At 33.7% G+C, this 144,179-nt stretch overlaps 1 protein-coding gene across 1 annotated transcript; it reads left to right on the top strand.

Annotated features, from left to right (window-relative positions):
• The first annotated feature begins 34,745 nt into the window (after positions 1–34,745).
• Positions 34,746–112,102, top strand: LOC145285932 (box C/D snoRNA protein 1-like). Its single transcript, XM_080134434.1, has 8 exons — positions 34,746–34,928; positions 74,848–75,020; positions 80,079–80,164; positions 91,070–91,173; positions 95,159–95,227; positions 100,362–100,523; positions 102,795–102,925; positions 111,813–112,102. The coding sequence occupies exons 1-8, from the start codon at positions 34,858–34,860 to the stop codon at positions 111,962–111,964; spliced, it is 948 nt and encodes a 315-aa protein (XP_079990560.1). The 5' UTR covers positions 34,746–34,857; the 3' UTR covers positions 111,965–112,102.
• The last annotated feature ends 32,077 nt before the right edge of the window (positions 112,103–144,179 follow it).

The following is a 144,179-nucleotide window of genomic DNA, read 5'->3' as shown; positions in this document are numbered from 1 at the left end:
ATATATATATATATATATATATATATATATATATATATATATATATATATATATATATATATATATTTATATATATATATATATATATATATATATATATATTTATATATATATATATATATATTATATATATATATATATATATATATATATATATATATATATATATATATATATATATATATATATATATATATATATATATATATATATATATATATTTATACACACACACACACACACACACACACACACACACACACATTCGGTTGACAAGAAAGTTCTTGCGGTTTTTAACTTTTAAATCCCGATGAACATATCTCGACTCATACAAAAAAAAATATTGATCAAATTAAGGACCATTAGAATCGACACATTTTTTCCAGCGCAAAACAAGTGCATTTATGCCAGTTTTGTAAAAAATCTTGCGTTCTGAGGGCGATGAAGTCGCTGAAGGCGTTTTTGATATCGCTTAGGTTTTTGAAGCATTTCTAACGCAGAAAGTTTTCGAGATGCTGACAAAAAGTGGTAGTCGGTGGGTGAGAGGTCTGGAAAGTATAGCAGATGTGGCAGAGTTTCGTAGCCAAATTCGTTAAACGGGCATATAAAGAAAACAACGCAAAAAGTCTAGGGTTGTCTTTATTGTGAGACAGAACAGACCAAGATGGTGGACTCACATTATTTACAATATCGTTCTGGTAAAGTGGTCATTTTTTTCTATTGTTATTAAATAGTTTCATTCTCATACGAATTGTTCTTGCTAATTTTCATAATCAGCAACAAATGACACCATTCTGACGAAATAACAAATTGTCAAAGAGGTGGAGATAATTGAGGATTTTAAAACAATATTTTCATGTGACCATGTGGTGTCTTAAAAAATATATAACGGATAATTTTTTTTCTTTCTTTCCTCCAAGAATTTTTTGTGCACAAACGAAAAATAAAACTGATAAACATTCTAGTGTGTGATCTGTTTCTGATACATCAACTCTAAATTTTCTTGGGTGGTTTAGCAACGTACGATCGGGCATTGTATTGGAAGAGAATTGGCCCTTTTCTGGTGACTAATGCTGGGTGTTGTTGTCGAAGTTTCTGATTCATTTCATCCATTTGTTGACATTATTTCACCACTGTAATTGTTTCGCCTGCATTTAAAAAACTGTAATGGATAACACCGGTCGCAGACGATCAAACAGTCAGCATGACCTTCTTTTGTCGCAACTCTGGTTTCGAGAGGTTTTGTGAGGCGTCTAACCACTGAGTTGAGCGTCACCGGTTGTCGTAAAGAATGCACCTTTCATTGCAAGTCGAGAAACGTGTAAAAGAAAGAAAGATGACACTTCATAACGGTGTTTCTTTTTGGTTGTTTGGTTGTCATTCAATTTGTGAGGCACTCATTTATCAAGTTTTTCTATTTCCAATCTCTCTCAAGGTACGGCAAATTCAGAAGCAAGTTCTGGAAGAATTGTGCGTGCATTGATTGTTGTCAACATGTAATCGCTGACCACTATGCTCATCATCTTAAAGACTCTTGTCGCCGCTACAAATTTTTTTTAAACCACCATTGTGCTGTGCGTTCAGTAGTGGTACCTGGGCCAAACGCTTCGTTAACATCGCAAGCTGTTTCAGCAGCTTTTCGGCCTAGCTTGAATTGAAACAAGAAAATTGTGAGAATTTGCTTTTTCTCCATCTGGTATTCAACGTTCTGATAAGAAGATATAATTAAAATTTTAAATCATGTTAAAATGATTCTAATTCAAACGATTAGAGTGAAAAACACTCTTTAAAATTATATATAAAGTAAAGGTATTATAACGCAAACTTATTTGAAAATATATCATTTAAAACCAAAATGAAAATTTCCCCAAGAACCTTCCTGTCTACTTAATTTATATATATATATATATATATATATATATATATATATATATATATATATATATATATGAAATTGGTATATCTAGGCAGCATTTTTTCATTCAAGCAAATATTACATGAAACGGAGACACTTTGTTTTATTATTCTTTTTTTCAATTTTTCGATTTTCCGTATAATCTTTTTATATCAAAATCAAAAATATTAATAAAAGTTCCATAGTTGTTGCTGTCATGAGCGCTTTCGATTCGTCTACAAATCATCTTCAGGTGTTGAAGTAAAAATGCGAAGGGGCGAAGATGAGAATTCAAAGTGAAAACTAGAATATACACTAAACGGCGTAAGGTGATAAGTTAAAATATAGAGTCGATGAAAAATCGATTAGAAATATAAATCGATTAAAAAATTCGAGTATTAAAATCAAAAAGTTCGTGAACACTGTTAACAAAGTCTGTCCATACCAACTACGCAAGACATTTTAGAACGTTGCTGCTTTTCTCGAATGCAATATCATTTATAGTGGGTTGATGGGTTCTAATATATGAGGCTTCAAGAATTTTTATTTATTACACCGACAAAGAGTAGCAGTTGTACTAGAAAGTGTGTTTGGTTCTGCACAAAGCTTTCACCACAAATAACATCATCTGTGTGGATTCCAGAACAACTTAGTTGTTGTGGCAGAGCTCATACGTTAAAATCAATGGGAAAGTCCATCACACACACATATATACATATACATATATATATATATATATATATATATATATATATATATATATATATATATACTAGCAAAAGTACCCGTCGTTGACTGGGTTCAAAAACAGCCTACAGAAAATGGACTTTGATTTATGAAAGTATGATAGGTTATGAAAAGGAAGGGTTGTAAATAGATAGCTTCGAATTTGGGGGTATCGAAACCAAAGCAAAATATGATGAAAGTAAAAATAAAATAGATAAACCCCATAATTTATTATACCATACCTGTTCACACTGAAACACTTATCACAATATTCTGTGGATCTATATTAAAAAACCTTGTTAAACTTTGTGACATATTTCCATTCTATGGAGGTCTGGCGCGAACGAACACCCCATAATTTTATTATACCATATTTCTTCAAACTGAAACGTAATTATCAAAGTATACTTACGCAGATAGATATGAAAAGTCTTTATTAAAGTTTGTGCCTATATCCATTCTATGGAGGCCTGGCACGAACACAGACCCCACAATTTTATTATACCATCCCTATTTAAGTTAAAACATACTTATCAAAGTATTATTATGTACACCTATATCAAAAACACTTGTAAACGTTTTTTTTTTTTAATTTTTAAATTTTTTATTTCCATACTTTGTAGACCAGGCGCGTATGGAGACCCCACAATTTTAATAAATCATCATTATGCCGGATCAAACATACCCATTCCTGTGTCTCGATATATCTTCTATCATTATATGCAATCAGTTTTCTATAATAGTCAACCATATAGGAGCCTATTTGTGACCAGACACACATACAGACGTTCAGCTTTATATTATAGATATACATATATATATATATATATATATATATATATATATATATATATATATATATATATATATATGCTAGTAGGACCCGTTCTCCGTCTGTGCCTGGAGTAATATAAAAGAATGCTAACTAAAAAAATATTATTAAATATACTTTTTGAATGAATGTATATATTCATTTTCATGAAGTGGTCATTGATAGCCGCTGATGTCATAATTTTATGTGTACTTTACGAAGCTGTTTATAGGCATTGTTTATATACGGATAGATCAAAAGCGTAACATATGAATAATCGAAGCAATGTCTTATTATTAGAAAAAAATTATAAAACGTTTGCTCAAAATTCTATGGTTAAAACTGAACATTTCAGCAGAATGGAATTTAAATCATTTTAATTTTTTTTAATTAATTATTTTCCAGAATGTTTTTACGTTGTAATTTAACAGATATAGCACCTAGTAACGAGATTTTTTTTTTTTCAAAAACATAAGAATATTGAATTTATTTGCATTTTTTATATACGAATTCATGGTAAGTAAAAAATGATATCTTTCTGTAATTTTAACACAATCTTACTAAGGCATTGGGAATTTTTTTAAAATAATGTAAAATTCAAACAATCTTTATTTATGGAAAATAACATCTTTTAAATATTGCCCATTTTCAGCTTCGCATATCTGTGCTCTTTCCAAAACATTATTCATGACAGATTGCAGAATCTCTGGATTGCTATTTAACTCCCTTATTTCGTTCCTGATGTTTTCCTTACATGAAAATTCCGTCGATAAGCCCTTTGAGTCAAAACAATTAACCCCTGATTTTGGTAAATCAATAAAAACATTTCACAACAATTCTATATTTATCCATAATTAATTTCCAAAATATCTGAAATACAGAAAAAAATCATTAATGGTAAAAGGACAAAGATTTTCAACCCTTCAGTGACTTTTTGGACACCTTGTAGTTTCTTCCCTCAGAGTACTAGACTTTGGAATTCTCTCCCTGTTTTATGCTTCCCTTGCCGTATAAACAGATGTATCGCTTCTTAGTTCCTCACATAGTCCTCTGTAGACATGATTCCAAAATGTAGCCCCTTATGTCCAAGTGGCATTACACTGTGGAGATGAAAAGAGTTACAAAATTATGTTAACATAAACTTTCGCTAACCTAGAAGCTTTTAAATGGCCTTCAAATTACTAGCGGTCACAAATGAAAATACTTTTTTTTTTAAAAAAGGAAAGAATTGTGGAAAACAATGTTACTCTTCCATATAATAAAGTAATCTCGATTTTTTTTTCTGTGTAAAACAGAAGCGTAGTCATGCTTCATGTCAATAATAGAAGGAACTTATCAATCAGTTTTATTCGATTTCATAATTTCCTACCATATTTCCGACTTAGCTGACTCTCTCAAAAAGGTAAGCCATAAAAAATGTCGAAGTAACTTTTACTCACACGAAAAAATCTACTAACTTCGCTATTATCTAACACCGGAATTTCTTTAAAGGATAAATTTTCTGGCATCATACAATATTCCTTAATTCCGTACTATTTTCTTTATACTTTAACTAATACAAGTTGATCCCTAGCGAGGTGACTCTGGCAACTTTTATGGCGGAATGGAATAATCTGTTATGGTTTACAAGCATATAGCAAACATCAACTTGAATTTTATTTTACTTTCTCATTCAGTAGTAACATTTACTACAACGCTTAATTTTTTTGAAAGTAACTAAAATAACTTTTATATAAAGTATTTTAAACTTTCCAAATGCATAACAATGTTTTTGAAATTTTTTGGATGAGGATTGATAATTCGTGTTATTGGATTATTCGGACTACTGTTCTCATCTGGAATGTTATTTTCACAACGTTTCGGTCGAACTTACTTGTATCTTGTCTAAATCGTGAATCTTTCTATTGAACTTTGTTATTTGCAAGGAATTTCAAACGGAACCCCGTATTTAATCTACGGGGGTAGCATGCTCTCATTCCGTCAGCCATGCCTGGGTAGAAGTTCTAAATAATTTTCAATTGTATTTTTATGTGTCGCTAACACTGAGGATTGAACCTTCAACTTCCAGAAGAGTGTAACTTTACAACTGAATTTTTTGTGGATAATTCTAGTATTAATTTTTTGAGCTTTAAATCAATTTTTGGTTTTAGAAGTACAATATTACTACTTATCATTATCATTACTGCATATATATATATATATATATATATATATATATATATATATATATATAAGTGAATGTGTCTGTGTATCTGTTTGTCTGTGTGTTTGTCTGTGTCTGTACATTTCCCTACGCAATAACTCTGTCAATCTTTAGTCTATGGACTCGAAATTTGATATACAGGTTACGGAGATTTGGGAAAATCTTTGTGATCGGTTTCGGACAGAAATTTGGCTGTTAAGGGGTTAAAGTTCAATGATTTCACCTTTGAGAACTCTACCAAACTCCTCCGACAATTTTGGGTCGAAACACTTGAAATTTTAGATATAGGTTCCTTGGATATGGATCTAACTTAATAACTTGATTTGAGCCCAAACAATAAATGTTAAGGGGTCATAATAGGGTTAAAAGTTTTTAAAAATTGACCTCTGCAGTCTCTACCAAATTACTTAGACAATTTCTGGTCTAAAGATTTGAAATTTTACATAAAGGGTATTCAGAGATAGAGCAAGCTTTTTCATCGGTTTGGATCGAAAATTTTTAGTTACCAATATATAAAGGCATGTATGTATGTTTGCATGTCTGCCTAAAACTTTCGACAGAGCCGACGGATTTTACCAAGATCAGTATCGTTTTAAAGGGCGACCTTTCATACGACAAATATCGAAAAATTGGCTAAAAACATTAATATCTTCACCTTCAACTAGTCATAAGGGTATTCTAAAAAAATTTTAAATATGCATAAATAGATATAAATTAATTTTGACCAAATTAAAATGAAATGTCATTCTCCATACATTAAAAAAATTAAACAAATATTTTCTTTATTTAATTGTGATTTAATTTTTTTTATCTACAAATGTGTCAGATCATTTTAGGACACCTGTACACACACACACACACATATATATACAGGGTGACTAAAAAAAAAAGCGAAATGGAGACCATCTAGAACATATGCTGTAGAACGGAGAAAAAAAGGCCAAAGACCCTAGTGTTTTGATGTGATGTTTTGAATATAATAAACTAGTTATGACCAAAGTTTCATTTCATTCAGACAAAACACTAAGAAACGGGGCCTAGTTATAGTAGGGGCCCGTTTTTTTTGGGTCACGCTGTATATATATAACGATTGTTTTAGTTTTCTAGATGGTTCTTGAGTTTGTCTTTCAAGTCAACACCACGGCCTGATGAAGCAAAAACGAGGCATTGCAGAAATATGTATGCACATATGAAGCCAATAATGTTTATATAAATAAACATATTATATATTATTCATAATAATGGGTTCCATATTGTTCTATGCTAGGTGTGCTTAGTTTTTTGTTTTTTTAATTTTTTTTTACATAGTGGTCACCACTTATCAAGGCCCGGAAGCCACTCAGGGATAAGGGTTATTGCAAGTACATTACGCTAGTGTGGAGATTTGATGAAGTGTTTACTTAAGGGGGCGGTTCATTAGGAATTTGTTAACGTTGGACTTGAAGACATCCAAGTTGTAGTCAGGTGGGAAGCAGGCAGACGGAACAGAGTTCCACAGGCGTGCAGTTCTAAGAAAGAAGCTTTGTTCATGGAATCCACGTTTTGATTTAGGCACAGATAAAGAGTGGGGGAAATTTTTCACAGTGGATTCAGCTAGACGGGCGTTTTTCGTGAAAGATTGATAGTAGTTGATTTGTTACCTTCTCTGTCTATAATTTTTATTTCATCCCATAAGAGAAAATGGTTTCTCTTTTCCCCTCATATATGCTTAGTTCTACCCGGCTTTTCAATATTTCCAGGTACTACAGCTTTTAATCGACCGAAACAAGATTGCATCAGCAGAAACAAAGTCGATGATACATCGGTCGAAACGTTGTGTAAATGATACTGAAGATGAAAACAGTAACTGGAATAATCGAAACAATATGCATAAACAGTGTTCGATCATTTACACGCATAACAAACGCTACTTTTGTTCTCACAGTCGTTGTGTTGTGTAATTCTCTCCCACTGCAATAATCTCAGACCCCAGGGTCGGAAAGTAGGATTGAGAAGTCAGCGCCCCAAAGGAGGAGCACTCTGACCTGCAAAACAGTGCCTCGGCAGCCTCGTCAGCATTCCTCGGTAAGGGGACCTCAAGTGATTGACAATAAATCAAACCCTTCTCAAATAGAGACGGCCAGGCTTGGGAATGTGGACCTCCTAGAACTGCACAGAACTAAACTCCCACCGGAAAATCAATGGGGATCATTACCGGAATACCCTAATCTTTGTTGATTTTAGGGATCCAAAATGAAATCCCTGTGCCAGGTATGTTCTTAACGTGATTATGAATATATAATATATGCTAAGAATACAGGACTACGAATTGGGAATCACATACTATCAACCGAGCGCGTGAGGACATATTACTTTTTAAAAAATCCCAATGGCATTAACGTTTCATTTCCAGCTTCATTTCATACTAGCTGTACATACCCGGCGTTGCCAGGCAAAAACATTTTGTCGAACAGAGGGTTTAGTCACATACACCAAATATCCTACGTTATTATGATTTTCGTGAAAGTTAACCATATTTTTATTTTTGGGGGAGCATAAAACAATGCCATCTTCATAAATGGAATTCTAACAAGGAAATAAAATCTCATAGCTTAAAGGGAAATAAATCATAGGTTAAACGAAGACTTACTTCCGTTTTTAAACGTAGCTGGTGTTGGCTCTACTAATAAATAAAAATAAATTAAATTAAATGTAAATTAAATAAAACATGAACTAAATGGATACACTTTATATAATATTTCTAAATAAAATGCTTAAAACAATTCTGTTACTAATTTCCATTCAAATTGTAGAGCTAATTATTAAAACAGATTTTCTTCAATGTAATATGCAAATGAGATAACCTTTTGAACGTTATTTTAATAACTGTCACACTTTGACCTTTTTGTAACTGTCCCACCTTGTTATTTTAATAACTGTCACACCTTGTCATTTAAATAACTGTAACACCTTGTCATTTTAATAACTGTAACGCCTTGTCATTTTAAAAACTCTCCCATCTTGCAACTTTAATAATTGTCACACCTTGTCATTTTAATGACAGTCACAGCTTGTCATTTTTATAACTGCCACACCTTGTTATTTTAATAACTGTCCAACCATGTTATTTTCATAATTGTCACACGTTGTTATTTTAATAAATGTCACACCTGGTATTTTTAGTAACTATAACACCTTGTTTATTTAATAACTGTCACACAGTCATTTTAATAACTGTAACATCGTGTTATTTTAGTAACTGTCACACCTTGTTATTTTAATAACTGTCAAACATTGTTATTTAAGAAATTTCACACCTTGTTATTTTTATACTTCCCCCACTTGTCATTTTAATAACTGTCACACCTTGTAATTTGGATAACTATCACACCTTGTCATCTTAATAACTGTCACACAATGTCATTTTGATAACTATCACACATTATATTTTAATAACTGCCAATCGTTTAATTTTAATAAATGCCTGGCCATGTTATTTTAATACCTGCCACACCTTATTATTTAAATAACTACTACACCTTTTCCTTTCAATTACTATCTCACCATGTAATTTTAATAACTGTCAAACCTTGTCATTTTAATAACTACCACACATTGTTATTTTAATAACTGTCAAACCTTGTCATTATAAAAACTGTCACACCTTGTTATTTTAACAACGACCACACTTTGTTATTTTAATAACTGTCATCCTTGTAATTTTGGTAACAACGACACCTTGTTATTTTAATAACTGCCATCCCTTGTAATTTTAGTAAAAACGACACCTTGTTATTTTAATAACTGTCACACCTTGTAATCTTATAAAGTGTCACACCTTGTTAATTTAATAACAGTCAGAGCTTGTTATTTCAATAAGTGTCACAGCTTGTTATTGCAATAACTGTAACACCATGATATTTTCATAAATGTCACATCTCGTTATTTTATTAACTGTAATATCTTGTTATTAAAATAACTGTCACATGTTTTTACTTTAATAACTGTCAAACCTTGTTATTTTAATACCTGCCACATCTTGTCATTTTTATACCTGTCACATCGTGTGATTTTATAAAGGGTCAGACCTTGTTATTTTAATAACTGTCACACCTTGTTATTAAAAAAAAACTGTCATACCGTGTTATTTCAATAACTATCATACCTTGTTATTCAAATAATTGTCACAGCTTGTCATTTTAATAACTGTCACACCTTGATATTTTAGTAGCTACGACACCTTGTTATTTTTAAAACGGTCACACCGTGTTATTTATTAACTGTCACACCTTGTCATTTTAATAGCTGTCACAGATTGTTAGTTAAATAACTATTACCCTTGTTATTTTAATAACTGTAACACCTTTTTTATTTTTGTAACTGTCACACATTGTTTTAATATCTTTCACACCTTGTCATTTAAATAACTGTAACATCTTGTCATTTTAATAACTGTCACACCATTCCATTTTAATAACTGTCACACCATTACATTTTAATAATTCTAACACCTTATGATTATATTAACTGTCACAGCTTGTTGTTTTAATAGCTTGTTATTTCAATTATTATAATAAATGTCACACTTTTTTTATTTTAAATAGCTCTCATACCTGTTTATTAAAATAACTGTATTACCATGTCGTTTTATTAACTGTAACACTATGTTATTTTAAAAACTGTCAGATCTTGTAATTTTAATAACTGTCACACCTTGTTATTTTGATAACATCACAGCTTGTTTTTTTTAATAACTGTCACACCTTGTGATTGTAATAACTGTCAAACTTGTTATTTTAATAACTGTCACACATCGTAATAAATAACTCTAACACCTTGTTATTTAAATAATTGTCACACCTTGTTATTTAAATAAATGTTACATCTTGTCATTTTAATAACTGTCACACTTGATGATTTTGATAACTGTCACACCTTGTCATTTTAATAACTGTCACACCTTGTCATTTTAATAACTGTCAAACCTTGTTATTCAAATAACTTTCACACATTGTTATTCAAATAACTGTCACACCTTGTTATTTTAATAACTGTCACATCTTTTTATTTTAACTGTAACACCTTGTTATTTAAATAACTGCCACACATTATCATTTTAATGACAGTCACGCTTTGTCATATTTATAATTGTCATACTTTGTGATTAAAATAATTGTTACACCATTTATTTTAATTAATGTAACACTGTTATTTTAGTAACATCACACCTTGTTATTTCAGTAACGATCTTTAGTAACGATCACACCTTGGCATTTTAGTAACGATCACACCTTATTATTTTAGTAACGATCACACCTTGTTATTTTAGTAACGATCACACATTGTTATTTAAATAACTGTCAAATATTGTTCTTTTAATGATGGTCAAAGCCTGTTATTTGTATAACTGTCACAGCTTGTTATTTTAAAAGCTGTCAAACCTCGTCATTTTTACAACAGTAAAACTTGTCATTTTAATAACTATCACATCATTTTATCTTATTAACTATTAAACCTTATTATTTTAATAGCTGTTACATCTTGTCATTCCTCTGTCATTTTAATAACTCTCATACCTTGTAATTTTTATTACTGTCACACATTGTTATCTTAATAACAGTTACATATTTATATTCAAATAACTGTTACACTGTGTTATTTTATTTACTGACACACCTTGTTATTGTAATAACTGTCACACATTAATATTTCAATAACTGTCACACGTTGTCATTTTAATAACTGTCACACCTCGTTATTCAAATAAATAGCAAAGCTTGTCATTTAAATACATGTCACACCTTGTTATTTTAGTAACTACGACACCTTGTTATTTTTATAATGGTCACACCCTGTTATTTTCATAACTGTCACACATTGTTTTTAAATAATTTTCACACTTTGTTATTTTAATAACTGTCACACCTTGTTTTTAGTAACAATGATACCTTGTAATTTTTATAACTGTCACATATTGTTATTTTAATAACTGCCACATATTCTTATTTTAATAACTGTCAACATTGTTATTTTTATAAATGTCACGTCTTGTCATTTTATTAACTTAAACACCTTGTTATTTTATTATTGTGACACCTTGTTATTTTAAACACTCTCATACCATGCCATTTTAATAAATGTCAAATCTTGTCATTTTTATAACTGTCACAGCTTGTTATTTTAATAACCCACACACCATATTTTATTCATAACAGTCATAACTTGTTATATTAATAACTGTAATAGATAGTTATCTTAATAACCGTTACACCTTGTTATTTTAAGAACTGTAATAACTTGTCGTTTTAATAACTGTAACGCATTGTTATTTTTAGAATTGTAACACCTTGCCATTTTAATAACTGTCACACCTTGTCATTTTAATTATTGTCTCACCTTGTCAGTTTAATAGTTGTCACACATTGTTATTTTAATAGCTGTCACACCCTGTTATTTTTATAAGTGTCACACATTCGCATTTTAAAAACGGTCACACGTTGTCCTTTTAATTAACTCTCACACCTTGCTATTTTAATAACTGTCCAACCATGTTATTTTAATAACTGTCACACCTTATTATTTTAATATCTCTTACAGCTTCGTATCTTAAAAACTGTCACACATTGTCATTTTAATTACTGTCACACTTTGTTATTCAAATAACTGTCACACGTTATTAATTATTAACTGTCACACCTTGTCATTTTAATAATGTCACACCTTGGTATTCATAACTAGGACACCTTATTTTTATAACCGACGCACCTTGCTATTTTAATAACTGTCATACTTTGTTATTTTAAATAACTGTCACACTTTGTTATTTTAAAAAACTGTCACACTGTTATTTTAATAACTGTCATACCTTGTTATTTTAGTAACCACATCACCTTGTTATGTTTGTAACTGCCACACCTTGTTTTGATTTTTATTTTTATAACTGTCACAGCTTGTGATTTTTAGAAATGTAACAGCTTGTCATTTGCATAACTGTCACACCTTGTCATTTTAATTACTGTCACACTTTGATATTTTTATGTCACACATTGTTATTCTAATAACTGTCAAACCTTGACTGTTTATAATTGTCACACACTATTATTTTAATCACGGACAAATCTAGTCATTTTAATAACGGTCACACCTTGTTATTTTTAATAACTCTCACATCTTGTAATGTTTATAACTCTCACACCTTGTTATTTTAATAAATGTCACACCTTGTTATTTTAATAAATGTCACACCTTGTTATTTTAATAACTGTATATATTGTTATTCAAATAACTGCCACACTGTGTTATTTTAATAACGGCACACCTTTCAATTTTAAGACCTCCCACACCTTGTCCTTTTTATAACTGTCACACCTTGTCCTTTTTATAACTGTCACACCTTGTCATTTTAATAACTGTCACACTTTGATATTCAAATAACTGTCACACTTGGTCATTTTTAAAACTGTCACACCTTGCTATTTTTATAATTATCACACATTGTTATTTTTATAACTGTCACACCTTGTTATTTTAATAACTGTAACACTTTGTTCTTTTTTGTAAATGTCACAGCTTGTTATTTTAATAACTGTCACACCTCGTCATTTTATTAATCGTAACACGTTGTTATTTTAATAATTGTCATACCTTGTCATTCTTATAACAGTCACAGCTTGTTATTTTTGTATATGTCACAGCTTGTTATTTTTGTATACGTCACAGCTTGTTATTTTAATAACTGTCACACCATGTTATATAAATAACTGTAACATTTTGTTATTTTAATAACCATTACACCTTGTAATTTTTAGAACTGTCACACCTTTGTTATTTTAATACATGTCACACATTGTCATTTTAATAACTGTCATGCCTTGTTATTTTAATAACTTCATGCCTTGTCATTTTAATAACTGTCACACCTTGTTATTTTAATTCCATTCCAGGTCCCTGCTTCCCCAACAGTACTGACGTGCAGAAGTTCAAGTGTAACGTGAACCGACACCTTGCTGCCCAAATCCCTACATAGTACCCCAGTAGTTGTTGCCCCTGATAGTAGCCCCCTACACCAAAGTGGCAATTTGCCTTGTTTGGGGTGAAAATGTAATAAAAAAAAAATAAAAAAAAAATAACTGTCACACCTTGTCATTTTAATTAGCTCTCACACTTTGTTATTTTAATAAATGTCACACCTTGTTATTTTAATGCATCTCACACATTGTCATTTTAATAACTGTCACGCCTAGTTATTTTAATAACTGTCACACCTTGTCATTTTAATTAACTCTCACACTTTGTTATTTTAATAAATGTCACACCTTGTTATTTTAATGCATCTCACACATTGTCATTTTAATAACTGTCATGCCTTGTTATTTTAATAACTGTCACACCTTGTCATTTTAATTAGCTCTCACAATGTGTTATTTTAATAAATGTCACACCTTGTTATTTTAATGTATCTCACACATTGTCATTTTAATAACTGTCACACCTTGTCATTTTAATAACTGTCACACCTTGTCATTTTAATTAGCTCTCACACTATGTTATTTTAATAAATGTCACACCTTGTTATTTTAATGCATCTCACACATTGTCATTTTAATAACTGTCACGCCTTCCTTTACTTTCCAACATACTTAGAGGGGGTTGTTATAGTATCACAGTATGACTGGTCTTGTTTGGCTGTTGTAATTTTTTAAAATAAAAATAAGCCTCTACGGAATGAGTTTGTTTGCAGATATAAAAGAAATTTAGTTCACGGATGTAATTATAGACTGGTTACCTGTCTTGTCTTCATAATTTGATTTTTTTTCTTTATAAGCCCTTTTTTTTGTACAAAAACTTAATTTTTGTTGTAATGTTTACATGCGGTTTATTTATATGTTATTGATATATAAATATATAATTTAAATATATGTTTATTCTCCAACTGTTTATTAAGTTATGAAAATGACACCTTCCTCTCTTTTCTTTTATCCAATATTGTAAAATTGACTGTACACGAAAAAAGAAAACGTTTTGTCGTCAGTAAGATCATCCAATTATCAGTTACCATGACAACAATTTCTATTGCAAAAGAATTCAGTTAAATAACGTTTCTTATTTATCATTTTCTGTTTCAAGATGTGTATAGTGTGATTAATTATGAAATGGAAATTGCCTGGGAAAATATAAAAACAGGAATATCATTGAAAAACAAGGCAGATAATCTTAATGGAATGGCAATAATAACAAAAAGCACAAACAAAAAACAGTGAAAAAGACGTGGAGGGCAGCAAGAAACGTATGCAAATCTAACCACTTATAAATTTACTTTTCGATTACATTTTTTTCTTACTTTTTGTTTTGCTTTTCGTTTTTTTTTAATATCTTCTATTTTTAAAATCGTTTGTAAGTTATCTCCCCTTTTTGAACTCTCCCACGTTTCTTTTTATCATTTTGTATTCTGTTCTTATCTGTTTGTTTCCTTTTGGAAAATTTTCTAGGTTTTCCCTCTTAACATGTATTACGTTTTCGTCTCTTTTGACTCTCTCATCTCTTTCATTTTTCTACTTGTATCTTTTCAAACTTTTAATTATTCTTTTTTTTTTTCAAACATTGTTTCATTTGACTCTCAACTATTTAGTCATTCTTTTTAGTTATATTTATTCCGTTGGTTTTCTTGTTTTTGTCTTCAGTTCTCCCGATCTTACTTGTTTCTTTCTTAATAATTAACATTCCTTCCTTTCGCTGCTTTCTTAAATTTGCTTCTTTTTGTCTTTCATTCGTTCTTTCTTAATCTTGTTTCTTTCTTAAATTTGTTTATTTCTTTGTGCCTTTCTTTTATTTATATTTGATTTGTTTCTTTGTCTGCTGTTTTCCATTTTTCTTAAGCTTGCTACTTTTTGTTTTTATTTCTTTATTAAATTGGTTTGTTTCTTTCCGTCTTTCTTCCTTTATTATGTTTGTTTCTTTTTGTCGACTGCTTTTTCTATCTTTCTATAACTTGCTACTTTTTGTGCTTCTTTCTTTTTTTTTTTCTTAAACTTGTTTGTTTCTTTCTGTCTTTCTTAGATTTGTTTCTTTTTGTCTGCTGTTTTTCATCTTTCTTGAAACTGCTACTTTTGTCTTTCTTTCTTTCTTTCTTAAATTTGTTTCTTTCTGCCTTTTTTATTTATTAAATTTGTTTCCTTTTGTCTGCCGTTTTTTTCATCTTTCTTTAACTTGCTACTTTTTGCCAATTTATCTTTTTTTCCTTTCTTAAATTTGTTTATTTCTTTCTGTTTCTCTTTCTTTATTAGATTTGTTTCCTTTTGTCTGCTATTTTTTCTATCTTTCTTAAACTTGCTACTTTTTGTCTTTCTTTCTTTCCTTTTTCTTAAACTTGTTGTTTCTTTCTGTCTTTCTTTCTTTGTTAGATATGTTTATTTTGTCTGCTGCTTTTTCATCTTTCTTAAACTTGCTACTTTTTGTTTGTTTTTTCTTTCTTACATTTGTTTGTTTCTTTCTGTCTTTTTTTCTTTATAAAATGTGTTTCTTTTTGTCTTTTTTCTTTATAAATTTTTTTCTTTTTGTCTTTTTTTCTTTATAAAACTTGTTTCATTTTGTCTGCTGTTTTTTCAATCATTTTTAAACTTGTTACTTTCTTTCTTTATTTATTTGATTTGTTTCCTTTTGTCTGCTGTTTTTTCTGTCTTTCTTAAACTTGGTACTTTTTGTCTTTTTGTCTTTCTTTCTTTATTAGATTTGTTTCATTTTGTGTGCTCTTTCTTTTTTCATCTTTTTAAAACTTGGTATTTTTTTTCTTTTTTTTTTTCTTAAACTTGTTTCTTTCTGTCTATCTTTCTTTATTAGATTAGTTTCTTTTTGTCTGCTGTTTTTTTTTTTTTCATCTTTTTTAAGACTTGGTGTCTTTTTTTCGTTCGTTCTTTCTTAACTTTGTTTTTTTCTGTCTTTCTTTATTAGATTTGTTTCTTTTTGTTTGCTGTTTTCTTTTCATCTTTCTTAAACTTGCTACTTTTTCCTTTTCTTTTTTTCATTCTTAGTCATGTTTGTTTCTTTCTGCCTTTTCCATCTTTCTTAAACTTATTTCTTTGTGTCTTTCTTACTTTCTTTCTTATGTTTTTTATTTATTGCACTTTCTTTTTAAACCGTTTTCCTATCTGTCTGTTTGTTTTTGGGGGAGGTCTTTTACAAAGGAATCACCACTTATCAAGGCCCAGGGACCACTCGAGGGTAAGGGTTAAAGAATGTATAGTAGTCAATGGGACAATATCATAGTAATCGTTAGTAGTGTAAATTTGGTAAATTAGATTACTTAAGGGGAACGGCTCATCAAGAACTTGTTTTCATTGGACTTGAATACGACCATATTGTAGTCAGCTGGAAAGCAGGCAATCGGAAGACAGTTCCACGGGTGTGCAGTTCTACGAAAGAAGCTTTGTTCATGGAATCTACGTTTAGGTTTAGGCACAGATAAAGAGTGGGGGAAACTATTGATAGTGTTTTCAGCTAGACAAGTGTTTCTCGTGAATGTTTGGTGAGGGGGGACCATAAATTGGAGCTCAGAGGAGCACTTGCCATGAAAATAACAATAAAGCAGAGACAGGGTCGCAAAGTCTCTTCTGTGGGAGAGAGGTTGCAGGGAAGAGAAAAGGGCACCCCCCACTAGGCTACAAAGTCTATTTTGAAGTCTGTCCAGGCAGAATAAAGTCTTTCTAGTAGCTCCCGCCCAGATGTGGAAACAATATGCCATCCTTGGACGTACCTGGCTCTTATATAGGTAGAGAATTGAATCAGCAAGTAGATTACTTCTGGATCGATAGAAGGAGCCCACGATTTTTCCAGCAACCTTGGCAACGGATTTGATGTACGTGTTCCATTTTAGATCAGGAGTAAAGGTTAAGACCAGAAGCTTGTCAAAACATGGAGCCTCTCCAAGACGAGAGCCATTCATTTCAATCGATGCCAGATGGGGATCAGAGCATTGATTGTGTAAAGATAGAAGTTTGGTTTCAGATGCATTAAAAGTAACCAGCCACTCCTTTCCCCATTGTACCACATGCTCAAGATCAGAGGAGAGAGAATCGTAGAGAACTTGGCCGTTACTGTCTTAGATGTGCTACCATAAATTGTAGTGTCATCAGCATAAATGTCTACAAATGATGTAAGGATGTGATTTGGAAGATCATTAATGTAGATCAGGAAGAGAGTTGGACCCAAGATAGATCCATTAGGGACTCCTGCATTAATACTATGAGCTTCTGATTTCTGCTCATCAACCATTACTCTTATGAATCTATCAGAGAGAAATTATTTAATATTTGAGTAGACATTTCCAGCTATACCGTAGCTGGAGATCTTGTGAAGTAAACCTTTATGCCATACCCTATCAAAGGCCTTTTATACATCAAAAGCAATTGCCCTAGAAAGGAAGCCTCCGTCGAGAGATTTGCTAATCCTATGAGATATAACCATAAGTACATCTGCTGTCAATCTAGCAGAACTGAAACCATATTGCATGTCACTAAGAAGGTTATTTTTCCAGAGTTTTTTAAAAAAGGCTTAGGAGACTTGCATACTGACCGTCAGTATTGGGCACATGGGTGGGTTCGTAAACAATCTGAGTGAGGTCATAAGCAATGGAGAACTCGTGACAGAACCTCTCCTCATCATCTATCTTGTTTGAGTGGGTTAACCATTCCACATTGTGAACATTGAAGTCTCCATAGACGTGAATGTTAGCCGAAGGATGAGCAGACAGGGTGTGATTAATTTTCTCAGATATACTCTTAGATAGTAACTCCACTGTTGTGGAGGCAATAGAGGGCAAATATAGACGCAGCAGTGTGAGAAAGTGCAACCTGGAAGCACATATAAGGTAAATTAGGTTCTTCTCTGGACATATCCCTACCACATGGAAAGCCATCTTTAATGTAGGCACATATTCCATGCCATGGCGATCTTGGGGGTCAGATTTGGATGTTAAGTTAGAGTATCTTTTAATTCTAAACTCTTCTAGGGAAATAGTCGGTCCAATGCCAGTTTCACTTAGCAATAATAGGTTTGGTTTAGTCTCCTGTCATTAGGTTTTAACCTCTGAAAGGTTGGAACGTAGACTCCCTGATGTTGGAGAAGGAGACATGGTAATAGGGGTCTACTTTGGATATGGGGTTCTAGGTTTATTCGTATATTTTTCCTAGAAATATTTCATAATTAAGTTTTGGGATTTGTGGAACAGGTCGACAGACTTGGTTAAAGCAGGGTAGAGAGGAAAAGTAAGAAAGAAAAAGAAACAAAGAATTCTTCTTTTTTTTTTAAAATTTTTTGTAGCACATGATAAGGTAAAGCCGTAACAATTACCCACTAATATGGCATCGAGAAGCCATACCAGAAGCTACTGCATGGCCCAGCATCCATTCACCAAATGGCAATACAGCAGCCCCAGTACTTTGCACCTGCTGATAGGACAGCCTCTTTAGTGGTTAGTCCAAGGTTCGGGTCCCTGATTATCAGGTGGATAATGTCAGCGCAGTTAAAACATTTACCTCCAGCACCCTTATTAGTGACATGGCTACAAGGATAGACATAGAAACAGAAAATTCCGACATCTCTGGTGGCTGTTCACACAAAATACTGCCAACCTAGAATACAGCTTTTTCTTCTCCCTTTTTAATGACTGAGGGACAAATTAGGAGAAGCGAGAGTAAAGGGAGTTGCCGATAACGCATCCACAATGCATTGTCTACTCTTCATTAAGTTTTTCTTAAACTTGTTTTTTCCGTCCGCTTTATTTTCTTCCACTTTTTTTTTTAAATCATTATTAGACTGTCTGTTCTACGTAAAACTTGTTGTTTGTTTCTTTCTTTCTTGATCATTAAGTCTTTATTTCTTAATTTTGTTTCTATTTTCTTTCACCCAAACTTCTTTCTTTCGTTCAGTCAAACTTATTTCTTTCTTAATAATTTGGTTATTCTTTGTATTTCTTCCCTTCTTTCTTTCTCTTTCTTTCTTCATGCAAATTTTCTTTCTTTCTCTTATCTAAACTTGTTCTCTCTTAATCAAGTTTGTTTGTTTTCTTTCTTTTAACCAAGCGTGTCCCTTACATTATATTTCTTCCTATTAACCAAACTTGTTTTCCTTTCTTTATTTCAATCAAACTTTCTTTCTTTCTTTTAACAAAATTTCTTTCTTTCTTTCTTTCATCCAAACTTCTTTCTTTCTTTCACTTAAACTTATCTCTTTCTTTCTTTCTTTCTTTCGACCAAACTTCTTTCATTTTTTTTCTTTCTTCCACTCAAACTTCACCTTTTCTTTCGCTCGAACTTCTTTTTTCTTTCTTTCTTTCCTTTTTCCACTAAACTTTTTTCTTTTACTTAAACTTCTTTCTTTCATCAACTCATTTACATTTTTGTTTCTTCTACCCATATAAACCTTTTCTTTCTTTCTTTCTTTCGCCCAAATTTCTTTCTTTTTTTCAACCTAACTTCTTTCTTCCACCTAAGCTCGTTTCTTTATTTCACTCAATCTTCTCTCTTCCTTTTTTTGCCCAAACTATTTTCTTTATTTCTTTCTTTCTCCCAAACATTCTTTTTTTTTCACACGGACTACTGTATTTCTTTCTTTCATAAAAACTTTTTTTTTCTTTTCTTTTTCACCAAGACTTGTTTTATATTTAATCATTAATACTTTTCCTTTTTTCTCAACGTTATTCGTTCGATTATTTCACCCAAAATTCACCCTTTCTTGTCTATTTCTTTCTTTCGTTTCCTTTTCTCTTTAATGTAAATCATCCTTTCTTTCTTTGTTCACAAACCTTGTTTATCCATCTCTTTCTCCCTTTTTACCCCTCACCCTCTATATATTTAACTACCTCCCCCTTTCACCATTCTTTCTCTATTCAACATTAACATCTACTCGAATACTTTTATTTTTATGTATTTACCTCTTTTTTTTTTTTGCCACCAATAATTTCAATGATTTGACGTCACTCTTTATCAGAAGCACTTGCCAGTATTCACTTCATTCGCTCAATTCACTAAGAAGTCTCTCCTCCTTGACAACAGCCATCGTGAGGAAACATTGGTAAAAGCAGTAGGAATAAACCGAATCAGACGGTGCTGCAGATCCACAGTAAAAAGCCAGCAAACATCTGGAGTTGTTAGCAAACTTGTACAAAAATTAACAAAAAATGATATTTCCAAAGACATTAAAATATGAAGATATGAGCAACTCAAACATGACTTATAATTTTCTTTCAACTGGTTCATGTCTATCGCATATACCCGTATATATAACTGTACAGAAGGTCAGAAAAACATTGGTACCGTCGGTCTCAAGCCTAACATAAGGGGGACCAGTTAATGGTAAATAATGTTATGTCCTCGTCAGCCATATTGTTTTCTGTGACAGAAACAATATGGCTGACGGGAGCCTACCATTATTTACCATTAACTGGTCCCCCTTATGTTAAGCTTGAAACCGACGGCACCAATGTTTTTGACCTTCTGTACAGTCTTAAATAAATAAATATTAAGCTTTTATATTGAATTTTTTTCTTTGTAATCGAGCACTTTGATGGAATTCTTTCCCAAAAACAGTGAACAAATACATTATATATATGATGATGATGATTGCAACGTCTTGTCAGACGAGTACCACTCCCTCAGACATTTAAAATCCATGAGCCCAAATGTCTGAGGGAGTATCTATACAAATATGATGTTACAGAGTCTTAGCTTTGTACGACAGCTAAGTCTCTCTCTCTCCGTTCAAAATGTTTAGATCCAGCAACAAGCAAGAGCAAGATAGCCAGCAACAAATTAAACTGCAGACCAGCTTAATGCGGGTACTGGTCTTCCGCTTTATGGTTTTTTTAAATCAGAGATTTGCTTCTCCTAGAAAGGTTGCCTTCACCACGGCTTACGGGAGCCCTCTCTACCCCAATACACATATACACACACACACACACACACAAATATACACGGTGCTAGTTGGCCGTTGACCCAGAAAAAGAGTTCATTCGCCCTTTGGAAGGTCTTGTTTTTAATCCTTCAGGGAGACTAGCCACCCTCCTCACCAAACAAGTCTGGTGGGGGAACCAGTTTAGTCGCCGGTGACCCGACCATGAGGCAGGTAGTACTGGGTTACATGGTACCAGTAGCATATGACATGACCTGACATAAAAAAGCTGAATGTCTGTGTGTATGTGTGTGTCTAGTCACGAATAGGCTCCTATATGGTTGACTATTTTAAAAAACTGATTACATATAATGATAGAAGATGTATCCAGACACAGGAATGGGTACGTTTGATCTGGCAGAACGCTGGTTCATTAAAATTGTGGGAGTCTGCGTTCGCACCTGGTCCACAAAGTATGGAAATAAAAAATTTAAAAATGAAATAAAAACGTTTACAAGTATTTTTGATATAGATGTACATAATAATACTTTGATAAGTATGTTTTAACTTAAATAGGGATGGTATAATAAATTTGTGGGGTCTGCGTTCGCGCCTGGCCTCCATAGAATGGATATAGGCACAAACTTTAATAAAGATTTTTCATATCTATCTGCGTAAGTATACTTTGATAATTATGTTTCAGTTTGAAGAAATATGGTATAATAAAATTATGGGGTGTTCGTTCGCACCTGACCTCCATAAAATGGAAATATGTCACAAAGTTTAACGAGGTTTTTTAATATAGATCCACAGAATATTGTGATAAGTGTTTTAGTGTGAACAGGTATGGTATAATAAATTATGGGGTTTATCTATTTTATTTTTACTTTCATTATATTTTGCTTTGGTTTTGATACCCCCAAATTCGAAGCTATCTCTTTACAACCCTTTCTTTTCACAACCTATCATACTTTAATAAATCAGAGTCCATTTTCTGTAGGCTGTTTTTGAACCCAGTCAACGACGGGTACTTTTGCTAGTATATATATATATATATATATATATATATATATATATATATATATATAAGGATATGTAGGTAAAAAAACATGTTAAAAAACACTTTGAAAAAGAGTTTAAAAATTTTTTAATTTTAAAAAGGAAGCACTAAATAAATGGAAAGTCCTTAATCCGTGGAGTTTCGAAGAAATACTTTCCTTCTCATCAGAGGGTAGGATTTAGCAAAATGCAGGATCGGATTCTGCTTGTAAAAGTATTAAATGAAACTGCAAGTAAGTCATAGATCTTACTTGATAACAAAAAGTGAAGCAGAGGGAATAGGGTAAATAAAAAAATGATTTCACGTGAATGGATAGTCTGGTGAAAGGTAAAGTATACAATGACGGTAAAATCCAAAAATGCAGAATCCAAGAAATATATATATATATATATATATATATATATATATATATATATATATATATATATAATATAAAGCTGAACGTGTGTGTGTGTGTGTGTGTGTCTGGTCACAAATAGGCTCCTATATGGTTGACTATTTTAAAAAACTGATTACATATAATGATAGATGTATCGAGGATCAGGAATGGGTATGTTTGATCTGGCAGAACGGTGGTTCATTAAAATTGTGGGGTCTGCGTTCGCTCCTGACCCCCAAAGTATGCAAATAAAAAATGCAAAAAGAACGTTTACAAGGGTTTTTGATATAGATGTACATAATAATACTTTGATAAGTATGTTTTAACTTAAATAGTGATGGTATAATAAAATTGTGGGGTCTGCGTTCGCGCCTGTACTCCATGGAAATGTGGCACAAACTTTAACAAAGACATTTCATATCTATTTGCGTAAGTATACTTTGATAATTATGTTTCAGTTTGAAGAAATATGGTATAATAAAATTATGGGGTGTTCGTTCGCGCCTCACCTCCATGGAATGGAAATATGTCACAAAGTTTAACAAGGTTTTTTAAAAGGGGTGAGGGTCCACAATAACACCTTAACTTTAATCTTAATTCACGTTAGCTTTTATTTTTTTTTTTGAGTTGGATCATATTGTGTCGAATAAATTCACCTCATAAATTCACGTAAAGTGAAAGCAAAAAAAAAAAAAACAGTTGGAACTTTAGACAATTCTCAACACAAATTTTGCATAACTCTGTTTTTTTTTCGTTCTCCACTTGCACGTGGCACTCTTTTGAAAATAGATAAATAGATAAATAATAAAAAATAAGAACGTTACTTGTTATCGTGTCAAAAGAAGGAAAAAATCCTACTTATGTGATTACGTGTCTTTTTAAAAACATTTACATAACCTTTTTATTTTTATTTATATATTTGTTTAAGCTTTTTTTTGTCAGTGTACTAGAAGGAATTCAGTTGATTACAACCCTTTCTGCGTGTTGGCATTTCCTATTTCAGAAACACTGCCAGCGCCCAACAAAATTAGGATCTAATTGTGGTAAGGACGACTGGAAAATGATTTGAACTAGGTCCCAAATCCTGCTACTCCCTCGTAGAGGGGGAAGCTCTAGCATTATATTATGAATTGGAGTCTTGTAGGATGTTCGTTTTGAGAGGCCTAGATTTATTGGTTGCAGTGGACCACAAGCCACTGTTAAAAATATTTTCAGATCAGTCCTGGAAAACATAAAGAATTCTCACTTGTTTTATTTCAAAGAACGGTCGTTAATGTACAGGTTCCAGATTAAGCACATTCCTGGAAAACTTAATGCCATACCAGACTGCACCTCCTGATACCTAGCACTGTCAAGACATAGATTAAAGACCACCGATACTACTTAGCAGAGTGAGGGAACCATGCAAGCATCAACCACTACCCCATTTGTGCATGACCCCAAATTTCAAGCTATAACCTAGGATAGAATCGTGGCAGCTGCGGCCACTGATGAGAAATGCTGAATGTTAGCGACATATATACGAGACAAGTTCCTGAGATCACAACACGAACTGCAACTGAGAGTTCAGCAATTTTGGCCGATGGCAGACCAACTATATTGTCTGGAAGGAATACCCATAAAAGGAGACAAAATTCTGATACTAAAGCACCTTAGAGTTGAAGTACTAGAGGCACTGCACTCTGCCATCAAGGAGTTAATGGGATGTGGGCTAACATTAGACAATGATTATGGGCACAATGTCGAAAATGGTATTTGATCACCCCGTCCCAACCAAAAGAACCACTAATGCCACCCTCAAACCCAGAATTCCCATTCCAAAACACTGTCACAGACTTACTGGATATGCATGGGAAGAGTTACATGGTATATACAAACCGATACACCAGCTAGATGGAGACTGTCCTGCTACCATCAGGTGTTGATTGGGCACATATGATGCTCCGGAGGAGATATAATCGGATGGAGGGCCATCATTTGACTTACTGGAGTATGAATCGTTTCTGGGAGACTGGAGCGTAAAGAGACATTTATCATCTGCACATTATCTGCACATTATCCCCAAAGTAATGGCCATAAAAACAGCGAAAAGAATGTTCATGGACTGCTTTGATGGCTACAGCCACCTACACCAGGATCGGGCAGCATGAGGGATAGGAACACATTCCACCAGAAACTCAGATTTTTTTTTTTTTACATGGGGGTCACCACTTATCAAGGCCCGAAGGCCACTCAGGGATAAGGGTTATTGCGTGTACAGTAATCAATGAGATAGTATTGTAGTAATCATTAGTGTTGGAGATTTGATAGAGTGTTTTACTTAAGGGGGAGGTTTGTCAGGAGTTTGCTTATGTTGGACTTGAAGTCATCCAAATTGTAGTCAGGTGGGAAACAGGCAAGCGGCAGAGAGTTCCACTGGCGTGCAGTTCTAAGAAAGAAGCTTTGCTCATGGAATCTACGTTTGGATTTAGGCACAGATAAAGAGTGGGGAAAATTATTGACAGTAGTTTCAGCCAGACGGGTGTTTCTCGTGAAAGATTAGTGAGGGGGGAGGAGAGATTGGAACCCAGACGAGTACCTGCCATGGAAATAACGATAAAACAAAAACAGGCTTGCAACGCCTCTTCTGTGGGAGAGAGGTTGCAGGGAAGAGAAAAGGGCATCCCCCCACTAAACCATGAAGTCTATTTTGTACTCTGTCAAGGCAGGATAGGCTGTTTTTAGCAGCTCCTGCCCAGATGTGGCAGCAGTACTCTATCCTTATCCCAAGCCAAAATGTTATATGATCAAACAATAAGGGACACTTCCCTATACTTTGCGAGAAACACCGGATTCACAATCAGTGGACAGAAACTAAAGAATTAAGAGAAAAGGCCATAGGAAAAAGGCATGTACTAAACAAACTCCAACAGCTTCAGGATGGCGAATCCGTTCAGATGCAGAATCAAAAGGACCATATCTGCATCAATGGACAAAAATGGGGAGAGTTGTCAAGACCATGAATAAAAGGAAATAAGGTTGGATAGAAGCGGGAGGAACACACTATGTAATCATCATTTCCTCTGGAAAATAGAAACTATTGTGGATACCCCAGATTATTCGCCCATGCAACCAACTCCCCAAAGGCCAAGAATAGAGGACAGCCTATCCCTGCATGAGATAAGTAAAATGATGGATGTGAAAAAGATGGATGATGACATAGTGATGGCAGACGACACATCCAACACAGATATGGAGATGGATAACCAAGACCCGATCAGGCACAAACCAATGAGTGATTCCATGACGCAGCATGAGAGTATCATGACCACCAAAGTAATTATCTCCACAAATACAAGGGCCAACTCACAACTACATAGAACTTTCCCTAAAGTGACTCCAAAACACAGGTATTGCGGTCATAAGATGGTGGGGGCATGTTGAGAATGGGGATTACTGATGAGATGGGTTGGAAAAGTGGAACATCGGTCATCATCTGGTGTTATAAATTTAGCATTGGTCTCGGATTTGAGAGATTTTTAAATCTACATTATATCTAGAATCCTTCTTCCCAATTACTATCAGAATCCATTATGTGATTTGGAGTTTTTGCATCAATATGTGACAATGAATGGAACATGTATCGACCACTTAACTACGGAGTCAAATCAGCAGTCAGCTGAATGGATAAGTAGCCAATGAAAGTCGTCCAAAGTGACCAAAGATGCAAACATCAGTAGGCAAAGTTTTGGCCTCCAAATTATTATTAGTGTGTTTGAAGGATGAAATTGCCAACAAACGGCTGCAAATAAAACAGAAAAAACAAGACAATGCACTGTGTTACAAGTCAATTGCAATGATGGCAAAACTATATGAAAGATAAGCACAAAAACCCACTTTAAAGATGATGATCAGCGATAAATCCCTGCCATGTCTCTAACATCGCCTTTATCGGTTCTCAGATATCTAAGATGGCAGATTGAGAACATTCCAACATAATGTCAGATGTCATTAGTTGGAATTTTTTCTCTGATTATTATCTTTAAAGTGACTTTTCGTGATGGTTTTGAATTTAATCAAATTATCCACGCCATTCTACAAATCTCCCCCCCCCAGCGACTACTGACTGTTTGCAAACCTATAAAGAAAAATGCTTTACAATGAAGAAGTGATATCATCAGTTGAGGTATGATGTTAAAGACAAATCGTTCTACCAAAAAAGACATTTGTGGTAGAAAAATGGGATCAATTAGGTTTCAAGGACACCAGAATTAAACAAATATGAAAGAAACAAGCGAATAATAAACATGACTTGTTTTGACGTTTCTGAATTTTTGAGATAAGGATTGGTTATTTGTATTATTATTAATCGGTCTACTGTTCTCATCTTGTGTGTGATTTTCACAACGTTTCGGTTGATATAACCTCCGACCTTCTTCAGGTGTATCTTGTCGAACTTGGAAATGTTTCTGTCGAACTCGGGAATGTGGATGGAATTTCGAGCGGAACCTTTTATTTACTTCACGGGTGTAGAGTGCTCTTTTTCCGTCAGCCATGACTGGATTGAGGTCCTAAGTAATTCGCAAATGTATTTTTTGGTCGCCCACACTGAGGATTGAACCTTTAACCTTCAGGAGAATATCACTTTTACAACTGATTAAGCACTCCGGAAAAAGAACATAACACCAATTTATTGTTTCTAGATGTGCTGATAACCCACACTGGTCAGGGCTTTTTGTCATCTGTATACTGAAAGTCAACTTTCACTGGATAGTACCTAAACTTTAACTGCCACCATCCATATAATGTAAAGAAATGAATCATCCGTTGCCTACAACACTGAGTAAAAGCAATATGTAGTAACAGTAATTATCCTTCTACCACTCCAGAAGATATCTCACTAATGATGCAATTCTCTATCTGTATAAAAGCCAAGTACGTCCAAGGATGGAGTACTGCTGCCACATCTGGGCAGGAGCTGCTAAAAACAGCCTATCCTGCCTTAACAGAGTACAAAATAGACTTTGTGGCTTGGTGGAGGATGCCCTTTTCTCTTCCCTGCAACCTCTTTCCCACAGAAGAGACGTAGCAAGCCTATCTTTGTTCTATCGTTATTTCCATGGCAAGTGCTCGTCTGAGCTCCATTCTCTGGTCCCCCCTCACCAATCTTTTTCAAAAAACACCCGACTAGCTGAAACCACCGTCAATAATTTTCCCCACTCCTTATCTGTGCCTGTAGTAACAGCAGTGTATATCGAGAGGAGATGGACAGTTTACGAGAAACTCTCACCGAAACAACTATCCAGAGAGCATGACATCAGCTCCAAGAAATCTGGACCAAACACAAAAGGACACCACTCAGAAACTCACCACAGTTTGTATACCATATATGAAGGGCTTGTCTGAAAAACTTCAACGAATATTTAATCCATATGACACCAGGACAGTATTCAGGAGTGATTCAACTCTCCGAAAACAGCTTGTGAGAGTGAAGCCCACTACAGAAAAAAATCATGACAAAGAACTGTGTATATGAAATCCCATGTAAATGTGGAAAACTATACAATGGTGAAACGTGTTGTTCACTAAAAAATACGGTTAGAACACCAAAAAGCTATAGTATGTGGAGAGACTGAAAAGTCAGGTATAGCTGACCATATCTGGAAGGAAAAGGGAAACCGTCTACCATTATGAGATGAAGTAAAAATTATAGACAGAGAAGAATGGTTGAGAGTAAGACGATTGAAAGAAGTAGCACATATGCTGAGGAATAACCAACTACTAATTAGACCTAGTAAAGAATTTAATACAATATGGGAACCATTAATTATAAACAATAGATAATATATACAAGTAATAAGTAAAAGCATTAATATATACAAGTAATAAGTATAGATAGATATACCTTAATAGATAGTAATAATTAGTAATAAATAGTGATATTTACAACTAGAAATAAAAGTAGGTTTAAGGCTCCTAAAATTTGTACTAGAATTGTCCACAAGGACTCGTGGTGCAGTGGAACAAGAGCACGCTACCCCTGTGAAGTAAATAAAGGGTTCCGCTCCAAATTCTGTCCAAATTCCCGAGTTCGACATAAACATTTCCAAGTTCAACAAGATACTGTAATACTGGCTGGCACTAGTCTTCATTAGTTGTTGTTGAAATAAATGTTAACTTTTAAAAGGAAAGAACTTTATTTGCCTTTTTACATTTTGAAGTGAGTACACTTCGGGTTAATAATGTTCACCGGCAACATACGTCTCGTTCGTTTTGGGGCTAAGAGTGTACTGTATACTCGCCTGTCATGCTGGCTAGGGATTGGTTAAGGAGAAAAGGAAGAGGGAGAGGATGAGGGACTCTGGATAGCAGTTCTTAGTTTGTGTTCGGTTTATGAGAAAGAGAAAGAGAGGCTAAGAAATTATTTTTTCTTGGGGAATGGTATTATTTTCGTCCTACTTCTTGGCTTTTAGGGGTGACTCAGGTCAATCCTACAATACACCTGAAGAAGGTCGGAGGCTATATCGACCGAAACGTTGTGAAAATCACACTCAAGATGAGAACAGTAGTCCAATTAATAATAATACATGAATTGTTTTTATTTATTTATTTGCGGACTGTTATTCTCATCTCCATAGTTGTTGTTTCATGACATTTCGGCCAACTCAAACATGTTTGCATTTACAACAACTAAGCTTGGAGCCTTTGAGAGCCAGCTGGTACCAATATAAATAGCCACCCAGTAGAAGGCCAGAGGATGAGTTAACCGAAACGTGGTGAAACAGCACATCAAAAGCCGTAAATGATGATGTTCTCTCTGATTCTCTCTCCTCTGATCTTGAGCGCATGGTACAGTGGGGGAAGAGGTGGCTGGTTACCTTTAATGCATCTAAGACCAAGCTTTTATCTCTACATCATAAACGCTCTGATACCCGTCTGGCATCAATTGAAATCAATGGCTCTCGTCTATGGGGAGGCCCCATGTTTTGATAAGCTTCTGGGTTTGACCTTTACTCCTGATCTTAAATGGAACACATACATCAAGTCAGTGGCCAAGGTCGCTGGGAAAATGGTGGGATCCTTCTACCACTCCAGAAGATATCTCACTAATGATGCAATTCTCTATCTGTATAAAAGCCAAGTACGTCCAAGGATGGAGTACTGCTGCCATATTTGGGCAGGAGCTGCTAAAAACAGCCTATCCTGCCTTACCAGAGTACAAAATAGATTTTGTGGCTTGGTGGGGGATGCCCTTTTCTCTTCCCTGCAACCTCTTTCCCACAGAAGAGACGTAGCAAGCCTATCTTTGTTCTATCGTTATTTCCATGGCAAGTGCTCGTCTGAGCTCCATTCTCTGGTCCCCCCTCACCAATCTTTTTCAAAAAACACCAGACTAGCTGAAACCACCGTCAATAATTTTCCCCACTCCCTATCTGTGCCTAAATCAAAATGTAGATTCCATGAACAAAGCTTCTTTCTTAGAACTGCACGCCTGTGGGACTCTGTTCCGCTTGCCTGTTTCCCTCCCGACTTCAACCTGGATGTCTTCAAGTCCAACACAAACAAATTCCTGATGAACTTCCCCCCTAAGTAATGACACTTTATCAATTCTCCAATACTATTGCTACACTATCCCATTGATTACTGTACACACAATAATCCTTATCCCCGAGTGGCCATTGGGCCTTGATAAGTGGTGAACTCCATGCAAAAAAAAACAAAAAAATAAACAAGAACTATGAAGATGAGGATAACAATTTGCCAATAAATAGATAAATGCACAAATTACTCATCTCAAAGGATTCCAATAAAAAATAATATGATGATTTTGTTTTTGTCACAAGTTCGATTTTTAATATAGGTTTTGGTGTTTTATTTTTTATTAGCGGGGGAGAGGGGGGCACCTGGTTTTGCCCGGTCGTAAAATACGCTTAAATATGATATGATTTATCCAGATTTCGTATATATTATTATAGAGTCGTGATTTGAATTGAGTGCCATCAGCTATAATCGAAACCGAAACCAAAACTTATGAAAAATTCTTGGTAAAATTATTCATTACAAGAAATGGAAGTCCATAACAATTAAATGACAGTCACTCGGATGTAAGCTTAACACACAAAATAAATAACACACACACTATCCTATTAATATATAGATGAAATACAAGCTGATCCCCATCTGGTATCAATTGAAATAGGTGGCTTTCGTTTTGGGGAGGCTTCATGTTTTGACAAGTTTCTGGGCTTGACCTTTACTCCTGATCTGAAATGGAACACGTACATCAAATCTGTTGCCAAGGTTACTGGAAAAATGGTGGAATCCTTCTACCGCTCCAATAGATATCTCACTGCTGATGCAATTCTCTATTGATATAAAAGCCAAGTACGTTCAAGGATGGAGTACTGTTGCCACATCTGCTAAAAGCAGCTTATCCTGCCTTGACAGAGTGCAAAATAGACTTCGTAGCTTAGTGGGGTGTGCCCTTTTCTCTTCTCTGCAACCTCTTTCCCAGAGAAGAGATGTTGCGAGCCTGTCTATGGTTTATTGTTATTTCCATGGTAAGTGCTCGTCCGAGCTCCAATCCCTGGTCCCTCCTCGCCAATCTTTCACGAAAAACACCCGCTTAGCTGAAACCACTGTCAATAATTTTCCCCCCTCTTTATCTGTGCCTAAATCAAAATGTAAATTCCATGAACAAAGCTTCTTTCTTAGAACTGCACGCCTGTGGAACTCTGTTCCGTTTGCCTGCTTCCCAGCTGACTACAACTTGGTTGTCTTCAAGTCCAAAATAAACAAATTCTTGATGAACCGCCCTCTTAAGTAATCCAATTTACCAAATTTCCATTACTAATGATTACTACGATATTATTCCATTGTACACTCAATAACCCTTATCCTCGAATGGCCTCTGGGGCTTGATAAGTAGTGACTCCTATGTAAAAAAAAAATAAATAATAATGACATCTTCAATATAGGATATTGCTGAAGACATTCTCTTTTACACAACGTATAATCGCTTGGACATCATCAGATCTCTGTGCACCACTCAGTGTAGAAAGAGAATAGTTAACTATACTCCCCTTTTCGGGTTTGTATTACTGTACACATAGATTCGAAATAGTTGTCAAAAAACAAATATAGAACAAATAAATGTTATCAAAGGCAAGGTAAGTTACTTTTCTACCTAACTGGATATATTTTTTGTGTTTTTATTCAGTGTAACATGTTTATTCAGCTCGAAAAACATGCAGTGTTTACCGATGTATTGGAAAATTCAAAATGGCAGCCGACTCTCTCTCGGAGAGGGTACGTTTGGGAAAAGGTATTATAAATAATAAACTAGACAAAATACTGTTAGAAATTCGCTCAATATATGTTACCGTGACATAAGTTGACATGTATTCGGTTGTTTTCTAACAGTATTTTGTCTAGTTTATTATTTATAATACCTTTTCCCAAACGTACCCTCTCCGAGAGAGAGTCGGCTGCCATTTTGAATTTTCCAATACATCGGTAAACACTGCATGTTTTTCGAGCTGAATAAACATGTTACACTGAATAAAAACACAAAAAATATATCCAGTTAGGTAGAAAAGTAACTTATCTTGCCTTTGATAACATTTATTTGTTCTATATTTTTTTTTTGACAACTTTTTCGAATCTATGTGTACTGTAATACAAACCCTACTTTTCATATGATAAGAACAGGGTTTAAAATAATAACGTTATTGGTCATTTTTACAATAGGCAACAAAACAAAAGGGGTGAAAAAAAAAATTAATATATAACAAATAAATGTTACCAAATGCAAGATAAGCCACTTTTCTACCTATCTCGAATATTTTTGGGTGTTTTCACTTATTTTAAAGCGTTTATTTACTTTAAAACAAAATTAGTGTCAAGTCTATTCAATTAAAACGAAAAAACGCGGCGGTTTTGTTATAGTCATTTTAATCTTCGATAATCGCTCAAAAATCGAAAATTAAACAAAATACTGGGAATAAGCTAGCCAATAAATGTCATCATTCCTGCGAACGTTTAATTTTCGATTTTTGAGTGTTAAAATGGTTATAACAAAACAATAATTTTTTTTCTCGTTCTAACTCGACAAACTTGGACCAAAGTAAATAAACATTTTTAAATTAATTAACACAAAAAAAAAAAATATATCCAGGTAGGGAGAAGAGTAACTTATCTTTGAAAACATCTATTTTTTGTATACGTATTTTTTAATTTTATTTTGTTGGCTATTGTAAAAATGCCGTCGTTATTAAGCAGAAACTTATCCTTAATATGCGGAGGGAGGGCGGCTTTTGTTAACTATTCTGTACCTTTACCGCCAAGTAAATGTTGTTTTTTTGGGGGGAGGGGGGAGGTCACCAAGAATGGACGTAACACGAAGGTGCTTATGCATAATAGCAGATTTTAAAACACATAGATTCGAAAAAGTTGTCAAAAAAACAAATATATAACAAATAAATGTTATCAAAGGCAAGATAAGTTACTTTTCTACCTAACTGGATATATTTTTCGTGTTTTTATTCAATGTAACATGTTTATTCAGCTCGAAAAGCATACAGTGTTTACCGATGTATTGGAAAATTCAAAATGGCGCCCGACACTCTCTTTAACACGGTAAGTTCAGGAAAAGATGTTATAAATAATAAACTAGACAAAATATAGTTAGAAATTCGCTCATTATATGTTACCGTGACATAAGTTGACATATATTCGATGTTTTTTTAATAGTATTTTGTCTAGTTTATTATTTATAACAACTTTTCCCAAACTTACCATGTTAAAGAGAGTGTCGGGCGCCATTTTGAATTTTCCAATACATCGGTAAACACTGCATGTTTTTCGAGCTCAATAAACATGTTACATTGAATAAAAACAAAAAAAAAAATGTATCCAGTTTGGTAGAAAAGTAACTTATCTTGCCTTTGATAACATTTATTTGTTATATATTTGTTTTTTGACAATTTTTTCGATTCTATGTGTACAGTGTACTACAAACCCAAAATAATAATAATAATAATAATGATAATACACCATAAAATGTGGTGGCTTTTCTAAAAGGAGAGAAAAAAAAACAAATGCATTAACTAAAATGACTGATTGTCAAATTGCTTGTCCAATTACCTCCCCTGAATTATGAATCTCCCAGACTCCCACACATTAAAATATACGGCTAAAACTTTATAAATCGATAAACTTTATTTCTACTTGTAATTATTTTTCTACTGGATCACTTTTCATAATTTTTGGAATTTATACTAATTTCGACATGATATGTAATAATGTTTTCACCTGAAATGTGTTTGGTTCAAAATCCACTATTCTGTACAAGCACCAATACGAGATTGGTTTAACATGGCGGACACAGTTGCATCAAGAAGGAGGCACTTTAGATGGTTCCTATTTACAATGCCTCCCAACGGGACAGAGTTAGTCAGTCACTGAGGGTCGTTTTTTAACGTGGGGAAAAGGAACAAAAATAAAAATTGTCTCAGTCGTTAAGGATTTCTCCTCCACTGACAGAGAACAAGAAATTGAAGTGCAGCATCTGAAGAACAGATACTACACTTCGATCTTGTCCCATGGTTGCGTGATCATTAGGGCCGCTATGACAACCGCATATTCTTTTCATTGTTTTGACTCTCGGGTGTGTATCCGTTGATATCTTATATGCTTTTATATAAAGTAATGCGATTCTCGGTTGATTAACTGCGTCGGATATATACTCGAGAGTTAAAACAATGATAAGAATATTCTGTTGTCATAGGCTTAGTGATGATAAAACAATCAGTCGCAGCGCCGCCGCCGCCACCACCACCAACAACAAACGCGGATATTCGAAACAGGAAGTAGCCTTCCTCTTTCTACGCATGCGCTGCAATTCGCTTCCTCCACGTGGAGCAGTTCGCATTCAGTAATCAGTATGGATAACATTTCGCCAAACAATCAAATCGGAGAAGACAAAATGATTGATGATATACCTCCAAAAAATCCGTGAGTAATTTTTTTCCAATTGCATTTATGTTCAAGGGGAATATTTATGAACATTGTTACATAATGTTAGAGATTTTCCAGCATAGGTATACTTTAGTTCGTTAGTTTCGTTAATTCTAAAAACGGGGGAAAAAAAATCGGTTCTTATTTAGAATTCGACTTGATTAAAAAAACGAAACAGACAAATGGAGAAAACCCAGACAAATCTTTGTGGCAGATGTGTATTTTAGGTTGCAAACTAGCCTCTTGCACGTCCAAAGAGAAAAATGTTAAACGTAAATTATTATTTACTTTATCACAACGGTCTATGTGCTCCATTACGCCAACTGAAGACACCTTAACATTTTTCGATAAATCGACGACCACAAGGTTTTCGGGTATCCTGAAAAGGAATATGGTAGGGAGAATTAGCGCAGACAAACAGTTTTCGAGTTATTGATACCTGTATTTTGCAAGGTAAATCACTAGCGGCCATGTTTAAACGGGCGGCATAAAAGCGCCAAACCCTCGGTTTTTGTTTTTATTTTTCAATGCAATTCGAAAAGCTGTTCTGTGGTAATTTTTACTTACTGGAACTCGATGTTTGAAAGTGCTTGGTCGACTGCTTTTATAATAGTGTTTGTTTTTTGTCCACTCACGTCGGACTTAACATTTGCATAGAATCGACTAGTGGGTATAAAAACACCCCCTATCGGCGATATTGGTTGGTTGGTCTTTTTGTTTTAGTCCAGCAACCCGTTTCATAGTGACTGTTACAAAGACGATCTGTCGTTGTAGGCAAACGAGGCAATTCGTTGCAACTCCTGTTGATCAAGAAAAGTGTGATAATTAAATTGATTGACTTACCGAGGGTGGGTCGGTGGGAAGGGAAAGACACTCATGGCTGTGAACGGGCTGGCCTGGTGTTTGTTAATGAAGAAAATAGGATGTCTATTCCTTATAGCTTAAATAGACATTCCAGTCTCGTTTCAGTCTCGCTGAACAAGAGATTGAGACTATAAAAACAGTCACCTTGGTAGGCTTGTTGTTGTTGTTGTAGTTTATTTTGTTCTTATCGTTGTTAGAGAGCTATCAGGCCGGTACGACAACTGTTAAACAGTACGTTACATTTACAAGAATACGTTTGCTTGTAAGCAACGAGGTAATTTTTCGTTGCAAGTTAAACGTCTTTTCTTCCCCCCCCCCACTCGTCGGTAGGAAATATCGACAAAAGGCGTGAAGGGTTCACCACGTAAGGTAAGGGTTTCATTGTTTTTTCCCTTCTATGTCGAGTTCTAATTTAACCCGTTGAGTTGCAGAAACGCCTCCCCCTTTTAGTCGGTTAAAATCCAACACTTTGCAACGAATCGAAAAAAGAAAAAAAAAAAAAAAAAAATGAACGACCCTGTTACTGGTAGGGAACTAGAAAGAAGACTAGACCTTCTTCAAAGAAAAATAAGGACAACCGTGGTGGGGATGGAAGAGGAACCTCTGTTCTTGAATGTGTTTTTATCATTTGAAAAGGATAAAGCAGGATGGCTAGAAGAGCTAGAGGATGTGCCTTGGAGTATGGAGGAACAACTTGCTGCCGAAAAGGAAGCTGAATCGCTTGCGGAACTATTTCAAGCTTCTTTTAAATTTAAGAGAGAGGTGCGACACCGACTGGGTGTTGTACGGGCAGTCAGTGAAGGAAATACTTCAGAGGCCCCTATAGAAGATAGGTCCTCCAACGTTGAACCAACCTTCATAGTCAGGAAGCCACTAGTATCCCAGACCCAACCAAGTCCTTCAACCAAACTGCAGATTCTTCCTTTTCAGTAGAACATTATAAAATCAAACTGAAACGGCCACATTTCAGTGAAAGGGATTTTGAAAGAAATAGAAGTTTTAAGGACTTTCTCAGCAAGTTTGAGAATTGTGCGATGTCAGTACCATCGGCAACAGGAAAGCTGTATTTTTTAGGTGTTCTCTTGAGGGTAGAGCGCTTCAACTTATTGACCACCTTTCAGTTTCCGAAGACAGTTATCCAGTGGCTCTAAAATTGTTGAAGGAACAATACTTGGATGAGGAAGAAATACGCGGCGAAATAATCCAAGGTATATTAGATTTTCACTTGGAGAATCCTAAAGATTTGGTGGGGTTGAAGGACTTCATGATAAAAACTCGGGCGGATGTATGGGAACTTAGAGCATCATACAGCTGTGATTTATATGATGACATGTCGGCAGGTGCCATAATAATTTCTCAGGTATTGTTTGCAAAATTAACACCCAACATAAAAAATGAACTGATCAGGATTGCTGGAAAGACATACCCAACCTTGTCAGTAATCCTGTTGAAGACACCAGAAATTAAGAGGTTTTTGATTGTTAAGAAACCTGAACAACACCCTGTGGCTAAGCTGAGACCCCCACCAAGACTTAGGAAAGAAAAGGAAGATGAATCCCATTCCTCCATGAAGGCTTTCAATACCAAAGTGGAATCAAAACCACAAAAATGTGAGTTTTGTAAGAAGCATGAACATCCTTCGGAAAATTGTCTCTACTACATCTCACATGAAGCCTGGATTACAAGGTGCAAGGAACTTTGGCTGTGTTTTAGATGCCTAAAAAAGACACAAAAGGGAGCAATGTGCCCTTTGAGAACAGCTAAAAATAGTAGCTGTAGCAGCTGCACTGTTAAGGGCCACGTGACAGCAATGTGCCCAGACAAGAGAGACAAGGTGCGCGTGGACACCTGTTTACATACGAATGATTACAGCTACGGTTTCATGTCGCCAGTAATCAGCATAGTGGTAGGAAAGGGAAATAGTAAGTTGGAAATAAATTGTCTCCTGGACACCGGAAGCCAAAGGACCTACTTGGATACCTCTGTGCTGGAAAAACTGAATTGCCTTTCTACAGCTAAAGAAAATAGATTGGAAGTGAAAACCTTTTTGGGCTCAGAAATAAGACCTTTTAAGGAGGCCTCTGTGGAATTAAGACTTATCCCTGAGAAAGTTCACGCTCTTCAAGTTCTTTCCTGTGAATTGAATCTTTCACATGAGTTACTGGAGCTTCCGTAGATAATTAAAAACTTGAAACGACATCGATTGGCAACTAAGTATGATCCCAGGGACAATTATATTAAAATTCAGGGGCTATTGGGAATTGACGCCATTCAATTCATAGAACCGTTTCACTGTTTTTTCCACTCCGAAAGGACTTGTACCCTTTGGTAACTGCCGTTGCTTCATGTATGAGAATCAACTAAAACCAAGGCACAAAGTAGAGAGAGGGGCAAAAATTAATTACATCTCTTTATTGGAAAAAACACCTCCACTTTCAAAGTACAAAATTAATTTTGTGCTGAATCCAGTGGATAAATACCTAGACCCGTTAAAAGCTTGGTTTGAAGAAGGAAATGTCCAGAGAGGACTGGAAAGTATGTTTACCATGGAGTCACTAGGGTTACCTGTCACAGGAATTCTCCACCGTGGATGAAGAGATGGTACAGAAGTTTAGGAACACTGTATCCTACAGAGATGGCCAATACCATGTACAGCTGGCATGGTATGAAGACAAAGTGAAGTCTGTGCCTTCTAACCACAATGTCGCTCTTAGAATATTAGAAAGTGTAGTTAAACACCTGGAGAAGAAAGGTCTCTATGATCAATACTTGGACGTCTTTAAACAGGAAGACGAAGGAATTATAGAGGAAATAATGGTGACTCTAGAAGACTTTCAAAATTACATATGGATCCTGCACAGACCGGTACTCAAACTGGCTGATCAGACGACCACGAAGGTTAGACCTGTATTCAATTGTTCCTACAACAGGGTGAAGAAAAAAATAAAATTTTTGTCGAATTTTAAAGGTACACTTTGTTGTAATTGTTATGTTAATTTTTTGCCACTGTCTGGGAGCAAAAAAACAGGTGAGATAAATGTCTCATAATGTAAATATTAACCAAATGTTGATATATAAAAGAAAATAAAACAAAACGGTGTCAGTAACATTTTTCCCTTTTAAACATGCAAGGCTTAGAGGCTATTTTGCAACCTAAAATACACATCTGCCGACATCAGAAGGTAGCCTTTATGATTATTAAGACCTACATTTTCTGATGTATTACTTATAAATTCACTGGTCGCCATTTTGAATATTGTTTACCAATGAGTTAGGCCAAGTCTACCCGGTCTCGTTAATATTTTTGGTGAGCGGGGGGGGGGAGGGGGGGAATTAGGAGAGGAGAATTCAGATCTTCCTTTTTTGCAATTGTGCTCCCTCCCAAATTATATTATGCCCCACACAAAAAAATTAAATTATGAGAGCAAAAAAATAAAGAGGTTTGAATTACCTTCCATCCTGAAAACATGAGAAATAAAAATAACCTGCCCCATCTAAAAAAAATAAATAAAAATAAAATTAAAAGAAAACCTCTTGCACAGACGGGACTCTCCAAGTGTGACTCCCCCCCCCTCCACTCCCACTGCAAAATAAAAAAAAAATTTACAAGACTGGGTTGACTGTTTTTCGAAAAAAATGGCTGGATTGATTTGTAAACAATACTCAAAATGGCGACCAGGTAATATAGAGAAACATCAGAAAAACTACTTATATGCATAATTAAGGTATAGTATATGTATTGGGAGGAGTGGTGGGAGGTGCTGGCCTTTGGATATTTATTGAACGTGCCTTGGGTCAGTTGAGAGGTCAGTTGGTCGTTGGTGCACACCACTCAATATGTCCATAGGGTTCTGAGGGGTGCCAACGTCGTCCATGTTCTGCGGTGTTCCCTGTTTGCCTTATAGCTTGTATTGTGCCTGTCTATGCCCTAGGATTGAATACTGTTGCCACATCTAGGCAGGAGCTGCTTGAAGCACCCTCTCCTGCCTTCAGAGTTCAAAACAGACTTCGTAGTTTAGTAGGCGATACCCTTTTCTCTTCTCTCCAGCCTTTTTCCCACAGAAGAAATGTTGCAAGCCTATGGCAAATGTTTGGCTGAGCTCTGATCTATGGTCCCCACTCGCCACAAAAAAAAACACTCATCTCGTCAAAATCATTATCAATATTCCTCCACTCTATCGTTGTTTAAACTTAAACACGGATTCCATGAACAGAGCTTCTTCCCTAGAACAGCTTACCTGTGGAACTCTGTTCTGCTGGTCTGCCTTACTGCTGACTACAATATTATCTTCAAGTCCAATATAAACAAGTTCTTGTTGAGCTGTCCTCATAAATAATCTAATTATACTGCCAAAATATCTAATTAGACATGTTGATTTTGAAAAGAAAATTTACATGCAATAAATTCATTAAGGTAAATCAAGATAGATATAAAACAGTTTACGGATATTATCTCTCTCTCATACTCTTTAAAGGAAAAGAAACATTAATCCAAAATGACCAGGCTATCTGCTTCTACCTGATGTATCTTTTCCGTTAATTATCATTCAGTTTAATTAATATTCATAAATTGCTAAGATTTTCTGTGTTTAGTCAATCTCCTAAATATGACATACTTACAGGTGGTAGCAGGACACCTTACTCACTAATTATTCTCTACTTTCACTCTCCCAGACATTATCGGTCCTGGATATGACCTAAAACTATATCCGATGGTGAGGCCCCACCTTGCGGGCCTTGGAGCCACCCTTTAATTGCCATTGCTTCCAGGTCCACTCTGACCCGGAGTGGTAGTACCTGTTCGGGTCCTAACTATGGGTTAAATAGAATCTGACTTAAAAAAGAATATACTCCATTAAAAATCGTTCCTCAAAATAACTAGATTCGGTATTAAATAACCTGAAAAAGGTTGATATGCCGTAAAACAAAAACAACCAACCAACCAACCAACCCAGACATCATCAGAACAATTATTTCACAATCGTTGTAAATATTTTGTTTTGTAATCACGTGATTTTATCTTTCACCTGCAACTCATCTCTTAGGAAAAGCTTTTATTAGCAGTGCCCTCATTTCTTAACTTACCAAGCACATCATAAAAACATAGACCTCAGTCTAGAAGGATTTATTCATAAACATCTTTTATTTTCCTGTATTGGCAGGCAGGGGAGCGGGCTCATGCACATTTTTGGGGGCCGTTCAGGGCTCTATAGACAAATTTATCTTTAGTTGACCTTTGACAACTAAATATTTTCGTTTACTAGCCAAATAGAAATGTTACTACCCAAACTAATGTGTAATATTATATCACTGTAATATTATGAATCAAACGATTCCAGTTGAAGCTTTGTTTTAGTTTCTAATTTTCTAAGGCAATAAAGACAAAATTTATGGGTGGAAATTCAGAAATGTTAAGAATTATATTCAGTGGTACTGTTATCTAAAAAATATCGCTCTGAAAAATTCTGTCAACTGACAAATGCAAGTTTGAAGATCTCATTAGGTTCAATATTAGTTAATAAATTTGAAACAACAACCTCATAAAAAAGGTTACATTCACTTCACCTGTCAAACTTTGGAAGGTGTCATTTAGAAATATCCAGTTATGTGCAAAACTCGTGCAATGTTTTTCACTCTGTTATGAATCAAACTATTCCTGGTGAAATTTCGTTTTATTTTTTAATTCTAAAAGAAAATGCAGACGAAATTTAATTAACCTTTTCAGAAATGTCAAAAACAATTGCATTCAGTGGTATTGTTACCTGGCAAATATCGCTCGGAATAATTCAGTCAAATGACAAATGCAAGTTTGAAGATCTCATTAATTTTAATTTTTCGATATTAGCTAATAAATTTGAAACAACTACCTCATAAAAAAACATCACATTTATTTCAATTTTTACCTGTCAAACTTTGAAAGGTGTCATTTAGAAATATCCAGTAAAATTACTGACAAAATTTAAATGCAAATTTGAAATATTCAAGATCTCATAAGTTTCAGTATTAGTAAACTTCATTCATGAAACAACAATTCCAAACAAGATCTTAAACAGGGTTCAATGGACAAATTTATCTTTAATGGACATTTGACGACTGAAGATTTTTGTTTACTAGCCAAATAGAAAAGTTACTAGCCAGACCCACATGATTTTTAGAATATGACATCTTCGTTCGGTGATGAGTATGTACATCATGAATATTTTTCTGTATTTTTTTATAAGTGTCATTCTAAAACTCCTATCCTTACATCATCAACGCTCTGATCCCTATCTGGCATCAATTGTGATGGATGGCTCTCGTCTGGGTGAGACCCCGTGTTTTGACAAGCTTCTGGGTTTGACCTTTACTCCTGATCTGAAATGGAACACGTACATCAAGTCTGTTGCCAAGGTCGCTAGAAAGATGGTGGGATCCTTCTACCGCTCCAGAAGATATCTCACTACTGATGCAATTCTCTATCTATATAAAAGCCAAGTATGTCCAAGGATGGAATACTGCTGCCATATCTGGGCAGGAGCTGCTAAAAACAGCCTATCCTGCCTTGACAGAGTACAAAATAGACTTCGTGGCTTAGTGGGGGATGCCCTTTTCTCTACCCTGCAACCTCTCTCCCACAGAAGAGACGTTGCGAGCCTATCCTTGTTTTATCGTTATTTTCATGGCAGGTGCTCGTCTGAACTCCAATCTCTGGTCCCCTCTCGCCAATCTTTCACGAAAAACACCCGTCTAGCTGAATCCACTGTGAAAAATTTCCCCCACTCTATATCTGTGCCTAAATCAAAATGCGGATTCCATGAACAAAGCTTCTTTCTTAGAACTGCACGCCTGTGGAACTCTGTTCTGTCTGCCTGCTTCCCACTGGACTACCACTTGGATGTCTTCAAGTCCAACGTTAACAAATTCCTAATGAACCGCCCTCTTAAGTAAACACTTCATCAAATCTCCACACACAGAGAGTGGCTTCCGGGCCTTGATAAGTGGTGATCACTGTGTAAAAAAAAAAAAAAAAAAAAAGTATACAACAAATTTTATGTTGATACTTGAAAGTGTAAACATTCTAATTTTTTCAGATGTTTTTTTAAACAGCCTTCGTTAAAAAAAAAAAAGGAATATATTGTTCTATTAAACTTTTGTTTAAATAATTTAACTTTATTTTATTTAAAAAAAAAAAGTTGAAAAGATATTTTTCACTCAATAGTGAACTTTGACAGATTGTCAGGGAAAGAAATACAATCGCCAAAAGATAAGCGTTTCATTATTTCTAGTTGTCACTTTGAAAAATCACTCGCAAATGCAACTGTTTCACTTGCAACGTAGAGCCCTGTTAAAAAATATCATATTGAGTCTACAGACTGTAGAACTGTTTACAATTATCTGACAAATGTCAGTCAGGATAATTCAATCAACTGACAAATGCAAGTTTGAAGATCTCATCAGTTTCAATATTATTAAACTTAAAACAACAACCACCTCATAAAAACATTGCATTCACTTCAACTGTTACCTGGAAAAGGTATCATTTAGAAATATTCCGTTATGTCCAATTTTTTTCTTAACAAGAGGCCTTTTTCCTGATTTTTCAATTTTCCTGTCAAGTTGGAAAATGTCACTTAGACATATAACATTAATGCTGATCTAAGATCTGAAAAGGGAGAAAGTCCAGATTACGTTTCGAGTTTGTTACCAGCTCTGTTTAGATGCAAATTAGGCATTCTTTTTTTTGCAATGAAGAAAGAATAAAATTTGTGCCAAATTTTTAAGGTATGCTTTGTAATTGTTGTATTAATTTTTTGCCACTAGACAGTGGACCAAAAAAACAGGGGAGATAAATGTCTCATAATTTAAATATTAACCAAGTGTTGATATATAAAAGAAAATAAAACTAAACGGTGTCAGTAACATTTTTCCCTTTTGAACATGCAAGGGTTAGAGGCTATTTTGCAACCTAAAATACACATCTGCCGACACCAGAAGGTAGCCTTTATGATTATCAAGACCTACATTTTCCGATGTATTACTTATAAATTCACTGGTCACCATTTTGGATATTGTTTAGCAATGAGTTTGGTTAAGTCCACCTGGTCTCGTTAATATTTTTGGAGGGCAGTGAGAGAGAATTAGGAGAGGAGAATTCCAATCTTCCCTTTGCAATTGTGCTCCCTCCCAAATTAAATTATATTATGCCCCCCCCCCCAAAAAAAAAGAAATTATGAGAGCAAAAAAAAAAAAAAAAGATTTGATGAATTACCTTCTACCCTGAAAAAATTAGAAATAAAAATAACCTGATCCCCATCTAAAAAAAAAAAATAATAATAAAATTGTCAGATGGTCTGACAAACACATACCGTCTTTGTGTTACTAAAATTGAACTTATTTCTGTTTGTTTTAAACTGAAATTTTATCTTTGAAAATTTATAACTCAATTTGACTAATATTGAATTTATTCAACATTTCCCTGGTACTTGTACTGGGCTGGTCACTGAAATGTGGTGTCTGCGCAGATGCTGCACTCAAATTAATTGTCCTCGGTCAATGGAGGGAGAAAACCTTCTATACTAAGGCTATTTTATTTTTGAAAACTGCCAGAGTGCCCCTTTTGAGGGGAGCTGGTTGTTCTCCGACATTAAAAACGACCTTGTGTCACATTTTGTTTTTGTGGGGAGGTAAATAAATACCCAGTCGCTCTTTAACGCTTGCCGAATTTTGATTTTCAAGTCTGTAGATTAAAAAATCTTTAAGCATATTAGGTTGAGAAGTGTCCTCTCACATATACATTCTCACTTTTATGGATATTTACTTTCAGCCTTGATAAGCAGTGATTCATTTGTATATATAAAAATGAATTTTATTAATGATTAAAAAAAAAAAAAAAAGTATCAACAATCGTAGTGTACGCCCTCTTCTTCCCCCAAGGAATATTACACGGTGCATACGATAATTAAAACTAATGGCAACACAAAGCATTACTATTGGTTTTAGATGCATGGGGTGTTCCGAAAGTAAAGATTTGTATATTCTTTTTTTTTATCTCAAAAAGTTAAAGAGCTACGAAAACAGGAATGATACCATTAAAACGAACGGCCTTTTGTGCTCCAGAATTTACTTTTCTACATAGTCATTCTTATTGCAATTTTTCCCAGCAGTAAACAATGGCTGTGCCTGGGCATCCAAAGCTTGCTTTGTCATATGAGGGCTGCTCCAAAAGTAAAGACTTCTATTTCTTAACTCAAAAAGTTGAAGGACTACGAAGACGGGATGGTACCATTAAAACGAGCAACCAAATCTCCGCTCACTTTTTATTCTTTGTTCTTACAGTTTAACCATTACAAAGTGTGAGTCATTCCAAAAGTAAAATCTATTGTTTTTACTTGAAAAATTGAAGAGCTGCGGAGACAGGAGTGGTAACATTAAAACGAGCTACCTTTTTGTTTTCTAGAATTTATTTTTCTACATAGCCACCACCATTTTTAATGCACTTTTGCCAGAAATCAGCAATCTTAGCAGATGTTTCTACATGAATGTGTTTGTGAAATGAAAGTTTGTGTGGTCAAAAATCAAGACTATGAAATGTGTTTCAATCAATCATGATATACCTGACTGTTCTCTGTGGGGAAATAGTAAAATAAGACATATGGAGAATGTAAGCAGTCATCTTACATTAAAATTGTCGTTCACAATGCACAAGTATTTTTTTTTTTTTTACTTGTACATTTTCACTATTTCTAGCAGAGAATAGTAAAACGTGTATGTATGTGTGTGTGTATATATATATATATATATATATATATATATTATATAAATCCAAGCTTCAGATATTCAAAAGTAGGAACTAATGAACTTAACTAGATTGTTAGATAGTGCTCGGTAACAAGAGCAAACCTTTTTTTTTTTATTAAAAGGTAAATAGTTACATTTGGTCACTACAAACAGCCATCTGTTTCAATCAATAAGACTTCATCAGGCGACCCTGAACTATCTAATGCTAAAGAAAAAAGTAAGCTCTTGTTTTTTTTTTTTTGTTTTTGTTTTTTTTGTTTATTTTTTTTTTTTAAGAGCTCACGTTTCTTTTTATATATATACTTTTTTGTAGAAATCTTTTGTAAACATGCGAAGTCACTTAGGTAAAGAGCTAATAAAAATAAAAGATGATTATTGTAAAGACAGGAGATGCCTAGTGACCTTAGTCTTGAAATGGCCAAGGTCAAAAGTAGGTGGGGGGGGGGGACAGTGTGCAGGACGAGAGTTCCACAAGCTTGCAATTCTTGTGAAGAAGCTATGGGAATAGGAAGCTGTATTACAAACAACAGTGAATTGATGGAAACCACTTGACCAAAGAGTCGAATGAGCTGGAACAAAAGAAGCAGGGAATAAATCAGATGATTCTGAAGAATACATGCTATTATAATATTTATAGAGTGAGAGTTTGCAAAACAAAAAAAAAAAATGGTAGGACCAATGAAATTTATTTTTTTTCAAAGAACACTTCTTTGTTTCTGTAATTCACTTACTAGGCAGAATCCAATATCAAATTTGTCAGATGTGGTGCTATAGCAGTCTAACTTTGAGAATCCAACTGACTTTTCTTCATGTATTATAAACAGTTTTCCACTCTCTCGTATCTTTGACCAGTTCTTTTAATATCAGATAATACTTAAATCTGTTTTGTTATGTACAAAGAGAAATTTTAGGCTGTATTCTAACAAAAATGGATATTTCTGATTTTATAACATATTAGTCATAAATAAGGGAAGATGGAGTTTTCTCCCATCATCTCATCACCAGAAACAAGTTTAATTGTACAATTTTTTTTTTTTTTTTTTTTTTTTTTTTTTTTTGAGATTCTCCAACTGAGAGAATGTGTGCTTTTGTTTTATTTTTGTAAAAAAAAAAAAAAAAAAAAAAAAAAAAAACCCATGCATGCATCAGGTTCGCCCATGTGCATTGCTTCGGGTCAAGATCAAAGTATAGTATCTGTTCCAGCAGATGCTGCTATCAAAGACCATTGTCCTTGTGGCAATCTTTTGGTCAATGTAGGGGCAACCCTATATACCAGATGGACTTTACTATTCAGCTCCCATTTCCCACTTCTCGAGAGCTGGTCCCCTTTTCCCCTCCTCCCTTTCTCCACTGTGCCTAATTTGCTCAGTGGGGAAACAAATAAACACAGCCCATGTACATTGCATTATTTATTCCATGTCTAGTTTTGTAACATGGCTCTTATTTTTTTTGGCTCTTATTTTTTTTGGCTCTTATTTTTTTTGGCTCTTATTTTTTTTGGCTCTTATTTTTTTTGGCTCTTATTTTTTTTGGCTCTTATTTTTTTTGGCTCTTATTTTTTTTGGCTCTTATTTTTTTTGGCTCTTATTTTTTTTGGCTCTTATTTTTTTTGGCTCTTATTTTTTTTGGCTCTTATTTTTTTTGGCTCTTATTTTTTTTGGCTCTTATTTTTTATCTGTGTTATTACTTCAAACTACTTGAACCCACACGAATTACCAAATGAAACAAATAGGAAAGCATTTTTTTCTTTTCGTGCAAATGAAATGCATTTATTTGTGGTTCTTCCAAAACAACACATTCCATTATCTTTCCAAAGTCTTTTCGCACACACCTGTGCTTTTTAAAAGTTTCTGTCTCCTCACCATCCCACGCTTATGTTTATACATCCAGCTTCCCTGGCATGCAATTTGCTTCTATTTCAACCATGTGGAGTATTTTTTTCTCCCTTTTTCTTCTCGCGCAAACTCACTATTTATTCCTATTGTATAATCAGTTAATAATGACAGTTTTTTTTTTATGTATCACTTGTTTTTTTTATAGTCTGACTTATTAGTGTTGGGACGATTATTTGTAATCGAGAATTAGAAAAATCGGAATCAGAAAAATTAGTACCTACTTTCTGATTCCAATAAACGATCCTTTTAATTTTTTTTTTATTTTTATTTAATTCTGTTAAAAGCAAAATTTTCCACTGCTGGTAGTAATGATAAAATAATAAATATTTATTGATTTTTAAACTAATAGTAAAACTAAAATCTATAGCTTATCGCTTACAAGTGTATTTTTTGGTTCCCTGATTTATCGGAGGGGGGGGGCCTATGTTTTCAGTGGCGTCCGTGCATCCATTAGTTTTTCCTGAAAGTTTGCCACAAATTGTATTTCCTTAAATATAGATGTACCCAGTGAAAAAAAAATTATTTTTACAAAAATTCCTGTTGCGCCCCCAGGGGCTCAAAAGAGGTCAAAATGGCCAAAAATGACATTTTGCCCCATAACTTTTGATCCATTCATTAGATTTTTTTGGAAACTTGGCCAAAATGTGGAGCCCATTGTGCTTAATATAAATCCAGTATGGATGACCCTGGCAAAATTTACACTTGAAAGAATATCTGCACATTTAACGTATGTTTTTATTATAATTGTGAAAAAATAATTACTTCATAGTTAAATAGTTAGATTTATAAAGAATCAGAATCAGTAATTGTATTGGAATCAGGAATGTAGTAAGAAATCGGTAATTGTATTGGAATCTGGGAAAATATTGGAATCGTCCCATCACTAGTTACTATAAAGTAATGATTTGCCTCTGACTCTTTCACCTTCTCCATCTGTGAGTGCCTGACTGTAGCTGTAAATGGCAAATTACAGTTGAGTATTCTTGGAAGCAGTTTTATATCCTACGGGATGTTGGAATTATCTGGCAAGATCAAATCATCACCTTTTACAGAAGATGATGTAAACAGAAAGTGACAGTATTTTCTTATCGTGTCTGTTCCTTCGAAAATTCTATTATTCTAGTCAAAGAGAAATTCAGAGAATGCTTCCTCATTGTTCCATTTTCCAAACCATCAATTTGTAATGAAATAATATTAAACCCTGTCTGCATGTTTTTTGTATACAACTACCTTTTGACCTATTGCATCACAAATAAAAAAATTCATAATCCAAGACTATGGTCATATGAAAAGACTAATTCTAATCATATAAGTTAAGCAACATGTTAGGATTTAGATGGGTGACTGCTTGGTGATACCAGCTCTCGTACAATTATAAAATGGGTAAAGTTAAGCAACAGGTTAGAATTTAGATGGGTGACTGCTTGGTAATACAAGGCATGTTTTTTATTTCTTTTTTTTTTTTTTTTTTTTGAATGTGGGGGTTTATGCAGAATAGGTCTGTGTTATCATTGACATATTCTGGGCAGATTACATAAACTACCCGAAGGTGCTGTATGAAAACTTTGTGCTTATTTTTTTTCTTGCTGAAAACGATGGCTAATGTTTTACACATTAGCAAACCGTTTAAAAAAAACAATTATAATTCAAAATTCATCAATGATCTAAATCGCATTCTAAGTTCGTTTGTCGACATATACGCAGATCACACTACGATCTATGACAACACTTCAAAGGCCAACAACGACTAAAATCTCTGTGTCTCTCTTTTAGCATCTGGTGCGATAGGGTAAAAAGTGTCTGGTTAATATAATGCATCCAAAACCAAGCTTTTCTCTTTTCACCATAAACGCTCTGATTCCCACTTGTCCCCAATTGATATGAATCGCTCTCGTCTAAAAGAGGCTACCTGTTTTGACAAACTTCTGGATCTGAACTTCATTTCTGGCCTGAAATGGAATACTTAAATATTTGAAAATATAAAGAACTTGTAGCATAAAATTTTTTTTCAAAATTATTGGATTCAGCATTAAATAAACTGAAAAGGGTTGATATGCCATGAAACAAAGCATCCAAACCTTAATTAACTGAAGGTGTCATTGGTAGGTGTGGAGGGAGGGTCTATTTCTATTCTTTTATATCCCCCCCCCTCCCAATCTTTCCCCTCTTTCCTCTTTTTTAAGAAGCAATATCCAAATTAGAAAATTTAAGTCTGTTTTTGTTTTTGCTTTGTTTTCAGTGTTGCGTAAAGATAATCGCAGGTACACTTCGCCTGTTTGGGTTTACACTGAGCCAACAGATAAAAGATGGTGTTGCTAGGAGACGAGGCTTTGCAGAAGCCATTGAAAAAAAAAATGCAGTTAGGAAGAATTTGGCTGCTCTTTGCTTTCTGAATTATCACCCACTAAGTCGTGTATGAATTTTATATCATAGGGAGTGTAAGACAGCCAACATGTCAAAGATAACCATAGTAGAAGCCTGCTTTTTTTTCTTTCTTCACAAGTATATACTACAGTATGATGAGAATAATGGAAATAGTATTCCGACAAAATAGAGAAATAAAAAAGAACAAACCAAGTTATGTGTTCATCAACGTTTCGTCTTTATTTCAAGATGGAACTTTTAACATATAACTAGGTTTGTTCCTTTTTATTTCTCTGGTCCTGAATATGACCTTGAACTATATCCAGTGATGAGGCCCCAGCTTGCGGGCTTTTGGGGAGTGTGGAGCCACCCTTTAATTGCCATTTCTCCCAGGTCCACTCTGACCCGGAGTGGTAGTACCTGTTAGGCTCCCAACTATGGGTTAAATAGAAACCGACTTGAAAACAACAAATATATTCTATTAAAAATTTTTTCTTAAATCTTTGGATTCGGCATTAAATAACCTGAAAAGGGTTGATATGCCGTAAAACAAAAAAAAGCGAACCTTTTTATTTCTCTTTACTACAGTATGTATGCTAAAAATTTACTGAAGCTTCGACTGTGACATGCTAAGGTATTTTACTAGTACAATATTAATTAGTTTAAATTAATTGTAGAGCAATGTGTGTCGTTTTTTTTTTTTTTTTTTTTTTTTTTTAACATGGAGGTCACTACTTATCAAGGCTCAGAGGCCACTTGAGGATAAGGGTTAATAGGTATAGATTAGTCATTGTGATTTTAGCATAGTAGACATTAGTAGGAATTTTATAACTTGGATTATTAAGGGAGACGGTTCAGTAAGAACTTGTTCACATTGGACTTGACGATCAGATTGTAGTCGGCTGGAAAGCAGGCAAACAGAATTGAGTTCCAAAGGCGAGCAGTTCTAAGAAAGAAGCCGTGTTCATGGAATCTACGTATAGATGTAGGCACAGATAGTGTGGGAAATTGTTGATAGTGGTTCTAGCTAGACGAGTGTTTTTCGTGAAAGTCTGGCAAGGCGGGACCATAGATTGAAGTTCAGATGAACACCTGCCATGTGTTAAGAGTCAACATAGATTTAATTGAAAAGTGTCATTCCATATGTTTATAAGACTAATGCAAACTATATATATATATATATATATAATGTAAGAAAATTAATGAAACTCTTTTCAAGAACACCACTGTCGCCGCCACAATGACCAGCAGCAAACTTGAGCTCCAATGTTCCCTCTCAGCTGTCAAATATTCAACTGCCAGTCTTAATTTGTTAAAGTAGTTGTTTCCTCATATGCAAATAAATACCAGTTATAAAAAAATATTTTTTTTAATGGAAATCACTCTAAACAAGGCATGGAGCCACTTGATGTAAAGAGATTAAAAAATACTACTCCAAGGTCAAAAACTTGCTAACAATGAGTGTTAGATGGAATAGATTCTGACACAGAAAACCGCAATTCTTCCCTCTTTGTCAGAAACATCGCTTCTGGAATGTGAGGACTAAAGTGAGTTACATAGCTGCAGAAAGTAAAATACAAGCATAATTTTTTTTTTTTTTTTTTTTTTTTGTCCGTTAGTCTGGATGATTGCCAAATAACCGTCCGTTAGTTTTTCTTGAAATTTTGCCACAAATTGTATTTCATTAAATAAATGTGCACAGTAAAAAAAAATTCTTTTTGCGAAAATTCCTGTTGCGTCTCCAGGGGCTCAGGAGGTCAAAAATACCCCAAAATGACACATTTTGCCCTATAACTTGATCCATTCATTAGATTTTTCTGAAACTTGGCCAAAATGTGGAGCCCATTGTTAATATAAATTCAGTACGGGTGACCCTGGCAAAATTCTGGTTCGCGTCCCCGGGAACTTTCGGTGCTAAAAATGCCCTTTTTTATGGCTCTTTTTTCATATTTCTCAACAAAAACTTGATATTTCTATGTTAGTTGTTTTTCACAGTGGTCAACTCAAATATACACGTGTTAGGGCCTGAAACTGCACCGTTATCCATTTACACTAGGATTTGGCATCCCCAGGGGCCTAAAAGAGGTCAAAAATGACACTTTTTGCCCCATAGCATTTTATCTATCCATTAGATTTTCTTGAAACTTGGCCAAAATGTGGAGGCTATTGTTCTTTGGCCCTTTACACTCCTCATTTGTTCACTATTTTTTGTGGCATCATCTCACATGCAGCACCAGAGGGGGACAACACACACGCAGTTTGTTTTTAACTGAAAATCGAGTGCTTAAAATGCAAAACGGTACGCATGCTTCAAATCTGGTGACCCTTCATTTTCTTCTCCATTACAGTAACATTTAATTCTCTTTATTTTAAACCAATGAAATGTTATATTTTCTGGTGAGTGACGGTTAGCAACTTGTAATAATATGTAGGTAATCGAAAGCAAAACATTGTTTTAATCACACCTAAAAAGTCATGTCTTGTAAAAACACCTGTATGATTTTGAATAGCTTGCATTGAATTATCAGAAACAAAAAAATCTTAAATATTAAATTTCATTTACAATCTAAAAGGTCAGCTCAATCAAAAACCAATTGATATAACTAACACAAATGACTAAATCGAGTTTACTGCTTAAAAAGTTAAGGTACGCCTGCCTAATGTCTGGAAATACTAACAATTATGATTGGTTAACCCTATCGTGTGACCTTTCTTAGGACTGATGTGCATGGACCGATATAGTCTAGGAAGAAACCATCTTAACTCAACCTCTTTCAATAAGTCATACTGGCCATATGTTTTGATTGTTAAAAAAAATTAAAGAACATTCCTGTCAATCTCTAGATTATTGCAAGAATGTTTATGGTTTTAAAATGTTAAAATCACAAGTTGCTCTGAGTTAAGTATATAAGCGTTGTCTGATAATAATCACTGTTATTGGTTTGATAACAGATAAAAAATGATCAATGGACGAACTATGAAACTTGATAGATTTATTAAACAGATTTACAGATTGGATGATGGCTTAGCACATTGTTTTGAATCTGTGAGATAAAAAAAAAACAAATTGGTTGAGGGAGAGGAGCAACTCTAATAAAGATCGACAAAGGAATTATCTCCCAGATGTTACTAAACTCCAAGCTTGGTCTGCTTAGTAATTTTTCCTTTTCTTTTTTTAGCTTATATGCAGCCTCCCTCAGTCGCCTGACTTTCTACCATCTTTTTTCTCAGATTGAAAACAATTACTAAAAAACATAGACTGACTCACAGGAATACAAAAATATCTACAGAGCCAGTAACGTTTTTACTTTCTTTTCCAAACAACAACCAACATGCCTGGAGACGGCCGAAGGACAATCCGACCGAAACGTTGCACAAATAACACTCAAGATGAGAACAATAGTCCGATCAATACAAGTAATATAGACAATCAGCCCTCATCTAAAAAAAATAGAACTTTAAAAACAATGATAATTATGTTTTTATTTCATTACTTAATCTAGATTCATAATAAGGATTTGTCTAAAGTTCTTTCTTACTATGAAGGACCAAAAGAGAAGAATCTATTCTGGGAATTGTCCGGTGGCAAAGTTCTGAAACGACCCTGTTATAATGGCTGTTAATTTGATTTGCTTTCTAGATCTAATTGTATTAAGTGCAATAATTAGATTTTGCTTTGCCGACCTTATGCACTTCTTTTTAGGTCAACTTGGCCAAGTGATTGATCCTCTTTTTCTTATTTTTTTTATACTGCAATATATATTTTAGCATTATATTATATACTTCAATATATAAATTTGTTTTTCTTTTGCTTGCTTTTTTTTTTTTTTTTTTTTTTTTTAAATATTTTTATGAAAATCGCTCTAGACAAAGCTAGAAGCCATTTAAGTTAACAATAACAAAAGATGATTATTGTAACAATATGCTTTTTGGCCATAGTTTTGAAAAGACTAAGGTTGCAGGTTGAAGGAACAGTGAGTTGGAAGGGAGTTACCCAACCTTGCAGGTCTTTGAAAGAAACTGTTGGAATAAGAAACTGTATTACAATGATGTATTAAAACAATGGATTGATGAAGACTATTAGACCAACGAGTCAAGCGAGCTGGAACAAAGTAAGCAAGGAATAAATCAAACAATTCTGAAGAACACATGCCATAATAGTATTTGTAGAAAAGACTGAGACTAGCAACATCACATCTGTGAGAGATTGCAGAGAGAAAGAGTAAGGCTAATGAAATTACATTTCTATTCTTTATCAAGAATCTTCAAATCGGACAAAGATTCACCAGCCCAAATATGATAGTGACACTCCATACATGGGAAAATATTTTAATATATATCAAAATGAAAACTATGAACATTCCCAAACTATAAATACTAAACATTTATAAAATGTTATTTTTACACATTTGTTTTATAGTTTAGTTTTATTTACTAGGCAACTGTGTGCAATATGATGCTGTATGGAAGTGAAAACTGGCCGTTGTGGACTGAGGATATGCATTGCATGGAAAGAAATGATATGATAAAAGAAAACCATTTTATATTAAGTCCTTTAGCCCTTCTCTTTGTAAGCAAAAAGAAAATCTTTCAGGACTTAAAGTGGTTTCTATTTGATTTTTCCTGCTTAAATTTCTTCCTCTCATTCATTTTTTTTTTTTTTTATGGCCCCTCCCACCATATTTCCATTTCATATTTTTTTTTAATCCTATGTAATTCTACCTCGATTTAACTCTGAGCAAGATGCAAAACTGGTCAGCTGGTTCTTTCTCTTTGTATTTTTTAAATTAATTGTTTGAATTTAAAATATATATATATATATATATATATATATATATGGCCAAGTATAAAAACTCCAAGCACTAACATGTCTACTCAGATAGTTCAGATAATGAACTACATCAAACAACCTCAAAATTTATTGTATTGGAATTCACCGAGGAAACCAAAATAACTGACTTATCACCGTTTATTATACATAAAATTATATCGGCATATATTACCCCCCAAAATGTAAAAGCTTTAAAAAATAAAACCCTACTAGGAATGAAAACTTTCCACAACATTAATATCAAAACTTATCCACACAAGAATCTGAATGCATCCAAAGATGTAGTAAAATCGAAAGACCTCTCAATGTGCACTACTGAAGAGATAACAAAAGAACTTAAAAACCAAGGAGTAATAAACGTTAAAAGAATTACAATAAAAGAGAATCAGGCTATACATACGAACACTTACATTATGCAGTTCGATAGACCCACTATCCCAAAAGAAATCAACATTGAAAAAGTTGAACCTTTTATACCAAACCCACTTCGGTGCTTTAAATGCCAGAAGTTTGGGCACCATGAGGATGCATGTAGAAGACGAGCAATGTGGCCAGAAAGATTCGGACCACACTGTCAATGACTGCAATCTTGATTGCAAATTGTGGAGAAAACCATCCTGCTAGAGTATGGAGAATCTGGAAGAAAGAAAAGGAAGTAGTGTCAATAAAACCTACCAAAAACATCTTCCTCGAAGCCAGGAAAATAGTAGATGGATACATGAAGAAAAAGACGTACTCTCAAGTCACCTCCAGTTGTATATCATCCAACATCACTAACCAAGACTCCAAATACGAAATGCTAATAAACAAATTGTTACAATTGGGACCAAACGACTGGCCCAAATTTATAAATGAAATCAAACCAAACATATCATCAAAAATTAATCATCCCATTAAATCATCAACTGATGTTACTAATAAAAAAAATTCTCAACCAAAATCAGAACATCCAAGAAAACAAAGTCGATCAAAAGAAAGACCACAAAAATCACTAGCACGTCGTGCAGATGCTGAAAAAGACAAAACTAAGGAAAAACAAAATCAATTAAAAGAAAGACCACACAGGTCACCAATACGTCTTCCCCGTGGTGAAAAAAAACGCACTTGAAAAACAAACAAGATACATCTACCAAAAAACAAAATAATATAAAGAAATTACCACAAACAGAAGCCACTACTACTACTACTACAAATAGGTTTACGGAATTAGAAGACATGGAAACTGAAGTTACTCCTCAAACCAAAAAAAAATCATCATGAATTACAAGCTAACCCAATGGAATTGCCGTGGATTGAAGGCAAATTACAATGAAGTTTTATTGTTGCGAACCAAATTTAATCCTTTGGTTATCTGTCTCCAAGAAACCTTCCTTAAAAATGAGGACAATTTGAATATAAAACAGTATATAGGACACTTCCAAAAAATATAACCCCCAAAAAACTTATATTCAGCAAAAACAAAAAGAATCTGTCTTTTCCCACTTTTCCATCCTCCTATTTTCGCCTTCTCTATCTCCCCCACTTACTGACTGGTTTTCAAACTTAAAATGCACTGATCAATAATACTATAACCCTTTTCCCCCTCCCATTACAAAACCCAATTATATTCTGCAAGGCAGAGAACAAAAGTGACAAAATCCACTATAAAACAACCAAACCAAAAGCTACGAACTAACGATTGAAAATACAAAGAGCTTAAAGCATAAAAATCTCATAAAATAACTGGATACAACGTTGAATACTATTCCCAAAATAACTGGATTCGGCATTAAATAACCCACAAAGGGTTGATATGCCGTTAAACAAAACCAAAAAAAAACTAATAAATTCATTGTTAAAATTTGGTTTATATTTAGCTATTATGAAATTCTGTAAACCCCCCCCCCCCCAATTATTAAAAAAAAATGATAAAATGGATGGGTAATCTGAGTCTGAAAGGCAGGCTTAGTTCTGATGACTTCAGAGTAGATTAAATCTGAACAGTATAGGAAGTATGTAGAACAGAAGGCTTTGTTGGTATGGTCATGTTGAATGTATGAGAGTTTTGGGGTTAGATGTAGAACAGTTGAGGTAGAAGATTCAGTTCACAGGGAAGGTCAAAAATTAGATCTGATCTCAGAGGAAGATTAAATTTGAACAGTATAAGAAGTTTTTGCTAATTTAAAATTTCATCTTTAAAATGAAAAAAGGTAAGTGTTTATGAAATCTTTATAACAATAACGACCTTTGGTCTCTCTAACTGAATTCCATTTGTCAACGAGCTTATGTCTCACTTGTAAATATCTTTAGGTTTTCAAGTAAAATATGAATCCCAACTCGCATTTAATTTTCTCTTGATGTTAACCTAAAGCCATTTAAATGGTTTTGTAATCCTTGAAATAAGTGATAATCTGATGGAACTAGGTCAGGAGAATATGCAGGATGGGGCAAGAGTTCACAACCAAGTTCTCTTTAGGAGAGCTTTAGTCAGTAGTGCTGTCTAGGGACGGGCATTATCATGATGGAAGATGACTCCTTTTCTGTTGATTAAAAAGACGATAATTTTTGAGTTAACATGAGTGAGAATATTACATAAAGTTATGATGTTTTAATAAACTGAAAAGAGACGTTATAAATTATGGTATTTATCCATTTATTTATCGCGGACTATTATCTTGATTTTTTTTTTGTTGTTTCACAACGTTTCGGCCAACTATTCCTCTGGCTGTCGTCAACAACTATGGAAAGCAGTAGTTGCTGAGGATGCAGTTAGGAGCTTCGGCATTCCTATCTCGTCGTGGTTAACCACCTGACTGAGGCCAGAGGAATAGTTGGCAGAAATGTCATGAAACAACACCTAAGATGAGGATAATAGTCCGCAATAAATAAATGGAAAAATAATACAGATTACCCATCTCAATAATGAATTCCAATTAATTAAAAATAATTATGGTATGTTTAAGTAATAACATATTGCATAAAATAAATGACATTGGTTTTAAATGTCCTTTCTACAAACCGGCAAAAACTTTTGCTCTGACCTGATGAGAAAATGTGTTATATTAACTTATTGATAAATTTTAATATATTTCATCATCTTTGTTGTGGTTATCATGATGTTGATGCTTTTTTACTTTGTAACCTTCTTCAGGCAACTATATATATATATATATATATATATATATATATATGCTTTTTACTATTTACTGGCCTGCGTGCCCGGCGTTGCCCAGGTGTTTTGTAGGTGTGTGTTGAGCAAAAAAAAAAAAAAAAAAAAAATTGGTAGTAGGCAGGGAGGCTCGAACCCGTGACGCGAAGGCAACAAAGAAAATGAAAGAAAATCTAACGTCTTACCGCTACTCCATGACGCGACCGGAAGTCTAAAGTGTTCAAATTTAACGTAGTCAATCAAAAACAAGAGTACTTGCAAAAATGGCGTTGCTTTTAAACCTCGCAAGAAAGCAAATTAGACACAAGGTTGTTTTTAATGTGAACCAGCTCCCTCAAAAAGGGAGCACTCTAGCAGTATCCAAATAAATAGTAATTATCTCAGTATGAAAGGTTTCCCCTACATTGACCAAGGACCAATTACTGAACAGATACTACCCGGCTCGAAGGCCAGGCAGTTGTGTTCCAATAGTTTGGCTTTATTTATATGAAAAGGACAAACAAACACTGGAGACGACAGCTTGATGGGAATTTTGTTTAACTCGATCAAAAAGTATGCGGAATCTAACCGACACAAGAAACCTAATGCAAAAAGCCTTTCGTAGACATAGATAAATACTCGCGCCCATTTTGCCTATCATATAATAAACGAGCAGGGGGGGGGGCAGCGTTGCCCAGGTGTTTGTAGCAAAGGAGGGAAAAAGTTTTGGTGGGCAGGTAGGCTTGAACCTGAAGCTTTGAAGCGAAGGTGGAAAAGAAAGTGAAAGAAAACGTGACATCTTACCGCGACGCTAAGAGGGCAGAGTAATTGAGAATCGTTCAAATTAAACGATTAAGAATTTAAGTGAATGAGTTGACACAAGGGCATAAATTTATCGATGTCAAACATCACGCACTTAAGTTTAGCTGCAAGCCAGTTTTTTCGTATTTATTTGTTTCCCCAAGATGTTGGGGAAAACCAGTTCCCCATAAAAAGAATGAATAGCAATTGTCTGATATGATGGGTTTCCCCATATTGATCAAAGCTTATTGCTTTCTGGACGTCCCTGGGGAGAGTGCCAGGGGAACACAATTTCTTCGAATACTTTCGCTTTATTTATATGAAAAACATGAACGAAGACAGAATAGCAGGGATTTTCTAAAATAGAAGTCGCTCAAATAAAACATAGACGACTTCCTTTTGTAAATCGGAGATATTATAATCTAGGGAGTATATAAAAAGTTCTAAAACATATTACTCCCCCCCTCCCGAAAAGCCTTTGCCAAACATACAAAAAAAAGCGCACACACTAACACACATTTTCGCTTTTATATTATAGATGACTGCTAAACAATTCGTCTTCATGACTCCTATGGTTGGCAAAGATTTAACTATTTTACTACCCACCTCCCAATAAATCAATAAAAATGAATAACGATATGAAACATCATGTCAGACAAAAACCAAGCAAAAAAAAATCTTGCAGGTTAGTGACAAGCAGCTGGCTAATCAGATGACAGCAAAGCTTGATTGATTGCACTGAATCAATTCCGTGAGGGAAATTTCCTTATCTTTTCTATTTCTTTTTTTTTTTATATAGAGATGCTGATCTTTTGATGGACAGTTTATCAATCAACAGTTTGTTTCATCAAAAATTTGGAAACAAAAGTTAAAAGAAATGAACAAATTTATAGTCTCATTCTCTTGTTAACACTTTATCATTGGACTCTAATCCTCCTTTTTGAATTCAATGCTCAATCCTCCATTTTGTAATAAAGAGCAATGCATCTTTATTTGCATATATTTTTATTTTTTTATTTTTTTTATTTTTCTTCCTTTGAAGATTGTAATGTCGGGTATGGGGCAGCCAAACCAGCTGCCAACATTGCCCCGCTTTTTTATTGAAACCAACCGAGAGCTCTTTTTAGTATCCTCGCTGTTCCCTTAAGTGCAATTGTCTGAATCTCTTTTGCACTTGGTTCACGAGGAATATTAGTTAGGTAGGACGTCAGGTTCTTCTTCATAAGTCCTGTGGCACCTATGATAACTGGTATGATCGATATCCCCTTTAGGTTCCAGTTTCTTTTCATATCATACATGAGACCTTGGTATATGTATATATGAACAAATGATTAATAAAACATCTTGAAAAAGAGTTAAAAACATATTTAATTTTAAAAAGGAAGCACAAGATAAGTGGATAGTCCTTAATCTGCGGAGTTTCGAAGAAATACTCTCCTTCAGAGGGCAGGAATTAGCAAAATGCAGGATCGGATTTTGCATGTAAAAGTATTTAATGAAACCACAAGTAAGTCACAGATCTTACTTGGTTAAAAAAAAAGGGGTGAGGTGAGGGGAATAGAAGGTAAAAGAAAAAAATGATAAAAAGATTTCACATGAATGGATAGTCCGGTGAAGGGTAAAAAATCCAAGAATGGTAAAATCCAAACACAGTCGAATTAAAAACTTCCAATCCAACAGGTAAGTTTCAAAATATATATATATATATATATATATATAAAATAAACTATCCAGACTATCCATTCACGTGAAATCACTTTTTTATTCACCCTATTCCCTCTGCTTCACTTTTTGTTATCAAGATCTTTGACTTACTTGTAGTTTCATCAAATATTTTGCAAGCAAAATCCGATCCCACATTTTGCTAAATCTTACCCTCTGATGAGAAGGAAAGTATTACTTCGAAACTCTGCGGATTAAGGACTATCCACTTATTTAATGTTTCCTTTTCAAATTAAATATGTTTTTAACTCTTTTTCGAAGTGTTTTTTTAACATGTTGTATTAACTATTTGCTCTTATATAGATATATATATTCAGCCACTCTGACGAGTCGTAGAAAACAAAACACGTGTCAGTGGATGATTATATTTTAAAAATATTATTCATGCTGCTCCCCATTTAAGGGCTACCAAATTGGTCAAAGGGAAAAATATTCCCAACTCGCATTTAGGTAAAAATGCATTTTCGTATAAATAATTGAATTCATTCAAAAAAGTATCACTAACAAAACCAAATAAAAACATCTATCTATCTATCTATCTATCTATCTATCTATATATATATATATATATATATATATATATATATATATATAGTAGCAGGAAAACCCACCGTTGCTTGGGACTGAATGATGATCATCAAATGTTTCATACTCCTATATTTTGATTGGCTTCAAAATCTATGAAACCGCCCGTTTTTTTTTTTTATCAAAAACATTCTGATACAAAACCTAAGAACACAGCTAGATACCTAAAGTACATTTGTGTGAAATTTCATAAAAATTGTCCTAGCCGTTTCTGATTCCATAGGGAACAAACTTACAAAGTTTCTTATATATATATACTAGCGAGGGGTACCCGGTATTGCCCGGGTGTTTGGACGTGTGTGTGGAAACTCTGGGGGGTGGGATAAAAAAAAGTAAGTATGTGGATCGAACCCGAACCCTTGAGGCAAAGTTGTAAATTAAAGTATGAAAAAAAAAAACGTGCGACGTTAACCATTGCCTCACCATGGGACCTCTAGCTTGGATGAGACCCGTTTCACAACTTCATTGAAGTCTGCCTCTTTGTCGAATTGAGATCTCTTGCAGTTCTTAAAAATCCCAACGAGAGCAATGTTTGTCATGTCATTCATTATGATTGTGTTTAAATTTTTTCAGTATGTTAGAATTAAAATGGTTCCCGAGAGTGATATATTTTTTTTTTTTTCTCACCCAATTGGATTGTCATTTGAAGATGTTAGTTATGTCTAGATTCTTATTTCTGAAGCATGAGAAATTTCATCTCTGGGCTTTTTTGCTATCTTTCGATAAAATATACTGGCCATGGGCAAATTTTGGGCTTTTTCATGGAAAAAAAAAATTGCTCATTTTTATAGTAAATTTTGTGAAAAAATAACTAAAAAAAAAAAAAAAAAAAAGGCAGGTCAAAAACTTGTTCATATGTTCCATTTTTTTTTTTTTTAATGAAGTAAATTTAGGGAATGTGACATTATCTAAGTGGCTTATAGGACATATTTAGGAGTTTCTGGAGAAAATTTGGAGCGATTCATCAGGTGTATCCGAATTTACTTCTTGGTAAAATCACTGTAGTTGCAATTTCACAAACATTCGAAATTCACAAACTTCAAACGGGCATATCTTGAGAAATAATTAGAAGACAAATGAGCCCATTTTTTGCAACCTCAAGCTCTGAGCTATTCAAATATATAGGTTTTATAATGATTTGAATAAGTTGCTAAAAATTTATGTCCGCTTGCCAGCCCAACTGTGCCCCTAGAAATATTTAAATATTGACTTTAAAAATTTTCTTTTTGATAATCTGATAAACTAGTGTCAATTCGATAATAACTCGCTAAAAAGAAAAAAAAAAAGATGAAAATAAGAAAAATACATAGAGGAGGATACTGCTTCCATGTAACACCAAAGAGGGGCCGCATCAGATCAGTAGGGTCGATGTGACGTTTTTGTTAAAGGTGATAACCAATCCCGGGCGAACACCGGTTACAAAACAAAAAAAATAATTTTTTTTTGTTAATATTTTTATGTATCAAAATCTTGTTGTTGAGATACCATACGGTCGGGGGATAGAAGTGGAGGCCGCCTGCTGAACTTCAAAGCGAAAGATCACTTAAAACAATAATAAATGCTTTAGCCAAAATGGATAGAATGATAACTTAAAAAAAAAACATACGTTTTGTTTCAAGTCGAGCGACGGTGAAAAATTCCGAATCAGAGCTTTGAAATGTCGGTCGGCTTGAAATGTGTTGGTTGACAAGTGAAATGTCGGATCGTTTTTGATCTGAGAAACGCACACACACACACACGTAATTGTTGGCCTCACAAAATATATTTGTGACAAGATCAAAACAAAAGATAAATAAATTCTTTGGAGTTAAAATTTAACACACGCATTTGTCGGCTTCAAAGAATGTTTTTTTCGAATCAAATATTAACTGATTCGGGTGACTATGATAAAGCCATTTGAAATTTAGATCAAGAGATTTTTCGGTTTCCCATAACATATTTTGTCGGGACGTTGACAGAACAAATAAATTCAAAGGGGAAAGAATATCAAACGGATATTTTTAAATAGATGAAAGCTCGTGATCTATTACAAGCTAAACAATAATATTTCCTCTGATTATCAGTTGATAAATATGGAAAAAAACCATTATAAAGAAGGCGGGGTCAGACCAGTTGGGGAGGAGTCAATTTGATTTTGGAAATTGGGGGCGGAAAAATAATACCTGCCACAGGCCAAATTGACCAATGAGAAGGAATCAGGTGAATTGTTATCCATCAATTTGATTGGTCGAAGACGAACGTAGGCGTCGTCATTATTCAAGGGTTTTACTATATAAGATCTGTAAAACTCGATTTAATCAGATTCGGCAGAGAGATAGATAGGAGCAGAGTTAGAAGAAGAGAGAAAACAGAGATAAAGGTCTCGGTAGAGGACTCCAGCCATCCAACTTCTCTCTCCCCCTTGCTGGTCGCCAGAAAGCTCAATTTGCAACTTAATAGAATTCAGAGGACCTAGGAAGAGACCAGCCAGAACACCTTAACGATAATTGCAACGGTCCGCGACTCCAACCGAGTATTTCAACAAGAAGCTCATTCGCAAATCTAATTGCTTGCTTCCATTTAATCTTCAATTGTACATATGTCTGTAGATAATCATTTATGAATTTCCTAAATACATTATATATCAACCAACCTCCGGAGTTTGTTTGCTGATGTGCTTTTGTTCCATGTAATTTTAATTCTTTTACTTGCCACTTGTGACCCCGTTCCCGTCAACGAACACCCAGTCAACAGGACGACCAACTAGACGATCAAGAAGAACAGGCCTTGAGGACTGTGTAACCGAGAAGAGTCCTCCAACGCCTAGACGAGGACTCACTGGGTGATGCGACGTACCAACGGTTGGCAGACCTGGTTGCCCAGTCGACATAATTAATTACCCGGTGACTAGGATAGTCATAATTGGGCATCGACCCAGGGTTAAGATCATAACTGGGCCGCGATCTGAAGTTCAAGGTCGTGTAAGACCATGTGTCAAGGTCACATCCATACGTGCAACCTTTTTTTTTTTTTTTAGATTTTATTCTTAAAAAAGGGCTGAATTTTGGCAGAACTATTAAGTATTTGTTAAAGTATAAAGACAAAGAAAAACTTCAAAAATATATATACTGTTTACCATTGCCTTAATAAAACCCCCAAAATCTCTTTGCTTTGTGAAATAATACAGTAAACTAGATCCTTAAGCTTTAGTCTAAGTGAAGAAAATAAAACTTTATGATAACACTTGTATGTTGATCTTTGGCCATCCCCCCAAAATAAATAAGTGTAAACAAACCCTATAAACCAGTTTAAACTGCATTTCTCTTCCCATAATGCTTCATGCCAAAAAAACGAATTAAATGAGAACCATTTAATCTGATGGCTATAGAATAATTCGAACTTAAGATCTTATATATAAGTTCCACACTGTCAGCTAAACTCCAACCTCTGTCCCCATCGTCGAAATGTGGCATCCCTATGTCTGTTTTACAAGTACTTTAATGGAAAGTGCGCAGATGAACTCTAAGCACTGGTGCCCCCTCAACGTAAATGTCCCCGACAAACCCGACAGGCAGCAAAATCCCACCCCTACACTGTAGAGATCCCTAGATGTTGTAAAGCTGACTTAAATAGTTTCTTCTCTTGAATTGCTAGATTTTGGAATTCATTCCCGGTTCCCTGCTTCCCAGACTGTACTGACATGCAGAAGTTCAAGTATAATGTGAATAGACATCTTGCTGCCCAACTTCCTACATAGTATCTCTGCAAATCTGGTCCAAAATAGTAGCACCTTACGACTTAGTGGCACTGTGCTAGGTGTGTCAGAAAATTTGTGAAAAATATTGAATAATTCCACCCCCTGTCTTTCCAAGCTGATAACTACTCGAAAAATGTAATTCAAACCCTAAATTTTTTTTTTTTTTTCAATTAAAGGAGCAAGGGCCAAGGTTTCATTTAAAAACAAAACAAACAAAAAAAACAAACAATGTGGTTTAAAAAAAAAAAAAGGTTTTAAACTTCGGATTTACAGGTAAATTTCTAAAAAAAACTTTTTTGTTTTAAATTTGAATATATTATTTATTGATCTTTTATCTTCAATTTGTGATATATAAAACTTTGAGTAAATCATTTACTTTTTAATAGACATTTGAAAATGGGGGGGGGGCGTGAATTTTAAAAAAAGTTTGTCTAAAATATTATATTCAGTTTATTGGAAAGCGCATAAAATTTCACATTGACCCTGAAAATATCGTAAAAATAGAATCAATAGAAAAATTTTAATAGATTTTGAAAGTTTAAAAATTGAAAAATACTGAACTCATAAAATTGAATTAATTTCATTACTGTTTTTTAAAAAATAAAAAAAAAATTAATATTTCTATTACTTTTTATACAACTTTAATAGATTATTTTGGAAGTATAATCCATAAAGAAAATAAACAACCCACTTTTAAAAGAGAAATTACAAGTTTTTTATATTTTATTTGCAGTTTCGTGTTAGGGGTGTCAAAAATTCCTACAAAAATTCTGATACATCTAGCACTGTGCCTTGTTTGGGGGTGAAAAAAACAGATTTAAAAAAAAAAAAAGTCATAGTTCATTTTTTTCATCACAAGCTTATTTTATTACGAAATAGTTCACCAGTCTGACACAAAGATTTCAATCAATATTTCTTATCGATATTTACTGATTGCCGTTTTCTTGATCACTGATAATCGTCTTTTCATTTGTATCTTTTCACATTATTGCAGTTATCTTGGAATTATCTGATTAACCGATTTAATTGATAAAATTTATTAATTAGATGTGGCTTTATGTTTAACTCTGTCACATTAAATGAGGCTTTGTATATTTGTAGATGTGATTGCCTTTATGAAAAGCTTGATTGGCCCGTCTGTCCTGCAGCAGCATGAAAAATCTTTTTTATTTGTCCATCTTAAGTTTGAAATAAATATTTTCTTTGGTCTGTCATGCTTAAGTTTTAAAAAAAATTTTGTTTTGTCATGCTTTAGTGTAACATAGAATTTTTTTCAGTCTGTCAGGTTTAAGTTTGAAATATCAACTTTGGTCTGTCATGCTGAGTTTGAACAAAACATTGTTTTTTTCTGTCATGCTTAAGTTAGAAATAGCATTTTTCTTGGTCTGTCATGCTTAAATTAGAAATATCATTTTCCTCAGTCTGTCATGCTTACGTTAGACGAAGGAAAATGATATTTATAATTTAAACATGACAGACCAAGAAAAATGCTATTTCCGTCACACTTAAGTTAAAAAATACCATTTTTCTTGGCCTGTGACGCTTAAGTTTTAAATAGCATTTTCTTTCATCTGTCATGCTTGAAAAAACGTTTGAAAACAAAAATTTGTTTTGTCTGTTATGCTCAAGTTTGAAATAACAGTTTATAGAGGTCTAAACATGTTTATAAGAGGCTGTGTTCATCTGTAGGTCTATTATGCTTAAGTTTAAAATGTTTAACCATCAGGTAGAATGGCCGCATCTTCCGAATCTCCGTTCTTGTTTGCATTTCCAGTTCATTTCTGCCGTTAACTTAATCTCTACCGACTTCCCTTTTCTCCAAACAAGATGATCTGATTCCATCTAATTAGGTTTTGCATCGGACGAAGCCAAGACAAACAGCTGCCATTCTCGGCTGATCACTCTCGCTTAACGACTCACCATTCCATCAATATGCCACTTGCTACAACTGTGGTCGGCTTTCTCGGACAACTTTGTACGCCTACCATTGTTCTGTGTAAACACTTGAATGTACCTACACAATCGACTCTGACTGGGATTCCTTATCTTTATCGGACCAAATTGATTCAACTTTCATCCAATAACTTGAACCTCGCTTATATATATATATATTTATATATATATATATATATATATATATATATATATATATATAGTTATTTTTTACTATAATAATTAAATACCTACAGACACTAGTGTTTCATCCTTTCGAGAATCTTCAGTGCAGGGTGCCACGATTAATACCAGTCGAACGATTCGAACCCCCGCATCACGAGACCTCTCTGGCTCGATTAGTGAAGACCTAATCCATTCGGCTACCATTAACCACGTGAAATAACGTCGAATTTAAACATTTTAATTTTAAATGTTCATTTACGTCAAAAAAAAAAAAAAAAAAGGTGAAAAACAAATTTATTAAAATATATATATATATATACTCTTATAAATTTGTTTTTCACCCTTTTTTCTATTTATTTTAAAAGAAAATATAGCTTTGTTATACATAGGTTGTGGAATTGCATTCATCCGCAAAAGATCCAGCTAATTTGCATATTCTTTTAAACCTTCATTTTAAATCCCTCTTGGTTTTTTTTTCAGTTTTCTTATGGGATAATCATCTTTAGCTAACTACTAGCATTTATGCCCGGCGTTGCCCGAGTGTTTGGAGGTGTATGTTGAGCAAAAAAAAAAAAAAAAGCAGTCGTTTTTTTTTAAATTTGACCCCTATTATGTGACCCCTTAACATTTACTGTTTGGAGCTCAAATCAAGTTATTAAATTAGATCCATGTCCAAGGAACCCATGTCTAAAATTTCAAGTGTTTAGACCCAAGATTGTCGGAGGAGTTTAGTAGAGTTCTTAAAGATGAAATCATTGAACTTTGACCCCTTAACAGCCAAATTTCTGTCTGAAAACCGATCACAAAGATTTTCCCAAATCTCAGTATCCTGTATATCAAATTTCGAGTCTGTAGACTTAAAATTGAGTTATTGTGTAGGAAAATGTGTACACACGCACACATTCATTTTATAGATATATAGATAGATTACATGTAATTTATATTCAGTCAGATATTCTACATGATTTATACTTGCATAATATTTGCATAAACTTATATATATATATATATATATATATATATGCATGTATATATTTGTTTAAAGAATTTTGCCTACCAAACTCCTCTCAGTTTTTGGTCTACAGACATGAAACTTAATATGTAGGGCATTCAAACACATGCAAAACTTTATTTGGGTTTTAATTGGGCAAAATCTGTGTGAAAATTGAAAAAGTGGAATTTGCCTGGTGAAAGTGAAACGACAGCATTACGAATATGCATGCGTGATATAATAGCTATTAGTTCATGTTTTATTTTTTAGCCTTGCAATAAACGTGTCTTCATTAACGTCAAAGAAAAAGTAAATCATTTAAACGTTTTGGTTTCGATTCTCGGTGGTGGCACACAGGGAATTTTATTTTATTTTTTTAAAACTTTTTAAATCATTACTATTTGGTCTAATATAGTAAATACGAAATCTGCATTAATCAAAATATCATATTTAAGCATATTTTATGACTGGCTGATGCCGGAAAGCCTGCTAGTCTGTGTGTGTGTGTATATATATATATATATTTTTTTTTTTGTTGTTGTTTTTTCAAACGATACATACGGTTAATATTGGCTCCGCCTCGAAGCTCATTTTTTTTATTTACTTAGAAAGTCGAAATGAGCTCCGAGGCGGAGCCAATATTAACCGTATGTATCGCTTGAAAAAACAACAATAACAAAATCTAAATTTATAAGCGATAAAAAATAAACAGTATAATTAATCTAGGGATTATGGCCTAACGGTTAAGGCACCGGACTGTGGTAAACATGGTCTGAGCTTCGATCCCTAGAAACAGTTGAACTACGCTGATGAGAGGTAATGACCTCGAAACACGCGTGTACGTAAATTACTGTTTTAAAAATAATAAATAAATAAAAATGTTATATGTATATTCACTGAAATTTTGAAATACTTTCAGATTACAGATTGTATAATACTGTAAAATCAAAGTCTATATAAATATTTGTATCAATATTTATAAGATAATCCCAATCAGATAAAAAAAAGTTCTATATATGAAATAAAGCAATAATCAATGAAAATTTGGAATTAAATTTGATAAATTTACACAGAAATTTATTTTTAAAGAAAGAAATACAAAATTTTTAAGATTTTTTTTTTTTTTTTTTTTCAGCAAATGACTCCTCTCATCAGAGGAAATGATTTTAACAAAATTATGAATGGTCATAAATTTTGCTAGTTAGAGCATATATTCAAAAATGAAAAAGCTTGGATGAAAGCCTAAAAGAAGCAAAGGTTAAAAAAAAAAAAGCACGTTCTATCGAACATAAACGACACCGTCAAAGTATACTCTAAAAACCAACTACACACTAAGTATAAAACAGATGAAAAAATAATAACAAACCTAACTAAAAGATACACCGGATCCACTGACCAGAACAAAGAGATAAATTATACTAAATTTAAAACCTCCAATTTAATAATTAAAAACAATAATAATACTGACACCACACTAAACCAAACTAATGTAGTGTATGAATTTATTTGCCCTTTCAAAGAATGTCTCCGTAACAATGCATACATAGGCCACACCACACCAAAACAATGCTCTCCCAATGACTAACCTATCATTTAGCTGACAGTAGCGCCATAAAACAACACTTAACTTCCCATGATAAAAACCTACAGTAGTCCGACATTAGAAACAATAACTAACAATACTAAAATTCGAGACCTTTAACAATGGCACACGACGGCTAAAATTACTAGAAGCCATACTTATCAAAAAAACTACAGCCCCTTTTTAACCAGATCTCATTTACCACCGGAACAAATATACTAACACTATTTAATAACAAGAAACTAAATATAAACTATAGAATAAGAAAATCGAAATTCAAAATAAAAATAATTTGCATCTAACCATTTTGAACCCACTTTATAACAAAAAAAAAAAAAAACTATAAATACACCAAGCCTCAAAGAAAAAGAAAATGATAACAACAATCGCTCCTGATGATAATCAGATGCACTAATTGAAAGCGCTTGAGTAGAATATGGCTGAACAACAACTTTTGGGCGCCATTTTATACAACATGCCAGCTGAAATAAAAAAGACTGCTCAGAGAATGGAAAAGATATCCAGAAAATCGGAAAAAAGAACCTCTGTCGTATTCAATCAGTCGTGCTTGAATATGTTTTTCTTCTCTGATTCATTGATAGCAGGGGTTAAAGCCGACCTTTCTTAGATCTCATTTGATTGCTATTATTTTGCCAAGAACTCTTTCAGTCTGACAAACGCAAATGTCCTTAGCATTTAATGGTTTCTCCCACAAGTTGGACTTCATTATTTCTTCTTCAGCAACAAGAGGAAGTGGAAGTCTGCTAATCTTTTTTGTTGGAAAATTTTTTAAGATCTTTTTCTAAATATGACATCAGTTTTTCTTGGTTTATATATATATATATATATATATATATATATGTATTTATTAATTGTGCTGTGAAATGTTTTCTGCATGTGATTGAGGGGATATCTTTATTTATTGTGAAGATATATTTCTTTAGTGATTTTGAATTTCCAGAATTTTGTTTTTTCTCCCTTAAAGCAATTTTTTCCCCATCCCTTTTTATTCCATTCACTTAACCTGTAAAAAAAAAAGGGGGGGGGGGATTGATGCTCACGTAGGGTGAACAATGAACCAACATGAGTGAACCAAGTCTTAATAGTTTAAAAACCAATAAAACAGGGTCTGTCAGTCTCTTCTGGGTCAAGACTTTATTGTGGCGACCAGGCCAAACGACCAACCATTTGAAGTTTGCTCCTGCAAACATTTTTATACTAGTTGTTACCAGATCCTGTTAGGCAGGTCGCTTAAAGAGTTTTTTTTTTTTTTTTTTTTTGACCTTGACTGTTGCCTGCTCGCTTTGGAGTATTGCCCTTCAACCTTTTTTATTGCTATATTGCCAAAAAGAAATCTGTTTCTTCCCTTTTTTGCTGACCTTTCCGTTATCGAGTTTCTCAGTGTGGAGGTTCCCAGAGAACAGTCTTCAACTAGTTCTTCTTCCAGTCAGTCTTCCAGTGGCAGTCTTTGAATTGAGTCTGTTTGGAGTGTCTTGTCCATCTGAATATACCTTGATGTACTTCCGTTACCTACACACCAAGCTAGTTCGGGGTGAGGTAAGGTGCTCTTTCTGTGACTTTCTGTTTTGAGGACGATTACCTTCTTAATTGTTACCTTTCCAACAACTCTGCCAAAAAAACATTGTTGTCATTGGACAAACAGAAGACTGAACAAGCCAAAACGAAGAGAGAAGAAATAAAAAGCGTTGCTTGTTACAAACTAGGAGCCGTGAATTTCAACGTTGGATGTGAAAAGTCAAACAAACACGAATTTATTCTACACTTGAAGTTCGAAGGAAACAAACGAATGGTTTTGCGTGCAACCGGCCCAACCTTGTAAAAAGAAAGATGTCTATGCTTGGTGGAGAAAGCAATTTTTTTATAAATTGTCAACATGAATGAATGGCATTTTTTTTTTTTTTTTTTTCCAACTTGGATTATTAATAACGGCTAATAGGACATTTGGAATCTTCACTGGAGATGAAAGAACTGACAGAATTAACCAAATCCCCGGATTTCCTCAGGATCAATTAGACCATGTGGATTTTAATCCGGAATCGTTCATGAAAAAAAAAAATTCACTACATTGGATTAGAAAAAAAAAAATCGAAACACATTGACATCTTAAAGAAGATGAGGAATTCTTAGCGGGATGTGAACTGCCAAAAGCTACAGTCTTATATGAAAAACATTCGTTAAATTTTCTGTTACGAGCTTTTGGTTCTACCTGTTTTAGCATTTAACGAATTCCCTCAGAATCTTGTTTTGTCAAATTTTATGTTGAATTCTCTAGTAACACACTAAGTTTATCTGTATGTCCTAACCACTTTGTAAACCATTTACTGTTAGATTTCAGGGGCTTTGTCGTTGGGTCCTGTTTGGGTCATCTTGTCCGACATAAAATATGTTGGTGTACTTCTGTTATCTACACAGCGAGCTATTTGGGGAGTTGTTACTGTGTATCATCTGGGGCTTACTTCTGGGCTCACTTAGAGAACCAACAAAATATTTTGCAACCTTTTGTTTTTTTTTCTCGTTTTGAAATGAACGTATAAGTTTATTATCTATATATATATATATATATATATGTATATATATATATATATATAAATAAAAATTACAATTAAAAAAATTCCATTCACATGTAATCACCTTTTTCTTCACCATATTCCCTCTGCTTCACTTTTTTGTTATCAAGTAAGATCTTTGACTTACTTGTTGTTTCATCAAATACTTTTGTATGCAAAATCCGATCCTGCATTTTGCTAATTCCTACCCTCTGATGAGAAGTAAAGTTTCCTTTTCAAATTAAATATGTTAACTCTTTTTCAAAGTGTTTTTTAACATGTTTTATTAACTCTGTGTGTGTGTGTATATAATTTTTTTTTTTTTTTTTTTTTTTTTTTTTTTTTTTTTTTTTTTTGTTGGGAGTGTGTAAAAAAAAAAAAAATAAATAAAGAAGAGTGATGCTTATGTAGGGTAAGCTCAACCGTTGTGGGAATAAACAAACCAACATGAGTGAAGCAGGGCAAATGGTATTTATCGTCAAACGGGGTAGAAGGTAGTTTCAAAACCTATAAAACAGGTTCTATCATTCTATTCTGTGTCGAGATTTTGTTATCATGACGACCAGACCAGGCGATCGACCATTTGAAGTTTGCTCCTGCAAACATTTGGATACAGGTCGCTTGAAGAGTATTTCATTTTTGCAACCAGGACTGTTGCTTGCTCACCTTGGAGTGACGTCAGGTTTTTTCCCATTCTTTTCCTGCTTCGCGGTATGGGTTCGAGCCTGCCTTCCTATTACCACTTTTTTTTTTTCAATAGTATAACTGTCAATAATATGTTCCTGTCTCTGATAATTTGTGTGATGGCACATTGGCTATGTGTACAATGAAATGTGTCTAAGATGCTTATGGAAAACTGTTTCTCTTTCTCAGGCCGCCCGGCATTGCCTTGTCATAAAATACGCTTCAATATGATATTTTGATTAATGCAGATTTCGTATTTATTATATTTGACCCAATATATAGTAAGGATTTAAGTTTTTAAAAAATGACTCCTGTGCCACCATCAAGAATCAAAACCAAAACATTTAGCTTAAAATTTACATTTTCTCTTTGAAGTTAATGCCTGAGCTATGAAGACATGTTTGCTGCAAGGCTAAAAATTAAAACATGAACCAGTAGCTATTACATTACGCATGCATATTCGTAATGCCGTCGTTCGACCTTCACCTTCTATTTCTTTAATTTTCACACTTTGGCACCGATCTTCTCCCACTAAAACACAAATATAAAGTTTTGCATGGGTTCGAATACCTTAAATATAAAGTTTCATGTTTGTAGGAGGTTGAAGGCTCAAATTTCAATGCAAGCAAAACTCAGAATACAATTGTGAATTACATTGGACTTTTAATCAGTTAAGATTGATGAAATAAGAACATACTACCACCATAAATTAAATAGTTTTGTGTTCGAAATTCTGTGCAGATTCTAGAGTTCAGTGTAAAAATTCCCAACTTCGACAAGATACATTTAAAGAAGACCGGAGGTTACATCAGTCAAAATGTTGTATGAATAACATTCGAGATGAGAAGAGTATCTGAATAATCTAAATAATACGACTATATTTAAACTTATTTTTTCGGTTTCAACGCGTAATTGTTTTTAAGTACTAGCATTTCAGCCCGGCGTTGCCTGGGTGTTTAGAGGTGTATGTGGAGCAAAAAAGAAAAAAAAGCCAATTTTTAAAATTTTAACCCCTATTATGACCCCTAAACATTTATTGTTTGGAGCTCAAATCAAGTTATTAAATTAGATCTATTTCCAAGGAACCTATATCTAAAATTTCAAGTATTTAGACCCAAAATTCTCTTAAAGGTCAAACGTTGAATTTTGACCCCTTAAAAGCCAAATTTCTGGCCGTTAATGGATTACAAAGATTTTTTCAAATCTCAGTACCCTGTATATCAAATTTCGAGTCTGTAGACTAAAAATTGACAGTTATTGCGTAGGGAAATGTACACACACACACACACACACACACAAACGTTCACTTTTATAGATATACTAGCATTTCAGCCCGGCATTGTCTGGGTGTTTGGAGATGTGTGTTGAGCGCAAAAAAAAAAAAAGTGGTAGTAGGAAGGCAGACTCGAACCTGTACCGCGAAGGAGGAAAGGAATGGGGAAAAACCTGACGTCTTTGCTGTTACGACCACCGCCAAACTGGAAGTGACATAGGTTTAAATTTAGCCTAGATAATCAAAAAAAGGGGATGACTTTTGAAAATATCAATGAAACATGCGACCCCTCCCTCCCTGTAAAAAAGGGCCCAGTTGAGGGTGAAGAAATTGATGTTTTTAGCCAATTTTTTTATATTTGTCGTCTGAAGGGTCGAGCTTCAAAATGATACTGATCTTGTGAAAATTTGTCGCCTCTGTCAAAAGTTTTAGGCAGACATGCAAACATACATGCATACATTTATATATTGGTAACTCAAATTTTTGACCCAAACCGATTAAAAAGCTTGTCCAATCTCTGAATATGCTTTATGTAAAATTTCAAATGTTTAGACAAGAAATTGTCTGAGTAATTTGGTAGAGACCGCAGAAGTAAAATTTTAAAAACTTTGACCCCCTATTATGACCCCTTAACATTTATTGTTTTGGACTCAAATCAAGTTATTAAGTTAGATCCATGTCCAAGGAACCTATATCTGAAATTTAAAGTGTTTAGACCCAAAATTGTCGGAGGAGTTTGGTAGTTCTTGAAGGTGAAATCGTTGAACTTTAATCTTAACAGCCAAATTTCTGGCCGAAAATCGATCACAAAGATTTTCCCAAATCTCAGTACCCTGTATATAAAATTTTGAGTCTGTAGGCTTGAAATTTAGTTATTGCGTAGGGAAATGTACACACACACACACACACACACACACACACACACACACACGTTCACTTTTATATATAGATAGATTCTACATGATTTGATTTTCCTATTTTTCTTTTCTTTCAAAATAGATGTCGGCAGTGCCACACCCAACCTGCCAAGTACACATGCCCTCGATGTGGCATTCGGACATGTTCTTTAACCTGTGTTAAGTCGCACAAAATTGATTTTGACTGCGATGGAATCCGTGATAAAACTGCCTATGTTCCTCTCGATAATTTCACCGTCATACATTTGCTCAGTGGTAAGTTGTCAAAATAAATCTTTTTTATAATTTTTTCTTTTTTGTAAGTTATTACATATATTTGATATATTTTGAAGTAATTTCTGAAATTTTATACAATTTTCTTAACTTTCAAAGCATTGTGTAATGCTGTTGTCTATATAATTTATATGTACAAAAATGCATACAAATAGTATATGCACGTTGATAGTTGTGGTTTTTGTTATAGGATGATGAGAGAGTTTGGGTTGGTATGTGGATTGGTGTAGTGGATCGATTTGGCAATGGTAGAAGTGTCATTGCTGGCTTTTTCTCTCGCTCAGTCTGCTGACTGACTTTGTTTGAGACTTATATTGACATTCCTTGATCGGAATTTGACTGTTCATTTATTTTAACATTCGATTTGAAATTTCAATTGGTTTATTGTTCTGCACTTTAAACAATTCTGATCCAATTAAAAAATATTCTCTCATTGTTTCATGATCTTGATTCTTCGATCGAAATGTAAGGTTGATGTTTCTTTAATTATGTTGCGTAACTGACGGACAATGCCACAACACCACCTCATTCTGATGCAAACTCTCTCTATTGTTAAATCGACATCAGGTTTTATTTACATTAGTGATAGTATAACAAGAGAAAGTTCGGGTCAGCATGTGGATTGGGGTGTGGTTGGTTGGAGCGGACAACAGAAGTGTTACTGCTTGTTTTCTCCCTTGCTCTGTGTGGCTGACCAACTTTGTCTTATATTGACATCAACCACATTCCTTGATCAGAATCTGATTGTTCTTTTGGAATGTCTCGTCTTTTTTAGTTGACATTCCATTTCAGGTTAAAATATATTCTCTCGTTTCATGACTCCGACTCTTCGATCAGAATGTAGGGTTGATGTCATTGCTCAGCAATCTAATTTACATCTGGTTTTGCCTGGATCCATAATTCCATGTATGCAATACTGTGAGAAATCCGACAATTATAATCAAGCCTCTAATTGGCTGATTGGCCATCCACTGTCTTTGTTTAAACAACCAGATTGGTCGAGATTTTAACTGTTGAGTGATGGTCTTTGTGGGTTTTTGAATGCCTATCTCAGAGTTTTTAAAGTTAGAATTATTAACCTGTCTTTGATGACAATTCTTTCAAATGAACATGCTTTATGAACTTCTGATGGTGACTCTAGTCAAGAATTGAATCCAGCATCAAACTAATTATATATATATAATGTACAGCATATTTTCATTTGTCCTGAGAATTTTTATTGTCTAAAAATATATCATAAACTGTAAAAATAAACGTAAAATATAAAATCCACAAGCATAATAAATAACGAAGAAGAAAGCCAATACGAAAAAGAACAAGGATAAAAGGTAAGGTATTTGTATGTGCTCACATTAAATGTAATTTGTTATAATACGTTAGCACCGTCAAAATTGTGGATAGTCGGTTCTGATTCTTTAGGACACACGAGATATTGAACTAACGAGAGTGACTTGAAAGAACGAGCTCGAACAGAAAGTTTTGATCTTCCAACTCAACCTTGCTATTATCCACGATAACACCAGGTCTGTTTGATTTGTTTTTTCACAGACACACACACACACACACACACACACACACACACACATATATATATATATATATGTATTTATATGTGTGTGTATTGATATATTAATGTATTTATTAAATATTCTCACACCAAATGTGTCTTATGGGTGTACAGATTTTACCAATCATGAAGAAACTCTGCTGAAAGGACTATTACCTTTTCAGGTGTTACCAGCTCTACTCGGAAGCAAAACAGGTATTTTCTTTTTTGCAACGAAGAACAAATAAAATTTGTGTCAAACTTTAGAGGTATGCTTTGTTGTAATTGTTAATTTTTTTTTACCACAGTCTGTGGAGCAAAAACAGATGAGAAAAAAATTCTCACAATACATCTGATATTTTCTCGGCGTTGTCCGTCACCTATGTAGGAATTGCTGTTTTTTAGCAACATTCATTCTACAGCTGGTATATTTTATTTTAGCAACATTTCCTATATACGGACATGTTATATTTCTGTAGAGCTTAAAAAACACTGATGTATGAAAATATAATTATGTTTGTTGCTTGGTTGCGACAAACCAGTGGGTGAGAGCGTTTTTCACTCTTAGGAGGTTTCATCTACACTCCCTTCGATACGTCACGGTTTAGTTAAATCCGCATTTCCATTCCTAAACAAACAATTGTTGTATTTTTGTGCTGCTTAAATGAATGAAAACATAAAAGAAAAATGTAATTCTACTAACTGGCCACCTGGTGTTGCCTGGTCGTAAGATATGCTTAAATATATTTTAATCCATGCAGATTACATATTTATCATTTTAGGCAATTGTCTATTGATTATTATATGGAACCAAATATATAGTAGTGAGATCAAAACAAAAAAAATATGACTTGGGTGCTATCAGCTAAAATCCAAACAAAAACATACAACTCTCCACTCTCATTCTGTGATTAAAAAAAAAAAATTATTCTGTGATTTTTATATATTTTTTTTTATTCTGTGATTTTTATATTTTTTTTATTCTGTGATTTTTATATTTTTTTATTCTGTGATTTTTATATTTTTTTTATTTTGTGATTTTTATATTTTTTTTATTCTGTGATTTTTATATTTTTTTTATTCTGTGATTTTTATATTTTTTTTATTCTGTGATTTTTATATTTTTTTATTCTGTGATTTTTATATTTTTTTATTCTGTGATTTTTTAATTTTTTTTATTCTGTGATTTTTATATTTTTTTATTCTGTGATTTTTATATTTTTTTATTCTGTGATTTTTATATATTTTTTTCTGTGATTTTTATATTTTTTTTTATTCTGTGATTTTTTTTTATTCTGTGATTTTTATATATTTTTTTTTCTGTGATTTTTATATTTTTTTTATTCTGTGATTTTTATATTTTTTTTATTCTGTCATTTTTATATTTTTTTATTCTGTGAGTTTTATATTTTTTTTATTCTGTGATTTTTTTTATTCTGTGATTTTTTATATTTTTTTATTCTGTGATTTTTTTTTATTCTGTGATTTTTATATTTTTTTTATTCTGTGAGTTTTATATTTTTTTATTCTGTGATTTTTTTTATTCTGTGATTTTTTATATTTTTTTATTCTGTGATTTTTTTTATTCTGTGATTTTTTTTTCTCTGTGATTTTTTTTATATTTTATTCTGTGATTTTTTTATATTTTATTCTGTGATTTTTTTATATTTTATTCTGTGATTTTTTTATATTTTATTCTGTGATTTTTTTATATTTTATTCTGTGATTTTTATATTTTCTGTGATTTTTTATATTTTTTTATTCTGTGATTTTTATATTTTTTTATTCTGTGATTTTTATATTTTTTTATTCTGTGATTTTTATATTTTTTTATTCTATGATTTTTATATTTTTTTATTCTGTGATTTTTATATATTTTTATTCTGTGAGATTTTATATTTTTTTATTCTGTGATTTTTTTATTCTGTGATTTTTTTTATTCTGTGATTTTTATATTTTTCTATTCTAATTAGTCTATATGCATATACATTTATATATAAATTCACTTGTCATCCCTTTTTAAAAGATGGAATTGCTTAATCATCGAAGACAATATTCAAGCAGGCATATATATATAATATATATATATATAATTCACCTGTAATTCCTTTTTTAAAGATAGAATCGTCCAATCGGCGAAGACAAGATGCAAGCAAGCAAGGTCAACAGTTTTATAATTATATTTATTTTTATGATCAGTGGCAATGTTGGAGTATGAGTTAGTGAGGAAAAGCAGGTGGCTGCATAGAAATTGATGGAGCGTTTTTCTCGGACCTGATCACCAGTCGACTATTGATCTCCATTTTGGTTTAATTTATATAATAATTTGTGACACTTATGTATTCACCTGTAAATATCCATTCTAGGATTTCACCCTTGCTGTCAAGGTAACCACGTCTTGAGGGTGTCTATTTGCACTTAACTTTTTGGTTAGCATAACTTTTGTTGTTCATTTGTTTTGTGTGAATTTGCTAATTATTGCTGGCAATCATTCTCTCTCCTCCCCCAATTTATTTCTGGTTAGAATTCTTTTAAGGAAGATATCAGATACTTATGGTAGAAACATGAAGGTTGCCTACATCCTAAGTGAAAGTCTTGCCGTAGAATAAACTGGGTTCGAATTTAGCACAGCAAGGTTGTCCGTCTGTGTTGTTAACCTGCTGTTGGTGATTCTAGAACTATTCTAGTAGTTTAAATTTTAAATGTTTCTAACCAAAATTAAATATCAATTTGTCAGATGCATTTCGATGTAAATAGAAAAATGTGACAAAATTATATAACATGAGAAGATATGGCTTTTACTACATATTTAAATTCTAATTTTAGTGTGTTTTAGGTAAGGCCTGAATCTTATGGAATCATAGGTGTTGGGATTGGAATCTTATGGAATCATAGGTGTTGGGATTGGAATCTTATGGAATCATAGGTGTTGGATTGGAATCTTATGGAATCATAGGTGTTGGGATTGGAATCTTATGGAATTATAGGAGTCCGGGTCGGAATCAATGTGGAATCTGGTGTCGGGGTCGGAATCATTGTTGGATGCATTTTGATACGGGTGTAAGTAGAAAAAATGTGACTAAATTACATAACGTGAAAAGATATAGCTTTTGCTGCATATTTAAATTCTAATTTTAGTGTGTTTTTGTAAGTGCAGAATCTGAGTACTACTTAACATATGTAATTACGATTGCTTCTATACAAAATACCTGATCTATATTTCCCTCATCACTTTCTCATCCACGATTCATTGATTTGACTTGATTTGAAAATCTGGAATGTTTACTTGTTAATTCCTAATTCCTTGAAACTATAATTTCCTTATTTAAAATTATAAAAGCAAATGACTTTTTTTCTAGCAAAAAAAGAGGAAATTATTTAAAAAAAAAAAAAAAAAAAAAGCGGTTTCATTTTGATTATCTTTTGCTAAATAAATGACAACAAAGTGTAAATTTTCCAAGTTTTGATATCTTTTTATTTTTCTTTCTTTATAGATTATCGGCTACTTGAAGATGTCACTCGAGTTGCAGAACGTAGTAAACGAGATATATTGGCAAGACAGCACAGGAAACCTCCCTTTGTAAGTTTGTGTAAATGTTTTTTTTTTTTTTAAACTTAAAAAATGTAATAGTACAAGAGAAGTAAAATAAATTTTTTTAACATTTTTAAGATTCTTCTTTCTCCCGCTCTCTCTTCCTCTCTCTCTCTCTCTATATATATATATATATATATATATACTTGTTTATTGTTATATAAACATGCTCACATCCCGCTGCTACAAACAGCCACTTGTTTCAATCAAACAACAGATATCATCAGGCAGCGACTTGACTATTCAAATGTTCAATGAATAATGGATTTTTATTTTAGGTAGGAATAGAACATTTGAATAGTCAAGTCGCTGCCTGATGATATCTGTTGTTTGATTGAAACAAGTGGCTGTTTGTAGCAGCGGGATGTGAGCATGTTTATATAACAATAAACAAGTATTATCAGCTCTTTTTATTGAGCACTATCTAACAACCTCGTTGAATTCACTAGTCCATTACTTTTGAATAAACCCCCCCCCCGAGTATATATGTGTGTATATATATATATATATATATATATATATATATATATATGCTAATGTTTCGGATAGATGGTTGGTGAAGACGACAAGTCCTCGTCAAATGACTTAATAAAGTGTGTTTTCCACTGAAGAAGTTCGGTTCTTAAAAGTTTTGTATTTTAAGTATATTTTAAGTTTTAGGAACCGGACTTCTTCAGTGGAAGATAAACTTTATTAAATCACCTGATGAGGACTTGTAGTCTTGACCGACCATCTATCCGAAACATTAGCATGTCCAGTGTCATGATCATGTAAATTTGTCTACATCAATAAAAAAAACTCTTCCTTTTTTTTTTTTTTTTTTTTTTTTAATAAGAACGCTTAATAACCTCGTTAAATTCATGAGTTTTCTCTCATGAATACTTATAACTTTGAGGATATGTATATATATATATATATATATATATATATATATATATATATATATATATAATGAATGAGAAGTGGTATTTGATCAACACTGCTGGGAAGCCATAAGATAAAATATTGCTGTGCTTTTAAATCCACGAAACCATTTTCATGGGGAAAAAAAAAGACAATCCTTACAATAATATTAAGACTAGTGTAAATTCATGAAAGAAAACTAATACAGTGATTGCAAAAGATTAATCCATAATATGAATCTCGCCAGTCTGTTTAAATGTATATATGTATGTCTCGCAAAAATTTGCGACAGAAGAGATGTATTTTCACGAGATTGGTATCATTTTGAAGTTTGACCCTTCAGACAACAAATATCGAAAAATTGGCTAAAAACATTAAGTCCTTCACCCTCAACTGGGCACTTTTCTACAGGAAGGGGTAACAAAAAATAGTTCTTTCATGATAATTTAGCCATACACGCATGCGCAAAAAATGTTCTTTCTTGAATTAGTTTAAATATATAAAAAAAAAAAAAAAAAGGAACACCTACTTTCGCTCAAGCAGTCATAGCCCAGTCGGTATAGTAGCAGCGTCGTTATCTTAAGATTGCATGTTCGAGCCGAGATGTCAGATATATTTTTTTTTTTAATATTGAAACAGGGTTATTTATGCCATTTTTTGTTCATTTTTTTTTTTCCATCCTGTTTGTGGTTTTCCAATTTTTTTGCATCGCGTTAGTTTTTTTTTTTTTTTATTTTAATATTTAAACAGAGTTACTAGGTTCGCCTATTTTTTATTTTCTATTTTTTTCTGGATTTACTCCCCACCCTCACTCCCACCTCACCACACCCGGGCAACGCCGGGTACCCCAGCTCGTTGACTTATAAAGAAAAGAGTTTTCAGTGGAGAACTTTGGATTACATTTTTATTTTTTCAATATAGTTTTAAGAAGTTGAAAAACTTCCAAGACAGACATACCGTACTTTAAGGTAATTGTGCCAACTAGCTAAAAGTGCTCTTTTGGCAACCACACATATAAAGAGCACTTTTTTTAGTTGGCACAATTACCCCAAAGTACCGTATACATAAAATAAATGAGGTTAATTCCATAGTTATTTTAAGTTGTTTCATCCTGCAATAATAAAATATAATTCTCTGATCTATTTCCTGCTTCATTTTTTCAGTTCATTGGTCTACTGGTCTTTACTAATTTGCTGTCTTGATTTATGGAACTTTCTTTATACTGACTGTTTTCCTCCTCCTTATGGCCTTGTTCTTTTTACGACTTGGGTTAATAGACATCTTTGCGATAATCATGTGATTTTTTAAAATGTTTTTCATACATCAAGTGTTGGTATGCTTTGTCAGGAATGATTTCCATATAAAAAGATATTTCATAAATACTCATCACCAGAGAACTTACCAGAAAATTAAAAATCAAAAAAAAATTATTCTGTGATTTGGATATTTTTTATTACGTGATTTGGATATTTTTTTTATTCTGTGATTTGGATATTTTTTTTATTCTGTGATTTGGATATTTTTTTTATTCTGTGATTTGGATACTTTTTTTATTCTGTGATTTGGATACTTTTTTTATTCTGTGATTTGGATATTTTTTTTATTCTGTGATTTGGATATTTTTTATTCTGTGATTTGGATATTTTTTTTATTCTGTGATTTGGATATTTTTTTTTATTCTGTGATTTGGATATTTTTTTTTATTCTGTGATTTGGATATTTTTTTTATTCTGTGATTTGGATATTTTTTTTATTCTGTGATTTGGATATTTTTTTTATTCTGTGATTTGGATATTTTTTTTTTATTCTGTGATTTGGATATTTTTTTTTTATTCTGTGATTTGGATATTTTTTTTTTATTCTGTGATTTGGATATTTTTTTTTTATTCTGTGATTTGGATATTTTTTTTTTATTCTGTGATTTGGATATTTTTTTTTTTATTCTGTGATTTGGATATTTTTTTATTCTGTGATTTGGATATTTTTTTATTCTGTGATTTGAATATTTTTTTATTCTGTGATTTGGATATTTTTTTTATTCTGTGATTTGGATATTTTTTTTATTCTGTGATTTGGATATTTTTTTTTTATTTTGTGATTTGGATATTTTTTTTTTTATTCTGTGATTTGGATATTTTTTTTTTATTCTGTGATTTGGATATTTTTTTTATTCTGTGATTTGGATATTTTTTTTATTCTGTGATTTGGATATTTTTTTTATTCTGTGATTTGGATATTTTTTTTTTTATTCTGTGATTTGGATATTTTTTTATTCTGTGATTTAGATATTTTTTTATTCTGTGATTTGAATATTTTTTTATTCTGTGATTTGGATATTTTTTTTATTCTGTGATTTGGATATTTTTTTTTTATTCTGTGATTTGGATATTTTTTTTTTATTCTGTGATTTGGATATTTTTTTTTTATTCTGTGATTTGGATATTTTTTTTTTTATTCTGTGATTTGGATATTTTTTTTTTATTCTGTGATTTGGATATTTTTTTTTTATTCTGTGATTTGGATATTTTTTTTTTATTCTGTGATTTGGATATTTTTTTTATTCTGTGATTTGGATATTTTTTTATTCTGTGATTTGGATATTTTTTTATTCTGTGATTTGGATATTTTTTTATTCGGTGATTTGGATATTTTTTTTATTCTGTGATTTGGATATTTTTTTTATTCTGTGATTTGGATATTTTTTTTATTCTGTGATTTGGATATTTTTTTTATTCTGTGATTTGGATATTTTTTTTATTCTGTGATTTGGATATTTTTTATTCTGTGATTTAGATATTTTTTTATTCTGTGATTTGGATATTTTTTTATTCTCGAAGTCAAAATGGTAAGTTTCTGCAATCTTTTTTATTGGAATCTTAGTAGTCTGGTTAGGAGCTTAACCCTTCAAACTCCACATCTCTGCTTTTGATTAAACTACAAAGTTTTAAGTACTCAAACCTAAGAGTCAATATGAGAATCTCATGGAATCTTAGGACCTGAGGTGGGAATCTTAATAATTCACAAATATCCCAATCCTAAAATTTCCAAATATCCAAATCTCTTTCCTAGAGAAAGAATTACAAGATCTCTTGGAGTCCTATTGTGACAAGTTCATGGATGCAGCGATGGTGCTGCACAATAATAACGATGCAGAAAAAAGGCCTTGTAGAAAAGGTTGATATGACGTCAATTCAATACACACCCACACAGAATTATTTGTGGACATTGAAAGAAAAACAAAGGAGATACTTTTTATAGTCTCCTTTTCTCTTTTTTCTCTAAAAAAAAAAAACAGGATTAAAAAAAAGGAGGGAATGGAAAAAGGAGCCTATAAAATTTTTTTATTTGGCTCCTTTTCCGTTTCTCTTGTTTTATTCATTTCATTTTTCTTTCCACTTTTTATTATAGGTTTTCTGTTTTTCTTTAATTTTCTCTTTGTTTATTATTTAATTAAATTCGTTATTTGCTCTGGTAAATAAGGGAGGGAGGTATACACTTCCCTTGAACAATCTGGTTTGAAGAATTAATATATATTTCATCTAATCATCCTCATCCCACCCCCTGCATATTTTCTCTTTGTCAATAAACTGTATCTGTTTATTCCTAAGTTTATTTTCTATTCTCATTATACTTTGTCTGGTCGTGATACAAACATTTACTCATCAACATAAATTTTTATTTTTTAAAAACTTTTGTCTGTTGCCTTTTAATAGGCAAACTATGTCTCTCTTTTAACCCTTTTGACTCTGATCCAATTAAAAATTACTTAGCCAGAAAGACAAAAGGCAGTTAGCAAAATTATTTGATTACGTATTATTAGAAGGCTGAATTATCGTTTGCGTGGTCTTTTTAGCCAAGTGCAGGGTTGGAAGGGTAAATGTTGAATGTTTTAATATAGACAAGATGAAAATGGGTTTACATGCGTTTTTAACGGTAATAAATAAAATGTTTATACTTTTTTAAAAGTATATCCCACCATTTTGAGATTGAGACTTAATTGAACAAAATATTTAGGAAAACTTTTAACTAAAAGCATAAAATAAAAATATTAAGAGATCTACTCCATAAAAGGAAAACTGTTTGAAGCACATAACTGTTCTCTATTATCACACTAATTTCATAAGCTATTGTAGTAATGTTGTTTTTTGAAGTATTTCAGTGGATTGGGGAGTATCAGCAGCAGGAGTGTAAGAAGTTTAAAATGATGACGTAAATAAAGAAAAGGCTATGCTTGACGGTGAATGAGATGAGGAATTGTGGAAGGAGGAGAATAAAGGTAGTAGTACTAGTAGTAGTAATATATGAGATGGAGAGTAAGAGGATGACATATATAAAGGAGAAAGGTGTGACCAACAGGAAAAAAAGAATCAGAAGAGAAAATTGTACAATGTAGTAATGTTAACTAAATGAAGTTTTATAAAGTTTATGGGGAAAAAAATAACTGAAATTGCGTGAATTGTCTCCCTTTAACCAAAAAGGGGGGGGGCAGTAAATCCTTCTTTCGTCTTACCTGCTTTTTGTCCCTTACAAAAGACAAACCTGGAACTTGTATCGACTAATAGTGACAAAAAAAAGCAGGTAGAAATGAATCATGTGATTTTGTTCTGAATTTTATTTATCCTTATTTCTTTTTATAGTTAACTAACCTGGATGTTTGGATGTTTGGAGGTGTGTGTTGAACCAAAAAAAAAAAAGTGGTAGCAGGCAGGCAGGCTCAAACACGTACCGCGAAGGAGGAAAAGAATGTGAAAGAAAAAAGTGACGTGTTTGCCGTTGCGTCCATCGCCAAACCAGAAGCGGCGAAAGTTTAAATTAAGGCTAGTCAAGCAAAAAGAGGGGAAAATATTGGCGAAAAAAGCGACCCCCCTCTTTGTAGAAAAGTGTCCAGTTGAGGGTGAAGGAATTAATGTTTTAAGCCAATTTTTCGATATTTGTCGTCCGAAGGATCGAGCTTCAAAACGATACCAGACTCATGAAAATCCGTCACCTCTGTCAAAATTTTTAGGCAGACAAACAAACATATACATACATACATACATTTAAACAGACAGGTAAGATTTATATAATAGACTAGCGGAGGTACCCGGCGTTGCCTGGGTGTTTAGAGGTGTGTGTGTGTGCTCGGGCGGGAGTAAAACAAAAGAATAAGCGAAGTAATAATCCTGTTCAAATATTATATAAAAAGAAACAATGTTAAAACTTTAAAAATAAATTGTTGCCCGGGTGTTTGTGTCGGTAGGTAGGCAGCATCAAACCCGAAGCCTCGAGACGAAGTTGGAAAATTAAGTGTGAAAAAAACGTGACATGTTAACCGCTCGTCCACCAAAAAGCTTGCTGCATGTCTGAATACCCTTTATATAAAATTTAAAATGTTTAGACCCAAAATTAGCTGGATAGTTTGCTAGAGACTGCAAAGGTCAAATCCTTTTGGCCAAAAACCAATTAAAAAGCTTGCCCTGTGTCTGAATACACTTTATGTAAGATTTCAAATGTTTAGACCAAAAATTGGCTGAGTAATTTGGTAGAGACCGCAAATGTCAAATTTTTTTTAACTTTGACCCCTTAACATTTATTGTTTTGGGCTCAAATCCAATTATAAAGTTTGATCCATGTCCAAGTAACCTACATCTAAAATTTCAAGTATTTAGACCCAAAATTGGCGGAGGAGTTTGGTAGAGTTTTTAAAGGTCAAATCATTGAACTTTGACCCCTTGACAGCCAAATTTCTGTCCAAAAACTGATTAAAAAGATTTTCCCAAATCTACATACCCCTTATGTCAAATCTAGAATCTGTAGACTGAAAATTGACAGAGTAGTTTGGTAGGGAATTGTATAAGATATAGATTGAATTTTAGACTAGTTAGGTTGTTAAAAGTTGGTTTTTGGGTTTTTATTTTTGCACAAGAATTCCAAAAATCACACTCAAAACCTCTAAAAATTTACTGTGTTTAACTTATTGTACATGTTTACCTAAATTTGGGTGTGGAACTATCAAGCAAAATTCGTTTTTCATTTTGGTATAGTTAATTGCATGCATAGACAGAAAATTACAAGTTATTTCTAAGAATCATAGCATGTTTTCAAAACGTCAAATCACCATTCACAATTCACAAATGCAGCAATCATTTATAATTTTCATCATAGATTATGTAACTTCTTCCAGTGGTTGTAGTAGGTGCCTGTAAAGCACGTTTTTTTTTTTTTTTTTTTTTTTAGACCCATAGCAGCTATAAGCACTTTCTAGCCAGTTGAATCAAAGAGAGATCCATTAGAATAAAATTGAATATTTATTACAGTTAGGGTGTTGCAATACTAACATTAGATATGGAAGAATCAACTTCCAGGGTATATCCCTTAATCGTTAAGTTAACAACATAGTACACTGCAATTTGCAGGGTTTAGGTGTGGTTTATTGCGGGATAAGATGTCTTTAATCTGAGGTTCCAAAAGTATTTAAAAAAAAAATGATTTAAAGCATTATAAGACTTTCTAGGTGTTTATATCCAGCCCTTTTTTTTTTTTTCTTTTGTGCCAAACCGTGAATCAATCGACAAAATCTTTCAATATTAGAAAGAAAACGTTTCTTTAATTCCTTGTCTAAAAAATTAGGCTCATATCTTTAATGGGTGACTTTTTACAAAAAGTTTAGTAAAGTATACACGTTGTGATGATTAATCAGAATTGGAAAAATCAGAATATTTGAGGATAGTGGAATCGGTATCAGAATCTGAAAACTCTGTGCCTATTTTCCAATGCAAAAACAATACTTTTAAATGTTTTTTTTATTTTTTTTATTTGATTTTGTTTAAAGCAAAATCTTCCATTGCTGGTAATAATAAAATAATCTATATATTAATGCGATAGCATGTGTCATTTTCTGTGTCACACTTCCATCCGGGTCGTTTGTTATGTACTTCCATCTCTTGTAATAAATAATTTTACTAAGAATTCCTCATAAGTTTTGGCTTCGGTTTCAATTTTAGCTAATGACATTCCAATAATCTATTTTTAAAAAATAATTTTATCATAAGTTTTGGTTTCAGCTTTGATTTTAGCTGATGGCACCTTAGTAATCTATTTTTTTTTATAAATAATTTTATCAAGAATTCTTCATAAGTTTTGGTTCTGATTATAGCTGAATTAACTAAAGTTAAATATATATATTCATATTCATAAGTTTGGGATTCGGTTTCGATTCAAGCTGATGAACCCAAGTCATATAGATATCTTTTTTTATTTTTGAAATCGCAACTTTATAATATATAAAAATCGATAGAGCATTAACTCTATAATAATATATACAAAATCTGCAAGACTGAAAATATCATATTTAAGCATATGTTATGACCTGGCTACACCGGGTGTCCCTGCTAGCTTGGATAAATACTTTTGCAGTTTTAACAAAATGGCTACAATAATATCAGGGCATCTCCATTTACGCTGAATATCTACAGAATGCCAACATCAATATATATATATATATATATATATATATGAATCAGTCCCCTGCAGAATTTTCACAGGTCCTGCTAGTGAATATTTATTAATTTTAAACTACCAGTAAAATGAAAACTTTTAGATCATCCCCCAGAAGTGTATTTTTACATTTAGGAAGACAATTGGCACATTTAACACGAGTTTTTACAGAAATCAGGGAAAAAATAATTCTATAGCTAAATATTTAGAAATTTATAAAGAATCGGAATATCGGAATTGGGAAAAATATTGGAATTGTCTCATCACTATAAAGTATACATTTAACTCCTTTTTCTTCTCAACTGGCAAATTTGGCTTTGGACGCATATTAAAAAGTTTCTTTATGTATGTACTAGTAAAAAAAAACAAAAAACAAACTTGGCTTAAGCTGTATAATATCATACAGTTTCAATGTGTTAGCTGCTAAGATTAAAACTTATTCGAACAGTAAAAGTTGCTCCTCTATACAGTTATCACATAATTTTTGTGACAGCATTTGATTTTCCCTAATGTTTAACTAAAACTTATTAGTTTCATCTATATTTTTCTTTGAATAAACTATAACTCATATATTCATAAAGATATTTCGTATATTTGAAGCTTTTATCTTGTCATACATTGCTTAAGTTGGTCTCTTATTCGATAGCCCACAAAATGTAATATTTAACTAAATTTGAATGGCCATAACTCACATACTAATTGAGATACCAAATTTTTTTTTTTTTTCCAACACTGAAAAGTTTGTTGATATATAAAACAAAATATATCAGTTTGGGAAATGAAATAACTTTTGCAATTTTTAGTAAAAAAAATCTTTTCGAAAGATTTTTTTTTTTCCTCCAATTACTAAGAGTCTGATTTTATAATCTTTCCCAACAAAATTGTTTTATTTTAAAATTTTTTGATGATTCTTCAGTTTACCAAAGAAATTTAAAAATGAAAATATTAAAAAAACAAAAACTTTATTGTACGTACTCGTCATGGAATTAAGTTCTCATTAAAAAAATCGCTTAATTTGATCAAGTAGTTTTTATTTATTTTTCTTTTTTTACAAAGAAAAATTCATGTTTGAATGAGATTGATCATATCGTTGCCATCTTGGCTTTTCCATGGATGAGGAGGGGGGGCGTCAGGGTAGATAACTTCATCACTGCTTATAGTTTGTCAAAATTTGACGAGATTATTTTGAAGCATGGGCAGAAAAAATAGATATTTTAGTTTTTTTTCTTTCTACTTATTTTAGAGTTTCCGTCTTTTTCTGATCTATTTTTCATTTTATCCTTTGTTAATTCCTTTTTCGTTTAAAGGTACCCCTGTCTTCCTCCAGAAATAACCAAGATGGCAGTAATATGATCGATCCCATTAAAATTTTATTTTCCTCTATAAAAAAAAAAAAATCCTACTTGATCTAATTAAATGATTATTTTTTATGAGAACTTTATTCCATAAGTACAATATAGTTTTTTTTTTTTTTTTTTTCAATATCTTCGTTTTTTACTAACTTTGGTAAACTGCACAAGCACCGAAAATCTTTAGAAAATCAAATAATGTTAAATAATTTTTTTATCAAACCAATAAAATTGGTTTTAAAATTTTTTACTGAGACTACCAAGCTCCTACTAAAAATTCATGCCAACCATGCAAGTACATTGATTTCAGAATTTACAACAATCATCAATAATTTTTCTTTTCACAACTACTACTACTACTACTACTACTACTACTACTACTACCAGCAAAATGAAGAGGAAACAAATGTCTTCTTTGAAAAAGAAAATGATGATATAATTTGTTTTTCTAAAATTTAAAAACTTACCTTGTTTTCGAATATCTTCGAAAAATGTGTCTCGGGAGTTAAATAATATAACTTGTTTTTCTAAAAGCTGAAACCACTGTCAAAAATTTTCCCCACTCTTTATCCATGCCAAAACCAAAACGTAGATTCCATAAACAAAGCTTGTTTCTTAGAAGTGCACGCCTGTGGAACTCTCTTCCGTTTGCCTGTTTCCCACCTGACTACAACCTGGATTTCTTTCAAGTCCAACATAAACAAATTCCTGATGAACCTCCCCTTAAGTATGGCACTTTATCAAATCTCTAATACTAATGTGCTGTACACGCAATAACCCTTAGCCCCGAGTGGCTTCCGGGCCTTGATAAGTGGTGACTACCTAGTAAAAAAATAAATTTTTAAAAATTAACCTTTGGAAATGTCTTCAAAGATGTGAGCAAGCTCCTATTACAAAATTGTGTTTAATTTCGTAATAGTTTTTGTGCCATATATTGTCGCTTATGTACTTGCCTCCCCACAAGAACAGTTAGACACAAGGTCAGTTTTTAATGTGGGGAAAATCCATCTCTCCAAAACTGGATTGAAAAAAAAAAAAAACCTGCTTCAGTTTGGAAGGATTTCTTCTTTGCTGACAGAAAAGGAATGTCATTTTATCACAGATACTACACATTCATCCTTGCCAAATGTCGATTTTTATTTTCATTTCTTTTTCGTTTTTGCAGCTGCAGTACCTGACAAAAGAGGCATATAAACGGAATATTCGCTTTAAAACTATGCCTTATCCAATGCACAGGAGAAAGACCAACAATAGTATGTACCACAAAACGTAAGTAATAACAGTAAAGTTTAAAAAAAAAGTTTTAATCTGTTTTTGGTCATGGATGCTCTGTTACTGTAATTGGTTGATTTTTTTTTTGAGGGGGAGAGCAGCCCTATTTACCTCCAGAAACGCAATTAGCTTTGATCGATGTTGGGGAAACCCTTCATATCAAACAATTGCTATTGGGGGTGGGGGACTGGTTTTCCCCAACATTGTGTGGAAGCAGAAACAGGCCTGCAGCCAACCTCCATTTCTGCGCGTGCGTGATTCTTATTCACTGCAAGCCAATCTTTTGATTGGCATTTTGATAAATTTGAACACTTTTCACTTCTTCTCGTAGTGTAGCGGTAAGGTCTCAGCTTTTCTTTCACTTTCTTCTTTTCACCTTCGCGTCACTGCCTGCCTACTATCCCCCCCCCCTCAAAAAAAAAAAAAAAACACTCGGGCAATGCCACGCACCCCCGCTAGTACTAAATAAAATCAGTAAATGACACAAGAAATCAAAGGCTGAATCCTTATAAGAGCTGTACATATGTATTAAGCACATGGAAAAATATTGGTTCAATACATTGGAACATGTGTGGAAATATGATTTTTTTTTTTTTTAATTATATTTCACTTTTTATATACTAATCCTTAATTTATGAAGCTCAACGTAATTACAGAGCATATAATAAACAAATGACAAATCATATTTTATCTTGTATTATGCCATTTTTAAAAATGATAAGATTTGCAACTTCTCTTCCAATTTTGGGATTTTGTAATCATGCCCAAATGCAGTTTATTTTCTTTTAATGGATTGATAATTGCTATTTCTTCTGATGAGTTAAGGACAAAATAGATTCATTGATTGATATAGTAATTAAATAAATGATTTTGTGGTACGGAAGTTACTGTAAAAAATTGTAAATGTCAATGTAATTTAAGGAATAAATTGTAAGATGGTCAATATCTTCAAATATAGACTTTTGTCATTTGTTTATATATATATATATATATATATATATATATATATATAAAATTAGTTATGTTTTTGGGGGAAGAAAAGATTCCAGCAGAGTGCTCTATTATAAGGTAAAATCCGAAAATAAGTGTTAATTTACAGAAAGTTTAGATGAGTCATCGGTACCATTGGTTTCCCACCCGATAATTAGGGACCATTTTTGATACCCATATCAAGCTTTCTCCAGCCGATACTCGTCTATATATATATATATATATATATATATATATGATGAGAATAATGGAAATAGAGAAATAAAAAGAAACAAACCAAGTTATGTGTTCATCAACGTTTCGTCTTTATTTCATCCAAAGGAAGTCTCAAAATAAAGACAAAACGTTGAACACATAACTTCGTTTGTTCCTTTTTATTTCTGTGTGTGTGTGTGTATATATATATATATATATATATATATATATATATATATAATTTGACAAAAGTTTATATTCTAAATTTCAAGATGTTATTAATCTTATCATTTATTTCCTTCATGTTAAAATGTTCGATTCTTGACAGTATCTGTTTTGTAGTGCAGGAACAATTATAATTGTTATGTCGATTTTTTTTTTTACATTTTCTGCCCCGACTCATCAGAAGAATAAGAACTCATTAACTTAAAAAAAAAAAAAAAAAAAATTACATAAATTCAAGAAACTCTGAAAAGTAGTTGCAATTGTGTTTTCTAATATAAACAGAGATGCACCCTTGATCTTCATTAAGAAATGCATCTAGAAAAAAAATTCTGATATAAAACCTGTCCGTGGCATTCAATTGCACCAACTAAGATTAGGAGTTGTTCCAAAAAGTTTGGATGGTTTCTACACAAGCCTTCGCCACAGTAAACAATTTTAATTTAATCTGTGTGGATTTTGGGCAACTTTATTGCTGTGTGAACCTCATATGTTGACAGAATCCCTTTTTTCTTTTTTAAAGAAAGGATTGGGCCTCTAGGAAAATTATAAGCAGCCAAACTAGAAATAAGGCAATGTTCTGACCTCTGCTATTGAATACTATATAAATAAGCTTATATGTCCTGCTGATTCGACATTATATAAAGTTGAATTTTTTTTTTTTTTCATGTTTATTGATGTTGGCGTAGGAGTTGATTACCAAGCTGCAAAAAATAACTTTGCATATGTGTTCGAATACTTTGACTATTTTCTACACTGAGGATTAAATAAGCATGAAACACTAGTGTACATGTGTGTATGTATATATATATATATATATGACTACTTCATTTAATCACATAAATTAATATATGAAAATATAATTCTTTTGCGTAAATTTTCAGTATTTACTTCAACAGTGCCCAATACATAGGTAGAGCTAAAAATATTTATGGCAATTAAGCTACACAAAGCCTGACGAATTCTAATGAGATGCAGAATTGATTGATGATGTGTTACTTTTGCATTTTAAACTTCAATTCAGGCAACTATATATACACTATATATACACTGTGACATGATCTTTAAATTGATTATGTATTTAAATCAAAACTGACAGAATATATCGTTTTTTTGTTTTTATTTTGTCGCCGAGGTAAAATAAAACATGATTCCCACAAGATAGGCTAATACAGTAGTTGTTTTGAATTGAGCGAAAATCTACTAATGCACCCCCCTCCCTTTAAAACTTGCAGAGACTTTACCGGCTGGAGATTTCGTCAAGTCTATTTTTAGACCGGATTGTGAAGCAAAGAGGGAGAGGGGAGACTGGAAGTGGTATTGCTTCCCCTTTTCCTTTTTTTTAACTGGACACTAGCGAAGTCACTCTTTTCGGTTTGGGTTGCCGACCTGTTAAGAGGTCTCTCTCCTCGTGGGAGGAGGGGGGTTGACTTCTTCCCCTCATGCAAAAAGGATATGGATGCATGAGACATGGACGACGCGACCTTCTTCAGTCATGCAAGAGAATGTGATTAATTTACCTTCTCACAAAAGAGACTATGACTTTTTTCCCCATCATGCGAAGGAGATGTGGATGTACTGACGCAGACGATGTGACCCTTATGTCTCACAAAAGACACACACACACACCGCGAGCAAGAAAAAAGAACACAGGAATTTGCTATCTGAACTTTTTCCCCCACCGTAGGAAATATCTTGGATTAACTGCATCGTTGGGAAACACACCAGCAAAAGAAACGAAAAAAAAGGGAAAAACAAGAGACCAGTAAGTGCAAAGAGTTTGATTACCCCCCACCCCAAGGACTTTCGCTCATTTCAATATGCGTAGATATACTTCAGATTCCATAACTTTGAATACATTTCCTTTTTTTTTCGTTAAACTCTTCCTTTTTATTTTTAATCTTAAATAAATCTATTTTTGTATCATTTGGAAAGTGTCTGTTACCTTGTTATTTCATCGCATTTTTATTGTGTTTGTCCTTGTGTTTCTATCCACTTGTTTTATTTTTTTGCTGTGTCACATATGCGATAAAAAGAAAAATACTTGGGTTTTTGCTTTCCCGTAAATTCCCTTATACCCCCCCTTTTGGCAACGTGTTACAAAGGTAAACGATATTTGTTTCATCATTTAGTTTCTGTTCATACCTCTACATTATAAGTTGCCTTACCACATCTTTTATCGCATATGTAACAACACATAATTTGATATAATCAGCAGTAGATTCTCTACAATGCAATGTGGTCTACAATATATTATAGACTAAGTCACTGCAGGGAGGCATGTGAAACTTCCTTCCGGTGCACCGTGATGGATCCTCAATAGGAGCAGGCAATCAATTGATTTGATTAAAAAGTGGACAATTTGCCAATTTAAATGACATTAAAAATTTTGGAGTGTGAAACATTTGTTGATCATCATTCAATCCTGGGCAACGTCGGGTCTGCTAGTATTATTTAAAAAAAAAAAAAAAATCCTTAGACTCTTGTATGGCTTGTGTCGACATTTAATGAAATAAGATTTTCGGTTGTTAATTAGAAATGCATGATTCTATTTAATTTTTTTTTTTCTCTTTAGGACGGATACTATTTTATGGGATGTAACGTGGGTGTTTCCTTGCGCATCAGTTCAGCATACAGAAAAAAGGTGATTTATTTTTTATTGTTTTTTGCTACTTGTTTACAGTAATGATCTTTTTTAAACCAACACATTTCTGGTGAAAACATTACATACTTACGTGTCATGACGAAATTCGTATCAATTCCAAAAATTACGGAAAATAATCCTGTAGAAAAATATTTATAAGCAAAAATAGAAATTATCTAATTATCGTATGTTTTAATGCGGAAGAATTGTGTGACCATTTCAGTATGATGGACAAGGGAGATAATTCTTGACGTAAATTAAAGGTCCGCCATTTTAATCAGATTATATCAGAACGTAATTGTGGTTTTTTTTTTTTTTTGTTTATGTAAAATGCTTCTAGCATATTATCTACTGAATAATTTTTCATAATTTTTGAAATCTGTACGAATTTTACCATGACACCCAAGTACATAATGTTTTCACCTGAAATGCGTTGATTTAAAAAATAACTAATGTAAATAAGCACTTTTTTTTTTTTTTAAGAAGTCATCTATAGCTGAGACTATGAACTTTAAACTAAAAGCAAGAGGTTTTAAACAAAAGATTACAAATTTGTCAAATAATGATGTTAATAATAATTAAAATAAAAAAAAAATGGTTGTGAAGGGTCATGGAGGATGGAAATATCAAGGAGAAAGAGAGAGCACAATCCAGATCTACTGAAAGGGCATGATGAGCACTGAAATCTTGGAAAGGTATATTGACAATCAAATTTCATTCTTAGCAAGAAATCTGTGGTAACAGACTTGCAATAATGCAAGTGATTTGCAATGATTATTGAAAGCAGTGGAGAGTACTGGAAATTTGGAGAGACTTGTCACTCAGACAATAGGGAACACCATTCATTATTGGTAGTCAGCAATCACTGATAACTTGAAACTTCTGAGTGAGTAAATACAGGGTGATGCCCCCCAAAAAAAAACAAACGGAGAGAAAAAAAGGCCAAAGACCCTAGTGTTTTGATGTGATGTTTTTAATATAATAAACTAGTTATGACCAAAGTTTCATTTCATTCGGACAAAACACTAAGAAATGGAACCTAATTAGAGCTGTGTCCCGCTTTTTTTGATCACCCTGTAATAATTTAGATCCAGGGTAATTGCTAGACATGCAAGATGTTTTCCATGTTTCTAGCGACCATCCTGTATATTAATAAATTGTGCAACCACTGCGCGTGTGTATGTATGTTTCTTGTGACTGAAACGTTATTTTTTTGTTTTTATTTACTTTTAGTTGTCTTTAATCAGCATTGCCCAGCTAGAGACAAGCGGTTTACTATTTATGTGTGACAACCGTTTCTGATGATTCTCGATTCAAGTTGCTGCTGCTGTTTTGTTGCTTTTATTTATTTTTTTTCACTTAAAATCTTTGTAAAAATTGAACTAGTTTTCTTTTTTAATGGGAATATTTAAAAAAAAAAAACAATATTAGTCAAATATAAAAAGACAAAAATGCTTCCTTAAAGTAAAATATATTTTGCTGTTTTAAAATTGTCAATGTTTTATTTATTTATTTTTTTTTTGTATACTGTATGTTTTTTCTTGTTTTGTGTACTGTTTCCATTTTTTTTTTTTTTTTTTTTTTTTTTTTTTAAGTAAATGTTTACCAAAAGAAAAAAAATGACAATAAAAAGTAAATTATTTTAATTGTTTAATTCCTTCAAATCTTCACTTGTCAGTTTGGGGGAATTTTCTTTACAAAGAAATAGCATGTCACTCTGTCTAAATTCAAATCTGTTTCTTCTTGTTCATGACATAAGAATTACAGTGCTCAAATGACTTGCCTAAGAATTACATTAATGGGAAATTAGCATATGCCATTTGTCGTGCCTTTATTTGTTGTACATTTGTTGTGCCTTTATTTGTACATTTGTGCCTTTATTTGTTGTAGATTTGTCGTGCCTTTATTTGTTGTAGATTTGTCGTGCCTTTATTTGTTGTAGATTTGTCGTGCCTTTATTTGTTGTAGATTTGTCGTGCCTTTATTTGTTGTAGATTTGTCGTGCCTTTATTTGTTGTAGATTTGTCGTGCCTTTATTTGTTGTAGATTTGTCGTGCCTTTATTTGTTGTAGATTTGTCGTGCCTTTATTTGTTGTAGATTTGTCGTGCCTTTATTTGTTGTAGATTTGTCGTGCCTTTATTTGTTGTAGATTTGTCGTGCCTTTATTTGTTGTAGATTTGTCACGCCTTTATTTGTTGTAGATTTGTCACGCCTTTATTTGTTGTAGATTTGTCACGCCTTTATTCGTTGTAGATTTGTCGTGCCTTTATTTGTCTTACATAATTAGTAAAACCTGCAGGTCAAGATAAAAATAATTCATAATATAGTCATGTTTACAATTTGTATTTTAAAACGAATTTTAATAATTTGTTTCAGTTTTTCTTGATTTTATTTATTTCAATAAATAATTTGATTAATAATGCGAAATGTGTAATTATCAAAATTATGTATTGTCAGAAAAGCATGTTCCAAGAATACAAAACAAAACAACAAAACTGGATAGTATACAATTGTTTCAGAGACAATATCATGTTTATTTAGATAGAATCTCATTATTAGCATAATGGGATCGAGATGGGTTGAGACTAAAATAAAAATCAGTATCCAGTATTAAAGGAAATTCGATTCAGTATCGAATCTATCGGTAACTGGAAAAAACAATGATAGATGATACACAAAATTATTTGGAGTTGTAGCTATTACTGAATGTCTCAGTCACCGTAGTCTGAACTTATTACCTATAACTAAGTTGTTCAAAACGAAAATCTTTCCAAGGGAGATAATTCTCATTGAAATAATGTAAGGGAAGTAATTCAGTATGGTCTAAAACAATTTAAAGTTTCACATGAATTTTCATAAAGATTTTTTTTTAAAAATATTCATAAATCGTTTAATATTATACTTATGTTTTTAATCTTTTTGTTACTTCTACTTCTTGAATATCATACTAAATGTGAAATTTTTCTGTTTTATTTTGAACTGCCGTATTTCATTTGAATAGGGCTGTCTGAAACGCATGCGTACATATTAATGATAGGACAATTGTAATATTTTTTCTAATTCCGGTACAATTACCGATTCCAGTTCCTTTAAAATTTTCAAGTGTTTAAGCTATAGTTATTTTTTTTTATTTTTTTTTAAATTAAAAAAAATTTCTCAATTCCAATTGTCTCAACAGTAACACATATTTTCTCTTTTTCTATCTCTCCATTATTTCATTCAATTTAACTTTCATGTTTATTTTGATAAACTAAGAATGGAATTGCTGTTTATATTCGTGCTCATTATTATTTATATATTTAAAAAGTATGCATAATAAAATTTTGTCCTTTTTTTATGTTAAGTAAATTATATATTCATGAATTTATTCCTTGTTAAGTACGAGGGGTGTGCAATAAGTAATGCCCCTGACCCACTTCCCATAGAAGTAGAGCAACGAAACTTGGCACAGTTATTAGTCTTTCTCTACATAGAAACTACCCAGAGTTATGCATTTCTCCCATCGTTTGATGCAGCTCTGGGGACCGTTTTTGTAGAACACCCCAGGTTGGTCCTCCAACTATGACGTGACTTCAGAAAAGAGGCTGCATCATCTGGGAAACGCTTTCCTTTCAAAAACAACTTCATGGCTGGGAAGAGGTGAAAGTTAGAAGGTGCAAGGTCAGGAAAGTAGGGAGGATGGGGAAGGATTTCATAACCACATGCCCGTGCTTCTGATCTGGCGAGTTGTGGACCGGAGCGTTGTCCTGCAGGAGGAGGGTACCTTTGCTGATCTTGCCCCGCCTCTTGATTTTGATAGATTCCCTTGATTTCCTCAAAAATGAAGCATAATAGGCTCCTGTAATTGTGGTACCCTTTGCCAGGAAATCTGTCATCACTACTCCGTCCTGGTCCCAGAAGACTGTGAGCATGACCTTGCCAGTGGAGGGCTGCACCCTTGCCTTCTTTGGAGGTGGTGAGTTCAAGTGCTTCCACTGCATTGACTGGGCTTCGGTCTCTGGATCATAGTGATGGACCCAGGTTTCATTCTGTGTAATCAGTCTTTTGAAAAACTTTGACTCATCTTCTTGGCACATTTCCAAATTCATCATCGAGCACTCAACGCGTTCTCGCTTCTGGAATGGTGTGAGCAACCTGGGAATCCATCTGGCAGACACCTTATGCATATGAAAATGGTCATGAATGATAGTTTCCACAGACCCTGTACTAATCTTGACATCTTGGGCTATTTGGCGAATAGTAATGCGCTAATCTTCCAAAATGGCAGCCTCAACTTGGACAGATGACTCATCAATGGCAGAAGGGGGGGAGACGACCAGGTCTGGGAGCTGTTTCCACAGACTTTCGGCCATGCTTGAATTCATGATGCCAGCGTTTTACAAGGTCATATGATGGGGCATTATCACCATAAGTTTCATTCATTTCATCAAAAGTCTCCTGTGGTGTGCATCCTTTCAAATACAAAAACTGGATCACTGCTTGACATTCAACAGGCTCCATTTCACACCTGACTCAGTTCAAACACCTGTAAAATAGAAACCACAATTAGTTCAGCGCTGTAATTTGCCACATAACCCATAGAGATGTAAATCATTGCACATGCTAAATTTTAGCTAGATCAGACAACTGGAAGTGGGTCAGGGGCATTACTTATTGCACGCCTCTCATAAATTATATATTCATGAATTTATTTCTTGTTTAGTAAATACTATATATTTATGAATTTATTTCTTGTTTAGTAAATTATATATTTATGAATTTATTTTTTGTTAAGTAAATTATATATTCATGAATTTACTTCTTGTTAAGTAAATTATATATTCATGAATTTATTTCTTGTTAAGTAAATTATATATTCATGAATTTATTTCTTGTTAAGTAAAATATATTCATGAATTTATTCCTTGTTAAGTAAATTATATATTCATGAATTTATTTCTTGTTAAGTAAATTATATATTCATGAATTTATTTCTTGTTAAGTAAATTATATATTCATGAATTTATTTCTTATTTAATAAATTATATATTCATGAATTTATTCCTTGTTAAGTAAATTATATATTCATGAATTTATTTCTTGTTTAATAAATTATATATTCATGAATTTACTCCTTGCCCTCTGCTTTTTTAGAATGTCTGAAAAACTTCTCATCGCTGAAGCATTCCATAAAGTATTGACTCCAACTGCTGGTAATTCCATTTTCTTGCATAAACTGAAAGCTTTCCGAGCTGTTGAGGTGGGATCGTTGCGCTTTTATATGAAACAGGAATTGGAATCGAAAGAAAAAACCAAGTAAGTATGTTTCTGCATTCACATGAATGCATGTTTGTTTTGAATTTGTGTTAAAAAAAAAAAAAAGTGACTTGTGCCTGACTTGATTTATTTTTTCCTCTTTTTGCATAGCTGTCGAGGTTGCCCACATGAATTATGATGTTTGAGTTATTGAAAATATGACTCTTCTTCCTGGGTTCAAGTCATGTGACTATCTGAACAGTTGTCTCCACACTAATGATTCTGCAAAGATGAAACGTATATGACATAAGTGGATAATAATTCAAAAATATTCTACACTAAACAATTATATGTAATATAATAATCCATGAACAAAATGTTTTGGTGTATCAAAGCTTACCAATGTGACTAGATAGGCAGATGACTGGCTAGTAAATAATCAGTGCTTCTAACTATTAAGTCGTGAGTCACAACTCATCAGTAAACAAAATCTCAATGATTATATAAGCTGCCAGCTACCACAGAGAGCTTCATTTATTTGCACAGTTTTGCATTTACGCTAATGATTATTGTTTATTTCATTTATCAGTGTGCTCAACCCAAGAAAGAGAAGGCAAGTGTGGACTGATTTTTTTTTCTGGAAATGTAATTAGCCAGTATATATGCTCTGAAGTTGGAAATATGTGTTCATTGAGCTTATTTGAAACAATTTGGTTGATATTATAAAGGATATATTTGTTCATTTTTTTTTTTTTGTATAATCTAAGGAATATATATATATATATATATATATATATATATATATATAGAGAGAGAGAGGTTATAATTAATCATATATGCTTTTGTTGTAATTAGAAAAAGTGCTTAAAAGGATGAATTTTTAACATTTTAAATTTAATGAAAAAATATTGATTTTAGTTAAGATACAAACTAAAATATCCAAAATATCTTGCATAAAAAAGGTTGTTTACTTATATCCCCCCCCCCTGCAAAAAAAAAATAGGTGAAAAAAGGATAAGATTATTTCACAAAATGAGAAAAATATTCAATAGCACAAAAAAAATTTTTTTTGACAGAAAAACCAGTAACACACAGTAAATATGAGTTTATTAACATTTCTATCAAAATAATATCTATTTTAAAAATAGAATTAGCCAAAATGATATAAATTAATAAGTACTAATAAATACTAAGAAAGTAGGTATTTGTACAGTTTAATCAAGACATTAAAAAATGAAAATATCGAAAAAAAAGTTATATTATACGTATCCGTTCTGAACTGAAAAAAAATTTCACTTAATTTGATCGAGTAGTTTTTTTTTTTTTTTTTTTTTTTTTAATTTTTTACAGCAGAAAAACACATTTTTATGAGAGCGCGTTGAAGGCAGACATCTTGGATTTTTTTCTTACTTTTTGTTTGGAGTTTACAAACGCCACAGGCTCCAGTTAAAGCGCTGACACTCCCTCCCCATCTTTAATAGTAGCTTTTCTTTCTAAAAATAGAACCTTTTGCTCAGTATCATAACAAATTGTTTTTTCGCTGTAAACCAAAAACTACTTGATGAAATAAAGTGAAATTTTTTTTTCGGAGAATTTCATTCCATAACGGATACGTACAATTTCAACTTTTTTCGATATTTCCATTTTTTTAATGTCTTGATTAAACTGTACAAGTACCAGAAAGTAATATTGTGCTACATAGTTCAATACAAATAATAAATTCACATTGTAAAAGACAATCTTTAATTTACTCCTTCAATCCAGCATATCTTTGCAGACAATGTTGTTTTGTTTTTTGTGCTGTGTCTTTCTAATATTCCCTTTTATGTAATGTTTCGCTGACTTTCTTCTGTAAAGAACCACTGCACGTCAAAATTACAAGTTCCTTTCTCACACTATTACATCAATGATCATATATTATTATAAAGATATTCAGAAAATGAAGCTACTTCAAAAGATGGTCGCTATCATATTCTTGTCCAGGGTTGCCATATTGACAATTTTTAAGTTAAATTTAGCAAATTTAGCTTTTTTTTCTCTTTTTTTTTCTTTTTTTTCTTTTTTTTTCTTTTTTTTTTCTTTTTTTTTTCTTTTTTTTTTTTTTTTTGTCTTCAAAAATTGTATGTGACCTTATGTAAGGAATAAGCAGAATATCATATAGATTGCCCCAGAGGTTTTCAGATTATTGGCCAGGACCAAAAATAATGAAGCAGTATTAAAAAAAATGTGCTTACCATGGTTGTTTTCAAGCTTATTCCTTTATCTCTGATAATCTTGGAATTTTCATTTTTAAAAGGTTTAGATTTATTTTCTTATTTGGTTTCTAAACAGATATTATGAATTGTGTGCCGATGAATCTCTTCGGAAAAACCTGGCTGCAAAAATTGTGATTGAACATCCTACAATTCATGTTTTGTTTCCGGAGGAAGCATCAACGTATCCCCTTGTTTCTGAGTCAGAAGGTAAATCAGCTTTAAAACTAAAATTTTATTTTTTCAAGGAAATTCTTCTTTGAATCGAATAAAAAAAAAGAAATAAATACATAAACATCTATTATATCAATCTCGCCTGTCTGCTTAAATGTATGTATGTATGTATGTATGTCTTGCAAAAACTTTTGACTGAGGCGACGGATCCTGACAAGATCGGTAGCATTTTGAAGCTTGACGTCTCGGACAGCAAATATTGAAAACTTGGCCAAAAACATTAATTCCTTCACCCTAAACTCTGTTGTTTTGTACAAGGAGGGGTTGATTTTTTTTTTTTTTTTTCACTGACATTTTAGCAAGTCATCGTCACTGTTTGATTGACTTTGGTTAATTTCAGTGCCTTTGATTTCCGGTCGTATCATGGAGACATCGCCCGAGACGTCAGATTTTCTTTTACTTTCTTTTCCACCTTGCAGCAGAATCTCATACACACAGTTCTTAGTCATAATTTTTTCTGTAGTGGCTTCACTTGCACAAGATGCTTCCAGATAGCCGAGTTTCTCCTTAATACTGTCTTGATATATTGATTGCATATTCCGTGATTTTTTTTTTTTGACAAGCCCTGTAATGAGTTTTGGGGTAGTGTCCTTTGGTGTTTGGTCCAGATTTCTTGAAGCTGATGTCATGCTCTCTAGATAATTGTTCTAATGGAAGTTTCTTATTGCTGTTACTACATGTTGCTTTTGCTTGATGCTGTAGGCAACGGACGATTCCTTTCTTTACATTATATGGATGGTGGCAGTTGAAGTTTAGGTGCTGTCCAGTGAAAATTGGCTTTTGATTTACATATGACATAAACCCCTGACCTTTGCGAGTTATCACATGTAGAAACAATAATTTTTTTTTTTTTTTTTCTATCGTGCATAGAATTCACATGGTCCAATAATGTTTGAACATCTTATTACAAGTTAGAAAAGCATTTCATCCAAGGCATGAAAATTGTTAAACAAAATGTTTTTACTATAGGCTTTAAAAATAAAGGTACAAGATTCAATTTGAAATTTATTATCTTCAAAGTGCACTTTTATAAATTTTGCAAAGTAAGGTATGAAAATTTAATACCTTACGTTGTAAAATTTATAAAAAAGACGATGTAAAAAAAAAAATCCAAAATCAAAACGGGGAAAAAAATGGCATAAATAAACCTGTGTATGGGGGGGGGGGTAAACTAAAGAATAAGCGAAGTAATAAAAAAGTATGTTTAGTCGGGAGGAGGGATTGAACCCGGAAGTTTTGACGCGGAGGTAGAAACCAATGCTTAACGGTCTCGACCACGAGTGAGAGTAATTGATTAGCGTGTTAAGTTAAAGCTTATAAAGCTAAAAGAGGTTTGATTGACAGGACGACGCTAAATGAGGTCATCGCGGGATCATTATTTTTAGTTTTCACTTCACCCCAGATGATGGTGGGAAGGGGGGAAAGCAGATCAAAAGCCGAGAACACAACGTTTTTCACTGTATTTATACTAAAATGCAGGACGAACCGGGGACAGAGCGAAATAGCGCGAATCTCATAAAAGTCGACGTAAATAAATCTAGAGACAACCCGCGTTCCCAAATCCTACATATTATGATATAGGACCCATATAAACAGTTGTAAGCGATAGTAACGAACCCGGGAGCATGTGCTCGAAAAGCCTTTGGAAGACATACACGAAATGGTCACACACATTTTGCCCTTTATATATATAGATATAGATTTATTATACAAAAAAGCCTAATGCACATGTGGCGATCGAAAAATGTTGAATATTTATCTTTTCAAAGTCGAGCAAATTAAATAGACTGGCGAACATACATACACACATTTTCGCTTTTATATTTATAGATGGTGGACATGAAGCCTTATATCTTTAGCTTTCAGATTTTCATCTTTCTGTCAAATTTTAGAGTCCAACAAGATACACCTGAAGACGGTCAGAGGTTACATTAACTGAAACGTGAAAAATGATACTTAAGATGAGAACAGTAATTTGAAGAATCCAAATAAAACGAATCAATTCTCATCTCAAAAATTCAGAAACTTTTAAAAATTACGCGGATATATTGGGGGGTAGGGGTTATTGCTTAAACAGTCCATAGCTTCATCAACTCAGATTTTCAATACAAGAAACTCCCTTTTCGTTGACTCTTGACTTACATAATCACTTATCTATATCTTCTACATACTGAATAACTCGGATTTTCAAAGCTTCGAAAACCAGAGTTCCCGGCACAGGTTCGGAAAAATGTCACACCTCCTAAATAATCTTATTCCCCTTGCACCAATGAGACGCACTTGCTAATTTACTATCATTTCGACAGACCATGCGTGATTTTTTTTCCTACAGCCAAGCCAAAGCGTGCAGTACAAAACTATGGTCAACTCACATATATGCTCATCAAAAGACTAAATAAGATATCTTGTTATACTATCACTCCCGGTTGGGATCCAATCCACTGATTAACGTGTTACGTATACCGGCCTTTTATTTAAAATTTTATTTTATACACCATTTCTCATCTGAGGGATTCGTAACCTAATAGCAATCCTTTTTGCCCTTTATAACTGTCTGTTCCATGTCGGAGGAATAATCTTTATTGTCCAAGATTAGGGATTTGTAACCTGCCGAGGTGCACAGAACTGCTCCTGTTCGCATTTATTTTTTTCACTATGTGGGAAATTCATTTCTCCAAGTTTCAGCTAAAACCTTCCTCTTTTGGCCCATAGTAAATGTGATTTTTTTCCTGGCAACCATCTGTTACTGGAGAAAAACATTAAACAAAGCATAAAAAAACATGTGAATCATTTCCAGAATAATAAAATATATCATGGACCGTACGTGACCTCAACCTATCAACCATGCTGGCTCCTCCATCTCAATTAGCCATCTTGCAATTCCATTTTTTTTTTTTTTTTTTTTTTTTTTATAATTATTTATTGGATGATATCTGTGTATCTCGCGCCCATATATATGTGTGTGTGTATGTGTGTGTGTTTTAGCTGTACATGTACATTTTTTTTTTCTCCTTACAACATTGGTTTTCTTCAGTAAAGATTTTTTTTTTTTTTCTCACTTTCCATTATTGAAATCATTCATATTTCTTTGTTTTATATATATATTTTTTTTATTTATTGTTAACCCTTTGTTAAGAGTTGTGACATTATGTTGAACAAAGATGGCGGCGTAGTTCAGATCAGACCCTGACTGTAATTGGCAGTAATCAAGATGGCGGCCAAGAATCAAATGCGGTCCATAACGTATTTAGCGGCGAACTGATTGAATCCAAAATTCGACAATTTTTATACTAACTTTGGAAGGTTTTCATTGGTTGTTTAGCACAGCCGGTGGTTATAAAAATGATTGGCGAATTTATTCGTCTCATACCCCCATTAGGAGTGAAAAACATTTTACACGCCTCCTTAAATCCTTTCGGATTCAATTTTGGTTTGACTTAAGGAAAGAAAAATAAATGAATAAAAATAAAACAAGCAAATAAATGAACAAATAAAAATAAACCAATAAAATATTTGTCTTTATTCTCATTGGTCAAAAGAACTTGTTAATATATTGGTATAATGTGTGCAAAAAGAAGCCTCTTTTTTTTTTACATATAAAAAACACTTTTCAAATACATATAAACATATGCACAAATATTCACTGGTTTTAACAAATGTTTGCAAAAAAAAAAAAATTATTTGACAAAAAGGAAATTTACAATAAGTTTTTAACAAGTGACTTTTTTTTTCTAAACAAAAACTAGAAACATTGTTAGGTATTACTTGGTTCAGCAATAAACATGAAAAAATTGAAATAGCTTAAAATATTTCAATATTTGTATACATAGAAAGAACTTAATGAGCTAAGAAAGAATCTTTTTAATTTTTTAAAATCTGATTAAAATTAAGGAAGTTATGACTATTTTTGTGCCTCACACGTTTGGATATTTTCCCTTCTTTAAGACCATATGCGTTTCGTCACATTTTTTACACTACTTTTTCAGTAAAAATGTTATATCTTTGTTAAAACAAGATTAAACAATGAAATTTACCATATAAGTGTATTTTTGTGCAAGGAATCAGAATATGCAACTGAAAATCTCCAAAATTTCATGGTTTCCAAATAATCTGCAGTAAATGTGCAAAAATATGCTGCAATTCCTTAAAAATTCCATGTATCCATAAACAGAAAAGAAGTTGGAGAACTCAAAGTTGAATTGTAATGTGCTTTATGTACAAAAAACTTGAATCCAAACATAGGACCATTTAAAAATGAATATATTGCAATATTTCTTTGGTATTATTGTAGATTAACACCTTTTGTTTAACCCCACCCAAACCCTTCTGACCACTCCCCTCCAAAATATGATTCTACCTTTTTAGGCAATTATGTATGAAATGCCATGAAAAACTTTAATGAAAGATAAACAAATTATTTTAGAATTTAATGTAAAATAATTCCCCATTACAGGTCACTCTAGCGTTTTAGAGCAGTTAACTGTTTTTTTTTTTTTTTTTTTTTTTTTTCTATGGAAGATAAATCTTGTATGCTTTTGTTTTTTTTTTTTTTTGTTTTTTTTGTTTTTTTTTTTTAGACGATTGTGTGGTTTTAAGAGGGTTTCTATGCAATGAGAATCTGGGGAAGGTTGCCACTATGACTTTGAATTAGTTGTAGGGCTAATGAAAATTATGTGTGAACATACTGAAAACTTGACAGAAACAAAAACAATATTAGAGGGGGAGAGCGGTTAGTTTCACAAACATTTAATGTAAAATAATTCACCATTTCCAGGCCATTCTAGCATTTTAGGACGGTTAATTTTTATGGGAGATAAATCATGTGTATTTTTCTTTAAGGAAAGATTTATTTTTGGTTTGTTTGTTTTAGATGCTTGTACATGGCTTACAGGGGTATTTTGTTGGGAAGGGGGGGGGGCTTGCCACTCGAACTTAGTGTTATTGTTAGGGTTAAAGAGTGTTTTAGGAGGAGACCTACCACTCATAACTGGAGTTAGAGGTGAGGTTAAGAGAGCTTTTTTTCAAAGAGAGCGTTCATCACTCATATTTACTGTTAGTGGTTCATAATTATTGGCTTTTGATAATGTTATGGATTAAATTTGGAATATCTCATTACTATTAAATATGTAAACTTATGTAAAAAAAAAAAAATGTGTGTGTATATATATATATATATATATACACACACACACGCGCATATATATATATATATACACACACACGCGCACGCATATATATATATATATATATATAACAAATGTTATGCAAAGCAAGATGAGTTACTTTTCTACCTAACTGAATAAGTTTTTTACTGTTTTTATTTAATGTAAAATATTTATTCGATTCGAAAAGTAGGTAATATTCAGCGCTACCCGAAAAGAAAATATGGCCGCAATTTCTATTTATATTTTTCAAGTCTTGATAATGATTTCAAAATAAGAAATAAAACAAAATGGTTAATGAAATCCATCCACTAAATGTCACGGTAACATTTATTGGGTGGGTTTCATTCACCATTTTGTTTCATTTCTTATTTTTAAATCTTTGAGATTTCAAAAATGTAGAGAGACATTGCGGCCGTTTTGCTTGCTCTTTGGTAGCGCTCGCTCAACAGTACTTGTTTATCGAACCAAATAAACATTTTACATTAAAAAAAAAAACACAAAAAAACTAAAAAGTATCCAGTTAGGTAGAAAAATAACTGGTGCTTCTACACTTTATTGCTGAAATTGGAGGCGCCATTTTATTTCAGGGGAGAAATCATATTATAAACAAAACATGGAATAAATAACAAAAATTAAACTGGCAAACGGTTGCTTCCGGAAAGGGAAAGAATAAATTTACCTAAAATTAACATTTATTATATTGACCCTTCAACTTTAAAGTTACTTTAATTCAAAAAATTGTATAAAATTATTTATTTGTTAAAAAAAAAAACAAAAAAAAACACACAAACAACAAAAAATAAATAAACAAAAAAACTATTTTATAAAGACCCAATGTTGCTTTCATAACAAAATTGTTTTATTAAAATTATTTATTTCACGCAAACTTTTCAATGAATGTTTTTCCAATTATATTTTGATAATTTTTTATACAATAAATGTTTTGTTTTGGTTTTCAAATGGAGCTCGCCCAGTTTAAACCCATTATGAATATGTCATTTCATTTTCTGTTTTTAATGAAAAATAAATAAATGAATAAAATGTTCCATGAAAAACTTTCCTGTTCTCATTAATTAAATCGAAACATTTCCAATTAAACAATTATGGATATGTTCTCTTTCACTTTCTTTATTTACTTTTTTTAATAGTTCTTTTTGGAAGTTTAATTTTTTTGTTATTTATTTCATACTTCGATTATAGTTTAATATAATAATTTCTCCCCTAAATTTGGACGCCAGGTGCATGAAATAAAATGGAATCTCCAATTTCGGCAATAAAGTGTAGAAGCACCAAATAACTTATCTTGCCTTTGATAACATTTGTTTTTGACAGCTTTTTCGTACCTCTGTGGATTGGAATATGAACCGTTACTTCATTTTTGGGTACTAGTCTACTTATTGATCCGTGCTGAAATAATAACAATATTATTTAAAAAGTCATTCTTAACATGGAGAGGGGGAAGGTGTTTTGTACCTATTCTATACTTTAACCTTACAATTGAATAAAAAAACATATAAAACTTAAATTAAACTTGGAAATATGATTTAAAAAATAGTGCGGATCAGTAAGTGCACTAGCACCCATTTTTGTTTTGTTTTAACTGCAAAATGTCGTTTCCATTTCAAATAAATAACTTATAGAAAGTTTATATATATATATATATATATATATATATATTCGACAGGTAAATAAGTCAGCAAATGTTATATTTAGTTTTAATTTAATAAGCTGCGTTACGTAATTTCGAAGAAAATTTCAGGTACTTGTGCACTTATTGAACCGTGCTGAAAAATAACGCTATTATTTTGAAAGCCATTCTTAACATGGGGAGAGGAGGGTGTTTTGTAACTATTCTGTACTTTCAGTTAACAAATTAATAAAATAAAAATATTGTAAAACTTTAATTTAACTTGAAAATACTATTTAAAAATAACACGGTTCAATAAATGCAGAAGCACCAAATTCCATAAATTTATTGATTTCTATTTTCGAGGTTCAAGGTGTTTAGGCCATTTATACTACGCTGGAGCTGGTCGTAAAAAATACCTTCCACTTTAAATGTAATTGCAGCCTGCACGGAAGGTATGTCTTGCTTAAATGTAGGTATGAACAGAGAATTTTTTTCAGAATATAGTTACAGATTTCGCCATTATTATTTTTTAGGGATATTTTAGCATCGCCTCTTTTCAAGACTACATCATTTATTTGACTATCGTCAGCAAGTTCGACAAAATGACTTTCAGGATTAAAGTTTGAATCAAAATTAATAAAATCAGATTCCTTGGTGATAATGTGCGCTGTAGCACCACAGTCTACAAGGAGATTTTTACCATTTGTGGTATTGTCAAAGTTACATGTGAATAGAAATGTATGTTCTTCCTCAAAGTTCTCAACGTTTTTTACGGAGTCCATTTTAGAGCGTTTATATCGACATTGGAAACTTTTGTGGTTGGGTCGTCCACAATTATAGCAGATAATTTTCTTTTTCTTGGGAAAATTATTTTTGGAGATGTTGCGGTGAGGTGCGTAATTTGATGGTGTCTTTTTCGAGAAGCATTTTTTAACTTCATAATGTTGCTGGAGTTATTGTCCACGAGCATATGATTAGTCTCTTAACTGTGCAGTGCCACTTTAAATTCGCTGAAATTTATGGGTTTGTCTTTCTGAGTTATAACAGTTGTAAATGGTTTAAAATCGGGTGGGAGTCCCTTGAGGGTCATTGATATCAGCTAGCTATTGCTTATTATTTCACTTGAGAGTTTTAAAGCATTGGCAGTTGTTTCTGCCCTTATAACGTAGTCGGTAATCGTTTCATCCTCATTACATTTCAGAGACGTTAATTCTGTATATAGGGATATTATTTTCGGTTTCCCTTTTGATAATTAATGTTCTCTTAATATGTTCCATGCTTTCCTTCCATCATCCAATGCGTCTTTTATAATCAGAGACAGACTTCTATCGCCTAAACATTGAATCAGTTCTGCAAAAGCAGTTGCGTTCTTTTCGAGAAATTCGAGGTCGTTTGGATTCTCTGTTGGAGATTGTATGACTTCGTGTAGTTTTCAAATCCTTAGATATCCCAGAAATTTTACCTGCCACAATTCGAATTTAGATTCCTATCCGTCAAAGAAAAGACGGTGGCTGGGCGCATTGGTTGTTTAGCACAGCCGTTGGTTATAAAAATGATTGGCGAATCCATTCGTCTCATACCCCCATCAGGAGTCGAAAACATTTTACACAATCTTTACAGCAAAATCGCAATTTTCAACTATTATGCCGCCGTAACCCGGGATAGATTATTTCTGTAGAAATATATTTTCTTATAATATATATTAATCCTTATATGAGAAGCTCAATGTAATTACAGAGCAATATAGAGAATAAATGACAAAACGTTATATTCCTTTAATTCAGTTGACATTTACAGTTCTTGACAGTATCTGTTTTGTAGTGCAAAATCAATCACTTAATTATTATATCAATCAGTGAATCTATTATGCCCTTAACTCATCAGAATAAATAGCAACAATCAATCCGTCAAAAGGAAATAAAGTGTGATTTGACATGATTAAAATCCGAAAATTGTAACATTACATCTGTTGTATATTCTCAGTTTTTCCCTTGTTTTCAATTCTAGTCTTATGTCCAACTTCTTTGGGACTTATCATTATTAACCTTATCTGCTTGTTCTCTTATAGAAAATATCCAGTCAAAGAAAATATCTGCAGGCCAACCAGATGCGGATCTCAAAGAAACAAATGGAAAATCTGTCACGGTTGAAATTGAAGAAAATGATGAAGCCCCAGAAGAATTACCGATATTAAAGTCTGAAATCTCTACAATATCATGAATTCATAAAATATCAAACCTTAAACTTTAGAATGATAAGAATTTTTTTGTGTTGACCAAAAATAAAATAAAGTGGCAGGAAAAATTTGTTACAAAAATCAAAGTAAATAAAATTCCATGTAATATTTTTTTAAATTCATAATTTTTTTTTTTTTCGATTGATAAACTATTTAGTGTTTTTGTTAGGAACAAAGTGTAGTATCTGTTCTGATGCTACACTTAATCTATTCTGTCCTTGGTCAATGAAGTTCTTCTAGACTGAAGCCATTTTAATTTTTCTTTCAATCCAGAGTGCCTGTTTTGGAGAAGGTGGATTTTTCCCACATTAAGAAACAACTTTGTGTCTAACTTTGCCCTCTTGGGGAGGAAAGTAAATAGGAACTGTCAATCTTTGTTGAAAAAAAAAATAGGAGAAAATACCTTGTCATTTTTATTATTTTCAAAAAACTTCTGGCATTTTTCAATAAATAGAAAAATCAAAAAGAAAAACAGATTTAACAAATAAAACCAAAGAATCAATTTTTCTTTTTTAATCTCTGTTGATCCCAGTTTCTTTTTCTCTCGCAAACTGAGTAAACTGGGTATGCATGCATGCCACTTATGTTGGCTTGTCTAGTCTAGTTTTTGTTTGAGAGGTTGAAGGTACAGGTGTGACAGTTTGTCTGGCTGCTGTTTCTAACTGACAGTACACTCTTTGGTATCATTAAGATCAGCTTCTCTCGCATCAGTTGTATAATGTTGGGATGGCTGTAGTGCCATGTCGCGCATGGAAAAGGACCTTAGTTATATCTGGTAGGCTTTCCTGAAGCTACAATTATTTAGACAAGACTACTAATAGTCAACTTGTGTGCGCATATGTGATATCAAAACTCACCTACTTTGCCCAATAATCTGCCAACAACTGAAACTCGTAATAATATCCCAAAGAAAAATTGTAACCAAACAAAACCACAAATACCAAATCGCCTCCTCCTTTGGGGTTCATATTCACAAATATCCATGGGTTTAAAGGTAATCTAGAAAATATAGAATTTTTTTTATTGAACTCCCCGCATATCTAAGCATTAAAGGAAACCAACCTATGCTCCAACTGCTTGACCATGACAGGATATTTCTCTCTCTGTCATAAGGACTCGGATATTTGACAAGAGAGCATAATCTATAATCATATGATCAGGTGTTTGTGCTTTAGACAAGCCTTTCAACTAGTTTCTTATATTTTCACTGCATTAGTTACTTATATTTTCACTGCCGTTCTCCCTCAAATCAGAACTGTACCCTAATCAACCATGTCTCTGACAGCATAGATACAGTACTCTCTTTGGATACTAAACCCAAGTAAATGTGTTTGGTGATTTTAATGTCCACCGTAGTAATTGGCCTGGCATGTTGAGTTACACAGATGCGGCTGAATGCTGGACTCAGTTTTTCTATAGCTCATTCCATTACCCTTTACACAGATAGTGTGTTTGAAGATCAGCAAGCCTAAATTTTAGATCTATTCCTAACCACAGTGGCCAAGGATTGTGAGACCAATGTCCATAGGCCATTCGGAAACTCCGACCACATTGTTATCAGTAGACATTCCTTAAATTCCGACCTCAGTTAAAGAGCCGTTGCTCAAAATGACAAGGAACTAAAAAAAGGTTGATTGGGAAGCCATCAGAGAACACATAAGATGTGCCCATGAACTAATATCTTTTTCTATTCCTGCTGAACAACTGAATGGCGCAAAGCAGGCATTGAAACATGTTCCCACACGAAAGCATTTTAACAAGCTCCACTCTCCTCAATGGTTCACTTCAGATTGCACAAATGCAGTATGCGTTTCGCTTGTTCGTATATCACAACTGGGCAAAAATATATGCTAGAAATTGTAAGTGAAATAGCTGCTGCCAAAAGAAAGGAATACCGAAATAGGCAGAAAATGTGTAGAATTGCAGAAGAGAGGAACTCGCAATTTTTGAAAAATTTATAATTCTGCAGTGAATAAAGGACAATCAGTAATTCCTCCACTATCCAACAACCACCAAGTTGCTTGCATATCAACTGAGAAGGCTGAACTGATTGCGCGGTGATTCACCTTCCGCTCTACCGTAGACCCAACAAACAACTTCCTCCCCAAATTTCCCTATGCAAACTGAAGCCATACATGATGATCTGAAAACCACTCCTTTACATGTCTGCAATGTCATAAGATGTTGAGATGCGAATATTTTATTAAAAATTTTTTTTTTTTTTTTTTTTTTTTCACTTTTTAAAACTTAACTTTTTTGCTATTAATTTCACATAGTAAAATATCCATCATCAGAGAAGAAAAGAGAAATTAAAAAAAAATTTTTAACAGCATTTTTTGCCAATACTCATTTCACTGCTGCGACCACACGCCCTTCAAAAAAAGAAGCTCAAAATAGATATTTTATCCACGTTATTTGCATCTTAATATGGTTTCAAAGAATGTTTATTCATAATTTTGAATTTGTTTATATTATTTATCACTAACACATCATACAAGTTGCTGTTTACTGTTTTCTTGCATTGTCCTTTCTCTGTCCACGCAGTGTTTTTTTTTGGGGGGGGGGGCAATTTGGAAAATTATGGTTTCAGTTTATTTTGCCATTGGCATTACCTTATCAGACATCCACATTACACTAACATTAAAAATAATTTTATGTAAGGGAGACAACTTTGTAATATATTATGTCGTGATTATTTCCCTTGGATTACAAGTTGCAGACTTTTTGAAAGTATTTGTGTGTAGAATGTGGCCTTCATAATATATATTATTAAGACCCGAGAGCTGAAAAAATGATCTCATCGCTAAGGTCCTAGCAAGCAAATCTGTTGAACAGTCAGACTGTCGATAGTGAATCAAAAATTTTTACAAAAAGCATTAGAAAACGTAAAAATTACATTAGAAAAGAAAATAAGGAACATGATAATTTGTATTAAAACTCATTTAATATTAATAAAAAAAAAATAAAAAAAAAATTTTACAACAAAAGTTGGGTGTTTATGCATTAAAATTAATTAAATATTTCATTGTTTCATAGATTTTAAAAACTAAAATACATTCATTATTTACTTTTAAATTACATTTAAAAAGAAGAAAAGAAAGGAACACGATTCGATTTATACTAAAACTAGACTTTATTTAATATATGAAATATGCATGTAAAATTACATATTTGATTGTCTTCTGCTTCAAATATGTTGCAAAATATGAATTTAGGCAACAACAATTATTAAACAATCAACTTCAAATCAAACAAATATTCTTTTAAATACAAATGAACAAATAATTAAAAAAAAATTAATTATCTAGATTAAATGAATATTTTAAAAATCAATTAAATGAATATTTTTAAATCAAAACCAACAATAAATAATTTTTTAAATAAAAACGAATGATAAATTAGTCAAACTGAAAAGCGAACAGTAAGTTAACAAAAATGAAAACAAATAATGTTTTATATACAAAGTTACAAGTGCAGAAATATTTCAAATATTAAAACATTACAAAAATATGTTGTAGAATTTAATTAAAAGTTTGAATTTTTTTTTTTTTTTTTTTGCAAGATTAAAAAACATTTTTATCAACTTTTGTGCTGCTTTTTTTTACACTAACAAACATACAGCAGAAGAAAATTTTATAAAAATGCTTTTTCAGGTTACCATGTGGAATACAATGTTTTTCCGGACCCTGATTAAGGTCTTTGCGTCGCCTTACGGTGTTATTTATAATGTTATTTCATTATATACACGTGTATTATATACTGTACTGTATTTTGTAACTAATTTTTAATGCCGTATCCTGGGGTTCTACTATAAATATCTACTTTGTAAACTGATGTTTTTGAACTCATTATTTTGTTTGCGTTTATGATTCCTTTCACTTTCTCCCATTCGAGTATTCCCTACAAACGTTTTCCTCAAAAATGTTTCTCTAAAATTGGTTCCTCTCCATAAAATGCTGCTCTCAAGCTGGAAGCCTGAAATGAGTCTCTTCAAAACTGGTGACCCCCGACGTGATTTAAACAAGGCAAAAAGGGGTGCGCCTCAAAAAAGAAGCACATTAACATTAAGATGATTGAATAGCCTGGTTAGTCTCCAAATGTGAATCCTTTAGAGATCTGTAGAGTGACTTGAAGCTCCAAATTACTGAATGACAGCCTACAGACCTTAAGCTGACTTAAGGATTTGGAAAGGATCTGCAAACAGGAGTGAGCCAAAATTCCTCCTGGCATCTGTAAAACTTGGTACCTAACTTAGAACAAACGGCTGACTGCTGTGCTTCCTGTGCTGGGTTTCCTTACCAAACAGCTGCACTAAAACGTGGATGGTCTACCCAATTTTATCTTGTCTTTTAGATGGTTTTCAAGCACATATTGCTCCAACTTCCACCTATAGAGAGTGCGATGGCGTAAGCTGCTTTACCTGTTTCAGGAGACAATGAGTAGAGTTACATCTGAGTAGATATTTGCGGCATTTACTTGATGCTGAATTGCGTTTGCGATCACTTGCTAATCTGGACAATCAGTCTGGCAGAAACCGAGTCGTTTTGGTGGTGTTTTATCTGGTGGGCTTAGACATCTTTTAGATACATCTAGGAGGTCCATCTTTCCAGGTCTTGCCGCCTGTCTTTCAGATGTAGTAAGTTTATTGCTTCTTGCCAGAGGCACCTCTGCTGGGGAATGTCAACGGGGCTGCCTGGTTAATTTTTAAAAGGCTAGAGTGCTCCTCCTTTTGGGTGCTGGTTTAACTCTCCCCACCTTCTGTCCTTGTGTCACATCTTTCTGTGGTGGGAAGGAAGTAAATATGATTCGTGGCAGTTATGGCCCCAGAATCATGATGTGTACTTTACACAATTGCAGAATACTGTGCAGCAGCAATTCCATTCATGCTGCAAAGGTTGACATTGGTCTCAACAAGACATGCATGACGATTACCAACAACCTAAAATCGACCAACCTGTCATTTTTCTGTCCGAAATCGCGCCACCGCAGATTTGTCGAGAGGTGATAGCAAAGGCAAACCATCACATGCAAAGTAACAATTGTCTTCCCTTATTTGTATGTATAGAGGTGCCGCAGCGACTACCATTCTACAAGAGCTTTACCACTGTTACAGACCTTGGATGAACAAACACCAACGTCCTTCTGCTTGCGTTGATGGAATGAGTCCGTCAAAGACAGCAACAACAAGGCTCTTCCAGCACCAAAAGAAGACCTTCTAGCAGGTTCTGAACTTCCCTGTAAAAAGTGAGTAACACTCAACCAGGCTTGAGTGCAGGTTGCCAAAACATGGAACAACCTGCATAGGTGGGGTTATGCGTAGGACGCTATGTGTCCCTGCAGCGCCGACGTGCAGACCATCACACACATCTTCATAGACTTCCCTAAGTGAGGCATGCTCTGATACAGATCTGAGGGATGCCTCAGACACTGCCCAACGATGGACCACAAGATGTAGTGAAATACTATGATGATGGGACGGTGATAATGATTACTGATATGCAAGTCTATGAGGAATTCAAAATTTACATTGCTACAATAGAGAAGTTTTTTTGTTTTTTTTTCATGGAAATCGCTCCAGGCAAGGCATGAAGACATTTTATATAAGACCTAAAAAAAATACAACTTCAAGATAAAATAAAAAGTCAGCGATAAGTGTGAGATGGATGAATTCTGATCCAGAAAGCAGCAATTCTTCCCACTTATGGAATGTGAGGACTAAAGGATAAAATAAAGGAAGTTAGGAAACTGCTGAAAGTAAATCCACTTTCTATTTTACATATATTTTGAATTATTTTATGTCTGCCTATTAACAGGTTTACTAATGCTGATTTATCAGCAAATTTTGACATAAATTATATTGTAAGCAAAGACAAGTTAATTCCCCTTTTTGCTTGTCAGTAAAAATTCACCGAAGGTAAATGCACCGTCCACACCATATTTTTGTAGCCTTTTGTGATTGTGATTTGAAGCAAATAGGAGTAATATGGAAACCCTCTCCTTCCACTTCCTATCATTATTTTGTATTTGAAATCACTGTCACAGAAAATTATTACTCTAGCTTTCAGTTTTCACATTGAGGAATTCTATGGTAAATTACAACTACATGCGAACCGAAAATAAAGCATTCTTCATCAGTCATACTTTTGTTCCTCATTTGACCAAGATCAAAGTGTAGTATCTGTTTTCCAGAAGCAGCACTTCCATTTCTCGTTCTCTTTCAGTGGAGGAGAAATCCTTCACGACTGAGATAATTTTTATTTTTGTACCTTTTCTCCACGTTAAAAAACGACCCTGGTGTCTAACTCTGTCCCATGGGGAGGTAGTGTAAGTAGGTACAATTGCATATATGTTTTTAATTTTTTTTAGTTTGGATAATGCATATTTTCTTCTGTAGATAAATTACTAATTAGATATTAGACATAAGTAATTGAAATGCATAAAAAATTAACTAAATATTGACAACAACAATCAACCATTATGGCGACTAGTTTCTGCTGGAAGTATTTTTATGTCAATTCTAAGAATAAGAATACACCTGCCTACAGGTTATGTCAAATCATCATATTTAAAGGTTGCAAATCAGTAAAAACAACGACTAATATGTTACAAACAACTAATATGTTAAACCGTCTTTGAAAAATTCATCAAGAAGAAGCAAAAAAGTTGCAGATAAGAAAAGGAAACACAATGAATATTAAGGAAGAAACATTCCAGGCAGTAAATACAAGCTTGCAGCAAAACGTCAAACTACTATAGATAAATGGTTGCTATTTGATATTCAACCATTTTTTTTTTTTTTTTTTTTAATCAATTTTCACCCCAAACAAGGCACAGTGCCACTTTGAAGTAGGGGGCTACTATCGGGGACATAATTTGCAGGTGCATTATGAAGGGAGATGAGTAGCAAGATGTTTGTTCACATTACACTTGAACTTCTGCATATCAGTACAGTTTTGGGAAAGCAGAATCCCAGAAGGGAGTTCCAAAGTTCTGGGGAAGAAACTATTGGAGTAAAAGGCTTTCTTACACCTAGGGATCTCTACTGTAAAGTGATGGGACTTAGTTGCTTGTCGGATTTGTCGGGGGTAGTCACGTCGAGGGGGTACAAGTGCTTGTAGTTCGTCAGAGTATTCATCGTTAAAGTATTTGTAGAACAGGCAGAGGGATGCAACATTTCGTCGATGGAACAGAGGCTGGAGCCTAGATGACAGTTCAGGACCTATCAGGTTGGCGACTCTCTTTTGAACCCTGTCCAGGAGTGAGAGACAAGCAGCAGATGCACCAGCCCAAATGTGACAACAGTGCTCCATACATGGGCGAATGGTGACTTTATAGAGGTACAGGATACTTTCAGGTGTAAGTAATTTTCTAGCATGGTAGAGAGAGCCCACCTTCTTTGCAGCAGCCTTGGCAATGCTCTCAATGTATCTATTCCAATTCATGTTCCTCTTAAACGTTAGGCCAAGGAGTTTAAAAGAAGTACCTTCAGGTAATGTGTTCTTGGCCATTGCTATTGGTGGTAGAGAAGGTTTCTTGTAATTATTGAAGGAAACAAGCTTAGTCTTGGCAGCATTGAATGTGACGATCCATTTTTGTCCCCATTCCACTAAAGATTGGAAGTCATCCTCTAGTGTTTCTGCTATTTCCTTAGATATGTTTTCATTTGTTTTCCCCTCATGCCTGTTATAGAGTGTTGTCATCGGCAAATGTGCCCATCTCCGAAACAATTTTATCAGGGAGGTCATTTATGAATATCAGGAATAATAAAGATCCAAGGTACTCCTGCATTTATATTATATTGTTTGGATGTACGACCGTCGAGGACAACTTGAATTTTTCTCTTACTTAAGAAGGATTTAATTACATTATGTATTCTTTCAGTGAGACCATATGATCTAATTTTCCTTAGATCATCGTGCCGTTATAAAAAAATAGAATTATCTCCCTTTTCATTTTATTTCCTTTCCTTACACTTTAAATAAGACCCTGTGTCATTGGCCAAAAGTGCTGCTCATCAACCAATCATGGCAACCTATTTATTAAGCGGGACTAGAAATTCCCTTTAAACCCTCTTTTTCGTTTGAACATCAGTGGAGAAAAGACGTTTTATTCCATCTCTCTTCATCCTAACTTGAGTGGAGCCGTCAAACTGAAGACATTAAAATAAGAACTTTTTTTTGGACTTCTTAAAAAGCCGCAAATGCAATTGTTTTGCAACCTACTTATTTTACATTTGTATTTATTTGAAGTTAAATACAGGCTAACCACATCTAGGCTTACCATTTGGTTTGTACTGATGGGTGCTCCCTTGATCAGTTCCGTGAAGTGGGCAGAATTCTTTACATGTGTTGCTGACTTGCCTGCTAATGGGTTTATTATATCCACAAGGTATCTGCTCAGTGGGTGGCATGCTGAGCCTCGGCAGCTCACTATGGGTCTGAGTGGAATACCGTCTTTGTGTATCTTGGGGAGACCGTCCATATGTGGTAGCTTACTATAATGCTGGACCAGCTGTCTATATCTCATCAGAACGATGTGTTCCTTGTTTTTGGTAAGAATTTGTAACAGCTTTCTTTCGGTTTTCAAAGTTGGGTCCTTCTTTATTTTACCATAGCTACCATCTGCAATTAGGCCTGCCATTTTATCAGAGTACTCCGCCATGTCCATCACCACAGTAGCATTGCCTTTTTCTGCTGGTAGAATTATTATACTGCTGTCACAAAAACCAACTAAGAATTGTCCTAGTGGTCCTAGACGTTGTATTAAAGTTTACAGTTACCCAAAGGTGCAGAGTTCAATCCTGAACGAAGGCAGTGAAAAGTAACATTCAAAACAGAGAATCAGCAACTATGTCCCAGAGCCTAGCTGGAGTCCGAACACGGTACCCCCCCCCATAATAATAATAAAGGGTTGGGTTCGAGACTCCTAACAAACGGTTCCCCAGTTCGATACAAAACACCTGATGAAGGCTGGAGGGCAAAACGGCCAAAACGTTGTGACTATAACAACCAAGATAAGGAAGTCAGTCCGGCAATCTCTATTAGCTCTTGTTAAGCATTTATGTTTAAATATTAAGTCCTTAAATATATTCGTCGCATTTTTGTTGTTGTTGGGAGAATATTAAAAAAACTAGTTACCTCCCTTTTCGTCTTCTCATTTCCTTTCCTTACATTTTAAATAAGGCCCTGTCTCATTGGCCAAAGGTGCTGCTCATCTACCAATCACGACAACCTATTTATTAAGGGGGACTAGAAATTAGCTCTCTTTCGTTTGAACCTCAGTGGAGAAAAGATGTTTTATTCCATCTCTCTTCTTCTTAATTTAAATGGAGCCATCAAACTGAAGACGTTAAAATAAGAACTTTTTTGGACTTCTTAAAAAGCCGCAAATGCAATTGTTTTGCAACCTGCTTATTTTACATTTGTATTTATTTGAAGTTAAATACACTTTTATTGTTCTCTGACTTGTATATTTGTGTTTCTGTTTCATCTGAGTCCTAAGTGTCTGGTCGATACACAACATCATACCCTGTCAAAAGTCTTAGATATATCCAGGGATACCGCTCTACCCTCCCCTGTTTTGTCCAGTGAATGGTATATACGTTCAGAGATTACAGTTAAGATATCTGCTGTTGAACGAGCTTGCCTAAATCCATATTGTTTGTCGGTCAGGAGTTTAGCAGCTGTTAGGTGTTGGACTAGGGCTTGATTAACTAAGGACTCAAATATTTTGGCACAACGTGGGAGGAAGCTAATGGGATGATAATTTAGTGGGTCAGTTCTTTCACCAGAATTCTTGGAGACTGATACCACAGAAGCGGTTTTCCAGCAGTCGGGAAAGCAAGATTCGTTAAGGCATTTATTGTAAAGTTTGGAGCAACCTCAGCAGAGCATTTTTTTAATAGCACAGCCGGGATAAGATCGGGTCCACATGCTTTTGAGGTGTCTAGGTCTTTTATGATACCATGTAACTGAGAAGGGGTAATTTTCAAATTGTCTAGTGTGGTGTCTGTCTGCAAAGGAAAGTCAGGGAGGGAGTGGTATGCCGGGTCCAGTGTGGAGTTTGAGGCAAACCAACTAGCAAGCAGATTAGCCTTGTCAGTTGCCATGCAAGCAACCTCGTGATTGTTTAATTGTGGGGGAGTCGTTGATTGCCCGTTATTTACTACACTGTTGTAGATTTTCCAAAAATCACGGGTTCCTAATTTCTGTCCTTTGATGCGTTTTCTGGTGGTCTCAGTATAATCTATCTTAGCTGTCACTATCACTCTCTTACAATTGCTTCTAGCTTTTATATACTTCTGTCTGTTTGAACTGGACTTATGTCAGTTGAATCTGCTGAACGCATTCTGCCTTTGAGCAATGGCAGCTGCACAAGCAGAAGTAAACCATTGAGGAGAGTGGGGCTTGCTATAGAATTTCTGTGCGGGAACATGTGCCTTAATTGCAGTTTTGAACCATTCAGTGGTCTTATTTGCACACTGTTCTGCTGGAAGAGAAAAGATATTTCGCCATGGGGCATCACTGATGAGTTCCCTGATGGCTTCCCAGTCAGCCTTTTTGTAATACTTCGTTGTTTTGAGTAGCGGGTCTTCAATTTTAAGGTTATTTCTACCATTATCACAGCATGATCAGCATTCCCAAGAGGGCTGTGGGCATTTGTTGTACAATCATCAGGAACTGTTGTCAGAAATAGATCTAGAAGTGAGGTATGTTGATCTTGCTGGTCTGGGAAACGTGTCGGAAATGTAACCATCTGAGATAAGGGATGGGATATAGAGAAGCTATGTGTTGTGCTACCAGCTACGTCTGTGTAATTAAAGAATCCGAGACAGTTACTGTGGTGGACATTGAAGTCACTAAATACATGTACTTGTGCGCTAGTATCGAGGGAGAGTGCAATATCTATGCTGTCAAAGACTTTGTTTTTTAGGGTACAGTCCTGAGTTGAGGGAGAGCGGTAGAGAAAATACAAGTAATTAATATTATGTTGCATATTTAGCCTGAAGCACATAAAGACCTGGTCGTCTGATTCTAGTTTTATTTCTCTAGTCAAGAGGAGGGTGTTACGAATATAGACTTCAAGCACATGCATATATCTGTCCAAGTTCTTACGGCAGAGTGGGAGATAACCAGGCATGTTAAATTGATTAAAGGGAATGGAGGAGTGTAAGTTAGTTTCACTTAATGCTAAAATATCCGGAGTGTTTACTAGGAGAAATGATTCAACATCATCTAAGTTAGTTCTAAGCCCACGAATATTCATAGATGCAAGCCTCCAGAGATGAGGCAGGTTGGTTTTCTTTGAGTTTGGTCCTGGTTTAAATGTAACTTTTGCTTGAGCTGTCATTTCATTTTATTTAATTTAAAATTTTCAGTTAGGGTGAATGAGGGGTGCTGGACAGGTGGTTGTGCAGAATATAAACATGCAATACAAGTAGACTATCAGCTGTTCTCACCCACAGGATTGTGGCCTCAGGAAAGCCCACTGGGGATGAGTGCAGGGTCCCTTTCCATATGCTACATGGCTCTACAAACATCCCGATATTATACAACTGTTGATGGAGAAGCCGCTCTAAGCGCTACCAAAGAGTTAGAGCCCTGTACTATCAGTCGGAAACAGCAGCTAGGAAATTGTCAATCTAGTACCCTCATTCCATTAGACAAAGTCAGCCCAGTCTAACTGTACCGGCATATATGGTACTGAAGCACTTCCACAGTGTTTAGTTTAAGGGGATGGGATGTGGCGGGAGTGGGGAAAAAATGGGGTTCATTGCTCTAGTCAGGAAACAAGATCAACCACTGGGTGATTCTGACAAGTCCCTATACGCCTGGCTAATAGGTAAAGAAGGAGTATGAAAGCCGGGCAATAGACAGAGCCTATCTTCTCCTTAAGCAGTTTAGGTTTGCCAATCGGTAATTTGTTTGACTCACCAGCTCTAGGAAAGTTGTCGTCTGAGACTGAAGAGGCTTCCCTCCCCTAGGTTTAGCTTCAGAGTTTTCCTTCTGCTAGACGGATGACCTGGGAAGATCTACGGGTCCATCAGCACTGAGAGGGTTCGCCCCCATACCTGGGTCCTAATCCAGGTATTTCTGCGACCCTACATGGGTAGTTAATATTAATCGGTTATTCAGTAGGTTATATATCTACTGAAAAATTACACTCCTCAAAGAAATTAAAAGGACATTATTATGCTTTTGATTGTTAATGGAAGAGAGGATAAGTAGAAATTCATGCAGTGGAAGCAACTAGATTTGCATCAGCATTAGTTTGAGTGAGACGAGTTAATGTATGGTTAGATATAGTTTTGTAAGTTTAGGAATAGGATAACATGTTAAGGTATGATTTACTCAATATCAGAAATTAAAATTTGTGCCAATATCTGAGTATTTAATACGACTGAAAGATAAGATACACGCTCGATATAGATACAAGAAAACATTTGATTTGGAGTATAGTTCAGTATAGGTATACCTGAAAGATATAAGTTATGGTGTATTCTGTAAGTATAATTAAATATAGAAGGATGGATAAGTGGCATGTTTTTAGTGTATACGAATGTATGGAATTTTAGACATTGAGCTTTCTAACGAAGGAAGATGACTTCGCCTTTCTCTTAATATCCGGAAGTTTGTATTACAATGAGTACCGGTTCAGTTTGTGCATAAATTATTGCAATACTATCTCCTATCAAAAGAAAGATATTAAGGGTTGCTGTTCATTATAGATCACTTTAAATCTATGTATAGGACTATGGCTAGTAAATATTTACTTTAAAGCTTAGTTATTGGATAAGAACATGCCTTAGTAGAAATCTTTAGATGTTAATGTGTATCGATTTACAAAAAGTCAGTCTATTAATGTTAAGGGTTGAGAGCTACGACTCCTCTAAGTTACGTGCAATGGATTAGATTTAATGGCAACTTAGGAAATAGAGTTAGTGATCAGGAGAGAGGATTTAAATAACAATACACTATACTTACACGTTACGGGTAGAGTTAAAAAAAAAAAAGAAGAAAAAGTTTGTCATGCAAAACAGACAAAGGCAGTCGTCTTGGAGGTAAAGTATCTATAGGATATACCTAGCATACTAGCAGGGGTATTTTTACGGTTTTGAGAAAAATTATAGGTACATAGTGTCGTGGCTTATTGTTCAAGTCCATAGACTAGGTCAGGCAAAAAGCACTTCGAGTGAGTCTCTGATAGTGTAACTGCGTCTATCTAATTTTTTAAAAGTAGTTGAATAGAGTATTATGAGGTGTTCATCTTAGCTTAGAGATAGAATGAAAATTTAAGGTAACATTCAAAGTGATATAAGGAATTAAATGAGGATTAGATATACGATCACTGGATGTTGAGTTGATTGGGAAATTATTTTGTATCTATTCAGAAGAATGTCTTAGTGATATAAGATTTGAGAAATTAACAGTCCGAGGATACTGAAAATAAGCTGTGAGCTGATGAGGATCAAGTATAGGCGATTAGATATAGATAGCAAGGTGGTTATAGTTTAGTATGTACGAATTGTACATATTAAGTATACTGCTTAAGTTCTACCTGCTATCATAAAAGGAAATCCGTTTGTAATGCGGTTGGCTAATTAGACAAGGAAAGAAGCATGTAAGGTTATTGCAATGGACAGAGCTTATCTAATTATTTAATGATATCAGTTTACAGACAATTGTATAAATTGATGATTTTCTGACTAAGACATAGGAGCCTCTCTTTCATGGTGTTTCGATGAAGTGACGGATCAAAAGCATAGGCTTTATAACTAGGAAAACACACACCCGGAATAGGTGTCCGGAAAGGAGATGGCAGTGTGCGAGGGGGGCACTTAGATTTCTTATTTATTTAATTAAGTTTTTCTAATTGTTTATTTTTATTTAATTTGTTTCTTTTTAATACTTTTTTATTTTATTTATTTTATTTTATTTTTTTTTCTGTAACATCTGCGATTGGATTTAATAGCTTATGACAAAACTGTATCCAAATTACAATATTAAAATAAAAAAAAATGTACTTCACTGTAAAAAGTAATCTATCTATATACCTATAAGATTGAGTTTTTTTTTCGCTCTGACATTGATATTAAAAGCCTACTTTTTCTTTTTAAAAATTATTAAACCAGCATTTTAATGCACTCATGTCATGGATATATGAGCGATTACATGAAGGTGAACTAATTTGCATATTCATTTGAAAAACGAATGTTGATTAATTATTCATTTTTTATGATTTCCTATTAGATGATGGTTTCATTTCACTATTATGCATAGTTTCTACATTCTATATAACTGCGTAAAATTTTAGATGAAAACGTTCTAGCACACAAATATTTTTATTTCTCTCTCTCTCTCTCTCTCTCTCTATATATATATATATATATATATATATATATATATATATATATATATATATATATATATATATATATATATATATATATATATAACGTGATCTTGTCAGTGTGTGTGTGAAAACTCCTCTCTGAATGTTTGGTCTATAAAGTTGAAATTTGATATATAGTGTATCTAGACCTGCAGCACACTTTCATTATGGTTTTTAGCCGGTAAAAATAGCTGCTAAATGATCAAAACTGAGAAAAAAAATCATTGACCGTGGCCTGACATAAGTTGACTATATCTGTTTTTTCTACGCATGTGCTAATTAAAAATTATAGGTTAAGTCAAAGTATGGGTTTAGGTCATACATTAACAGATGAGGTTGGAGAGCTGTACATTTTGGTTTCGATTCTAACTGATCGTACACAAGTCATTTTCCTTTTTTTTACTTTTGAAGTCACTACTATATATTAGGTACAATATAATAATCGATAGAGAATTTGCTCTGTAATAATAAATACGAAATATGCATGAATTAAAATATCATATTTAAGCATAATGCCGGACAGTCTACAAGTTTCAGATATATTTCCAAAACTAAAAGTAATAATTTAATCGTCTCTTGATGAAAGTAACAGCATTTCGTTTACTATAGACATTTAGAAAGCTACTACAAATAATACTCCCTTTCTTAGTTTGATAGGTTGGTTGGTTGGTTGTTTTTGTTTTACAGCATATCAACCCTTTTTAGGTTATTTAATGCCGAATCCAAAGATTTTGAAGAAATTTTTTTTTAATAGAATATATTTGTTGTTTTCACGTCGGTTTCTATTTAACCCATAGTTGGGACCCTAACAGATACTACCACTCCGGGTCAGAGTGGACCTGGGAGCAATGGCAATTAAAAGAGTTGCTCCACACTCCCCAAAGCCCACAAGCTGGGGCCTCACCACTGGATATAGTTTAAGGTCATATCCAGGACCCCCATTGAGGGACTTTTACCCTCTGCAGGAGGGCAGTCGGCGTATTCTAATGCCTCACCGACAGGGCCATAGTTTGACAGGTCATTGGTTTTCAAATGACTTTGAACAGTGCAGAGCTGTGCTTAGAGTTGTTCCATTCCCTGGTGCACACACCGGTGCAAGAATAAGTGAAGAATTGCAAAATATTCTGGATAAGTAAAAATGTCCAATAAAGTTTTCTTAGTCTTGTGGGATTCAGGAACAAATATGATTGCTGTTGTCTGGGATTTGGTTTAGAGTCAGTATCATACTTCATACATACATTATAACACTTAATAAATGACTCCTTATTTTCCCAACAGGCTATGAAGACAATCATTACAATTAACAGAAATACAGTCTTTCACTTTAATCGCTCTTCATTAACAATTAGCAAATTAATTGAAATGCAGGATCAGCTGAATTTAGAAAAACATAAACTCATTCAAGATGTGACCACACGGTGGAATTTAATATATCATATCTTGAAAAGGAATTTAGAACAACAAAAAGCTCTTGTAAAGTAATAACATCCCTTACTTAATAACTTACCAATAGGGACTTTTTCAAAAATTTGGAAAAACATAAACACACTCAAGATTTGACCACACGGTGGAATTCTAAATATCATATGCTGAAAAAGAATTTATAACAACGAAAAGCTCTTGTAATGTATGCTGTTGATAAGATTCCAATGTGAACTTGTTCAAAAAATTGTCCAGTTACTGAGTCCATTTAAAAAAATATCACCAAAGATATAAATAACAGAACTTCAACCGTATCAATGATTAATATCCACAATTTAAGCTCTGAGGTTATTTCTGTCAAAAGCAAATTTAATTCTAATATTTCTGACTTTAATGGAATCCTTCTTACCATTGTTGAACAATTTAGTGAGTCAATGGAAACAAGATTAGTTGGTCCTCTAGTAAATTTTGACCTATAAAATCCTAAATTAATTTTTTTTGTAAATTTGTTATTGCATTAAGAAAATCAATTAATTTTTGGCAAAACATGTTTTAGGTTTTGTCAAAAATAAACAACTGATTTCATGTAATTATTAATAGTTTTTTTTTTTTACAAAGGAGTCACAACTTACTAAGGTCCGGATGCCACTCGAGGATAAGGGTTAAATGGGACAATGTCGTAATAATTGTTAGTAGTGGAAGTTTGGTAAATTGGATTACTTAAGGGGAACGGCTCATCAAGAACTTGTTTATGTTGGACTTGAAGACGATCGTATTATAGACAGCTGGAAAGCAGGCAAAAGGAAGAGAGTTCCACAGGTGTGCAGTTCTAAGAAAGAAACTTTGTTCATGGAATCTATGATTAGGTTCAGGCACATATAAAGAGTTAGGGAAATTATTGAGAGTGTTTTCAGCTAGACGAGTGTTTCGCATGAATGTTTTGCATGGGGGAACAATAGATTGGAGCTCAGACGAGCCTGAAAATAACGATAAAGCAGAGACAGGTTCGCAACATCTCCTCTGTGAGAGCTTGTCAAAACATGGAGTCTCTTCAAGATGAGAGCCATTCATTTCATCTTTTGTTTATTAAGTTATTAGTGGGTCGCCCGCCGTTGCCTGGTCGCAAAATACGCATAAATACTATATTTTAATTAATGCAGAAATAACGTAGGTATTAAATGTAACGTTAAATTTATTTAAAAACAAATGAAGTAAGAAAACGGAAAGAATTTGAGAAATGTGCATGCGAGTATTATGTTTTTTCTAAACATTCACTTCTAGTAAGTAAAAAAAAAAAAATACTCAAGCTGAGATCAAAACCAAAACCTAAAAACAGTGAGTTAAGTACGATAACTATTAGGCCAGCTTGACACGGTCTTTTAAAGTGTTTTCAAACCTACTTATTATTGACATAAGTAATCTGTCATGTGAAATATTCAAGCATGCACATTCATAAAACAGTTGACAAACAGATAAAAATCTGATAACCTCCACGTACCAATTTTTTAATTTGACCCTAAGCAGCCTTTTTTCGGATGAAAACCTATAAAAAAGTTTTCCACATGTCTGAATACCCTGTATATCAAATTTCAAGTCTATAGATCAAAAAATTCTTTGAGTATATAGGTTGAGAAGCGTCCTCACGCTCACATTTTTTACTTTTATCGATATATAGATGAGGTGAATGTACAGAATAGCATGTTAAAACTGGTTTTCTAAATAATATTGTTAGCAATCCGGTATATTAACTAATTCTAATCAGCAAAACTTAGGATGAGATGGAAGTAGACGGTGAGAGCCTAATTCTTGTCTCAGTTTGTTACAGTTCCGAGTTATTGTGTGTTTCTTTTCAGTATTGACTCTAGGTTATTCAGAATTTTTTACTGATTGTTGAATTAATCATATTTTTGATTGTTGGAGTTTTCAGTTATCTTGGAACTGATAAGTTATTTATTAATTTCTGTGAAAAAAAATGAATGTTTTTGGACGTTCTTTTTCTTTATTATACCACTAGCCTGGGTACCTGGCGTTGCCCGGGTGTTTGGATGTGTGTGTTGAGCAAAAAAAAAAAAAAAAAAGTAGTCGGCAGGCAGCCCCCAAACTGTGCGTCAAAGGAGGAAAGAATATGAAAAAAAAAAAAATGTGGCACGTTTGCTGTTGCGTCTGTCGCCAAACCGGAAGTGATATAGATTTAAATTAAAGCTAGACAATCGAAAAGAGGGGATGACTTTCGAAAATATTGTTGAAAAAAAGCGACCTCCTCCCTGTAGCAAAGTGCCGGGTTGAGGGTGAAGGAATAAATGTTTTTGGCTAATTTTTCGATATTTGTCATCCGAAGGGTCGTCTTCAAAATGATACTGATCTCATGAAAATCCGTCGCCGCTGTCGAAAGTTTTAGGCAGACATACATACATACATACATACATACATACATTTAAACAGGCAGGTGAGATTTATATTATAGACTAGCCTGGGTATCCGGCATTTCCACGAAAGAGGCAAAGAACATGAAAAAAACCTGACGTCTTAGCTGTTGCACCCATCGCCAAACCAGAAGTGACATAGGTTTAAATTAAGGCTAGACAATCGAAAAGAGGGAATGACTTTCGAAAATACCAGCAAAAAAGCGACCCCTCCTTGTAGAAAGGTGCCCAGTTGTGGGTGAAGAAATTAATGTTTTGGACCAATTTTTCGATATTTGTCGTCCGAAGGGTGGAGCTTCAAAACCAATCTTGTGAAAATCTGTCGCCTCTGTCGAAAGTTTTAGGCAAACATAAAAACATGCATACATACATACATACATACATACATACATACATCAGATAGGTGAGATTTATATAATAGATAGTCATAAAAACTGTTAGCAATAAGCAGAGGCTACCTAGTTAATTACGATACAGGGTAGAATGATAAATTTGTAGGCCTAAGGAAAAGAAGACTACAGCTTTATTTTAAAACTTTTATTGAAAAAATCAATTCAGATTACTTGATTATGTAGTAGAGCTGACATCTATTCATTGTAGCTACCTTCAACCTTAATCACCACCTCCATATGGGTCCAAACTGAGAGCATGCCCTTTCCACAAGCGTCGGCAGGAGCTCAGCACATACTTGGTGCATGGTGGCGATCAGGATGGCTTTGGTGTTGTGGGAGGTCATGTTGGTGATGTTCTCGACATATGACCAAACAAAGTAGTTCAGTGAGTTAAGCTCAGAGGAGGTGGGGGGCCCAGTAAGAGAAGGGCACAAAGTTGTAGCACTCCTTCTAAAGCCAAGCCTGGGTCTCTTTGGACTTGTGGGCTGGCACCGAGTTCTGCTGCCTCATCCAGGGTCTGCCAACAGGCACCTGATTGCACCAGGAGATCACCATACTTTTGAGCACATCCAGGTAAACTTTGGTGTTGACTTTCAAGCTGACTTGAAAGATGTGAGGTGACATTCCTCACTTGAAACCACACCAAAGACCATAATGGTGGCCAGAAACTTCGTTGAGCTGTGTCCTCAAGTGTTGAACCATCCGGAATTTGCATTTTGAGGGTGCTGGCAATAGTCATGTGGTCATAACTTATATCGGTAGAGAGCATTAGTTGCACAGCGGCGCATCTCCGATCTTGCTCGTTGAACATGATAGAAGGCTCTTATCGCTTTTCGGATTTGTACACAACTGGCAACGTAGTAAATAGTCTACAACATTAAAAAACCATTTTCATCAAACAGAAATAGAATCATGTCGTCTTTTCTAGTGCGACTTTATTTTTCAAACCTGTAGTTCGAAAATACAGAGCTCCAAAAATGTGACATTGATACATGTTCATTTACACGGTTCTGAGGCAGCACGTTCAGGACTGCAGAACATAATACAAAAGGAGATTGCCGGTACATCTTTGAGCAAACATCGGTTTGATTATGTAGAGGGTCACAGGTTTGGTCTGTTCAGCTGCATCACAGGACAATATTTAAGCATTGCGGTGGGGCAAGAATCATGAAATAATCTGTAGACACTAGAAGCAACTGTCACATTCCGACAAGTAGACAAAAGATCTAATCCAAGCAGATCATATACTCCATAGGAAATAGGGTTGCAACAGGGAATATATAGTACTAGCAAAAGTACCCGTCGTTGACTGGGTTCAAAAATAGCCAAAATATAATAACCTTTTTTCTCTATATTTTACTTCTAAATAACGGATAAGACCCATGCTACTCTTGACGATCTGAATAGATGGACCAAATTTAGGCAATTCGATAATCAATTTCCAAATCTAAGCAATTAGGTAATCAATAATAAAATGTGTTTGGAAATGATTAAAAAGTGTGATAATTGGAAGAGAAGCTGCAAATACCTTATATCTTTGTTTCATTACGCCATTTTGAATTTGAAAAAGAAAAAGGTATTTGCAGCTTCTCTTCAAGTTTTCAAATTTTTTATCATGTCCAAACGCATTTTATTTCTTTTTGGTGGATTGATTGTTGCTATTTCTTCTGATGAGTTAAGGGCAAAATAAATTCACTGATTGATATAATAATTAACAGATTGATTTTCTGCTATTAAACAGATACTGTAAAGAAGTGTAAGTGCCAACTGAATTAAAGGAATAAATTGTAAGATGGTCAACATCATGAAATTTAGAATATAGACTTTTGTAATTCATTCATTGCATGCTCTGTACTTACATTGAGCTTCTTAAATAAAAATATAAAAAGAAAATATAAGTAAATAAAGAATATTTAAACAGATATATATATATATATATATATATATATATATATATATATATATATACTAGCAAAAGTACCCGTCGTTGACTGGGTTCAAAAACAGCCTACAGAAAATGGACTCTGATTTATGAAAGTATGATAGGTTATGAAAAGGAAGGATTGTAAAGAGATAGCTTCGAATTTGGGGGTATCAAAACCAAAGCAAAATATGAAGAAAGTAAAAATAAAATAGATAAAACCCATAATTTATTATACCATACCTGTTCACACTGAAACACTTATCACAATATTCTGTGGATCTATATTAAAAAACCTTGTTAAACTTTGTGACATATTTCCATTCTATGGAGGTCATGGGCGAGTGAACACCCCATAATTTTAATATACCATATTTTTTAAACTGAAACATAATTATCAAAGTATACTTACGCAGATAGATATAAAAAGTCTTTATTAAAGTTTGTGCCTATTTCCATTCTATGGAGGCCAGGCGCGAACGCAGACCCGTCAATTTTATTATACCATCCCTATTTAAGTTAAAACATACTTATCAAAGTATTCTTATGTAAATCTATATCAAAAACACTTGTAAACGTTTTTTTAAATTTTTTAATTTCCATACTTTGTAGACCAGGCGCGAACGCAGACCCCACAATTTTAATTCTGCCAGATCAAACATACCCATTCCTGTGTCTCGATACATCTTCTATCATTATATGTAATCAGTTTTTTAAAATAGTCAAGCATATAGGAACCTATTCGTGACCAGGTATTTATTTGCTCCCCCACCAAGCAAATTAGGCACAAGGCCTATTTTTAATGTGAGGAGTGAAGGGGAATATAGGGTAGAATTAGCTGCAAAGTTATTGGTAAATAGTTTGCCTTGTTTGAAGCTGACGAGATGACCTCTGGTCTGTTGATAATGGTTGGGATAGAACGCACACTTCTGTTCAGGATCCTATTTGTTATTTGCCAAAACTGGTGAGAACCAAGCTGCTGATCAGCTACTTTGGATTTAATAGACAGCGCATATAGCTCTCTTTCATTTTTTATTACTATTTTACAGTGGTTGCTGGCGTTCCTGAAAGCAGCTTTAGTCTCAGTGCATGTATTACGTTGGTAACTATGAAAAAAGTGATTTCTGTGTGCAATGGCAGCAGCACATTCTGTGGAGAACCACGGATGGCTGGTAGGTTTTTGTTGGAATTTTTTAGATGGTATAAATCGGTCTATGTCTACAATTAACCATTCGGTCAGGTATGATACTATAGAGGACACATCCTTTTTAAACATTGAATGCAGAGGTAGATCAGATATAAATGTACGGAAGCTATCCCAGTCAGCCATGGAGTATTGGTATACAGTACGGTGGAGGGGTACGTCTGGGGACTTATTACATTTCATTTTTATCTTAACTGATACGACGGAGTGGTCGGAGGATCCTAGAGGAGAAAGAACGAAACATGAACATAGCTCAGGGGAAGTTGAGAGAAAAAGGTCTAGGAGGCTTGCATATTGACCGGGTGTATCGGGCACACGGGTGGGCTCGCAAACTATCTGAGTGAGGTCATAAGCAATGGCAAAATCATGACAGAACCTCCCCTCATCGTCCGTCTTATTTGAGTGGGTCAGCCATTCCACGTTATGGCCGTTGAAGTCACCACAGATGTGGATGTTAGCCGAGGGATGTGCAGACAGTATGTGGTCTATTTTCTCAGATATGCTCTTAAAGATAGTAACTCTGCTGTCGTGGGGCCGATAGAGAGCAAATATAAATGCAGTGGTAGAAGCAAGTGCAACCCGGAAGCACATATAAGGTAAATTAGGATTTTCTCTAGAGATATCCCTGCCACATGGGAAGCCATCTTTAATGTAAGCACATATTTCATGCCTATGGCGATCTTGAGGGGTCAGATTTAGATGTTAAGTTAGAGTATCCGTTAATTATGAACTCATCTAGGGAAGTGGTCGGCCCTATTCCAGTTTCGCTTAGGAAAAATATGTCCGGTGTCGTCTCCTGTAATTGGGTTTCAACCTCTGAAAGGTTGGAATGTAGATCCCTGATGTTGGAAAAGGAGACATGGTAGTAGGGGTCTACGTTGGAAGATGGGGTTCTAGGTTTATTCGATTTTTTTTTTCTGGAGATGTTTCATGTTGAGACTTTGGGATTTGTGGAGCAGGTCGGCATACTTGGTTAGAGCATTATAGAGAGGGAAAGTAAGAGAGAAAAATACAGGGCATTTTTTTTTGTAGCACATGAAAAGGTAAAGCCGTAACAATTACCCACTAGTATGGCATCGAGGTAATTAAGTTTTCAATTTCTCACAAATTCAATCAATTATTTTTAAAAAAAAAAATAAACAGTTAAAAATGTTATTTTTAAAAATTCAAAAATTATATATGATATGTTTATTTTTGTTTTCTGAACGGATTCTGTCTGCTATCAAGAGAGATACTCCCCACTTTTGCTTCCCTCACGTGGCCTAATATGTCCAACCCAGCATGTAATCTTATCGAACTCTTTTTACCCTTATCAGAACTGTTTTTCATGAATAATTATTTTTCTATCATATCGTTTTCCGTAATTTTTGGATATGTTACTATTTGTGACATGGAAAGTACGTAGGTACCATTTGTCTTACTTGAAATTCAATATATTTGCGTTATTATAATATCAAAGCAGCAAAGAAAATGTAAAATGCGAAAATATTGTAACTTTTCTGAAAACAAAACATCCAAGAAAAGAAACCACAAAATTCAGTTATTTGTGATTTGTAAAACGAATTTGTATCATGTTTTGCTGACTTTCTTCTGCATAAAAATTATTTCAAATTGTTTGCTACACCATTTGAGGTGGAGACAGTATCGGAATGTTTTCAAATGGAATTTATTGAAATACAGTGTGACGATCTATTAATATCAATATTTTATTCCAAAGATATTTCATTTATTGAAAAAAATATTCCACACAAAAATAGATGACATCTTTGTTTGGAATTACCTAGCAATGTTAAAAATTTTTTTCAAATTAAAGTAAACTTAGAACAAGATTTGCTGATAACCATATTGATGATATCTTGCTCTTAGCACCGACAAGTTTAAAAACAAATTTTGAGAAACTCTCAAATAATAAAAAAAAAAATCATGTTTCCCATTAATTCTTTCGTTTTTGTTGATATAGCATAATGCCGCTGCTATGTATTTATAAACAAATTATTCAAAACAATTTTCAGTTGAATGAATAATGTTTTTGACTATTATATTTATCTGTTGTTAATATAAACAATTTTTATGCATATTCAACACTTGTGATTTAATGTGAATATGCCGATCTGTCAACATTTCTCAATTTAACGATATTATCAACTTTCAAATGAAATTTGTTATTTGTTATTTTCTATAGAATGGCTACATATCTCAGTTCACTGAAATATTAGACTATCTGCCAATTATTTTACACTAGCTTGGGTGCCTGGCGTTGCCCGGGTGTTTGGAGGTGTGTGTTGATCAAAAACAAAAGGTGGTAGTAGGCAGAAAGGCTTGAACCCGTACCGCGAAGGAGCAAAAGAATGTGAAAAAAAGAGTTGGTAATTATGTTTTGCCCGGGTGGAAGATATTGGCACAAAGACGAAATAATAAAAAAAGATAGATAGATAGAGAGGTGGGATCGAACTCGAAAACGTAGGGTAATTAGTCATCCTCGCTAACCATTACGCCTAAGAGGACAGTGAATTCATTGAGTTGATAATTAAGTTGAGAAACATAGGAGTTGGTGCAGAAATGAAAGTGGCTTTTAAACTTGGCTGACGGCCAGTTAAGCTTTCCGCATGGCATTTATTTGCTTCCCTACGAAAAAAAAAAATTAGACACAAGGTTGTTAAAAAATGTAGGGGAAAACCAGCTCCCCACATTGATCAAAACTAATTGCCTTCAAGACGTCCTGGCTCGGAAAACAAGGCTGGTGCCTTTGCTTCGACCAGTTTTGCTTTATTTATACGAGAAAGACAAACAAACGTTGGAAACGAGGGAATTTTTTAAAACTCGATCAAAATATAAAGATATAGACGACGTCCGTTTGGAAATCGAAGATATTATGATCTTGGAAGTATAAGGCAACATGTCCCGGAATGTAACCAACGCGAGAAGCCCGACGATAAAAGCCCTTCGGAGAGATACACAAACGCGCGCGCCCATTTTGCCTTTTATATAATAGACTAACCTGGATGCCCAGCGTTGCTCGGTTGTTTGTAGGAGTGCGTTGAGCAAAAAAAAAAAAAAAAAAAAAAATTGTAGTAAGCAGGCAGGCTCGAACCTGTGACGCGAAGGCGGAAAAGAAAGTGAAAAAAAAAAAAAACGTGATGCGTTAGCTGTTGCGCACATCGTCAAACCGGAAATGACGTAGGTTAAAATTAAGGATAGACAATCAAAAAGAGGCGATGACTTTCGAAAATATCAGCGAAAAAAGCGATCCCTCACTGTAGAAAAGTGTCCAGTTGAGGGTGAAGGGATTAATGTTTTCTTTAACCAATTTTCCGATATTTGTCGTCCGAAGGATCGAGCTTCAAAACGATACCGATCTCGTGAAAATTCGTCGCCTCTGTCGAAAGTTTTTTGTGAGACATACATACATACATACATACATACATACATACATACATACATGCATTTAAAAAGACAGGTGAGATTTATATTATAGATTAGACTTATTTGCCTATCTTTAATGTCAAATAGTAGATACGTATTTGTTATGACCCTTGGCTACATTAAAAGGTAAGAGACCCGAAAGGAATGATAAAGCGAAAGAGACCAAGGAGGGACTGACATGGGAGGTAGCAGAAATCTTAAAACAGTTAAATATACGCACATTATGCCTCATGTATGTGTGGATGATACCAGATGTGTAAGTACGTAAGTGTATATGTTTACAACTCTATCTGTACTCGTATGTATGGGCATATATGTTTTGTTTTTGTTTGCGTGCTGTTCGTTTGTGGCACAATTTGGAATAGCACTTTCAAACGTACACATCATAATTTCATCCATTTTATTTTGCTTTTTGTTTTCATCTTGAATATATTTTGACGTTCGTTGAATAAAACTAATTTTTGTTGGGGGGGTGTTTTTTTTTTGTTTATTTTAACTTTTCTTTTGTTTTTCTGATTATTTATGTTTATTTTAATCATGGTTTTAAATATTTAAGTTGACAGGGGTCTGCATGTGTAATTTTCCTTAGTTTTTCATTTATGGCTTTCGTCCGGTCCGTAACCTGTCATTATAACACGATCTAGCCCGCAGGGTCGAATGAGTTGCTGACTCTTGACCTACTACATAGAAACCTTGCTGGCAAACCAATTCAAGCGTTGGCTGCTAGAGACCATAGTTTCTGGATAGACAACACAAGAAACATGCTTAGCCACAGCTCATAGACATAGTCTCACGAACTCGCTGACACACATTCAGAGAAAACATTTTCTAGCTGTTTTAAGAGCTTTACTGGCTCTTCTAGACGACGTTTCAACAAACGTGTATTATAGTCATCAGCATAAAAGGCGAAAAGAAAAGGAAAATAAATATACAACACATTACTTTTACCAAACGCAAGAAAATCTATTTTTCTCTCGACCTGCAGTTTTGAATCCAGACAACTGCACTTATAGGGGCGGTTAGAATCTTTAAAACGATCTCTCGGTTGAAATGTACGAGAAAGCGAGTGGATATCTAGTATCAGGCAGATGCTCCACACTCAGGAGAAAATAATAAGAAAATTAAAAATATAATAGTAACGCTGTGTGTATGAATCAATGGTAATGTTGTTGTTTTTGTTATATATATATTATTATATTATTAGATTAAAACCAGCAGAAACCGCTATTTACGAAGAAAGCTTGTAAAAAAAGATGATATTCTTGTTGTTATAAAGAAATAACTCAATAATTTTCTGTTTGAAATTTCCTGATATTTTCTTCTCGTCTTTTCTATCTCTTTTTTTTTTCTGCGGGTTTTTTTCCTCGCGTTATCACTCCTGCTATTCGATGGCTTCTTCGTGATTCTCGGATATCTCTCGAGATATCAAACTTAGCCCTTTGGCAGCCATGTCAAATTGAAATCCTTGGCACGTATACGCTTGTGTGCGGCACATTCGTTTCCGACGAAAAAAAAAAAAAAATTGTTTCCCTTTCTAGTTTAAAAAAGAAAGCAAAGGTGTTGTGGGAATCGTGGAAAACTCACCCGTTATCGAATTAATTTATAGTTATCGCTTTCGTTTTTTTATTGAAAAAAAAAAAAAAAAAGACACCAGAAAATCTGAGCGTGTGAATATGAATTTTACAGATATAGGTGTACAAAATATGAACGTCCGTTTTTATTGCGCGTACAGAAAAAAAAAAACAGGGTATAAATGTGAGGAAGCTCTACTATTATATAAAAGGGCCTTTCATGTATGTAAGTTCGTTCCCTACGGACTCGAAAACGGCTGGGCCGATGTTTATGAAATGTCACACGAAAATACTTTATGTGCTTGTCAGTGTTCTTAGATAGGTTTTGTATCAGAATGTCTTCGATAAGTATCGGTAATAATCGGTAATCGATAATCGAAATAATCCGATGAAAGAACAGGCGATTTTGACCAATGTTAATATCTTACACAGGCTAACACCAAGCGCATTTGAGAAGTTTTATCACAACAGAAGCCGGAAGGCTCGCCATGTAAAATCGACAGTAGGTTCTTTGATATAACAGGGGCGCGTTCGAAATAAATGTTTCTGTTTAAAGCACAATTGAAGCATGTTACTTGACTTTTGCATTTGAAACTTTAGTTCAAGCTATTACATATGAAAATAATTTTATAAAATAAACACTAGGTTCTCTACAGTGCAATGTAGACCACAATGTATTGTGGACTAAATCACTGTGGGGAGGCATGTGAAGCTTCTCCTGGTGTACCGCGATGGGTCTCCAACTGGAGCAAGAAATCAAGCGATTTGATTGAAAAAAAAAATGGGCGATTTTACTGGTTTAGATAACAATAAAAGTATGGGAGTGTGAAACATTCGTTAATCATCATTTAATCCCGGGTAACGACGGGTCACCCTGCTAGTGCGTAATAAATGCTGTTTTAAATGTTTGCGTTATGTAGGCGAGAGGATGTAGCTGAAAACACTATCAATAATTCCCCCCACTCTTTATCTGTGCCTAAACCTAAACGTAGATTCCATGAACGAAGCTTCTTTCTTAGAACTGCACGGCCGTGGAATTGTCTTCCGTTTTCCTGCTTTCCGGCTGACCACAATATGGTTATCTTCAAGTCTAACGTAAACAAGTTCTTGATGAGACGTTCCATATAAGTTAACAAATTTACCGAATTGATTACTATATTGTCCAATTTCTACTGTACACTCTTTAACTCTTATCCTCGAGTTGCCTCTTGGCCTTAATAATATGGTGATGCCTGTGTAAAAAAAAAAATCTTTTTCGACAGTTAACGTCAGCGATCGAGAGACAAACGTAGAATAGATGCGAGAATGTATTAAATTGTTTGAACCGTACCTTGACTGATGAATGAACGAAACAGAAAGGCGCTAAAATACTGTTTCAATCGTTAGCGCCATAGTCTCATCAATAAACAAAATGCCTTCACCTCGGGAATTTTTCCATCGGCATATTTCAGAAATGCTCTGTTTCGTGTTGATTGCGATATTGCTGTGCAGTTCTAGGAAATCCATCCTCCCAGCCGTTGTTTTCTCTCTTTGAGAAAGAGTTAGTTTATTACTAAACGCCTTCCTCTTCCCCTTCCCGAGGAATGCTTACTGGGCTGTTCAGAAATTTTCAAAAAGTCCAAGCGCTCTTTTTCGGGGGCACTGATTCTTCAATTACGCTTACCAACCCTTATATCACGTCTCACCGTGGGAGAGAGAGAGAGATAAATACCTATAAATCCAAGACTGCTTAAAAATCTTTTTCAACCGTTAGCGTGATTAACGGATTTACAGAATATAAATGCGGAAAATGCATTAACAGTAGCATGACAGACTGACAGATGAACAGAGCATATATATATATATATATATATATATATATATATATATATATATATATATATATATATATATATATATATATACTAGTATTTCATCCCGACGTTTACCGGGTGTTTGGAGGGGTATGTTTAGCAAAAAAGATAAATAAATAAATAAATAAATAAAGCAGTCAATTTTTTTAAAATTTCACCCCTATTATGACCCCTTAACATTTACTGTTTCGGGCTCAAATCAAGTTATTGAGTTAGATCCATGTCCAGGGGACCTATACCTAAAATTTCAAGTGTTTAGACCCCAAATTGTCGGAGGAGTTTGCTAAAGTTCTCAAAGGTCAAATCGTTGAACTTTGACACCTTATCAGCCAAATTTCTGGCGGAAAACCGATCACATCGATTTTCCCAAATCTCAGTACCCGATATATCAAATTTTGAGTCTGTAGACATAAAATTGACAGAGTTATTGCATACGGAAATGTACACACACACACAGACTCTAGACATACAGACACGTTCACTTTTATAGATATACTCGCATTTACGTCCGGCGTTGCCCGGTTGTTTGAAGGGGTATGTTGAAAAAAAAAACAACAAAAAAAGCAGTCAATTTTTAAAAAATTTTACCCCTATTATGACCCCTTAACATTTGTTCTTTGGGGCTCAAATTAAGTTATTAAGTTAGATCCATGTCCAAGGAACCTACATCTAAAATTTCAAGTGCGTAGACCCCAAATTGTCGGGGGAGTTTGGTAGAGTTCTCAAAGGTCAAATCATTGAACTTTGACCACTTAATCGCCAAATTTCTGGCCGAAAACCGATCACTTCGATTTTCCCAAATCTCAGTACCCTGTATATCAAATTTCGAGTCTGTAGACATAAAATTGACAGAGTTATTCCATAGGGAAATGTACACACACACACACACACACTCACAGACACACAGACACGTTCACGTTTATAGATATACTAGCATGGGTGCTCGGCGTTGCCCGGGTATTTGGAGGTTTATGTTGAGCAAAAAAAAAAAAAAAAGAAAGAAAAAAAAGCGGTCAATTTTTTAAACTTTGACCCCGTATTATGACCCCTTAAAATTTATTATTTTGGACTCAAATTAAGTTATTAAGTTAGATCCACGTCCAATGAAGCTATATCTAAAATTTCAAGTGTTTAGACCCAAAATTTTCGGAGGACATTGGTAGAGTTCTCAAAGGTCAAATCGGTAAACTTTGACCCCTTAATCGACAAATTTCTGGTCGAAACCCGATCACATAGATTTTTCCAAATCTCCGTACCCTGTATATAAAATTTTGAGTCTGTAGACTAAAAATTGACAGAGTTATTGTGTAGAGAAATGTACACACACAGACACATAGACCCACACACAGACAAACACTTTCACTTTTATAGATATACTAGCATGGGTGCCTGGCGTTGCTCGGGTGTTTGAAGGTGTATGCTGAACAAAAAAATAAAAACAAAAAAAACGGTCAATTTTTTTAATTTTGACCCCTATTAAAACCCCTTAACATTTATTGTTTTGGGCTCTAATTAAGTTATTAAGTTAGATCCCTGTCCAAGGAACCTATACCTAAAATTTCAAGTGTTTAGACCGAAAATTGTCGGAAGAGTTTGGTAGAGTTATTAAAGGTCAAATCGTTGAACTTTGACCCCTTAATCGCCAAATATCTGGCCGAAAACCGATCACCGATTTTCCCAAATCTCAGTACCCGATATATCAAATTTCGTGTCTGTAGACTAAAAATTGACAGAGTTATTGCGTAGGGAAATGTACACACACAGACACACTGACGCACAGATAAACAGACAGACAGACACTTTCACTTTTATAAATAAATAGATAGATAGATAGATAGATATATGTTAGAATTTAAGACCGGCTTTGCTCGGGCCCTATGAACTGTGCATATGTATAAATATATTAAAATTTTGACACATGTCCAGGTAACCTAAATCTAAAATTTAAAGGTTTTGACCCAAAATTGGCGGAGGAGTTTGATAGAGTCTGCAAAGGTAAACTCTTTCAAATTTTACCTCTTGGCAGCCAACTTTTCGCCCCAAAACTGATTAAAAAGCTTGCTGCCTGCCTGATTACCTTTTATGTAATATTTAAAAAGTTTAGACCCAAAATTGACTGAATAATTTACTAGAGACCACAAAGGTAAAATCTTTTGAACTTCAACGCCTTGGATGTTAAATTTTTGGACAAAAACCGTTTAAAAAGCTTGCCCTATGTCTGAATACACTTTATGTAAAATTTCCAATATTTAGACCAAAAATTGGCCGAGTAATTTGGTAAAAACCATAGGGGTCAATTGTTTTAAACTTTGACCCCAATTTTGACTCCTTACATTTATTGTTTTGACTTCAAATCCAATTAAAAGTTTGATCCATGTCCAAGTTACCTATATTTAAAATTTCAAGTGTTTAGACCCAAAATTGTCGGAGGAGTTTGGTAGAGTTTTTAAAGGTCAAATTGTTGAATTTTGACTCCTGGACAGCGAAATTTCTGGTCGAAACCCGATTAAAACGATTTTCCCAAATCTCGATACTCCTCATATCAAATCTCGAGTCTGTAGACTGAAAATTGACAGATTAGTTTGCTAGGGAAATGTACGCACACAGACAAGATAGATAGATAGATAGAGAGAGAGAGCGAGAGAGAGAGAGAGAGAAAGAGAGAGAGAGAGAGAGAGAGAGAGCAGCAACAAATAGGTTTATAAGAATAGTGGTTGATGGGCAGAAATCAGAAGCTCTTAGTAATAATGCTGGAGTCTCTCAGGGGTCCATCCTGGGCCCAACTCTCTTCCTGATCTATATTAATGATCTTCCAAATCACATTCTTACATCATTCGTTGACATCTATGCTGATGACACTACTATCTATGGTAGCACATCTAAGACAGTAAACGACCAAGTTCTCTCTGATTCTCTCTCCTCTGATCTTGAGCAAGTGGTACAATGGGGAAAGAGGTGGCTTGTTACTTTTAATGCATCTAAAACCAAGCTTTTATCTTTACATCATCAACGCTCTGATCCCCATCTGGCATCAATTGAAATGGATGGCTCCCGTTTTGGGGAGCCGTCATGTTTTGACAAGCTTCTGGGCTTGACCTTTACTTTTGATCTTAGATGGAACACATACATTAAATTCGTTGCCAAGGCCCCTGGAAAAATGGTGGGATCCTTCTATCGATCCAGTAGATATCTCACTGCTGATGCAATTCTCTATCTATATAAGAGCCAGGTACGTCAAAAGATGGAGTACTGTTGCCACATCTGGGCAGGAGCTGCTAGAAAGGACTTATTCTGCCTTGATAGAGTTCAAAATAGACTTCGTAACCTTGTGGGGGATGTCCTTTTCTGTTCCCTGCAACCTCTTTCTCACAGAAGAGATGTTGCTAGTTTGTCTCTGCTTTATCGTTATTTTCATTTTCTATGCCCCCCCCCTTGCCAAACTTTCACAAGAAACACCCATCTAGCAGAAAACACTATCACTAGTTTCACCCACCTTTTTATCTGTGCCTAAAACTAAGTGTAGATTCCACGAGCAAAGCTTCTTTCTTAGAACTGCACGCCTATGGAATTGTCTTCCGCTTTTCTGCTTTCCAGCTAAC

The sequence above is a fragment of the Euprymna scolopes genome, chromosome 10 (genome assembly GCF_053919585.1).
Source record: "Euprymna scolopes isolate OS-2025 chromosome 10, ASM5391958v1, whole genome shotgun sequence".
Taxonomy (NCBI): domain Eukaryota; kingdom Metazoa; phylum Mollusca; class Cephalopoda; order Sepiida; family Sepiolidae; genus Euprymna; species Euprymna scolopes.
The sequence above is the reverse complement of the archived record's forward strand: the minus strand, read 5'-3'. Positions and strand labels throughout refer to the sequence as shown.

Bases quoted from the DNA above. Each gene is read 5' to 3' on its own strand.
- LOC145285932 (XM_080134434.1), top strand. From the start codon at position 34,858: ATGGATAACATTTCGCCAAACAATCAAATCGGAGAAGACAAAATGATT. The intron at 75,021-80,078 runs GTAAGTTGTCAA...CTTTCTTTATAG, and splicing joins CGTCATACATTTGCTCAGTG to ATTATCGGCTACTTGAAGAT. The intron at 80,165-91,069 runs GTAAGTTTGTGT...TCGTTTTTGCAG, and splicing joins AGCACAGGAAACCTCCCTTT to CTGCAGTACCTGACAAAAGA.